Raw genomic sequence first — 125,884 nt, 5'->3', positions numbered from 1 at the left:
TTTATTACTTGAAATGAGGTGCAAAGCAATGATTCTGAGTGCAAGGAGAGTCAAAAGCACCACTTTTAAGGATACTGGTTTACTTGGGCCAGTGTGTCAATATTTTGTGTGTGTGTGTGTATATATTGTTTTTCTGTTTGTTTTTTTCCGTTTGCTTAATTAGTGATTTCCTTTTAATTGTGGTCTAGCCGTGGCTCCTTATGCACATTAATGCAGTGATATTTAAAATATTACTGCTCTATAGAATTTTGCTAGAATTTTTTATTTTTTTTTGGTTACATTGTGCTTGCTCACTACAGTATTACACATTTTCTCCCTGATTATATTTTTGAGAAAGCACTAAAGAGATGTGCATTCAGAGTGCAATTGTTTTGCCGTTGGTGCATTAAGAATAGCTGATCTCAACATGCTCGGGCAGAGTGTGTGTCCAGTCACTTTATGGAGTGTATCACAGAAAATTCTAAACAGGGTGACTCAAAATATAGATTTCCAGGTATTGCAGGACTACGTTTAAATCACTTTTATTTCAGTTTATGCAGTACTGGCCACACCTCCCCTGGCTGTGACTCACACAGCCTGCATGAAAAAATGCTTTCCTTTTCAATAAGATGTAACTTACTTTAGAACGTTTTATCTCCTGCTCTTCTAAATTGAACTTTAATCACATACAGGAGGCTCCTGCAGGGTCTAGCAAGCTATTAACAAAGCAAAAGAAAATAAATTCTAAATTAAACACTGTGCAATAAAGGAAGTGTAAACTTTAGATTACGTTTTACAGGAAGTGTTTAGGAAGGCTGTGCAAGTCACATGCAGGGAGGTGTGACAAGGGTTCATAAACAAAGGGATTTAACTCCTAAATGGCAGAGGATTGAGCAATGAGACTGCAAGAGCATGTTCTACACCAAAACTGCTTTGTCAAGCTAAAGTTGTTTTGGTGACAGTCTATTGCCTAATGGATGTTGTAGTTCTGCAGAACCTGGAGATCTGTGTTTTATTCTCCCCTACTGTAGTAGACTTCTAGAAACTAATTTGGATGTTTTATTTCTCCCCACCCCCAAGACTTCTTGTGATTATTGGGAATATTTTCTAGAATTAAATATTTTTCAAAAATAATGATGAAGGGTATTGCTTTCAGGATCTTAATAGTCAATGTAAAAAAAGAGGGTTTTCTTTGGTTTACTTTGATTCTACAGTTAGAATTTGACAAGTTTAATCTTCCTAATAGGTGCCAAAATTCAGTAAGTGTGTTTATTTTGATCATGTACATTGTAACGTTTGATCCTTTTGATATATTGTTAATAAAAAAACTCCTAAATTATTCTTGCAATAAAGAACTCCTTAAAATACTTATGGTCATTTGTATGTTAGATGAAAAAAATGTCTCTGGTATGTTACATGCAGTTAGTATATTTCTACTAGGAATATACAAAATGTGTTTGTCCACCCACTGTAAAGCGCTGCGGAATTTGTTGGCGCTAGATAAATAATATAATAATAATAATTGTGCTGTTAAGAGACAGCAGTGCAATTTGTTGGATGGTAACACCGGGATACGGGCAGCGGGTCATATGAATTCGTATTGATGATCAGCAAGTTATATGAAATGCTTGCCGCATTATGTATAGGTCACTTGCTCCCACAGCAATGCACCCCTCTCCCTCTCTGAGAAACGGCAAAGCAGGGAGGGAGAAACACAATTCTAATGAGTGAGTGCGTCAAAGTATGTTTTTCTGCTTGTGTGTATTTCCAATTATGTGTCTGTCCTGTTTATGAATGTCTTCATGGGTTCTAAGCTGTCTGTTATTGCTGCTGGTGTGCCCAGCAGGAGTCAATTTTCACACAACCTACATCTTCATTTAAAAAAAAAAAAAACCTGTTTCGTGGGTTGGTGTATTGTCTTTTCAACAACGCTACTGCATGAATTGCTTTTATGAGTCTATGTGGCTTCGCTGTCATTTGGGAAGATTCACATCATTCTCTTCTGGCCCCTCTCAGGGTGTTTGTGGTGCCCACAGAGTTTGCCACAGTGTGTTTCAGCTCCTTATTGACTGTAAAATCTAGCGAATGAATGAAATGACAAAGTTTTGTTGTTTTTTTTTTTTTTTTTTTTCTGCAACGCTTAAAACACTCTGTCTGGCAATCAAACCACATGGTATGTCCTGTCTAACGCCTGTTCTAACAGCTTCTCCAACATGTGCATATTTGTATATGGATTTGAAACCACAAGAATCGCTGTTGGGTTACTTGCATGGACAAGCACCTCTGGCATTTTAGGAGTTTTCTTTGTTTTTATTAAAATTTTTGGTTTTTTTTTTTCTTTTCAATACTTCACTGGGTTAATTTGTTTCCATTTTGCCCTGATATTTTCTGTAAATATAGACTGTTATGCCCTCATTTAACCATGTAAGAAAAATTTAAATTATGCAACTATAACTTAAAACTGCTTTTTCCCTTTCTCAGTATTTACTCAAGATTTAATTCCATAGAACTTAAAAGCTAGAAGACACAGAATGGTAGATATTTATTTTTTTTATTGTGGAGGAAAATAAAATTAATATATTTATTGTGGAGGAAGTCTACCTAAAAATAGTTTTTAAGATACATTATATTACAGTCCAAAGCATGAAATGGGGATTAGTTATGTAGCATTAGACATTAACGTTTTTGGTAAATAAATCTAATTACTCCTTGTTAATTGCATTTGTTCTGCAGAGATATAATTTTTCACAGCAAAAATGTTTTAATCACTTAAGGACAGAGGCAATCTAGAATTTGGCAGTGTCTGTTCAACCATAATTTACCACCTTTCATAATAAATGCACACTTATTATATATCATTTTGTTGAAAATAAATTATGCCAATCAACTGTTTATATATGAAACTATTTAATATGCAAAAATCTAAAAAAAAAAAGTTTGATAAATTAAGAAGTTTTGTTAGTTCTCAAACTCTGCAAGGCACTTTAACTGTGTTGTAATACTGTTAGCTTTTACTGCAATAAAACTTACATTTTGTTTTCAGCGATGTTGAGTACAACAGTACCCAGTGGACAGGTTTTATTAGGTTTTGGAAAGTTACAGGGTCAAATATAGCACGTCCCCTTTTTATACACCTAGGTTGATTATGTTGCCTTTGAGAGCAGTGTAAGTGTGTTTGAATGTAAGCATGCTTTTTGTATGGAGTATGTGAATATTTGTGTGTAGTGTATACACTGCCACATACACGTGCCGCACACACAAACACAAACTGACATGCAAGCAAATACACACACACACACACACACACACAAACTGACATGCAAGCAAATACACACACACACACACACACACAAACTGACATGCAAGCAAATACACACACACACACACACACACAAACTGACATGCAAGCAAATACACACACACACACACACACACAAACTGACATGCAAGCAAATACACACACACACACACACACACACAAACTGACATGCAAGCAAATACACACACACACACACACACACACACACACACAAACTGACATGCAAGCAAATACACACACACACACACAAACTGACATGCAAGCAAATACACACACACACACACACAAACTGACATGCAAGCAAGTTCACACACACAAACTGACATGCAAGCAAATACACACACACAAACTGACATGCAAGCAAATACACACACACACACACTGACATGCAAGCAAATACACACACACACACACTGACATGCAAGCAAATACACACACACACACACACTGACATGCAAGCAAATACACACACACACACACAAACTGACATGCAAGCAAATACACACGCTAACAATACTTGTTGTCGGGAGATGCTATGGCTTTGTAGGCAGCATAACTGTGCAAGGTGGGGAGATTGCTGCTACATAGACGTCTGTGCCAGGTATCTGTATTATCCACTGTCTTCTCATTATGCGAACTACGAATCTTGCAAATATGCGTTCAAGCTCTAACAGGGCTGCTGGAACAAGGGTCGCTGACGAATCACCTGTCTCGGACTCCACCATTTTGTGAGCTTTGTGGTTTTGCAATGATTGGGAGCTGCGGTGAGTAGTGTGAGGTGGTGTCCCGGGACTGAGAAAATCCCCACCGGTCCAAAGAGGTCGGGGGGGGCTGAATAGTCAGAATAAATCAGCCTGGTCTAGCGTCTGGAGAGCGTTGGCTCTCCCACGACTTCCGTTCTCGCGAAAGTACCCAAGTTAATGATTTGGGTGAGGACGCTTACAAGACTCCTGTTGTTGGGTGCACCAAGGTGTCCCTTCTTAAATTAGACTGTTTTTGTGCTTAAAGTGTCACTCTGTTGGAAATTAGTGATTTATTGTGTTGAATGCAGGAACTTGCTCAACATGGCAGTAAGGCTCCGTCCCCCATTCTTTATGTGTTTCTAACGCAAAACGTTGTGACATGAATGTTAAACTAATTTAAAAAAAAAAAGGATTTAATTCTAAATATGAAATTTTTATTTGCCGCAAATATAAATTCAAAATGCAGATCCAGAAGGGAAACGGAGCTCTGACTCAACAGCGTATTCAGCTTTTTCTGGGAGAAGCTGGAGGCTCTCATGAGGCCTCCGGTACCAGAGATACTGCCTGACCCCCCCAGACTCTACTCCCAAGATAGACAGGCTGGCCCGAAAGCAGAGGCATGGAGCCCCACTAAGAGCAGACGCTGTGCCTGAAAAAGTGTCATGGGAACATCTGCGAGGAAGCGCCAAACACCACCTCGCCCACATGCAATGACCCAGCACAGGCCCCGGAGTGGCACAGCCGAGAAGATGGCGGAGCATGAGGCCTAAAATGGTGGCAGCAGCCCGCGCCACACCAAACAGAGGGAGTCATAACCAGGACTGTACCCTATCTATCAAGCGAGCCAGAGTTCCACACTGTGACTATTCTCCCCTGCAATCCCGGGCAACCGAAAGAGAGGCACAGACCACCACACCAGGAAAACATCGGGACCCCCCAGGGCATCGCATGACTGCCATAACACATGGGCAGCTGCACGTACGTTGGAATAGCTGCTTCTCACACGAGCGCTTACTATTCACAGTCTTAGGGGACCACCACACACATCTGCGGCTCTCTGGCTGTGTCCAAGTCCGCTCCATGCACCTGCACCCACTAGGTCTCATACACTAGAAAACTACACTTACCAGCCAGGGGGGCACCACCACTACTACTACTTTTCCTATGACAATCAACTTCACTCTAACGCAAGACACCACATACCCATAAACTTAATGCCACCATCAGATCGCATAACCTATACACACACACACACACTAAGATATCGAACCGCTGACACCCAAACATATGATTGTATGATTGTGTATCTTATAATATTTTTATCAAAATCTGATGTTCTGGCCTGTAACGTTTAGTCTATTAGTATCAGCTACTGTTATTCTTCTCTTTTACTTAAAAATGTGCCTGTTATCGTTGCGTTTTAAAAATAATGATTTAAATTAAATCGAGTCTTACTGATAAGTGATTTAAATAGTGCTTTTGATCCAATCCACCATGAGATAATGTACAGTCTTATGGGAAACCCTCTCTAGCAAAAAAAAAAAAAAAGTACAGAGAATTAGAGCAAGCACCACTGGAACAGGTGGTGTGAGTCCCTTAGGATCAAATGTTCCCCATCACCTGGCCTTGCAAGCTGCCTTTCTTTTAAAAACGAAGGGGAAGGAGCAGAAAGAAACACGTTCGGTATATCGGTAGGGTTTCACACCAGAAGTGGGTGTTCGTTAAATGAGCTCTTTGCACAAAAACAAAAGCACAAAAAAAAAAAACGAAAAAGTCAACATAAAATTCCAGTTTATGACTATACAGATGACTATAGGTATATAGATCTATATCTTAACAGGTAGATCATCAAATCCAGTACTGCAGGTGTCACTGACCCTGTTTAGGTTCTGTCTGACTCTGTAACTCCCACTAATCTTAGGCAGCAGTAGGACATGTATGTCTTCATGCTGCCATGACAGTGAAGACAATATTTTAGGGGAAAATAATACAAAATCTCATATTTATGTAAACAGTCATAAACCTCTCAACCTTTTGGTCTCCTGGTTTAATATGATGTCTGAAGACCACCGCAGTAACATTTTCCTAAAATGCTCTGGCTGTGACGTTGCTGAGCATCTCACAATTGGTTATCTAATCATCATTAGCGAATGTGATGCACAATAATGTACCTCGATGAATCCCTCATCAAACAACAATGAGATGTATGAGAGCTCTGTGTATCAGTTCTAAAGCACAGCTCAGTATGGCTGGGTTCATCCCACTAGATACCAGGGTTGTGGCCCCTAAGTTCTGCTCAACCCATGTAACTCTAATGCAGATTCGCTTTTAAATAAAACATGGAATGTGGAAGTTAAACTGAGAAGAACTGAGACTTTATTTACGAAAGTGAGAATTGTGGAGAAGCCAAAGTGAATTTAAACATGTGTCGTACTTTAGTAAATAACCCTGATAGTGTTTATCAAAGAGGTTTGTTTTTGTTAAAGAATTTTAAACATGACATACATACAGGAAATTCAGAAAAAGTGAAGCTAGAATAGCAGGTAAGTCGTTGTCGTCCCACCAGCCCAGAGCGTCTTCTCGTAATAAAGCACCAAAAGTATCATTAGGGTTCCATTGTACCCACAAAAGGCTGGCCAGCACCAAAAGTATCATTAGGGTTCCATTGTACCCACAAAAGGCTGGCCAGCACCAAAAGTATCATTAGGGTTCCATTGTACCCACAAAGGGCTGGCCAGTGGCCACTGCACACCCTGGACAGGACAACCACTGCAAGAAAAAGAAAAAAAAAAAAAAAAGATGGTAGATGAAAAGGAGAACATAATACACAATAAGAATGAAAGATGACCGGAAAAAAAAAAAGGGGGGTAGTGGGGGGGTAAGTAGAGGGAAATAATTGCTTGGAGGACTTGACAAAGAAAAGGTCTCCCGAGACCCAAAATGAGGCTCAATCCTGGGGAGAATGTGTGGAAATATATGGAATCCAAGTGGCCAGATATTTATCTGTTCTCAAGTTAAAGAAAGGTATCATAACTTCCATAGTGTTATTTTATTCAATCCTCTTGTGCCACCCTTTTGTCCCCAGAAGAGCAGGATCAGACCCCTCTCTGGTGTCAGAAGATATTTCATAAAATATTTCTTATATACACCAGGGAAGGTAATGTTTTGCAAGAGCACCATCTCAAGAGTAAATTACACCTTTTGACCGATTATGGTCTCAACATGCGAGCAGACAATGTTCCAGAATAGAGGGATTATGGAGCAGGAGCACCAAATGTGAAGCATTGAGTCAGGGGCGGAGAAACATCTCCAACAACAATCAACGTGGTCTGGGACATTGTTGTGCAATTTAGCAGACGTTCTGTGCCAGCAACTTTTATAATGTATGTCTTGTCATTGTGAACAGATGGTGCTCTGATGTGTCCGTATCATGATTTTATGTAACTGCTGCTCTGAAAGCGAGGTAACCAGCAGTCTCTCCAACTCTACCCAAAAGCCACAGTGGAGATAGCTTCTCATACAGCTGATTCATTCCATGTACTAAGCAGTCTAAACTCTTGCAAAATGACTCATAGGACGTAGAATCTGTACTTAACAAATGGGGGATGTTTGTTGGAGTAGACAAAATTAGATATCTGTTGATAGCCAAACAGGTCCACTGGGATCAAGACCTCCAATGGTTTAATCTTTCCCCTAGTGACCAAACGCATCATGTGAACAGTCTAATTTCTACCGTCTTATCTTAATGTAAGACCTTTACATTCAAATGTAACTGTACGTACATCATTCTGATTACTTCTGAATACCCGCATTACATATTGGTTGAATGATGTTTGTATGTATTTAAGACTGCTGAGTTTTATGTATCATCATATCTGCAATTAAAGAGATACTATAGTCACCAAAACAACAACAGTTTAATGAAGCAGCCTTCCTGCAGTCTCACTGCTCACTTCCTGTAAAGTACTATCTAATGTTTACACTTCCTTTATTGTACAGTCTGTTAAATGTAGAATGCCTTATCTCCTGCTATGTTTATAGCCTTCTAGACCTTGTAGGAGTTCCCTGTGTGTGTGATTAAAGTTCAATTCACAAAGCAGGAGATAAAAACTTCTAAAGAAAGTTAATATCTGGCTGAAAATGAAGCATTTTTTCTGCAGGCTGTGTCAGTCACAACCAGGGGATGTGTGGCTAGGGCTGCATAAACACTAACAAAAGTGATTTAACTTCTAACAGGCAAAAAGTTGAGCAGTGAAACTTCAGAGGCATGATCTATACACTAAAACTGTTTTATTAAGCTAAAGCTGTTTAGGTGACTAGAGTGTCTCTTTAAATGGATTTGCTCATAATGATAGGACATGTCCAGGAGGAAATGAATTGTAATAAGATGGTGGTAACTTCCTTTGTCACACATACTATTTTGGACTGTGTCTCCTATGATGCTCATACGCAGTCAAACGACTTATGCCAAACGCAAGTGACAAATAGTAAAGCAAAAAATTATTAAAGGGATTCTATAGTGCCAGGAAAACAAAGCTGTTCCTGGCACTATAGAATCCTACAGTGCCCCCTGCCTCGTGCCCCTCCCTCCCACGGCGCTGAAGAGGTTACAACCCCATTCAGTGACTTACCTGAATCCAGCGCAGATATCTGTTCGGCGCTGTGTCAGGCTCCGGCCATGCTTCTCCCACTCAGCTGGCGGGGGAGATCTAATACCGATGCGCGGCAATGGGCAATGGTCGCGCTCGCATTAGGATTTCCCCATAAGAAAGCGTTATTCAATGCTTTCCTATGGGGAAAAATCGGATGCTGGAAGTCCTCATGCACAGTGTCAGATACTGGACCAAAGGTCTGTTTAAATTCAGGAAGTCCCTCTAGTGGCTGTCTAGTAGACAGCTACTAGAGGTGGAGTTAACTCTCGGAGTTTATTATTGCAGTTTCTGAGAAACTGCAATAATTACCACTGTAGGGTTAAAGGATCACTATAATGTCAGGAAAACAATGCGGCTTTCCTGACACTATAGTGCCCTGAGGGCCCTCACCCTCAGGGTCCCCCTCCCGTGGCGCTGAAGGGGTTAAAACCCCTTCAGTTACTTACCTTTACCCAGTGCTGGGCTCCCTAGGCACTGGTGACCTCTCCTCCCAGTCCGCCGTCACTGGAGCCAAATGCGCACGCGCGGCAGGTGCCACGAGCGCATTCAAAGTGTCCATAGGAAAGCATTTCTATGGACCTGGCACCCAGACCACTTCAATGAGCTGAAATGGTCTGGGTGCCTAGAGTGTCCCTTTAATTCCAACTTGTAAGAGACTGAAAAATATCTAAATCTTTTGTCAAGAAACTCATCCAGTTTGATGCATCTAACCAAAGTGCACATCTGTGTAGCTTTTTTTGAATGCATGTCACACACACTAAAAACCTCATCTCCGGGGACTGCAACTGTTTCCTGTAACCACTGAGCAAAACACACACTTTGCTACACAATGACAGGAAGTGGATTGGATACTTGCAGAGAAATTAAAAAAATAAAAAGATTCTATTTACATGCAGAAGGATGAATCATCAAACCCATTTACTGCTTTAAATTGTTTTTGACCTCATGTCACCTAATAATTTGACATTAATTAAAACCATAAGCTATAGTTTGGCACATCAAGAATGCAATTAAAATTATTTATTATTGATTAAATTTCTAAAGTATACAACAACGCTTCCATGTAACAACAATAAATAATAGTAATACTAATAATAATAATAATAATAATGTTATAATAAATTAGACACTCTAAGCACTCTAACGATTTAGGCATGTTGCATACGTTATGGTATAAGGAGGCCCCCTATCCTCGTCTCTATGCACAATTCTTTATTCAGTGCAGTAACTTATAGACCGCATTGCAGATGTTAGTCTGTGTTTTGTTTGTTTTTCCTTGAGTACATGAGTGCACAGCTATACTTATTTAAAAGAAGAAAAACTACCACAAAATGAGGACATAGTCTTAAATGAGAGGGGCAAAGGTTCAAAAATAATATCAGGAAGTATTAATTTACTGAGAGGGTAGTGGATGCATGGAATAGCCTTCCATCTGAAGTGGTAGAGGTTAACACAGTAAAGGAGTTTAAGCATGCGTGGGATAGGCATAAGGCTATCCTAACTATAAGATAAGGCCAGGGACTAATAAAAGTATTTAGAAAATTGGGCAGACTAGATGGGCCGAATGGTTCTTATCTGCCGTCACATTCTATGTTTCTATGTTACTTCCTGCTCTGACCATACAACTATATGTACTGTTTGTGCCATTCAAGTATGCACACCCACTAAACTCCTTGAGACAGACCTATATACCAAGCCACTCCTGTGCACCCATGCTCAGTCAGTGGAGCTCCAAAGTGCTGTGCGCAGGCTCACACCCTAGCTCGGTCATATGACTGAACAGGATTGTCAAAGTACTGATAGTTGTACAGCTGTTCTACTCCTTTTAGATAACTGAAACTACTGCTGGAACTGAACTAAATATCTATAACCCCCTTACTTGGGAGATCAAACCCCATAAGGCAAAATACGATGATTTTGATTGGCAGAGCTTCTTCCTGATATGGACTGGCTGTTTGCTGTACTTTGTCTGTGTATCTGAAGCCAACTGTCCTTTTTTATTTATTTATGTGTATTCTATTGTTAATTTATTTTATTTTATTTTTGCATTTTATTGTATTATACAATGTATTAAAGGAACACTATAGGGTTAGGAACGCAAACATGTATTAAAAATACCATCTAGCCCACGTAAAATCTTACTTTTCCTAAAGTCTTCTGCTGCTGCTGGCTCTGCCCCTGATTTGCCTGCTTGGCTGACATCATCAGAAGTTTTGATCTGAGCCAGTCACAATGCTTTCACATAGAAAAGCATTGGATGGCTGAGACTGTCAAGGAGGCAGATCAGGGGCAGAGCCAGCACAAACCAAGCGCAGTCCTGGCCAATCAGCACATCCTTATAGAGGTACATTGAATTAATGCATCTCTATGAGGAAAAGTTCAGTGTCTGCATGCAGAGACTGCAGACACTGAATGTCAGTCACACTGTGCAGCACTGCCCCAGGAAGCACCTCTAGCAGCCATCTGAGGAGTGACCAGTGGAGGTATCCCTAGGCTGTAATGTAAACACTGCATTTTCAAAAAACAGCGTTTACTGCAAAAAGCCTGAAGGGAATGATTATACACAAGAACACATACAATAAGCTGTAGTTCTCGTGACTATAGTGTCCCTTTAAGGATATATGGAGGTCACTTTAATAACATACAGCAGTCCTATATAACACAAACACAGAACAATACAATAACTGAGAGCAGGGATGTGTGGTTTTTTTTTTTTTTTACAAGAATTATGTTAATTTAACATTTTTCTTTTTTCCTGTTGTATTTTATTATATACATTTACAATGTGTAATATGCAAAATCCAAGGGACACCACAACAAGGAGTTTTACCAAAACAACTTATTGCAGATTCAGTTCTATCAAAATTTCTGGTTATTAATGTCGTCAGACTAGCACACAGAATCATTTGTAGAGCTGACATGCCAGTAACTCATTTGTAAAATCCCTTAGATGCTGTTCCTTAGATTCTTTGTACATTGTGCTGAAGAAAGTATCAGACATTTTGCTATCGTCACATTGTGGTCACTGTGAATCTTATGCCAGCGAGGAAAGTCTGTTTATTGAGCATTGGCAGTTGTATGCAGCCCTGTGGTCGCTACGGTCAAACGTCCCAATTTGAAACAGGTTATTTAAGGTTCAATTTATTGGGCTCACTTAGACAGATACCGGTCCATAAGCAGTTAATGCTGTTAGTTCTCAATATCTTAATTATTATACAACCCCCCTTCCCCCCCCCCCCCCCCCTCCGCCTTCCACAGCCAGTTGCTTTTATTTATATTTTGCCCTGATCTCGTTATCAAGATGCAGCCATTTTGTTCTCCTGCATCGATAATGTCTGCCGTTTGCCCTACTGTGGAAATGCTTTTTACGGATGGATCAACTGATGGGTAAATCTGATTGGCTACTGAAACATAACCTAGTATTAGCTCTGCCTTTTGTCAAGTTTTGTCAACTCATTTGGCTGCTGTACATAAGGAAAAGTAGCCCCTACTTTTCCTGATATAGTTTATGAACACTAGATCGCTCAGGAAAAAGAAAAGAGATTCAGACACGGGGTGGTATAAAGAAGCAGATTAGGCAAAGTTTTACGTATTCTCTTTGTGCATCTTTATACTTAAAAGCATGCAGACATGGTCAAGCAGCTCTGGTTTTGTAAAAAGCAAACAGAATGGGGAGGAAATATGTTTTAAATGACTCTGCAGAATGATGTTTGTTGTTAGATGTGGTGGTTTGAAAATCTCAGAATCTGCTTCTCTAGGACCTCTAGTATTTACAGACAATAGTGCAAAAAACAAAACAAATCTCGTGAGCGATAGTTCTGTGGGCAAGGAAACCTTGTAAATCCATTCACTGTAAGAAGAATGACCGGACAGATCGAAGCTGACAGGAAGGAGACCGTAAACTTAAATAAACCACGTTGTGTCTAACATTAAAGTCTGGTCTGGAAACGTGTTCCCCTCCTGGCAGCTAAGAACCGTAAACTGCGGCTACCGTGAATTCAGGTGCACCACACCTGGACGGGAGAATATTGGAAAAATGTCACCTGGTCTAAGAAATGTCTATTTCTGCTGCAAATTGCAAACACAGCAGTGGAACTACCACTAGTATGGCCACACCGCGGCCCCTAAGTTGAGGGGGCGCATTGGGTGGTCCATGCACTTAGGGCTACCCGATGGACATTGCTGAACAAGGGGACTGGTCGGGCGAGGAAGCCCTTTAACAGCACCATCTGACCCCTATATTATGGACAACTCTGGGAGGAAGCTCTGTGTTTGGCAATGTGTATGTGTGTCAGTGTGTGTATCTGTGTATGTGTGTCAATGTGTATGTGTATCTGTGTAAATATGTGACAGTGTATGTGTATAAGTGCATACATACCAGAAACCAAGAACCAACACAAAATGCAAACACATCCATGCATTCAAACACCAACATTATACACAAACATAACCCTTCATTCAAACACCAATACTACACAAATATGTACACTCAGCCAACACTACATACAAACACAACCCTGCCATCAAGCACAAACCTTAAATAAAAAATATGCCAAAAGTGCCACAATTATATGTAAACACCCATTCATTAAAACATCAACACTAAACACAAAAGTACACCTGCATTTAAAAGATAACACTATGTACAAGCACACCCATGCAATTAAAAAACAAACATTACATAAAAGTACACTACTACATTCCAATGATAACAGTATGTACAAATGCACCCCTACATACACATACACACACACACACACACACATACTCCATAAAAAACATACATACAGTCAAACGCACAAACACTACTCACAAATACAACATTGCAAGGATGAGCAAATGCTACATCCCCAGCTTGCAAAGTATTGTGGGAGATTGACCTTTTGGCAAGAGGAAAAAAAATGTTTGCACCATGACCGTCACTTCATTAGTTCTGCCACTGTGAATATGGTAGTGTCGGAAATTGTCATAGATAATACAAATCTTTGGATCCATTCTGCTATGATTGTAGCCCATGGAACAGCGCAGTCAGGGGAGTGGGCCTTGACAGAGCCAGGAGTAGGCAGGGGAGTAACCAGTTAAAGGGGTGTGGTTATTGGTAAATGGGGGTTGGACTATAGGAGTATATTAAGCGGCCATTTTATGACCAAGGGACATTTTAACTAAACTGACACTTACCTGGTAATTGTTTTTGGCAGGTCTGTGTTGGTTTTTTCTTTTGTCTTGCAGATCATGGCATCAATGGAAGAAATCCTGGAGGGAGTGAGAGCTGCTGTGCGGGATAGAGGACTGGCCTGGCTTCACGAGCAACTGGGGGCTCAGGGTCCCCCCCCTACAACCCCTGCGGCGGCTGCACGGCGTTCCATGAGGAGGGCGAGACCGCCCCAGCGGCTGAGCCCGGGCATGGAGCCTGAAGCCGGCAGACGGAGGAGCCCGTCAGCGGAGTCTGTTGGGGCCCTGGATGAGGTAGCGGGCCCCAGCGGAGTGGATGTACCGCGGCCGGCACCGTCGGTCCGACGCGGTGCTGGCCGGGCGCGGGCAGCAGCTAGGCCGAGGCCTACCACGCGGTGTGCGCCCCGCCGGGAGGCGGCAGGCGGGACGGTTGCGGCTGGAGCCAGGACCCAGAGCAGATCGGATGGTGGAAGCAGTGAGCGGTTGCGGCCCGGTGAGTCAGGGAATGGCGCTGGGGCTGGGCAGCGGGCGGGGGGCAGAGCGGAGGCCTCTAGTGATCAGGCGGTCCCCCTGATGGCAGGGGGAGCCCCTGGGCAAGGGGACACATCGGGGGCGGCCTCTAGTGGGGCCAGGTTCAGCACAAGGGACGCAGACGGCGGGTCCGCTCAGCCAGGTACATTGGGGCCGGCAGGGCCCGCGGCTTTAGCAGACAGAAAACGCCAGGATAGACAGGCGGAATCCCCAGTTCGCAAGGCGGCCCAAAAGGGGCCAGGTTCAGCAGGTCGGGATAGCTCCCAGGACTCAGCTCAGGGCATGGAGACAGGACGGGCTGGGAGAGAGCGGGAGGGCCGCAGGGGCGGCTCCCGGGGACCGAGGGGTCTCTCGCGGAGCCCTAGGCCGCATCGCAGCAGGGAGCAGCACGGCGTCAGTGCCAGGCATGACAGGAGGCAGGCTGACGGGTGGAGGGGTAGAGAGAGGAGCAGGTCTGCAAGCAGGTTTAGCAGAAGGAGATCGGCCTCAAGGGACCGGAGGTGGAGGCAGCGGCGCAGTGCGTCTGGGTCCTCAGGCAGGAGCTCGCCAGGTCAGCGGCGCAGTGCTTACGGCCGGGAGGGCCAGGCAGGGAGTCGGGATATGGTGCGGAACTACAGGCATGAACATAAGGAGGTTGGGCGGGTATGTGATCATGTGGACACACTACCCAGGTGTCGTTCTCCTTGCAGGTCTCGCAGCACTACACCCGCGGTCCTGAGGCAGGGCCAGGCTGACGGGAGTCGGCGCCAATTGGATGCTCCGGAGCCAAGCATGGCGGACGGACGGGAAACGAACCCACAGCCTTCTGCGGCTTCGGGCTCAGGCGGTGAGTCAACTGTTACACCACACGCAGGAACACTATTGAATTGCTTAAAATCTTTCTTAGATTCATGGGCGGGTGGGGAAATGGCTTCACCTCAGTTTGGGAGAGTGTGGACGTGTGAGAAAGGCCAGGGGTTACAAGGTAGGGCCGTGGGCCCAACGCTGGATAGCGAAGTGGGGTTATCTGTGTCTGAAACTAGTAAGGAGTCGGGGGACAAGGTAGGTATTGGGGGCGAAATTACCGACGCTGCGCGGCAAAACGTGCACGTGTCTTTTTCGGGCCCATTAGGTTGTCATCTGAAAATGGACATCAAGGAGAAAATTTGGAAGGGTGAGTTTGTGGAGGTTTTTTCCTTGCTCCCGCTGGAGGAGTTCTTAGACATGAAGGAGGAGGACAAGAAGGACGCAAAGAAGGAGGAGGAGGAGAAAAAGCGTAGGTATCGGAAGATTCCTAAAACGTTTGGGAACTGGCTGCGGGCCTTCTGTATCCTGGCCAGCGTGATAGGGGAAAAGTCGCCGGATAAATGCTCCCAATTGTTTTGCTACCTAGATGGGATTGGGGAAGCGTACCGGACCTATGGCGGGGTCGCCTGGTGGCGGTACGACGAGCAGTTTCGCCAGAGGTTGGCGGCGAATCCCAGCATGCGGTGGGATCAAATGGACCTTCCCCTCTGGATGCGGCTCATGATGGCGCAAAAGGCTGCGCCCTTTCAAGGGACGGCCGGTGCGGCCCCTGGGGGACCTGCATCGGCCGGGCAAAAGAAAGGCTTCTGTTGGCTCTTTAACGAGGGCCAATGTAAGTGGGGTGCGTCGTGCCGGTTTAAGCACGAGTGCTCAGGTTGTGGGGGTGCACACGGAGCCAGCCGGTGTTTTAAGCGAGGTAAGTCTGCACCAGGAGCGGGAGCCGTTGGAGCGGCGGCCCCCTCCGCTGCCGCGGGGGGCAACCCCGGTGAAAGTAGGCGAGATGCTGCCGTGGCTAAAACAGTACGGTAACCGTCAGGACGCTGAATTCTTATGGCACGGCTTTACGGAGGGTTTTTCAATACCGTTTCAGAGTAGGGAGGTGGGGAGGTTATGCAGTAATCTCAAGTCGGTGGGTGAACACCCGGGAGTTGTGAGGGACAAGTTGCTGAAGGAGGTGCAACTGGGTAGGATGGCTGGGCCGTTCGAGGCTCCGCCGCTGCCTGACTTGAGGGTATCCCCGCTGGGGGTAGTCCCCAAGAAGGAGGCGGGTAAGTTTAGGTTGATTCATCATTTATCATTCCCGAAAGGGGCGTCAGTAAATGATGATATCGATGAGGCCCTGTGCTCCGTATCGTATGCATCATTCGACCATGCTGTCGAGTTGGTTCGGAGAGCAGGGCGTGGGGCCTTGATGGCGAAGGTGGATGTGGAGGCAGCATTTCGGCTCCTTCCTATCCACCCAGACTGTCACCATTTGTTAGGGTGCCTTTTTGAGGGTAAGTTTTTCGTGGACCTGTGCCTACCCATGGGTTGCTCCATTTCATGTGCGTATTTTGAAAAGTTTAGCACGTTCCTGGAGTGGGTAGTGCGCAGGGAATCGGGCGGGGGTACGGTGGTCCATTACTTGGACGACTTTCTGTGTGTGGGCCCGGCTGGGTCCGACAGATGTGCCCAAATACTGCGGGTGTTCCAGAGGTTAGCCCAACAGTTTGGGATTCCTCTGGCCGAGGACAAGACAGTGGGCCCGACCGAGTGTCTGAGTTTTTTAGGGCTGGAAATCGACTCGGTCGTGGGGGAATGTAGGCTGCCGGAGGAGAAGTTGAGGGTGCTCCGCCAGCAGGTGCACGCGATAAAGGGCGCTAGGAAAGTTACGCTGCGGGGACTGCAGTCCTTGCTCGGCAGCCTTAATTTCGCTTGTAAGGTGATCCCTATGGGAAGAGTTTTTTGTAGATTGCTGGCTAGGGCTACCTGCGGGGTCCGTCTGCCGAGTCATTACATCAGGGTGTCGGTTGGTATGAGAGAGGACTTGGACATATGGGACCGCTTCCTCACTGAGTTTAACGGACGGGTGTTTTTCAGGGATGTGATGAAGGCATCTGGCGAAGCCGGGCTGTTTACGGACGCCTCGGGGAGCGTTGGCTTTGGGGCTTACCTTGGGGGCAAGTGGTGTGCCGAGGTTTGGCCTGAGGCTTGGTCCGAGAGCCCCTTGATTCGGAACCTCGCCTTTTTGGAGCTTTTTCCAGTTGTGGTAGCGGTGTCACTATGGGGCAAGGAGCTCAGGGACAAGAAAGTTATCTTCCACTCTGATAATATGGCAGTGGTACAGGTAATTAACAGTCTATCGGCTTCGTCCCTGCCAGTGGTTAGGTTGTTGCGGCAGCTAGTGCTCTTGTGTATGTCTTGGAACATTGTCTTCCGGGCACGGCACGTGCCGGGCCTGCTGAATGTGGTCGCTGACGCTCTGTCTCGTTCACAGTGGGTGCGGTTCCGGGAAGCAGCGCCGGACGCACAAGCGACAGGGCAAGCATGCCCGGAGGAGATGTGGCGGCTCGGGACGTTGTGCTTGGGCGATACATAAGGAGCTCACTGGCGCCGGGGACTTGGACCGCTTATACTAAGGTTTGGTGTGAATGGGAGGAAATGTTGTCCCAGGCGGGAGCAGGCGATTCTGCAGCTGGTAGGTTGGACACGCTGTTGTGGCTTCTTTGCAGGTTGGTGGCAGGTGGGTCATCCCCTTCTAGGGTGGAACGCTACATGTCTGCGTTAGCCTTCCTGTTCAAGTTTAACGGGTGGGAAGACCTGACCAAACATTTCTTGGTAAAGCAAACTTTGAAGGGTTTCAAGAAGGGCAGGAGGTCTGTGGATACGAGGAGGCCTGTGTCCTTTGCCACCCTTCAAGGGTTGGTGGGGTTGTTGAACGAAGTGTGTAGTTCGGCATTTGAAGTAACTTTGTTCTCTTTGGCTTTCGTGTGGGCTTTCTTTGGGGCTTTTCGTATTGGCGAATTGGTGAGCGCCAATAGGTCGGGGGCATCGGGCCTCCGGTATGAGGATGTGGCTATAGAACAGGACAAGGTCGTGATTTGGCTCCGGCGCTCGAAGACGGACGTCTTCGGAAAAGGTAAGAATGTTGTCCTGTCCTCTCTACCAGGGTCCCCGGTGTGCCCGGTTGCGTGTGGGGACGTGTTTTTACGGGTTCGCCCGCAGGTTGGTGGTTGCTTCCTGATTCATGAGGATGGGAAGGCGCTGTCGCGCTTTCAGTTCTTGCGAGTCTTCCGCATGGGGTTGACGAGATTGGGCTTGCAGCCCGGACAATTTGGTACGCACTCCTTCCGTATCGGGGCTGCGACTGAGGCGGCGCGGCTCGGGCTGGGGGAGGAGCGGATAAAGCAGATTGGGAGATGGGAATCCATCAGGTTCCGTGCATATGTAAGGCCGGAAAGGTTGGTGTGAATGGAATGTTGTGGATGTGGGAAAAGGGTGCTCTGCCGGTTAACTGAATTTGTTTCCTTTCAGGCTTGGTCGCTTGGCTGGTGGGTCACTCGTTTGTCTACTGGGCGGAGAAGAGGGCCGCAGTTCGGAGACAAGGCACACAACTGGGTTTTCTTCTGGACACAGTGGACCTTCGGTGGTTTGGTTTTAGGGGTTTCAGCTGGCAGAGTATAAGTGGTGAAATTTTTGGGATGTTGTCCAAGGGGTTTGCCCCGGATATACTGTTGATTCACGGTGGGGGCAATGACTTAGGTTTGGTCCCCCAGAAGGTGTTGGTCAGGAGAATGAAGAGGGACCTGGACAGGGTGAGGGCTCTGGTCCCAGGAGTTACAATAGTTTGGTCTGAAATGGTGCCGCGGTTGAACTGGAGGCATGCCAGGGACCCGGCGGCTGTGGCACGTTGCCGTGGTAAAGTAAATAAGGCCATGTCTGTCTTTATTAGGAGACTAGGGGGGGTCCCAGTGAGGCACTTTGAATTGGAGGGCGGGTTGCCCGGTTATTTTAGGCGGGATGGTGTGCACCTGTCTGATGTGGGGTGTGATCTGCTAAACTTAGGATTCCAGGAGGGTATTTCCAAAGCCCTATTTATGTGTGGTGGGGGTCGCTCGAGACATTAAGGGGTCAAGTCTCTTGCTATGGCGGGATAGGGCTTGGGTAATTGGAAGGTAGGAGGAGCATAAATTGGTTAGGCTGGATTAAACTGGAGTGTGAAATGGTTTGTGGGTTCGAGCTCATCGGTGGCTCCGAACCAGGTGGTGTAGGGGGGTCTCGGTACACCCCTACAGTTTAAAAAGTTATGGATATGGGGCCTCTTTGGTAGGCCATATGTTATGTGTTAATTGGTTATTTATAATGTTATTTATTGTTATTGGCGGGGTCATTGCCGGGGGTAATTTATGTACGGTGGGGGGTGGAGGTATATTTACTTTTGTGGCAATGACCCCAATTTGTTACCTTGTTTATAATAATAAATAAAGCTGTGGACTTTTTTATTCCAACAGAAATACGGTGTCTGTAAGTTATTGGGGGGTTTGGGGTAAACAGCGCACCTGCCGAATAATCGACTGTGCGCATGTCATGTAGCCCATGGAACAGCGCAGTCAGGGGAGTGGGCCTTGACAGAGCCAGGAGTAGGCAGGGGAGTAACCAGTTAAAGGGGTGTGGTTATTGGTAAATGGGGGTTGGACTATAGGAGTATATTAAGCGGCCATTTTATGACCAAGGGACATTTTAACTAAACTGACACTTACCTGGTAATTGTCCCTCCCACCCTCCCTATTGTTTTGGAGTTCCCGTTTGGTCACAGCGGCGGGATAGGGCTTGGGTAATTGGAAGGTAGGAGGAGCATAAATTGGTTAGGCTGGATTAAACTGGAGTGTGAAATGGTTTGTGGGTTCGAGCTCATCGGTGGCTCCGAACCAGGTGGTGTAGGGGGGTCTCGGTACACCCCTACAGTTTAAAAAGTTATGGATATGGGGCCTCTTTGGTAGGCCATATGTTATGTGTTAATTGGTTATTTATAATGTTATTTATTGTTATTGGCGGGGTCATTGCCGGGGGTAATTTATGTACGGTGGGGGGTGGAGGTATATTTACTTTTGTGGCAATGACCCCAATTTGTTACCTTGTTTATAATAATAAATAAAGCTGTGGACTTTTTTATTCCAACAGAAATACGGTGTCTGTAAGTTATTGGGGGGTTTGGGGTAAACAGCGCACCTGCCGAATAATCGACTGTGCGCATGTCATGAATTTGTAATAACACAGATCTGTTTTTACATCAAACCATATCAAACCATTTAGAATAAACACAAATCCTTTGATCCAGCCTTCATAATTTTTTAAAATTATTTTATTATTTATATAGTGCCATCAGATTCCGTAGCACTGTACAAAGTGAGTTTGCCTGAAATGTCGTCAACACTTCAGCACTTGAGTCAAAAACTGTTTAAAGGGACACTCCAGTGCCAGCAAAACAATCCGTTTTCCTGGCACTGCAGGTCCCTTCTCCCTCCCACCCCCCATCCCATGTTGGTGAACCTGAGACCGCCGCCAATGTCCCTCGGCGGTGGTTTCGGGTCCGCCCACGCTCCTCCCCCGCCGATGTCATCCGGCGTGGGAGACCGATCGCACATGCACAGCCGCCGGCGGGGGAGACCTAATGCGCATGCGTGGCAATGCCGCGCGTGCGCGCATTAGACCTCTCCATAGGAAAGCATTGAAAATGCTTTCCTATGGGGAATTGAGCGATGCTGGAGGTCCTCACATAGCGTGAGGACGTCCAGCGACGCTCTAGCACAGAAAACCTGTGCCAGAAACCAGGAAGGGCCCTCTAGTGGCTGTATAGTAGACAGACACTAAACGAGGAGCTAACCCTGCAATGTAATTATTGCAGTTTATAAAAACTGCAATAATTACACCTGCTGGGTTAAGGGTAGTGGGAGTTGGCACCCAGACCACTCCAATGGGCAGAAGTGGTCTGGGTGCCAGGAGTGTCCCTTTAAATATGGGAAGGGTCAATAATCCCCCTTTCACACATAGGATACAAGTCCCTGTCACTTATCTTCAGATAACGTTTTTTTCTACTAATAAATTAGAATATTTATTTATAACCTCATTTTACCTCCCTTTTTTCTGTTATGCCCATTTTTCTTTTGAATTGTTTGTTAAAATTAATATTTTGAAAAACATTTAAAAAACAACATTTGACTACAGTATTTATTTATTAAATTAACATTCCAAGCACCATAACCACTACAGCACATATAAAAAAAACAACTATATCACCAGCTCCTTGCCTCCACTGTGCCCATGGATAGGTGGAAGCTCCTAAGCAGGAGCTTCTGTTAAGCCCTATAATACATTGCTAGCTCATTGACTGAATGCACTACTGGCACCATAACCACTACAGTCAGCTGTAGTGGGTATGGTACTTGGAATCTTTCTTTACCTTGAATTGTGGTGAATTGTCAGGGAACAGGTGCATCTAGCTGGGTCTGAAATATTTTTCTTTTCTATTTTCTACAATTCCTCGTTTAGTAAATAACAATAACTATAAAACGCCCTGTTGCTTTTTAAATTACAAATACATTTTATATTTCTATATAATTCCATAGCTTGAGAAAATATGATACATTTCCCAGGAGGTAAGTGGTCATCACGAACAACTCACTGAACAAACCGAGCTGCAATTCAATTGTTCTCTAAAAAGTAACGGGTCACCTGACATTGGAAAGAGTTCAGTGGTAACAAACCCTGTCTGAACAATGTACTCATTCATTCAAGGTGATCACACGAATGTTTCATGAATCTGGCGCAGACAGTAATGTATGATGCATTGTTTCCAGAAAAGGCTAAAGGCACTTAATAATGTAAACTATAAAACCAAGAGATTTGGCCTTGCAGGTCTTAAAGGGGCATTCACACCCAAGTTATTAAATAACTAGAACAGACATCCTGGGATTTCAGATGGCTAAAAGGGAGACATGGTTATATTATATATTTTTTATTTTTTGTGTGTGTGCGCATTTGGGTCAAACGTCAGAGACTGGCTGACAATTTATTAGTGATACTAACCATATCCAGTACTTGGCAGCGGCAGCAGGGAAAGGGATAGGGGGACCTTAAAAGTACCCTCCAGGCAAACACATTCGACCAATTCCGCTACCTACAAATCCGTAGCTTTCTGGAGACACCGATAAACAAAAAAGCAAGCACCACACATCTGACTGCACTTGAGAAAACCTGCATGTCAAACCCAATCCATAAAAGCCAAATTTCTACCCTTTACACGACCATAATTACAAACCAAAATGAACACTCTCTAACATATGTGTCGTCTTGGGAGAGGGACCTCGGGCCCCCGGTCACCCTCCGACTGGGGGGCAATATGGGAGGCCACTGCTACGGTATCCATCTGTGTAAACCATATAGAACAGGCATATAAGACCCTCATGAGATGGTACCTCACCCCCCTCAGACTCAAACAAATGGGGATTATAAACTCGGACCACTGCTGGAAACAGTGTGAAGTCAAAGGCACGTACCTCCACGTTTGGTGGGAGTGCCCCAAAATTACACCACTGTGGGACCATATGGCCCAAATCACCTCCCGAGTCCTACACACCACAATCCCGCTAGACCCATGGACCTGGCTGCTATCCAGGCCACTACAGCACACCCCTCGATGCCAGAACAAGCTGATCGCCCGCATCGCTCTGGCGACGAGAAGGGCGATTGCGGAAGTATGGAGCAAACCCGAGGTACCAACACCGCAAATGGTCCTACGCAAAATCGAAGAAGCCAGACACATGGACAAACTATCCGCCATAGTACACGACACCATCACGAATTTCAACAAAATATGGGACCCTTGGCTATACGAATTCCCCACACCAAGATAAGACACTCCAGCACCACAAGTAGGCCGTAGAGAGCCCACCCCTCACCTACTACGGGGCAACGACCCCCAAGAAAACCCCCCTCCTTCCCCCCCCCCCCTTTTTTTTTTTCCTTGTCACTCAGCCCATCCACTCTTCCCTCCTCCACCAAGCCTAAGCCCCCTAGAACCAATCCTAAAGAAAGAATACAACCAAAGATACAAACCCCCACACCCCAGGCGACCGACCACGATCACTAGCACTCAAACACCTTATCTCCAACACCAAACCACAAACCCCTGACGAAGACCACCAAGCGCTACAGTTCCTTCACCACCGACCCCTGAAAGGGGGAAAGGAACCTCCACCCTACACCCCCACACTCCTCTACCCTACACCAACAGCGCTACAAAGACTCACCAGAACATCACAAGGTAACAGACGCAGAAACTAGGTCAAATAAGACACAAGATAGAGGACTAGCACACTAGCCTCCTGTACCCCATCCCTTTGAGTTCTGTACCCTTCCCCCCCCCCCCCCCCCTAGTCCTGGAGCAGCAAAAAAGTATAATACAAGACGATAAAAGAGGCGAGACTGCCAGCTCCCACACCCACCCAATCCAGACTTACAAAGAAGCCTACCATGAGCACATCACTACTTGTTTGCACATGTTATATGCACTATGTAACAGGAATGTTAACCCCCTGTTTTTTCTTCTGTACCCTTCTGTAACGGATCACCTGGGTACCTCAGTTGAAAGATGCTCCTAGCGCTTCCAGAGGACTCCAAGCACTCCACCAGACACCATAAGCACCGCAGGCTGCAGCTATCTCCCTTCAGAACGAAGCAGGAACAAGCTCTTACAAGAGCTCAGTGATTATAGCAAGGGAATATGCCTAGCATAGCAATCCCTTGTAGCAGATTCCCCCAATAAGAGACAGGACTCAAGTTGAGGGTAAAAATAGAACTCTCTGGCTGCTAGCTTGCAGCCCTTTTTATTAGGTGCTCCCATGAAGAGGAGGGACACACACAGTAACGTACATTTTTTTTTTTTTTTTGTAGTGCATAAGCATAACACAGGCAGGCTAGAGGTACCCCAACGGCATTCCTCCAACTTTTCCCACGCGAAACATGCGGGGTATATTAGTAACATGCACAATTTTATATTTTTAAACAGGTTTAAGCATACTTAAGATTACGGTCTAACAGTACATGTAGTTGTAGCAGTGTATTTACGGTCGTATACTTATACTATAGACATGTTCGGTCAGAGCTTTAGTTAGGTTAGTTTCTCACTAAATTGAATGACAGTATTTTCAAATGATGCGTATATCCGAACAACGCTTATAAACTGACAGGTATCTGATTATGCATGAATGTGATATACTTTTGTTGCTAGTCGATATATGTTTGGTCATGTACATGTAGATATCTGGCTCTATGACCATAGTAGATAGATTCAGACACGCTAAGCTATACAAGCCTAAGAATGGTCTAAGAGTGGTCTAGCGTAGTTGCGTTCAGAAAATACAGATTGGTCAAATGCATATATCAAAAGCTTTGTACAAATCAAAATAAAATAAAACAGACTTTAACTTTCTACGATGTAGCATATTAACTGTACGTTGCATTGAGGGCCAAATTAGACCAGTATATCGAGTTATTTATAAAAGGTTGGGTGTTGCACTGGGGATTTTGTCCTGCATTGCACGGCTAGCGGCCGTAGCGGTGGGCCTGCATACCGTCATCCGATGCCACTGTTGTGTTTCAGTAGGTAGTCCTTAGTGTTTGCTAACCCAGTGTCTCCTCTCTCCCTGGTGCTGGTCCAATAAAAGCGTTGGTTCTTAATCTGGGCCAGGGCTGTCAGGTACAGTGTGGGAAGGTCCTGATACCCCTGCTGGTGAAGACCTTGCTGACCGTTGACTGTATTGGCTTGATATGCTAAGGATCTCTCTTCCGTAGCGTGTGCCGGGATTCGGACTCTGTTGCTGCGGGCCTTGTGAGTGCCGGTCGTTCGTTGTCTCCCTGGTGTGGATCGTACGTCTGGGTGCTGTCTCGGCTGTGTGATGCCGCGATACATCGGGGGCGGGGGTCCCCTTCTGCCCCGGGGTTGCATGAGGGCTGGTGCATATAGGCCACGAGCCTGGAGACCGTTGTGGTCCAGGTTCGACCCTTTCGGGGTAGTGCCGGGAATCTTGGCTGGTCGCTTGGGTCTCCGCTTTGTTTTTCCCGGCTTGTGTGGCCGGCACCTCTGGGGCTTGCCCCTTGTAGCTCTCAGCCCGGGAGGGCTTGTAACGTGAGTGTCGGGAGCTTGGTTGTTTGCGCTGCCCTGAAGTGGACCCTCACTCACCCTTCCGCCATCAGCTCTGGTCGCAGTATGGGAGATTCGGTGTGGCTTTCCCGCCCGCAGGCGCTCTTCCAGCATGACCCAGAAGCGATCAAATATAATAGTGATGGGGTCTTTTGCCTGTTCACCGGTGTGTGAGGTGCCAGGTCGTTTTCGGTGCTTGTCATGTGGCGTTGGCTGATAGTGCTCCACCATCTTGGGTGTTCCCGGCCCCGCGTGTCTTCGAGATGTCTTGGTGTCTGTCGCTTGGTGCTGGGTTCGGGACACTCCCCTTGGCGGGGACCGGGATATCCCCCGCCGGTCCAAAGGGGGGGGGTGCATGTTTTATGCTCTTGTGTTGCTTTCAGCAGCTGGCGGGAAGGCGGCCGTCCTTCTCCCGTGCTTTCGCTCGGCCTCATACCATTGCTGCGGTTCCCGGACGAGGCTGGTGTCGAATTTGGCAGATTCCCCCAATAAGAGACAGGACTCAAGTTGAGGGTAAAAATAGAACTCTCTGGCTGCTAGCTTGCAGCCCCTTTTATTAGGTGCTCCCATGAAGGGGGGGGACACACACAGTAACGTACATTAACCAATCACACAATAGTTACATCCCACACATAGCCCTCCCCTCTACCTGTAAACTAATTATCTGTACACACAGGAAAATACAATTATCATAGGTAGGGAAAATACAGTTTTTACACAACATTCATAACTCCCAAAATATACATCACATTCGCATAAAAATACATATTCACAATCAATCCATTCAGGGGAACAACATACTCAAAAATCATACGAATTGGACCAGGGGTTCAAAAGTTAGTACAAATGTGCATTTAATCTTCTGGAAGCATGGTTTTTCCAGCTCAAACTAGTTCCACAGAATCCTCTATCCTGGAGACAATGGAGAAGCTGATTTAATTATATCCAGGGACAAACTCAGCCTCCATTAAGCACATGTTACCAGCAACCACCAAAAGACATAAAAATACATAACTCCTGTTATACTAAACAGAACCCCCACTTGGATCTGAGCGCTCAACATATCCAAACAGCGCTCAGATGCCACAAACACAGTTCAAACGCCATGGGGTTTAAGTTTCGTATGGGCTGATGAGAGGGCCCATAATCCTGGGGCAGCCCAATAACACACAGTATGCCCAAATACCGGGCATAAAGGGCCAAATCGCCCAGGGACCGTAGTCACAGGGTAAGAGGCGGGCAAGCAGCCCCCTCCAAAACACAGTGGCGAAGTGGCTTTCGCTACACCTTCCCCCTTTAAAAACAAAAATATTTCAAAAATAAAGAATTAAAAAAAAAAAAAAAATGTACCCTCCAGGCACCAACACAACTTAAGTTTCTGTACTTTCAAATCTCATATTTTTGCTAAAAAAGATTTTATAAAAACTCCAACCATATCCTTGGTGGGGATTATACCACCTATGCGATTGGGATTGAGAAAAAAAAGCTTTTAATGCTCCCCTTTTGTGAGTACCTCTTATTTTATTTATTTTTAAGTTTGATTTTATACCAGTGAGCACTATTTGCGGTTTTATTTTTTGCATACAAATCTACAACAGTGACTCACGACCTTCAAGTTTGGAGATACACACTATTTCTACTGTGATCAGATCGGGATACAACACCTGCCAAAACCCTACAGGACCTCAACATCAGTAGGCGAGGATTGTACTACCCAGGTGCTACCACCTGGAGGTAATCTACAGCTCCTGAAAACTGGAAGTGTGTTTTTATACTACTTTCACCAACTTTCTGAAGATACTACACTATATTGTTTTCTCTTTGTTCTTTTGTCTCCCCATATCCACTGACCATCTCCTGGTTTCGAGACTATCTACAAGGCCCTGCTCCCTCTTTTCCATACCGAACTGTACTTTGTACCAGAATGAAGAGACTCTGGTCTGGATTGTTTTATCTGCCTACTAATGCTCTCATTAGCGCAGGAAATCTTTTATTTGTTTTAATATGAGGATTGCGATTGGTTATGATGAGAGGCCAAGTCAGCAGCTCAGATCACACTGATCTCTCATTGGCTGAGCTACACTGTTCACCTTGCAATCAGGAAGGTGTATTGTGAAAAGGGGAGGCGTGCATAAGAGCACAGGGTTATGCTGCAAAAAGAAGCAATTTTTGTTTTCTTTTTCTAAACTTAAACTATAGAGATTTGAACAGAAAAAAAAAAACAGAACATGGGTTTGATGCCAAAACCTATCCAATGCCTTTAATTGAAACGGAATTCGATTGCTTCTTCATTTCACTTTTGTTTTTTGTAATAGTAATTAGCATAGTGTATAAATAAACTCCCCACATAAAGATCAAGTGGGAGATGTTCATTTTATATTTAAGCTTGCTTCCTCACAGATGCAGAAGTGTCCTTGCAACCCTTGCATCTGAACCAGAACTGACATTTTCATATTTAAATAGTTGCACGACAAAAGTCTCAATTCCCATAATCTTACGCTAAAATCTGGATTTTATATTATTTATTTTATTTATTCATTTATTTCTACCAGACACGACATTGTAAAACGTCAGGGTTATTCACCAAGGTCGAAATTGATGTAGTTTCAGATCTTAGGCCAAAAAAAGCTAAACTGAAAATTTAGTTGAGAATTTTTCCACTGTAGCTATTTTACCCCCCAAAAAAGAAATTGACTTTGAATTCCCAACAATTAACAATTCAATGAATAGCTCCGCATGATGCATATTTGAAGCTTGCTCGACAACTGCTTCAAATAGGATGAATCCAATGCACATTTACATTTCTGCATTGTTATCTAAAGCCCATTGCTACATTCTTCTATCGGAAGTGCTGTATTGGTGTTACTTTCTGTCAGTTAAAACCGCATTGTTCTCCACGCTGGAATAAACATTTTCTCCCATCACCAAGTTGTACACTTGAGCTTTTTGTCGTTTTTGTTTTTCTCAAATCCTCTCACTGAGGAAGTGAGTGAATCTCAGCTCAGAGAATTTGTGCTTGAAATTGTTGAACAGGAAACGTAAGCGAGGCTGAAAGGCAAGTTGAGACCAGCTGCAGCTCTACCTCCGATCAGACCTGCCTCTGCCACTGCCTCGCACTTTGGGCCAGTGTCAGACGTAACACTTTGCAACCTTGAACTCCTGCTCTCAATCAAACCAATCTGGTCTACAAATTCAGGACTGGCATTGCCCCCCCCCCACCTTCGGAGCTTTTGTCTTTTCTTCTGCATTATACCATGTTACCCACCCTGGCTGGCACTATCCCAGATTATTTCTCACTCAACTAAATGATCTCTCCAGCGTGCATTAGAGTGCCCCGGATATCACTGTTTGATTTTGTATTATGCCCTCAAAAAAATATGATTTTTTTTCAAATTTAATTTTTGTAAAAGACATAAAGAAAGAATACGGAGTTTACATGAATTTAAAATAATGCGGTGAAGATAAAGCAGGTGAGGAAATATTTTAATATTTTTTTTATAATTTTTTTTGTATTTTTGTATTTTATGTTTATGCTGTTTCACTTTGCTGGTGTATTCATATTTAAATATATATGGAAAGGCAATGCAATATCCTGTGCTTACATGGGATGTGAAGAATTCAGAAATAGTAAATTAATAAGAGGATGGTATGGTTTTAATATTATGAGTATCAGGAAGGCCCTGGTAAGCACATAGTTTAAAAAAAAAAATACACTGTACTGTGTTCAGTGGTGGGAGAGAGAATCTTAAGACACATTGGAATTCTAAACATTTTATTGCTTGTCGTCTTATACGTTTGTGATCTTTTTATACATCAGCAATGTTTTCCTTATAAATGCAAACATTATACAGGTTTATTCTCTATGCTATGAATAATCATAAAGTGAACATGGAACTTAGTCTTTTTTTTAGGTAAAAATCTCCAAAAGATGGAGACATTGTCGAGTTGCATAATATTTCCATTTAATCTACTTTTGCATAAATTTAAACCTCCCTGTTCAGTTTTCCACAATTCACAGTTTAGTTAATAATCCTGATTAGATAATTGACTCCTTTCTCCTTTAAGCTGAATTTCAAATGTAAATTGAAAGTCATTTCAAATTTTATTCTGAAAAAAGTAAAATTGGAAAAAAATGACCCAACGCATCTATGTTTTCACTTTAACTATGAAGCACACATTGAATTTACTTTGCACTCACAACAATTCACACTTACAGAGTCATTCACTAAGTATTAGTTGGAAGAGTTTTGTTTGGAATTCTAAGTGAATCATTTTCCCAATTTGCTTAGTTTGGTCTTACATTCGAAATTCAATTTGAGTTCACTTTAGATCCCTGACAATTCTCACTTTAGTTAAACCGTGTTTGAGTAAATATATAACCCATTTTGTGTAACCTTATAGCATTAAAGGGAACATTTACACAAAAAAACAAACAAACAAAAAACATGGTCTATCACTTTAACAGTGATAAACAATACCAACAGCTGGGAGGTCCTTCATTGTAAGGTGACAAATTGGTAGAGAATGGTGGGCTCTAAAAACACAACAGATGACAGCCTGGTGGCATAATGTTGTTTGAACTTACTATGGTGAAAAAACAAAATCTCAGTTGCTTCAATTTTGTTTTTGCAACTCAGCAGTTATGGCCTGAATGTTGCAATCCAGTTGTCATCTCTCCACAACTTACTGTTTTTCGAATAAAATCAACTGTAAACAAAGAATTAAAGCAAAATTAATTCCAGAGGTGAAGACGGACATAAAGTGTCAGTCTACCAGAAAGTTAGTGGTGGGTGAGGGTGGGGACGAAGAATATTTATTAAAATCTTTTTTGAAGACTTGAAATTCGAGGGAGTGCTTGAAAAATCTAAATAGAGGAAGTGAGTGATCTGGCATTTGTACTGAATTGAGTTCCAGAGGTATATAGTTATATGATAAATACAGTTATTAAGATTCTTTCAAATGCCTTAGTTGATCGGATACTTTGTATTGCGAATAATAATTAAAACAAAAGCGTTAACACTTTAACACGTTTGAGGAGTGTGTTTTCCATGATGCTAAGGCCGTCTTGGGATGGTGAGTTAAGATTGTTTTTAGGCCAAAGTCCACACATCTAATATCTTAGAGTGTGTAAGGATATGTCATTACATGTTTGTGTATTGGAGCAATTTTTTTATTTATTATTTACCATTGGTTCCCAGACAAGCAGGATAGCAGAGGGATACCTATGGACATTTAGATTCAGGTCCAAAAATCAAGACATTCTTATCAGATTTGTGATAATTATTTGGCATCCAAATGAATAGCTTTACAGGACAAATAGAGAGGTACCCAAGAGGATTGGTGGGCAACTTCTCAAGTTGAATGGTCAAGTTCTCAAGGTCAACATGCAGATTCCCAAGGACAATAGGCATATTCTGAGATTATTCCTTATATTCTACATTTGTTTGAGGATATCTAGACCATAACAAATATTGTGTACTAGAACATCATAGCTAAAATATCTGCTTTAATTTTAGTGACTAATTCAATTGCAAAAAAACAAAAAAAAAAAAATATATATATATATATTGGCGCTTTGGTTTGGAACTTTCTTCAGTCGTCAAACAGATGAAACGCTATTATTTCAACCCACCAATAAGTCATTATAGAGTTGAATTCATTTATTTTCTCTTTAATGGAATCCTCGGGATGAGGTGTGTTTGTTGTTATAGATTTGTATGAAAAAAATGATGTCCTGGCAACTTAGGTTTTCTAGGATGGTCTACATTTTCAACCATTTGGTTTAGTTACCACAATTGAGAGGCTGTTTCAAATCTTTTTGATTGAAAGTCAAAGGGGTAATATTTTAAAGCGTCTCAGGACTTCAGTCCTGTAATTTCTATGACAACTCGGACATACCGGTATATGTTGAATTGTTGTAAGTTCGGTGACTCTCGAATGATACTACATGCAAATGAAGAATTCAGCATGGCCTACCTCTGATATCAGATAAAAGCCTCACCCCCTGCTTCTTTACAGTCAATTTATATTGGCAGAGAATTTCTAAGGAGATTGTCAAGTTTCTTGTCCTGGCTGTCAGCATTTCAAACTTACTACCATGTTTATTAACTACAGTGTTAGTTATTGTGAATTCCAAGTGAATTTCAAAATGAAAGGGACGCTATAGGCACCCAGACCACTTCACCTCGATGAAGTAGTCTGGGTGCGATTTACCTCCCCACCCTTTTCAAGTAAACACATTGCCATTCACTCTGCTATTTCAATCACATGGTAGCATAGAGACCATCTGATTGGAGCAGCACAGCGTTTTGCGATGCAAGCGCATTAGCCTCCCGCTGCTTTTACGATGGGATTGGCTGAATTTATCAAACACAGAGACTTGCACTGCGAGGGAGAAAAGGTAAGTACCGTAAGTAAACTACTTTTTAAAATCCCTGTGGGTGGGGGCAAGGAACCTAAATGGCTATCTACAGCGTTAGGAATACACATTTGTATTCCTAATGCTCTGGCGTTCCTTTAAGGCAAAAATAACCGTATCAGAAAACATTTCAAAGCCGGCTAAGTTTTTAGTTTTCATATTTCGCCTCAAACTTAAAATTCCTATCGAAAATTCACAATATGGTAAATAACCCTATCAGCCTAATAAAAAGGGCCGCAGGTAAAATGACCACGTAGTTCTGGCTGGAATTCAGTTCTCGACATCCACTGAAAGGCTATTGTTACCAAGTAGCACTAGCATCCCATTATTAATAGCATGGAATTTATTTGACCAATCTCCACGGAGGACTAGTAACACTGGAAGTCTAGTGTCAGGAGCAGGAGATTGTGCCAGCAGTGATACAGGTCTTTCTATCCTGCTCTCCTTTGGCATATAATATTCCAGGAGTATCAGATTGAATTGGTCAGGTAAAACTGAAAAGTTAATGGCCAGTTAAAAGCTCCTGCGCGTTTTACTGCCAAGAATTGAATGTCCCCTTGGAAGTTCAACCAATGTGCGTCAACCTGTGCAATTGACATACAATCGCTGAGAAAGGTCATATTTCCTAGTGACAAGTGACAATTCCCGAGGAATACCACTTTTTTTTTAGTGCGTCAGCATTCTAGGAGGTGAAAAGGTCAGTTTTTGTGTTTTTTTTATATAGTTATGTTTTTTACAGCCTTTTAACCCCTTAAGGACCAAACTTCTGGAATAAAAGGGAATCATGACATGTCACACATGTCATGTGTCCTTAAGGGGTTAAAGAAACAATAGTATAGCACTGTGACTTTGTAACAAACTATTTAAATAACAGGGAGAAATGTAGACTTGCATTACATAACGCAACACAGTTTAAACGGTATGTATGTGATGCAGAGTGATGTAAAATATATCATATAAAAATATATAAATATATAATATAAAAAAATATAAATATACATATAAAATAAATAAATAAATAACAGGGGAATTCTACAATTTATCCAAATTAGCTGAATCAAAGAATTTTTATCTAGTTTGGCGAATTTTGTTCAAACTCCTTGTCAATTCTCTGCAGTTGTTTAATATCTTCATTTATTATTATTTTCTTTTTTTTAATATGATTTTCCCATCATGTAGGGCATTCTGTTTAACCCCTTAAGGACACATGACATGTGCGACATGTCATGATTCCCTTTTATTCCAGAAGTTTGGTCTTTAAGGGGTTAAACAGCGTTGAATTAAATGACGGTGATAAAAAAAAATCACAGTTATCAGCGACTGACGAGACTGAGATGCGCGCTTTCAGACTTGTCGATGTGTCCTTAAATGCAGTCTCCTTTGATAAATGGAATAAAAGACAAGGGATTGCTGGCAAAAAAATGGTTATCTTAATTATGCAGCCTCCGACACAATTGTTATCTGCTGTTCGGCAGAACCTTGCACTCACAATACTCTGCAGCTCTGCTAATGACATGCAGGAACTGTGCTTTTCCTGTGCTTGATATCACTTCACAGACTTGTTTTGACTTTTTCAAAAATTGCTGGAAAACAGGAAAAAGAGGAACCGGACAGCATGTGCTGTAAGCAGAATAGCAGTCTGAGGTTTGATTGTGTATGACAAAAAAAAAAATCAAATGGGAAGTCCCATCATTGATTTCCAAAGTATCATAATTTTTTGTTATATATTCATATTTCAAAATTATAATTTTACATATTTCGTTATGATTAAAAAGTCTTTTTTTAATGGTATACTGTTAACTTAGGTTTAGAAATGTCCTACTTTTGTATCCTAATTTGTACAAAACATACCAATCTTGTTTCTTGGGTCTCGAAACCACAGGTGTGATAGTTAAAAATATAAATGTCTACAGAGGATGTGACTATAAAATCAGGGTGATGCAAGTACATTGGGGGTATGAGTAAAAATCAGTCCAATGCGCACACTTTTAATGTGCTTGTGAAAAATCAGGGAGATGCGCGCACGTTGAGAGTGCCTGTGAACACAATTATAATTATTTATATAGCGCCAACATATTCCGTAGCACTGTACAAATGGTAAATAAGACACATCATGTAATTCTAATAAAGCATTTTTTAGATATGGGGACAGTAAGCAAAGAGGGCCCTGCCCAAAAGAGCTTACAATCTAAACTCACTTCTATTACAAACCCTTTAATAGTTTGGATCAGGACTGATCTCATGTAGATTTATCCATGCTGAAGGAAACAAGGGCATGTTAGACAAAAATAAATACTCAGATCACGGACACGAGAAGAACCCACATTATATTTATCATGGTGCCCAAATTACTGATCACCAAAGTCCATAATAAATGCTAGTCCCTGGCATCCTTACTTACCAAGTTACTAGCCCTTTGTCAGTCCTTGCACTCTCATGGCCCTTTGTCAGCCATTGCACTCTCATGGCCCTTTGTCAGCCATTGCACTCTTGTGGCCCTTTGTCAGTCCTTGCACTCTCATGGCCCTTTGTCAGTCCTTGCACTCTCATGGCCCTTTGTCAGTCCTTGCACTCTCACGGCCCTTTGTCAGTCCTTGCTCTCTCGTGGCCCTTTGTCAGTCCTTGCACTCTCATGGCCCTTTGTCAGTCCTTGCACTCTCGCGGCCCTTTGTCAGTCCTGGCACTCTCGCGGCCCTTTGTCAGTCCTGGCACTCTCGTGTCCCTTTGTCAGTCCTGGCACTCTCAGGGCCCTTTGTCAGTCCTGGCACTCTCGCGGCCCTTTGTCAGTCCTGGCACTCTCGCGGCCCTTTGTCAGTCCTGGCACTCTCAGGGCCCTTTGTCAGTCCTTGCACTCTCCGAGACCTTTGTCAATCCTGGCACTCTCATGGCCCTTTGTCAGTCCTGGCACTCTCGTGGCCGTTTGTCAGTCCTTGCACTCTCGTGGCCCTTTGTCAGTCTTAGCACTCTTGTGGCCCTTTGTCAGTCCTGGAACTCTCATGGCCCTTTGTCAGTCCTTGCACTCTCGTGGCCCTTTGTCAGTCCTTGCACTCTCGTGGCCCTTTGTCAGTCCTTGCACTCTCGTGGCCCTTTGTCAGTCTAAGCACTCTCCTAGCTCTTTGTCAGTCCTCCTTACACTGGGTCCATATGTAAAAATTTATTCAATTTCCAGTCCTGTTTCCTCCCAATCATCTCTAATTAGTCGTTACAATCTAAACCCTCTGCTCCATCAATGATCTTCTATTCATACTCCCAGCTTCGTCACTTCCTTACAGGACGTCCCTAATATTCCCCCATTCATACAGAATGCCTTTCCTCATCTCACCATGCTTCCTCTCATAGGTAATCCTATGTAATCCCTATAAATCACAACTCTTAGCAAACAATGAGTAACTTATATCTGTACAGCAATCTCATCATTCCCCACCTCTCAGATCTTGCCCTCCCACTGTCAATTGTCACCTTCATAGTCTCCAGCTGATGTATGTCATAGAACTTACATAAGTATTGTAAAATGTTGGTAATGGATTGCAAACCTGGAAGTCCATAATTAGTTGTGGATACTGCGCCATATTACCGGTAACTATATCTGAAAAGACTATTAGCATGTCTGAGTTTGGCTCTCATTTACATGTGTTTGTTTTTTGCCTGGTGTACAATGCTGTGGAATATGTTGGCACTTTGTAATTAAAAATAATCATAACAACAGACTGGAGGGTGTTTTTTTTTTTTTTTAGATACACCATTGCGAAATCTAAAAATTATGGACTGGAATCCAAATAGCATTTTAAGCTAAACTTTATTTAATTTCATTTTTTTCTTCTTTTTTTTTTTTGAAACTGACTATTCCTTTAACACTCACACAAATGCTTGTTCCTAACGTGACGCAACGCCCCCCATTAACCTTTTTTCAATTTCTGAAGTTGTCAGTTTTGAATAATTTATTACCATACTCTGTGTGCCTCACATCTAGAATTCTGTATATCGGTGCTGGAGTTTCCCTGAAACTGTTTATGGACCTTTTCTCTAAATTACGGTGATTAAGAAACAGGATTTAAATATGTTAATTGAGAAGGTGTGAAAGCTATTTATAGTATGTATGTGTTGCAACCAGTGATGTGTCGGTCATTTAGTTTATTGAGAGTCTTTTGCAAAATAAGGCAATTGTAACTGGCCTTTTATTTACAAGTTCAGATTTTTTTTTTGCTAATGTAGCATTCTTAAAAGTAAAGGTACAAAAAAAATTAGCTTAATATCATATATTGAAGGGTAAGAAAAAAAAAAAGATAATTGAATAAAATGTTAAAAATCTATCTTTTTTTCATGTGATGCGCCATTTTCTTTTAAATGTGTATTAAGGATTTAAAAATGACATCACAATCCAGTTCAGTCCAGGCACAGCCTGGCATACATTGCTTTGGAGGAGGAGCAAGAGATACATTGTTTGTGTTTCTCCACCTCGACATACAGTTTTATCCAATGACAGAAAAGGGCAGGGCTTATAATACTGTATGATGAGTGACAAGTCCAAGATGGAGGCACTTGGTTTCATGATAGAGCAGCAGAGGGGATTTCTGTATTTTTAATGTTAATGTTTTCTCGAACCTCCTAAACATATATTTTTTAAAGATAAGGTATAAGTGAGGTAAAAGTAAACATTATATTTTGAACCCTGAGAAGTGACAATCCCCCTTTAAAAGCCAAACATTCCGCATCCCAGGTGAAATGTATGGAAAATGTCCTATTCTGTTTGAAAAGTGAAGCTTTATTAAAATAACACTAAACTTTATAAATAGAAGAAAGAGCAACATGCAACACGTATACATAACATTTGAGCAAACTTTATTTATATCTTGCAGCACAAATACACTGATCAGTAGTGATGTCCCGAACTGTTCACCAGGAACCGTTCGCCGGCGAACATAGCTTGTTCGTGGCGAACGCGGCGGGCGAACATATGCGATGGTCGGTCCGCCCCCTATTCGTCATGGAGGTGGGAGGGTCTGGGAGGGAGGGTCTGCTGCTGATTGGCTGGAATGTGTCTGCTGAGTGTGAGGTACAGGGTCAAAGTTTACTCAATGATGACGAATAGGGGGTGGACCGACCATCGCATATGTTCGCCCGCCGCGTTGGCCACGAACAAGCTATGTTTGCCAGCGAACGGTTCCTGGCGAACAGTTCGGGACATCACTACTGATCAGTCACAACATTAAAACCAGCTGCCTAAAATCGTGTATGTTCCCTCATTCTGCAAAAACAACTCTGATGCTTCAATGTATGGACTCCATAAGACCTCTGAACATGTCCTGTGGCACTAAGACATTAGCAGTAGATCTTTTAAAGGGACTCTCCAGTGCCAGGAAAACAAACCCGTTTTACTGGCACTGTAGGATCCTGCAGTGCCCCTCTCCCTCCCAGCCCCCATCCTATGTTGCTGAAGGGGTTAAAACCCCTTCAGTGACTTACCTGAATCCAGTCCCTCGGCGCTGGGTCAGGTTCCGCCCACGCGCGCATTAGACCCATCCATAGGAATGCATTCATTGCTTTCCTATGGGGATTCCGTCGACGATGGAGGTCCTCATCCATAGCGTGAGGACGTCCAGCATTGTTTAAACCCTTAAGGACCAAACTTCTGGAATAAAAGGGAATCATGACATGTCACACATGTCATGTGTCCTTAAGGGGTTAAAACACTTTTCGTGTTCTAAGAAGCCGGAAGTCCCTCTAGTGGCTGTCTGGCAGACAGCCACTAGAGGAGGACTTAACCCTGCAAGGTAAGTATTACAGTTTATAAAAACTGCAATAATTACACTTGCAGAGTTAAGGGTGATGGGAGTTGGCACCCAGACCAGGGGTCAAGTCCTGGGTAAAAAAGTGCAGGAACTCACCCAAGATCCACTCCCCGCCCCCCCCCCCCCTCACCCCCAAAAAAATGATACGCTTGTATGCAGGGGCTGAGTAAGGGCACGGGGCTGAAGAGGGGGACAGGAGCTGAGGAAGAGGGACAGGAGCTTAGAAGGGGGGAGGGGGGGCATGGGCTGAGGAAGGGGGACAGGGGCTGAGGAAGGGGGACAGGGGCTGAGGAAGGGGGACAGGGGCTGAGGAAGAGGGACAGGGGCTGAGGAAGAGGGACAGGGGCTGAGGAAGAGGGACAGGGGCTGAGGAAGAGGGACAGGGGCTGAGGAAGAGGGGCAGGGGCTGAGGAAGATGGGCAGGGGCTGAGGAAGAGGGGCAGGGGCTGAGGAAGAGGGACAGGGGCTGAGGAAGAGGGGCAGGGGCTGAGGAAGAGGGGCAGGGGCTGAGGAAGAGGGGCAGGGGCTGAGGAAGAGGGTCAGGGGCTGAGGAAGGGGACAGGGACTGAGGAGGGTGGCAGGGGCTGATGCTCGTATGCAGGGACTGAGTAAGAGCACAGGGCTGAGTAAGGTGGACAGGGGCTGAGTAAGGTGGACAGGGGCTGAGTAAGGTGGATAGGGGCTGAGGAGGGGGACAGGGGCTGAGGAGGGGTACAGGGGCTGAGGAGGGGGACAGGGGCTGAGGAGGGGGACAGGGGCTAAGTAAGGTGACAGTGCTGTGGAAAAAGGGACAGGAGCTTAGGAGGAGGGGGGGGGTGACATGGGTTGAGGAAGGGGCCATGGGCTGAGTAAGGTGGCAGGGCTGAGGAACAGGGACAGGAGCTTAGGAGGAGGGGGGAGCATGGGCTGAGGAGGGGGGAGCATGGGCTGAGGAAGGGGCCATGGGCTGAGGAAGGGGCCATGGGCTGAGGAAGGGGCCATGGGCTGAGGAAGGGGCCATGGGCTGAGGAAAGGGACAGGGGCTGAGGAGGGGGACAGAGGCTGAGGAGGGGGACAGAGGCTGAGGAGGGGGACAGAGGCTGAGGAGGGGGGCAGGGGCTGATGAAGGGAGCAGGGGCTGGAGGAGGGGGACAGGGACTGAGGAGGGGGGGCAGGGCCTTAAATAGGGGGACAGGGACTGAGGAGGGAGACAGGGACTGAGGAGGGGGGACAGGACCTTAAATAGGGGGACAGGGACTGAGGAGGGGGACAGGGACTGAGTAAGGGGATAGGGCTTGAGGAGGGGGACAGGGACTGGGGAAAGGGACTAAGGAGGGAGACAGGGACTGGGGAGGGGGGACAGGGCCTTAAATAGGGGGACAGGGACTGAGGTGGGAGACAGGGACTGAGGAGGGAGGACAGGGACTGAGGAGGGGGGACAGGGACTGAGGAGGGGGGACAGGGACTGATGAGGGGGGACAGGGCCTTAAATAGGGGGACAGGGACTGAGTAAGGGGATAGGGCTTGAGGAGGGGGACAGGGGCTGGGGAAAGGGACTAAGGAGGGAGACAGGGACTGAGGAGGGGGGACAGGGCCTTAAATAGGGGGACAGGGACTGAGGTGGGAGACAGGGACTGAGGAGGGGGGACAGGGACTGAGGAGGGGGGGCAGGGACTGAGGAGGGAGGACATGGACTGAGGAGGGGGGGCAGGGACTGAGGAGGGGGGACAGGGCCTGAGGAGGGAGACAGGGCCTGAGGAGGGAGACAGGGCCTGAGGAGGGAGACAGGGCCTGAGGAGGGAGACAGGGCCTTAAATAGGGGGACAGGGACTGAGGAGGGGGGACAGGGCCTGAGGAGGGAGACAGGGCCTGAGGAGGGAGACAGGGCCTGAGGAGGGAGACAGGGCCTGAGGAGGGGGACAGGGACTGAGGAGGGGGACAGGGACTGGGGAAAGGGACAAAAAAAAAACAACTAAAGTGCCTTCCCCCCTCCCTGAGGCTTACCTTGGGCCAGGAGGGGTGGGACAGGATCTGGAACTTGCAGCCTGCAGTCAGTGGAGTAAGCCGGCCTCTCCTGATGATGTCAGGATGAGGGGGCGTGGCTTCCTCTGCTCCCCAGCGGTCCTGTGAGAAGAGCAGAGAAAGTCACGCCCCCTCCTACTGACATCATCAGGAGAGGCTGGACGATTCCACTGACTGCAGGGGGAGAGGTGAGTTAAAAATCCGAGTCCCCAGTCATAGGCAGGGGATTCGGATTTGTGCTCCCCCTGCTCTGGCAGCCGCTTGTGCCAGCCCTGGGTCCTGCAGGACTAGTAATGGGAACGGCGTTCCTGCTGTGGGAAAAGTGCAGGAACGCCGTTCCCACGCGTTCCTGCAGGACTCGAGCCCTGACCCAGACCACTCCAATGGGCAGAAATGGTCTGGGTGCCTGAAGTGTCCCTTTAAGTCCTGCAATTTCCAAGGTGGGGCCTCCATTGATCAGATTTTTTGTAACAAGACATCTCACAGATACTTAATCAGATTGAGATCTGGGGAATTAGGAGGCCAAGTCAACACCTTGAACTCTTTCTCATGTTCCTCAACCCATTCCTGAACAATTTTTGCAGTGTGGCAGGGTGCCTTATCTTGCTGAAAGTGGCCGTGGAGATCAGGGAACACCATTGTCAAAAAGGGGTGTGCGTAGTCTGCAACAATCTCTAAGTAGGCGGTATGAGTCAAAGTAACATCTACATGAATGCCAGGACTCAAGTTTTCCCAGCAGCAGGGCCGGATTAAGAGCCCAGTGGGCCTGGTGCTGATAATTATGATGGGCCTAATTACAAAATCTGATTGACCAAAAACACTAAAACAGTCCTACCTCCTAAGCGTCATGTATCTGATGGAGAAGATGCTGTAGGGAAACTCATAGGATGCAACTATGAGAAAACACATACCCTTTGCTAATCTCATGCTTTCATCTTTCAAGTAAACCCATACCCCCAAACAGCAGTGTCCAGTAAAGCAGGAAGTCTATGGATGCGGTAAAATGGTGGGCTACTGACACAAATCACCTAACCAGAACGGCTGAAAGGGCGAACATACACAAAAAGGGGGAATGTCTGTGTCCCTATGTCTCCCAGTCCCTTAGTGTTTGTGTCCTCATGTCTCCCAGTGTCCCTATGTCACTAGGGGACATTGAGAGACATTGGGACACTGGGAGACATGGGGACACAGATACTAGGGAACACTGGGAGACCTGGGAAATCTGAGACTCTTGGGGACACTGGGTGACAGACACGAGGGGACACGGGGAGACATGGGGCACTGAGCCACTGTGATATATAGGGGACACTGGAGACTTGATAAAAACCTGGGTACAGGTCAAAATGTTGCGGTGTCCAATAAACCTGCTTAAAGCTATCACAGTGAGTGCCTGAGATTTTTTTCTTTTATACTAGGGGACACAGACACTACGGGCACAGAGACACTATGGGCACAGAGACACTATGGGCACAGAGACACTACGGGCACAGAGACACTACGGGCACATAGAGACATGGGGCACTGAGACACTGACATAGGGGACACTGATACATAGGGGACATTGGAGACTTGATAAAGACCTGGGTACAGGTCGAAACGTTGCGGTGTCCAATAAACCTGCCTAAATCTATCACAGTGAGTGCCTGAGATTTTTTCTTTTATACTAGGGGACACTGAGACACTAGGAGACATGGGGACACAGAGACATTGGGAGACTAGGGGACTTTGGGAGTCTAGGGAACACTGAGACACTAGGGACACTGGCACACTACAGACACTGAGAGACACCAGGGACACATGGGGATACTGAGATACTAGGGACACTGGCTGGGAGACATGGGGACACTGCCATGTCTCCTATGTCTCAAAGTCGCCCAGTGTCCCCATGTCTCCCTGTGTCTCCATGCCTTTCAGTGTCCCCATGTCGCCCAGTGTCCCCTAGTGTTTGTATCCCCATGTCTCCCAGTGTCCCTTAGAGTCTGTGTCCTCATGTCTCCCAGTGTCCTGATGTCACTAGGACACTAGGGGACACTTAGAGACATGGGGACACTGGGAGACATGGGGCCACTGAGCCACTAGGGACAGTGGCTGGGAGACATGGGGACACAGACTAGGGGCCACTGGGAGACATGGGGCCACTGTGTCCCTAGTGTCTCAGGGTCATGGGCGTCCGAATGGGGGGGGGTAAAGGGGGGTACTTGCCCCCCCCCCCCCCCGGATTTTTCAGCTTGTGCTGCTATTTTTCATTTTAGTGTGAGAATACAGTGCAATACCAGCGCTGGCCAGTAGGTGGCGCTGTGAATTGAGAAAGGCAGAAAGCTACAGCTAATCCCTGCCTCTCTCTCATGACTGAAACCGCAGGGGAGCAGCACAAAGGCAGCCTACAGAGCAGGTAAGTGAGGGATGGGGGGGTGGGGGAGACCGCATAGAGGAAGGTAAAGTAGAAGGAGCAGAAAGGTTCTGCAAGGGGCAGGAGGGGTCAGCAAGGAATAGAAAGGGGCAGCAAGAAGCAATAAGGGGTCGAAAGGTTTTCATGGAGCAGGAGGGTAAAGTAGAAGGAGCAGCAAGGAGCAGGAGGGGTCAGCAAGGAGCAGGAGGGGTCAGCAAGGAGTAGAAAGGGTCTGCAAGAGGCAGGAGGGGTCAGCAAGGAATAGGAAGGGGATGCAGGAAGGGGTAGGGCCAGTCTGCAAGGAGCAGGAGGGGTCACCAAGGAGTAGGAAGAGGCAGCAAGGAGTAGGAAGAGGCAGCAAGGAGTAGGAAGAGGCAGCATGGAGCAGGAAGGGGCAGCAAGGAGTAGGAAGGGGCAGCAAGGAGTAGGAAGAGGCAGCAAGGAGTAGGAAGAGGGAACAGGAAACAATATCAGTGTTAATGTGTTCACTTTTATTTACTGAGTGTCAGGAAACACAGAGGGCCGCTGGGCAGGGGTGCCGCTGATTGGCTAAAACATTGTTGGCTAAAACATTTTTATGAATCGCGAACTAGCGATTGGCTTAGAGTGTCAGCTGACCACTCTAGCCAATCAGCGGCACCCATGCCCAACGTCAATCTGCACTTCCTGACACTCTGTTTCAGAAGTCGAATACCACTGAGCGACCTGGAGATCTGGAGCTGAAGGAAGCCTTTGGGGGTAAACCATTTGAGAGCAGTTTCACCCCTTCAAAGAAAGAGCACGCAGGGGCCTCTTTGCATCACAGCATTTTCATTTAGATAAAGTTGTTATGGTGACCAGAATGTTCCTGTAATTTGATGAAAGGAACACTATAGTGTCAGGAATACAAACATATATTCCTGACACCATAGTTGTGAAAACGCTATTCATCCTTGCTTTATGTGAAAATGACTATGCTCCTTCCCTTTCATGACACTGTCAAAAAGGGGCCAAGCATGGATGTCATTACAATTATGCCCCCCCCCCCCCCACGGAAAAATTCCTGCGGACGTCCATGCTCAGGGTCCCCATGTTCCCCAGTGTCCCAATGTATCAGCGTCCCCATGTCTCGGAGCTGCTGTCTGGACACTCTGTGCAGAGCTGCTCCCCCGCGGATCAGTGAGTAGAGAGAGGCAGGGAGGGAGATGCCGTAACTTCTTATCACTGCCTCTCTCCACACAAACAGCGACCCCTACTGGCCGGCGCTGGTATTGCAGAATAATCTATGTTTATACTGAGACAGACATTTGTGTTGCCGGTATTACTGCAATACCGGCACCAGCTAGGCAGCCTCAAATACCTGAGAAATACTTCTGAGAAATACCTGGAAACCCTAAGAAATACATGAGAAATATCTGGCAACCCTAAGAGTAGTGTGTAAAAAAAAAAAAAAAAAATGTAAAAAAAAATTTTTTTTTTTTTTTTTTTTTTAAACCAATGGGCCTATTCCATGGGCCTGGGCCTGGAGCTGCAGCTCCATCAGCCCCTATGTTAATCCGGCCCTGCCCAGCAGAACATTGCCCAGAGCATTACACTGCCTCTGCTGGCCTGACGTCTTCACATAGTGCATCATGCTGCCATCTTATCCCCACATAAACGACGCACACGCACCCAGTCATCCATCTAATCTAAAAGAAAACCTGATACATCAGACCAGGCAATCTTGTTCTTTTGCTCCATGGTCCACTTCTGAAACCCACATCTCCATTCGATAGTGGACAGGGGTCATCATGGCCACTCTGTTCATTATGCGGCTATGCAGCCCTGTACGCAACAAACTGTGATGCACTGAGTGTCCTGACACCTTTCTATCATGACCAGCATTAAGTTTTTCAGCAATTTTAGCTAGTGTACCTCTTCTGTGTGATTGGACCAGACCTGCTAGCCTTTGCTCCCCAGATGCATAAATGAGCCTCGGATGTCCATCACCTTGATGCAGGTTCACTGGTTGTCCTTCCTTGCATCACTTTTAGGTAGGTGCTAACTATTGCATATCTGGAAAACCCTACAAGGCTTGCTGTTTTGGAGACGCTCTGACCCAGCCCTCGTAAAAGTCACTCAGATCTGTTCGCTTGCCCATTTTTCCTGCTTCCAATACATAAATATTGCAGAACTGACTGTTCACTTGCTGCTTGATATATCCTACTCCTTTGCAGGTGTCATTGTAATTATATAATCAATTGTATTCACTTTGCCTGTCAGTGGTTTTAGTGTTATGGCTGATCAGTGTAAGCATACATCATAAGTTAGGAAACTTCCAGATACATCTAACACACACATTGCTAACCATTAAAAAAACACTAAATACAATTAAAACCTGTATCGTGCAAGTGACAGGGCTGCCTTGGTGAGGAGGAAACAGAACTGGCAGACCTCAGCAGGTCCATCAGGGACTCAGAGCCCTGCTAGACTAGCAGGCAGAGTTAACCCTTACTATACATCAAGGTAGTATAGCCCCCCATGCCTTGAAGAAAGCCAAGCAGGAGGGGGCTACACAGAGCATGACCACACACATTATATACAGTCACACACATCACATACGTTACATACAGCCAGCACACACCAAACACACATCACATACATTACATTCAGCCAGCTCACTCCACACACACACATTACACACAGCTTGTATTTTTACATGATTTTATAGTAAATTTATCTAAAACATGGTTGCCAGTTGTTTGGGCGCAATTTCGGTGTGATATACCTCTAGATATACCTCTGGTATGTTATCATTAAGTGACATCCCCATCAACAGGAGAGGCTGTTGGAGGTCACTGTCTCTCGTGACTACCCAGAGAGGGGTCCAGGTGTAACTGAAAAAGTCAAGTTAGACTGATTTTACTAAAAAAGTTTATTTATAGAGCTAAACTGGAGCTGTTCAATGGGAAGTTGTTTACGTATGCGCAGGGGCGGGCTGGGCCGGGGGGCAGGGAGGCAATTGCCCCCCAGGCCGCCCGAAATTCTTTTAGGACCGGCCGCGGCGGGCCGGCCCTTTAAATGCTGCAGCCGCCGAGCGCTCTGTAAAGAGCACTCAGACGGCTGAAGCTGCTTTTCCCTCCCTCCCCTCCCCTGTAGGTGGCCGAGCTGCACTCCGGTCCGCGGTCCCGTGGGTGAGTAAAAAGAGGGGAGGGGGGGAGAGTAAGAAGAGGGGAGGGGGGGAGAGTAAAAAGAGGGGAGGGGGGGAGAGTAAGAAGAGGGGAGGGGGGAGAGTAAGAAGAGGGGAGGGGGAGGAGAGTAAGAAGAGGGGAGGGGGAGGAGAGTAAGAAGAGGGGAGGGGGAGGAGAGTAAGAAGAGGGGAGGGGGGAGAGTAAGAAGAGGGGAGGGGGAGGAGAGTAAGAAGAGGGGAGGGGGGAGAGTAAGAAGAGGGGAGGGGGGGAGAGTAAAAAGAGGGGAGGGGGGGAGAGTAAGAAGAGGGGAGGGGGGGAGAGTAAGAAGAGGGGAGGGGGAGGAGAGTAAGAAGAGGGGAGGGGGAGGAGAGTAAGAAGAGGGGAGGGGGAGGAGAGTAAGAAGAGGGGAGGGGGGAGAGTAAGAAGAGGGGAGGGGGGAGAGTAAGAAGAGGGGAGGGGGGGAGAGTAAGGGGAGGGGGAGGAGAGTAAGAAGAGGGGAGGGGGGAGAGTAAGAAGAAGGGAGGGGGGAGAGTAAGAAGAGGGGAGGGGGAGAGTAAGAAGAGGGGAGGGGGAGAGTAAGAAGAGGGGAGGGGGGAGAGTAAGAAGAGGGGAGGGGGGAGAGTAAGAAGAGGGGAGGGGGGAGAGTAAGAAGAGGGGAGGGGGAGAGAGTAAGAAGAGGGGAGGGGGAGAGAGTAAGAAGAAGGGGGGAGTAAGAAGAGGGGAGGGGGGAGTAAGAAGAGGGGGGAGTAAGAGGGGAGGGGGGAGTAAGAAGATGGATGAGAGGGAGTAAGAAGAGGGGAGGGGGGAATAATAAGAGGGGGGGAGTAAGAAGAAGGGGGAAGTAAGAAGGAGGGGAGATAAGAAAAAAAGGGGGGAGTAAGAACAAGAGTGGGGAGTAATTAGAAGAAGGGGGTAAGAAGAAGAGGGGGGTAAGAAGAAGAAGGGGGAGTAAGAATTAGAAGGGGGGTAAGAAGAAGAAGGGGGGTAAGAAGAAGAAGGAAGGGGTAAGAAGAAGAAGGAGGGGGTAAGAAGAAGAAGAGGGGGTAAGAAGAAGAAGAGGGGGTAAGAAGAAGAAGGGGGTAAGAAGAAGGGGGGAGTAATAAGAAGAAGGGGGTAAGAAGAACAAGGGGGGAGTAAGAAGAACACAGGGAGGAGGGGGGTAAGAAGAACACAGGGGGGGGTGAGAACACACAGAGGGAGGAGTGAGAAGAACACAGGGAGGGTGGAGGGGGGATGAGAAGAGCACAGGGAGGGTGGGTGAGTGTGAGAAGAGACCGCTAGGGGAGGGTGGGGGAGAGGAGAGACCACTAAGGGGCAGGGGAGAGCTCTAAGGGACAGAAGGGACAGCTCTATAGGACAGGGGGCAAGACAGGGAGCTCTTTAACACTACGCACGCACACACACACACACAATGCATCCCTATACATACACAGAAACACACAATGCACCCCTATACATACACAGAAACACACAATGCATCCCTATACATACACAGAAACACACAATGCACCCCTATACATACACAGAAACACACAATGCACCCCTATACATACACAGAAACACACAATGCACCCCTATACATACACAGAAACACACAATGCATCCCTATACATACACAGAAACAGAACATGCTTCCCTTACACACAGAGAAACACACAATGCATCCATTACACACACACACACAATGCAACCCTTACACACAAAGACAATGCATCATTTGCACACATACACAGAAACATACAATGCAAACCCTTACACACACATGCAAACACACACTGTTTTTCTTACATACACACAGAAACACAATGCATCTCTTACACTCAATGCACACACATACAGACACACACCTTGCATCCCTTATGCATACAAACACAGATTCACACAATGCATCCCTTACACACAACCAGAAACACATAATACATCCCTTATACACAAATACACACTGCTTCCACTACACACAAACACACTGCATCACCTGCACAAACTGGTATCCCTATACACTACATACCATAAGCACACATATTAGATAACACATAACACATCCCCTACACACTCCACTCCCTGTGAGCGAACTCATGGGTGGGTGGAACATATAAGTGGACTTATGAGTGGGCCTTATGGGCATACTCACCGTCAGGCACTGGGGCCCAGACCTTGAGCTGTGTAAGGGGCCCCCAAAAAATGGAGCTTCTTCCAATTCTCCCAGAACGTTGAATTTTGTGACCGCAGTTGCAAACAGCCTCCAGAGGTCCTGTTCTACACCAGACCAGTGGAGCCAAACTGCAGCCCATCATCATCCTCATCTAATTGTAAGTAGGCAATCTAGTATATTATTAGTGACACTAATCTATAATTTACCTCACATTAAAGGGACACTATAGCTTAATGAAGTGGTTCTGGTGTCTATAGCTGGTCCCTGCAGGCTTTTTAATGTAAACACACACTGTGTGCAGCACTGGCGTTAGTTCATATGGCAGATCATATGGGTGGGGCATTGTGATGTCACATGGGCGGGGGGCGGCGAATTTAAATTTTGTCTAGGGCGGCAAAAATCCTTGCACCGGCTCTGATCCTGGGCAGGGGCACCAGTCTACTGGTGACCCACAGGAGGGGAGTGCACTGATTGCACTGCACTCTCCTCCTGCCCAGACCCGTCTTGACCGCAGTGCAAGTGCCCTCTGCCCCTAATTTACAGTGGCTCACACTCACCAGTGCCTGGAGCCCTTTGCAGAGATGGAAACAAAGAGGTTCTGCGGCAGCTGGCCATCCTGCAAGCATTACATTAAACAGCTGTTCCCCATGCAGCCACAGGTGGCGTTGTGCTGGGAGACTGTGATTACTCTTCACTTCCTCCCAGCCTACAGAGCAGCGCATGGGGGAGAGAGGAGGAGGCATGATTTAATCTTGAATAAATCCTCTAAGCAAACCTTTATAAATTTGGGGGGATCAGCGCTGTTTCCACAGTTTATTGGTGTTTACTCTCATCTCTGTATTAATATTGAGGGATGTCTAAGTAGTAACATCAGTGTGTGTCAGCAGGGCCAGCCGTTGGGGTGGGCAAGCTGTGCGGTCACGCAGGGTGCCATGACAACAGAGGCGCCCGGCTGCCAACACAGCTCACAAGTTGGGTACACCAGCATATTTAATTTAAACGATTCGCTGGTGGTCCACTGGTGTGCACCAGCAGTAGGTGCAGTCAGATCATATCCTCTCCCTCGTGTTTCCGGCGCTCAGTTAGTGAGTCAGAGCACAGGCTCAGAGATTCTCAGCCTGTGCTCTGACAACATTGAAAGTTGATTAGCATAACATCAATATCCGTTATAAAACCAGGAAAAGGTGGGCATGGATGGTGAACTGATTTGGTGGCGCAATGGGCCACTTGACTGGTTTTGCCCCCCAGGCCTAAGGCTGCCAGCCCTCCCCTGCGTATGCGTTTTATATTTCGTGCTGCAAATTTAGGGTGTTTGTATGAGTTTTTTTATTTTTTTAATTTTTTTTTATTCTTTATTTATGTTGTGCATAGGTTAAGAAGCCTATTTGGCAAAACAACTGGTACAATAGACAGAGTGATACATTAGTGTGGCTGTAGGATAATTTTTGTTGTACATACTTTTTTTATTTAAAGTATGCGAGGGAATTAAAAAAAATAAACAACTAATTAGCAATCAGAGATAAACTCTCACTTCCTCACCCACGCTTTCTGATGGTGTTATTGCTTTTCACACATAATTTATGAGTAGATAAGAGCTCAGTTTCTCTATCAATCACGCCTGGAGATCTCCTACATTGAATGGCGAGTAGGATGGGATGACATTCGAGTAGCACCTCTTTCTTTATTCCAATAACTAAAAAATTACCGTTACACATTCACACAGGGAAACATGCCCTCTTCTCTAATCTGAAATATTGTCAGGGGGTTATATGACTGACGTAGCCGACCTTTTGCATAAGTCCCCCCGAGAACCATATACCTCTTGTTTCGCCACACCAGTACGAAAAACCACCTATGGCACGAAAAAAAAAGATGATTGATTGATGGTTAGGGGTGAACCATAAATGTTGTTTTATTGACAGATCAAGTGAGAAGTAACCAATGGTGTGAAATATATATATATATAAATATGGATTTATTTATTTATTTTACTGTTTTTTAATTTGTGAACCAAATTGTAAGAAAATTCTCCAATCGGTGTACTGCGAAATACATATATAATATCATTAATATAATACTTGAAAACCAGAGAAAACTAGAGAAATTTCAATGTATCCATCCTGGTAAAATATTTTATAAATAAATAAATAAATACAAACACAGTGATTGGCCCATTTTTGTGCTTTTTTGTTTTTTTTTATTACCCCTGATTTTACTGTCGGTTTATATGACAATCTACACATTTGCTAGAGATTTTGCTAACACAATGTATAGATGAAAATTACTGAGGGATTTATGAGTTGTGAAGTAGGGCATGACAACTCCCCTATAAATTAGATTTTCCTGCTTACTCCAATGTGAGGCAGGTGTCTTTTTTTTCTAACATTTGCTTATCATTTAGCAACTAACATTATCGTAGGCATAAAACCTTCAGTAGCTGCTAATTAGTCCCAAAGGCTTACATTTGTAGCATAGAAGAACTGGTAATAGAGAAATGATAGGATAGTTTTTAGCAAACAACAATGTATTGCTTACCGATTGGGTAAAGCGTAAACCCCCACTACTCCCCAATCTGTATAATTGTCAAAACTGTAAATTTGCTCACGATCTGGTAAAGCATGTAGCATACATTAATGCCCCTATATTATATAATTATTGCTTTTCTTGGATTATGTGGACTACAATTCCCATGATTCAGTAGGAATTAAAGGCCACCACAGCTTTCTATTTGCTGTATATAATCATTGTCTGCAGGAGACAGTTGATTAATTCTAGAATTACTACAATGTTCACCTGTCCACCTTGTGTAAAAAAAATACACGCAGGATTTTCTACTAAAATAAGAATTGTCTTGAATCCAATGAATTTCCAATTTGAGGGTTTATTCACTAAACACTGAATTGCAGTGCTTTTGAAATGTTGCCAAAAATAGCTTTTTTGGGAAAAATGTTCCGCTTGGAGAATTTAGCCTAAATTTTGCAATTCGTTTTTTCACATAACTAGGTTTTCATCCTTTGCTCTCTCTTATTTTAACGTAAGTTCCCTCCTCGTTCCTGTTCAGTTTTGGGTGTCACCTTCGTTTTCAAAATCTGACTCATCCTCCGTCAGGTCCTCATGATTACAAAATTCTATTCCATATCCAGTGTGCCCTGTTCTCCGAGATCCAGATCTGGCTAATTGCAGTTTGTCTGGAAAGGTTTGTTTTCATAACATCGAGATTCATAGTTTCACATTATGAGAAAGGGAACAGACGTTGATTGATACGGGCCTCACGGAGTGGGTCATTTTGGCATTTGTGCCAGGTTCAGCCGACCCTGGGTAAGTCTCTTGCTATTTGGAACATTAACTGTGGGCATTGTCTTCAGTTCTGTGAGTATTACCGGCACTAGAACCTTTTAAATAGAAGAGGTACCTGTTAGGGGAGAACGTGAGATGGTTTTTGTCAGCTGAATGGGTGAATAAATAGCTATGAAAAAATGTTATAATAGAGAACAGCAAGCAATAAATGAAGTGATATATTATCCATTTCAGTGGGATCTGTCCCATCGAATAACCTAGTCTTTTCCAGAATCCAGCACGCAGTCTTATTTATATAAAAGGTACAGCCACCCCCCTTCCTCCTAAATGTAAACTATGTCAAATATGTTTACAGGTCCCTTCATGCCAGGAGAGGCTGAGGAGGTTTTAGGGATATTAGATATGTATGTTGACAGAGTTAAAAGGATATTTTTGTTATGTTTCTATTTTTATATATTGCGTATGGCAAAGTAACCAACTATTCCTGACTCCATATTAATCACGTGTTGGTCTTCTGTTGTTGTCCTGCTACAGGCTAAATTCAGATTGATAGGATGCAGTCTACCAGAATTCTGGAGAGGGAGTTTGTCCTTGTGGAACATGAGTTCGAGTACACCGCTAAAGACGGACGTGTCATCACTATAAAACCTAACGAGAGGTACATACTCCTGAAAAAGACTAATGAGCATTGGTGGCACGTCTGCCACGATAACAAGTCAAAACCATTCTATATTCCAGCGAAATATGTCAAAGTCTTATCCTCTCAGTCATTGAGTGCCAATGGGTGCCAGCCATACAACGTTCAGTGCGAGGAAGTGACGGGGAATGTACCAAGGATACAGTATAGCTACGCATACCTGCCTTCTGATCAGCAGATCAACTCCGATGGCCTATCATCATTAGATAGGCAAGAGATCGAAAGCAATAACAACCCAGCAATAGTTACTGCAAACAGAACCGGTGTCAGTAACAGCCAGAATGTAGCTGGTGAACAGAAGATTGGCACAAGTCATACACTTCCACAAGCCGGCATGCAAAAGACCAGCCCTAAAAATAATTTGCCAACATCTGGCTTGCGGACTATAAGCCCCCACAACATATCTTCCACCTCCGGCATGCAAAGGATGATTGAAAACAACATTCAACCAGCATCTAATGTACAAAGGATCAATCCAGTGATTACTTTGCCAGCAACTACTACTGAAAGAATGGCTCCGGTTACCAAAATGCCACCAGTTAGTGATCCATGGAACAATCCTTATAACACCCTACCAGTAACTAGTGCTCAGAGGACCAGTCCTGTTAACACCCTACCAGTAACTAGTTCTCAGAGGAGCAGTCCTGGTATCACCCTACCAGCAACTAATGCTCAGAGGACTAGTCCTGTTAACATCCTACCAGTAACTAGCGCTCCGAGGAGCAGTCCTGTTAACACTCAACCTACATCTAGCATGCAGAGGAGTACTCTTAGTAATAGCTTGTCTGCTGCTAGTCTACCAGGAATTAGTATTAGCAGCCCCTTTTTATCAGCCATAGGCCAGACGACCATTAAAAGTAACCGCTTGCCCGGATCAAATGGGCAGCAGCGGACCACAGTATTATCAGGCTCATCACGCTCTCTTACAGAAAGTTCTGTGTTATGTGAATACCCAACTGCGGATACCATGCAAATATTTGTCGAGGAGCAGACTACCTGCCGAACTCACACTCCGATGAGAACATTTCATAATTCCAAGAAGATTCTGGATTCTAAAAAACGCATCAGCTTTGCATTGCCCCCAGATCTACAGCCAACCATCAGGCCCACACAATCCCTAAATGATCTACAAACCATCATTTACGAACTCCCTGCCAGCCAATCTCCAGCCTCAGAGCCCTCCAAAAAACCTGAATCATCTCAAACTCGACAGGTGGACCCCAAGCAGACCAACCTAGGAGGACGTGTGCCAGCCTCATCTCCAGACCAGGTATTGTTCGTTTCTGGGAATATCCTCACACACTGCGTTATTTACTTAATATTTCTTATGTAGTCATTTATTATTTTTACACATGTCATATGTCAAATTAGACATTCCAATGTCTTTTACCGTTTCCTTTGATCTGTGGCTAAGTTTTAAAAAGAGTTCTGCAACAAAAGAGCCAATTTTATTTATTTATTTTTTTTTTAAAAGAAGAAAGGGGAATAAGTTTGTGTAAAACACAAGTTTGAGATACAACCTTAAAATCACAAAGAACCAAATGCATACCAGCATGTTCTCGTTTTCTAAATAGGATAAATGACTAAATGTCAAATGACTGTTGATAATCTCATATTTCGGCCTTTAATCAAACTTAAAATATATGATTGTAAATCTACTCTGGTTGATTGTCCAATGAGGTCACTTTTGTTTGTTTTAACCTTTTTGTATGTTTTCTTTATATATATCATTAATCAAGTGCTGGTGTTAAATTGGCAGAGCAATCAATGCTAACATAAGGTCTGACTTCCTAAAGGACAACGAGCATGTTTGGGTTCCATTCTTTTATAAGAGGTCAAATAACACTGCTATCTTCCATCAAAGAGGAAGCATTTCCTCTTGAATCTTGATTTCCTACCTGTATCACCTGACTTCCTGTTCAGCAAGTGGTCTTAAAGGAACAATTACCATTAGAGGATAAAACACTTTCTTTAAATTTGGTTATTTACTAAAATGTAATAGTCAGGAATTTAAAGTAAATTCAGAATTTCAGGTTCCATCGAACCTTCCATAACTATTTCTCATGATCCCAATTTAATCTTTCGAAGATGAGTTTGTTGTGACACATTCTATCATATCCATCTTCTCCCCTATCCTGTAGGATGTAAGTTGATAAGTCATGCTTGTTATTCAGGAATTTTAATAACATTTATTATACAAACAATTGATTAGCCCCAATTTACGAGATATTGCAAGTTGACTAGTTGTGTAATGACCAGTTCACTGAACTTTTAATTGCTAGGAATTGAATGACATCATGAAGTCTGGCTTCCACGTGTCTGATTTGTAACCATGAGAGATTTCTTTGGACCTTCTCAGCAGACATGTGGATTGCAGTCACAATCTATAAACCATCTTAACATTATCACACATTTATATTTTAATGGGCCAGTATAATTGACAGTAAAGGTACGGCTTTGGCAAGAATACTTGGTAGAAAGAAATTGGGTTGCATAAATGTTGGTCTAATAACTGGCCACCATGCCACCATGATGAGTGTGAGTCTGATTGAGTATGCCTGATACTACTAAACAGAATTCTGATTTGAGAAAAACATTTTTGCGAGTGGATTTCTACTGTTGTAAACCACTGGAGTTCTTGGTAGATCTTTCAAAAACAAAAACATTGTGTAGATAGAAATGCAGATTGTTGTGTTTAATCATAACCAGATTACAGATAATCTGCCTGCTATCCATTGCATTAGGTATCTTTTATTCTACATGGTATTTTCAGGCTCAGGTTAGTGTGTTAGGATTGACGCTAGGGTTAGTCTTAAATTTAAGGTTAGTGGTTGGATTAGGGATATCTAGGGGTTAAAGGTTAGGAGCGGTGTTAGTGTAGTGTAGCGAAGGGGTTAAGGGATAATGTAAGTGTTAGGGTAGCCTAGTAGCCAAGGGTCAGTTTTATTTTACCTGTTACGGTATTGAAAGGGTTAAGGGTTATTGTTAGGGCAGTGTAGGGGACTGGCACTGTCTTACAGTAAAAAGTCAAGATGATTTGAATGATTTGTCTCTTACCTCTCCCCCATACCAATGATGTCGCTATAGTAGTTGACGTTAATAGTGGTAATTATCAGTGTACTGAATAGTATAGTATAGCCACAGGCTATATTTGTCCCTATGCATTGCCTGTGATTAGTGGGAGCTACAAGTCCAAGTCATTATTTCAACTCGGGAATGAGTCGTAAAACGGTGCTGGTTGCGCTCACAAATCCCTAATCAGCTGGTTTATTCTAACTAATCATTGACACCATTCATGTACTACGGTAACCCTAAAACATAGTCTGCATCTGAAATGATTTTTTTTTCTTTTAATTAATAATGTGTATATGCAGTTATATATTGTTGAGAGCGCAGTATACTATACCAGTGTTTAATTTTTGTAATGTAAATTTACGATTGGTGCCTTATGTTATTTTTTTGAAGCCCACGACTGTGAATTTTATTGTATACGTATCTTTTTTGGACCAGGGCCAGCTGAATTTTTTTTTTATTTTTTTTTTTTAAAGAAAATGATTTATATATTTGCATATATAGTGGGTAACCTCAGGATTTAGAGTCCAAATACATGATCTTGGAAACAGAAATATGTGTTTCCTTCCTTTTCCAGACTCATTGTCCTGTTACTAGCAGCTGTCAGTGTATGTCATTTTCCTGTTTAAAAAAAAAATAAAAAAATAAACAGTGACGTGGAGACTGTGCCGGAAAGTCTCAGACAAACACAGGAAGCTGTGCAAATAGATCTGTCTCATTGAATATGACCATAACCACCGATTGTAGTCGGGGACAGGAGTCCATGCCTTGTGGTGGACGTCAGAAGGGCCCCTCGTGAACTGAGGAGACCTGAGATGTGTTTAATTTTAAAAATAAAATAGAGTTAACTCATGTAATACAAGAAACCGAGAAGAATTGACAAGAGAATTGTGATAGTGCATAGTTGCCAACTGTCCCATTTTTTTCCATGATAGTCCCACATATTGGACAAATAAGACCAACATAAGGAAAAATGAGAAAAATGAGTACCGAGACGTGTCCCGCTGTCTGTACCTGGTGCCTTACCAGATTGTGGTTCCCCCACCCAGCCTCTGTGGGAGGAAGAGATTAAACTTAATTTTCTCCTGGCACACAGAGAGCCATGCAAGGGATAGAGAAAATGAGAGGAAGAGGGGAGAGAGAAAGGGGAGACCAGTGGCAATCCACTCCCATCAGCCACAGCCAACCTTCTGTCAGATACTGCAGCCACTCCCACTGGACTGCAGGGAAGCCATCCTTCTCCACCCAAAAGATATGGTAACAGGGGGTGGCTAAAACATGCATTTTCTCTATTTCTATGTGTGTATCTGTGTGTGTGTGTGTGTGTGTGTGTGTGTGTCTATATGTGTCATCTGTGTGTTTAAGGTGTCTGTGTATGTATGTATCTGTGTATATGTGCGTATGTTATCTTTGTATATGTATGTGTATTTGTTCATGTATGTATGTGTTATTTGTGTTTACATATGTGTGTATATATGTTATCTGTGTGTGCAGTGTGATCTAAGTGTGTATCTGTATGTATATGTGTTATCTCTTTGTATATGTGTGTGTGATGTATGTATGTGTGCATTTGTGTATGTATCTGTGTGTATATCTGTCAGTGTGTATCTGTCAATCAAATGTATCAATCAAAGGCTAACTCTACATAAAAAATGTAAACACTAAACACAGGTAAACCACTGCTTTCAAATAGCAACAATACAAAGAAACATATGACTGCATTCAAATGCCAATACTACACACAAACAGATACATACACTTAAACACACAAAACATGCTTACACTCAAACACAAACACTGCTCACTAATACAGCTCTCCAAGGATGGGCACATGGTAGATCCCCAGCTGGAAAAACATTGTAGGAGTTGTGCGACAGATGGGGATTTACCTTTTGACCATGCTTACGCTAGAGAGGGACTAATTTATTTATTATTTTGCACCATGTCCCTCTCTACATAAGTTCTGCCACAGTATAAAAATGTAGATAGGCAGTCATATTGAAAATATAACCCAACTCACCTTTAAGGGTTAAACCCCCTTACCCTCTCAGCCTCTTGGGCACCATCTACACGACCCTTTACCGTTCCCTTAAATAATTCAGACAGACACAAGGTTTGGAATGGTAAATTCACACTTTTTTTTTTACTTTATTTAGAATATTAAACCACCACAGCAACTATTATGGTCGGCAAGAATCCCAACTCCCAAAACCCCCAAAAAGGTGGCAACGGGGGAATGGCCTGGCAGCTTACCCGTTTTCCTTCGCGGCAAAAACATCCTACACCTTTCCTATTCTTACCTTTGCTCCCCCTGCTTGCTTTCTGCCTATAACCAATCCTGCCCTGGCATCCAGCACAGCAGGAGGGCAAACTACTGCTGCGATAAGGGAGGAGGGGAGTTAACCCTTAATGTGCTCCATCCCTATGGGTCCTACACTTTTCCTTAGGTACTCAGTAGAGCAGAAACATCGATTTGTTATGTCTTAATATAGCTGCCCAATAATGATAATACGTTATCACTGCAGCTGAACTCTACCTTGACTCTTCCTCTCCCTCCTGAAGCTTGTGGAGAGCCAGCTGTGCAGTTCCCAGCCTCCCAGCATGCACTACAATAACCTCAAATAGTTTTGCAGTGTCAGAACTGTGTGTGTGCCACTCAAGTGAATAGCTGCCTGTGAGTGTTAGTGATAACTGTGAGTGAGAGTGTGTCCGTTCCTCAAATAGATACTTTCTTACATTTTATTTTATTTTTTCAAAAAAAAATTTAAAGCAATAAAATTCAATTAAGTTGCTTTAAATTATATTTGGACTTTGTGCGATAACAATGTATGTGTGTGACTGTGTATAAATTATATGCATAATGCTAAAATGCAAATTCATGTTTTTACACGTGTGTGCGTGTCTTTTAGAAAGTTTATTCAGCGGGTGGATATTTATGTATGATATATCTCTGAATGTATGTGCATGTGAACATATGTGTGTGTTATGTGTTTTAATACACGGTGGGTAATGATTACTGCATGAAAATTGTTTTAAAACCAGAAATACTCCTATAAAGTCCTTGCACTACTCCAATAGTCTATAGTGGTTATGGTGCTTGGAGAGTCAAATAAAGGAAAATCATCGTAATACTCAATTGCCTGTAATTTAGCCTTGTAGTGTATTATTTTTGTAGGCTATATAAGTTAATATATATTTTTAGTGCATCTACCTGTGACCTTTGGTGTTTTTAAATATTTTTTGAAATATTGATACATTGTTCAGATATGATATTTTAATATTTTGAAAAAAAAATATTTTTTATTGTTATATTAAATACTGTATTACATATTTGCGCCATAACTCAGCATTATTTGCAGTTAGCAAAACTTCCAGGAGAGGGAGCTCTTTTGCAATCTTTCATTTGCAGTTCGCTATTGCTGCTAAGCAGTAACTAAAATATACAGTATTTAGACTGTACAAATATCCTTTTGTAGATAAATATATAAAAAAAAAGTTGTGGATCATAATTCTCTGCAAATATCTTGTTACTCATTAAATTGTGAATTACTGTGAACTCAAAGTGCATTTCAAATTCTAGGCCAAACTAGCCAAAATGAAACCATAGCACTGGCTTGAAGATTACATCTAAAATTTACCATAGGAATAATAGGCATATCTTTCACCCAAATGGCATCTTGCAGTTGATGTATGTATACATTGGCATGTAATTTTTTCAGGCCTTTTTTCAGATTTTATTGCGCTTTTACACAAGCTCGTGCTGTAAACGGGCACTAAGACCATGCAGAGAGCACGTCAGCGGTGGTCTTCACATAGTCCAGTAGTCTCCCAGTGTGGCTTGCTCGATGCCAGACTTGAATGCCTCTTCAGTGGGCAGGGCCACCCCTTTTCCAGGTGGACCTGCCTTCATGAGCATCAATAGTCATGCCAAGTTGTGTCATTGGCTACGCTCTCCTCAGAGCCTACCCATTCCGATCTCATGTTGGGAGGTATGCATTCTTATTGGTTGATCAGTTGAGACGTGCTGGAAATCTACGTTCCTATTGGTTAGCTGGTGGGCGGGAAGCATGCTAGCATCTTGCATTCCTAAACATAACACGCTAACCTGTCTCCAAAATTATTAATTGTCTGGCTGGTAATCGCTTCCTAAACTGAAGATATTGTCTGTCTGAGAACCAGTTCCTAAACTAAGGATAAAGAATTGTGTGTGGGGGGGGGGGCAATTAAAAGGACAACTGTCATCAAATTTTCACTTCACGTTTTTTTAAAAGTTCATTATTGTAACGAAAATATACCCCAACACGCAGGATAAAACTCAACAAAAGACAACACAGAGGGGAGATACGTCTACCGGACCTTAGAATGGCCGGACTCAACGTATATGAGAGGAGTACAGAGTCAGGAGCGATCCGAGGTCAAGGGCACAAAGAGACAGCGTAAACTAAGACTAGCCGGGGTCTGGTACACAGTAAACAGCAAGCCGGCAAACAGAACAGATAAGGATAAAGAGATAACCTAGTCAGAAACAAAGCCAAGGTCAAATACGAAGGAACACAACTGAACACAACAAGCGCTAAAGGGAACTGAAACAGAAACCACGATAGGGCAAGGAACTAAGGGAAAAAGGTGAGTATATATACCTAAACATCTGTTTTGATTGGTCCCTGTCATATCCACGCCCCCAAAAGGTAAGTGTATGGGGAGTGTGGCATGACAGGGACCAATGGGAGGCCTTTGCCAATTTAGGCTCCCACTGTCCCTTTAAGAGCGCGTCCGATACCCGCGGCGCGCTCTTAGAGTCAGGTGGGACACGTGACCGCTTCTCGCGGTCACTGCCCGCCTTCCTGTCACAGACGGCGGATGAGCCGCGCGCGGTTTGTGCAGCAGCAGGACCGCGCGCGGCTTGAACAGAGGACCCCGGCCGGCCCCTGGAAAGGGTAAGTACCGCTACAATTATGTTTAATGAGACTTAATTATGTATTTTTTTTTAAATATATCTATAGATTTTTTGAGAAAATTTTACTTTTTTTTTTGATCTGGCTGAGCAGCCATATTGGGTTAGTCTTTGCTGTTATCTGTCCAACTGCTGTTCAACCTAACTTGCGGTTTCACACTGAGCAATCACAGCAGCAAGAAAGTTAGGTAGATCTGCCGTTGGTCAGATAGCAGTAGAATCTGACCCAACATGGCCGCTCAGCAAGATAAGAAAGTGAATTTTTCTCGAAAAAAATCTCTATACACCATTGAAAAAAATATCATTAGGTCTTATTAAATGTAATAAAAAAGCTTACATCTCCTGGTACGTTTTTGTATAGTGCTTTGTGGACCATAATGAAGGATGTGTGGTGTTGTTGGGAACGGTTTTAATTTCTTGAGTTGGGGTAAAATTGTGGTTGCATTTACGTTTCCTGTAATGAAGCATGTTGTTGTATTTTTATATGTCTTGGAGGTGTGAGACTAGAATGTCTAACATACATGGAAATTCCTGTTTGGATCTAGATATAACAATACCAGTAATGTTATGATAGCTGTGAGATGCCTATAGACAGGCCAAGACGGTATTTACTGTATTATTTAAAAAGTTTGGGTACAAGTTTAGTTCTTGCATTTATGGGTATTTTATGGAAGAACTTGCTGTTGAGTATCCCTCCTGGACTTCTCCCTGTTGGGGAGAAGATACGTGAATGACGAAGCATGGAAGGTTTACCCAATCCCGGCCTTAGTTCTTCCATTTTTTACTTTAACAACGTTGCTTTGAGTAACATGTTAACATGCTTCACTGATTATTTTCAAGATCGGTTTTATGAATTTTTAAGTTTCATGAGGTTTGTTGTCATTCTTTTGTGGTTGTCCTCGAGCATTGGTATGAAAGTAGCTGGATGTCACCTGTGGTCTTCTCATGCTTTCATACAGATTTCTGCTTAATCAGCTTATAAATTGAAACCTACACCTCTGTCTCTCGAGAGGTCTAAATGAGGCTTTATAAAGCTGATAAATAGCACAGGTAAAAGTCACGAACCTTGACGGACTCCATCTGTTAATAATTGATTTGGCAACTTTGGGGTGGTCTACGATACTGCTCCTTTTAAGAAAACAACCACTTCTCTTCTATCTCTGTCACTACTTTTAGAGAGTAGGAGCTGTGTACTGACTGCAAAAATTCATATAGACAGGGAATGGCTGGCTGCCACTACTCAATACTAAGTAGCGGCTTTTACTGGTAAATAATTTTGGGTCCTCTTACAATGGTCTTCTGTTGGTTTGAGGGATTTTTGAGTGCAGATAGTGATAGCAAGTTCTTTATTGCTAATCCCTTACCATCAGGGCCGGCGCAACCTGTTAGGCGGACTAGTAGAGAGCCTCAGGCGGCTGCAGCCTTGCCCGGGCTGGTGCGTCCATGAGGGCGCACTGCCCGGGCGCAGCATGAGGAGAGGGGCTGACAGGAGGGAAGCGCTCAGCGCTCCCTCCTGTCACTCCCTCACTGTAGCGTGGCCGAGCGCTGTATGGTCCGCGGGTACAGGGAGCATCTGTCTCCTGTACCCGGCCGGACTAACAGGAAGTGAACACTGAGTACCCTGAGCTCCCTGTACCCGCGGATCATACAGCGCTCGGCCACGCTACAATAGAGGTGGGGGGAGAAATTGTAAGGGGGGGGGGAGGGATTAATTGACTGGGAGTGGGGAATTGAAAGGGGGGGAAATAAAGTGGCAGGGAGGAGGGGGGTAAATTGTAAGGGAGGGGGTATTGAAAGGGGGGGGGGAAATAAAGTGACAGGGAGGAGGGGGGGATAAATTGTAAGGGAGGGTGGGGGATTAATTGACAGGGAGGGGGAATTGAAAGGGGGGAAATAAAGTGACAGGGAGGAGGGGGGGATAAATTGTAAGGGGGGATTAATTGACAGGGAGGGGGAATTGAAAGGGGGGAAATAAAGTGACAGGGAGGAGGGGGGGATAAATTGTAAGGGAGGGGGGATTAATTGACAGGGATGGTGGAATTGAAAGGGGGGGAATAAAGTGACAGGGAGGAGGGGGGGATAAATTGTAAGGGAGGGGGGATTAAGTGTGAAGGAGGGGGGGTTAATTGACAGGGAGTGGGGGAATTGAAAGTGGGGGGAAATAAAGTGACAGGGAGGGTGGGGGGATAAATTGAAAGGGAGGAGGGGATAAATTGAAAGGGGGGGATAAATTGACAGGGAGGGGAATTGATGGGGGAGGAAGGGAGAATAAGAGTGGGGAGGGGAGAAGAGAGTGACAACGGGGGAGAAGAGAGTGACAAGGGAGGGGGGAGAAGAGAGTGACAAAGGAGGGGGGAGAAGAGAGTGACAAGGGAGGGGGGAGAGATTGACACCCATCACACACACACACAATGCACCCCTTACACACAGAAAAACACACAATGCATTACACACACAGACACACACACACACAAGCAATGCATCCCTTACACACACAGAAACACACAATGCATTCCTTACACACACTCAATGCACCCTTTACACAGACTCAATGCACCCCTTACAGACGCACACACTGCATCCCATACATACACAGAAACACACCTTGCAGCCCTTACACATACAAACACAGATTCACACAAGGCATTCCTTACACATATCAGGACATCCCCTATACACTCCACCCCCTGTGAACAAACTCATTGGTGGAACATGAAGGTGGACCCTGGGACCCAGACCTTGAGCTGTGTAAAGGGCCCCCCAAAAATGGAGCTGCTTCCCGTTTTCCCAGAACATTGATTTTTGTGACCACAGTTACAAACAGCCTCCAGAGAGCCTGTTCTACACCAGACCAGTGGAGCCAGACTGCAGCTAGAGCCCATCATCATCCTCATCTGGTTGTAAGTAGGAAATCTAGCATATTATTCATGGCACTTATCTCTAATTTACCTCACATTAAAGGGACACTATAGTCCCCAGAACCACTGCAGCTTGATGTATTGGTTCTGGTGTCTATAGCCTGTCCCTGCAGGCCTTTTAATGTAAACACGGCGGCACTGCAGCACTGGCGTTAGTTAACATGGCAGGTCATATGGGTGGGGCATTGTGATGTCATATGGGGGGGGGGGGCGGCAAACTTTACTTTCGCCTAGGGCGGCAAAAATCCTTGCACCGGCCCTGCTTACCATTACCTGTTCCTAATACCAAGTTATTATCAGGGTGGGAATCACTATGTGCGCTTGGGTGTCTATTATCATCGTTTAATGTGTATTCATTCATATTCCTGCATTTTTCTGTATATACTCTAAATCCAGATTACAAACTAGCTGAAGTTTTTCAAAAACCCGTTTTTTACCAGCAGAATTCCTTGTGTACATGCTTTCGTTTACATATTTTGTTTGTCTCTATTAGAAGATGCGTTGCATAATTGCTCCTATATTTAACCTTTTGGAACAATGCATATTTCCTAGCCATATTTTATTGATCGCGCAGGTCACAGCTGCAAACTGTATTTGTAGCGCTGGTTACAGAAGCCAACATACCTTTCTGCGTTGTGCAAAGTGATTCACACCCTAGCCATGTCAAGGTGTGGTTCTGTTTGCTATGGTAGAATCTGCTGAACTTTAAATTTAAAAGCAAATGTGTTGTGCGCCCCAGCCCAAAGCCAGCATGTGTGGAATGTTTCGACAAAATGTCTTGTAAAGGGTCGCATGAGCCACAACTGTGTGAACGTTCGTGCAAATTCTAATTTTGCGGGGTTGTTATAATAAAATTATATAGTATCATAATAAGATCCAGGGTTTAATTTCTGTTTGCTTTGAATAGTCTGAGTTTAGGTCAGGTGCGGCCCACCTAGTGGGGGTTCTCTAGTCCTGACATGGGGGTCTCCTACTCTAATGTGGCAGTCTCCCTAACTCTGGCATGTCAGTTTCTGTAGTTCTCTCATGGCAGTTTATTTAGCTTTGGCATGGCAATCTCTCTAGTTGTCTCATGGTGGTCTCTAGTCCTGACCTAGCAGTCTCTCTAGCTGTCTCATGGCAGTCTCCCTAGTTCTGACCTAGTCTCTCTAGTTGTCTCATGGACGTCTTGCTAGTTTTGGCCTAGGAATCGTTCTAGTTGTCTCCCAAGCTCTATGCATGGAATATTTATTATAATTTTTTTGTCTTCTGTTCTGTGTGACCCAGCTCCAACATATTTTGCAGCGCTGTAACATTGGGATGGGGGAAGGGGGGGATGTACAATATACACAGACCAATTATAGTTGTTTATTTAATTGGAATTTAATTTGTTGCACAAGTAGTTAGTAATGATGCAAAATCGTACATTTTTGTTCCAGACTACCTGCAGCCAATCATCAAACAGGATACAGTGTCAATACACTGTGGCAATCCACCTGCTATCTACCCCATTGGAAAAATGTTAGATGGTGTATTGTCCATTGGCATTCAATCATGTCTTGTCTTATTGAGCTGCATTGGGAAATCTGTGATAGGACAGTCACAGAAAGTCTGGGCGGGGGTAGAAGGGGAGGGATTACAAAGGCGGCAGACACGATATTATATATAACCTAATAATCAAAATGCATAATTAAATGCATGTATCGTTTCATTTGGGGTATATCTACTTAGTAGTGATGTATATTCTTTATGTATTTGGGCAGTAGAGTGTCTCTTTTTTTACAAGGTAAAGAACTAACTAAATGATGACATAAAGGACCTAGGATTTCATTCGATAAATTGGTATATTTGAAGAATTGCAAATATTAGGCCCGCAAAGATCTGGGCCCGTTAAATAGCTAGGAATTTAATTTTAATTTGGCTACTTTGTTTTAATTTGCTTTAATTCCCTTGCCAAACCAACTTATTGCTAAAAAAAAAAAAAAAAAAAAAAGGGCATTCGGTATTTTTATTTCTGTCATTTATTGATTTGTTTTCTATTGATTTGTAGTTATCAGCCTTTCCCAGGGACAAGTAAAATGCACCTTCTGAGCAAAGCACTGCCCAAGGAGAATCTTCATAGAAACGAAAGTGTTAAAGGCAAACAATGTGTCCTAACCACTCCTTATGCAAATACGCTGTACTGTCACCTGATACAGTATATGTGTGTTAAGCAGGGAGGCCAGGCTATTAGCCCAGGAGAGACTGAACACCTTCACCTTACAGGCTCCCTATCATTTTTCCCCTTTTCCAAGAAAGAGACAGGCCGCCTGGTTGGGAACTCTCAGTGACTGAAATAGGGGCACTGTTCGGCAGGTTCGGTGAGTCTAGCTCGTAGCGCAGTGGTTTTGGACAGGGTCCAGTCCCCTCCACCTTCAGCCTGTGTGTTGGTTGCTGAGAGAGACCTATAAAGTGGTGGTGCAGGTTTAGCCAGTGTTGTTCTATGCGCTGTCTCCTACTTAACCCAGCATTTAAGAAATGACGTTATCTGGGGAATGACCTGTACTAATTATGTTTGAATTTATATATATATATATATTTGCTGTGTGTCATACCTGGAACATTTCTTTAGAAGGTAAGCATTAGATCCTTCAAAGTCTTAACCCTTCGATACCCAACACAGAGGTTACTTATAGGGAGGGATATCTTAATTGCGTTAGCGTAATTATTGAATAATCAGCAAGACATTGGCAGGTTATACATGTTATCAATTACATTTACAAAACCGTCCCACATTTTTCTTTTCCAAAGCGACAACTGAGAGGTGTTTCAGAATCTGTATTTTATTATATTCTGTGAATTTATGTATACATAGATATATTTATTACTTGTGACTTTATGTTGATCTACATGCAGCGATGGATATATACCTTTTTATCATTTTAATTTTATTTAGTTCGTGTCTCTGCCCTGCTCCTAGTATTGACGATTAATATTATTAATATTATTATTGAACAGCCAAACAAACCATTTGCTAGATAACGTATTGTTTTTGTTAGAATGTTGTTTAGTGTTTTTTATACATTTTTTTTTTCTGCTATTTTTTTTTTAAATGTCTTACAGCTGAATGACTTGATAAAGCTTGTGCATTAAGGGCTGGTAATAGATAAAGATCATCACCTCGGCTGCTTCAAACTGGTTTAAAGTGTGCTTATCATTGCATGTTTTAGGGAATAACACTTCATATATACGTTGTGCGGGAAAAATAGCTTGAACATTCTCATTTTGTTCCTATGTATATATATGTATTTATTTTTTCGAATTCCTTGGTATTACCTAGTCTCTATCAGGTAATAAATACTACAAACAAGGAATTCCCAGGTGATGCAGTGGCCCTTGCTCTGTACGTCATTCATTCAATGAAGCATTATTTAATGTGGATGAAGCAAACACCAGGATAGTCTAAAAGACATAAGCACTACAGCACCCCTGTTGTGGTTATGGTACCAGGACACCCCTGTTACTGTCGCATAGTAAGAAGTCAAGCTGTTTTTCAAAGGATTGAGACTTACCTGCGTCCACTATGTCCTCCGATCTGATCTCCACTTCTGATATCACTACCCAGGTCAGTGTCAAAGATAGTTTGACAACTCACTGTGGTAAAACGCTAGGGGAATTCATAGCACCATAACTACTACAGCGAATGTAGTGGTTATGGTGTGCAAACAATTTCACTAGCCTAATTGAAAGCTTTCTATCATACCTACCCAGATTAAAAATAGCAATTCACATCTTTTGTGGTTTATAGTGTCATGACGTGTTTACATTAAGTTGGGAATACCTCTTGTCTATAAACTGTGATGGCAAAATGGCTGACAAATGTATAGATCATTATTATTATTATTATTATTATTATTGCCATTTATATAGCGCCAACAGATTCCGTAGCGCTTTACAATATTAGGAGAGGGTGGGATTTAACTATAAATAGGACAATTACAAGAAAACTTACAGGAACGATAGGTTGAAGAGGACCCTGCTCAAACCAGCTTACAGTCTATAGATTAAAATATATACTTATCTCGTGGTTACCTCCTCCTCAACTAACAGCGTCACTGGTGGGAAAAGGCGGCTGGATGTGTAGTAGCCCTGTCCATCCCCCACATAACTACAATACATTTCTAAAATCTCTACAAAAAAAAAAAGGATTTACTCCTCACTTTCATATTTTTTGATAAGCTTTTGAAATTATTTTATATTTTTGGATAAACATTTTTTAACCCCTTAAGGATCAAACTTCTGGAATAAAAGGGAATCATGACATGTCTCACATGTCATGTGTCCTTAAGGGGTTAAAGGGACTGAATATTCTGAAAAATATTTTACTTTTTGTAATATTTTGATATTTGTATATCCATTATATTTTTGATATTTTAATATTAAAAAAAATATATATATATATATATTTAAAATGTTTATCCAAAAATATTAAATTGAGGCCTTTGTCAGTAAAGTTTTTAAATTTGGGGTTTTCTAATAGAAAAGTGCATGAGCCCAGGCATAGGATTAGTTTGAACAGCAAGGTCTCTGATTTATTTTGCCTGTTCCACTGAAACACAGGTTCTTGTTGCAATTTGCAGAAGTATAGTACGATGTGATTCCTGCAGCTTTGCATATTAACAATAAATCCGTCTCTAGACAATCAATAGTCCAAACCTATGACTAAGCCTTCTATGCAAAAGGCGTAATGCTATTTTCTTTGCAATTTGTGTTCACCTCTTCCCTCCGTGTTTTTTTTTTTATTTTATTTTTTATTTATAACTCTTTTTGTTAAAATTAAATGAGATCAGGTGGATTTAGTTAATTAGTATCCCGTTTACAATGTAGCTATCATTATCTCTAGACAATATATTAAATGATATTCTGAATGTCCAAGCATCATGGAAAATGTACTGTTAAAGCCGGACATCGCTAATCGAGATTACATAGATAAATGCGTCTTCTTTGAGAACTAATTAGGGAAAGACTGGTCCGCTAGATGGACCAGACAAACAGGATTCTGGGATGGGTATAACTGTTGTAATGAGTTATAGAAATGGAACATGTAAGGGACACTCTAAGTACCATAACCACTACCAGTGACAGAACTAATATAGAGAGGGCCCTGGTGCAGGAATTTTTTTGGGCCTCCCTATTGCAAGTATGGCCAAAAGGCAGATCCTTTGGTTCACCTCGCACAATGCTTTGCCAGTTGGAGATCTACCATGTGCCTATCCTTGCAGGGTTATGTTTAGCATTGAACAGTGTTTGTGTTTGAATGTAAGCACGTTTTGTGTGTGTGAATGTAAGGGTGTATTTGTGTGTGGTGTGTTTTTATGCACGGTTGCCATTTGAAAGCAGCGGTTTACTTGTGTGTAGTGTTTGCCTTTAAATGCAGGGGTGTGTCTGTATGTGGTGTTGATATTTAAATGCAGGGGTGTATTTGTGTGTAGTGTTGGTGTTTGAATGCTGAGATGTATGCACAGATACAGACACTGATACCCATGCAAAAACACTGACACACAGATACAGAGATACACACTTTGACATACATGTGGAGACACAGACACAAAGAATGACACACTTTCAGAAACACAGAATGACACTTATACAGCTACAAATATTGACACACAGATACACAGGGGCATACACTGACACACATGCAGATACGCAGACACATATGCAGATACACATACAGACACAGAGATACACATAGACACACAGATACACAGGGGCACACACTGACACACATGCAGATACACAGACACATATGCAGATACACATACAGATTCAGAGATACACATAGACACCCACATAGATACACAGACACACATACAGACACATGCAGATACACAGACACAAAGATGCACACACAAATGCACAGATACACATACCGACAAACAGATGCACAGACATACATACAAACACACATACAGACACTGATGCAGATACACAGACACACAGATAGTACACATTCACATACACATACAAACAAATACACTTACAGACACAGATAGATGCACATGCAAACAAAAACAGGTAGATGTACAGATACATACACAGACACACACAGAGATACATATGCAATATGTTACGTTTTAGTCACCCTCCTGTTTCCTACCTTTTGGGTGCAGGAGGGTGGCCTCCCTGAGATCCAGTCAGCTGATGCTATTGGAAGTCAGAGACTCTCTCATTCTGCGCTCCCCCTTTTCTGCCTTCCTCCTGCACAGCTTGATCTTTGAGCTTCGAGGAAGTGGTCGGCTGTCACTACCATCCAGAGCTGCCATAATTAAAGTCATTACCATCGAGTGGCCCTATGTGCACTGGACATCTCAGTGTGTGGGCCCTGGTGCAGCCCCACCGGTGATTGTTCTGCTGCTGACCACAACAGTGTATTGTATAGTTTATGGTGAAAGGAATCTGTGCGCCCCCCGTCCCCCTTTTCATCCCACTGTGGCAAAAACAGGGGCCCTACCACACCTTAAAACTCAGTCCCTCTACTGCTGCTTAGATAATGGATATATTTCATTACCAATTTATCCATATAAACGTGTAAAGCCTTGGAGGACAATGCTAGGGTATTCGTAGGCTGTGAGCACTGGGGATGGGTTGGTCCAGCTCTTGATTTGGATGGATATTGTGGAAGAGGGTCTCCAGAGGGACTGGACATGGGTTTTATGCGAGCCCTATCATTGTCAAACTGCTTAAAAAGTGGGACCAATGGGACCACACCCCAAGACAATAAACAGCTTTGGTTATGGAGCTTAAATTAGCTTTCCACATTGCAAGCACATTTAGTAACGTGTTGGTGATATTTACTGAATTTCCCAAAAGTATGACATATCAAAAGCTCTTGAGAAATGACAAAAAAGGATGTATGTAACATACATTTTCAAGAAAAAAATTCACTTATAAAAAAAATAGTAATAATACCCTGCTTCAGTAAGAGATTTTGTAATGCCGTCTTGTTACGTAAATTTTAATCGCTTTGATACCATGTGCATCCGATCTATTCTGATCCCTTAATAACAGATTCTGCTTCTTGGCACAACACAACGGGTAATGCAAACGCTGCATGTAACAACTAACAATACTCTCTCTTACTGCTGGACCTGTTGAAATCATGTGTGTAACCTTTCACGGCTCAACTATAAACTAATTAAAATTGCTGATGGGTAAAAGCTGCCCCCACTCCTTGGAAATGGCTTTAAGCTAAGCTATTGTATAACTAGAAAAATGCAGGTTACCAGCTGCAGATCAGCGGCTTGTGGGTGTGTTTCACGGTTGTTTTAATGTTGTCAGCCTGACAACAAGTAAATTACAGAACTTTTAAGCACGAGTAATTAAAGGTTTAGCTACTAAAGGCTTTTCGTGTTGCTTGGATCCAGGGAATCTGAAAGTACCCAACATTCTATGACGTTACGGTGAAACATTACTTTGAAAGACGTCTGTGTGCAGGAAGTCCACCTATCTTTCTTCGTCCTATCTTCCAGAATCTAGAGGAAGCTGCTGTATTGCTGTCCTTGACTACTTAGATACCTAAAAATAACTGTGTTACCTTCATGGTTAATGGAAAAAAACGTCAAATAAATATGTGCCAAGGTGTATGTTTGTGTAGGAAACATGTATTCCTTTGAAGAACCTGTAGGAGAAGGTGTCTGCGTGGCAGTTATTGCTGGCGTTTATTTACAGGTACGTGCAGAGACAACCTATTGGCAATAATCTTGTTTAGTGTTCACTTGTTGATTAGATTTGTCTGTGTGTCCGTGGTTCCGTTGTGTTCCGTTTGTTCATGTCGGTCTCCACGCAATGAGCTAAAATGGTAAAATCGGCTCTGCTGAGTCCTGCCTTATAAACTCTGCACATTTTTTGTATTGTTGCAAAAATATATGTGGTGACATTTCGTTCAATGTAGATGAATTTTGGTGAGAGCCATGCATTTCATCAGCCTCTGTATTTAAGGCTGAGGTAGTGTGGCCAGACCACTCGAACCTTTATTGGACGTGTAGTGGCGGTAAGGCTGGGTTTGAAAGTACGGGCCAAAAGCATGAAGAATTATTTTGTTCTTGGTGTGAAATCAATTAATCGATCGTGGTCGAATCCACCATAACTACCTAACTGATATTACTGTGGGAACCAGGGCCGGACTGACCACTCGGAGCACTAGACGTATGCAAAATGTTTGAGGGTTCTTTATTGATGTAAGAATCCGAAGTAAATTCAAGATCAAAATAACTTAACTGCAAAAATGATCCAAGTCAGCTACGTTTCCGGTTCGCCTACTGTGACCTTAAATTCTAAATTCACTTTGTATTTTTGTGTGTATACATTTCTGACAGTATGCGTGCATGGCTGGGCTGGGAATAAACAGCAGCCCTGGAAAATTTCTTTATATTAGCCCCATAATGCATTGCGTCAGTATTGTGTGGGATATATAGGTGGAAAGATAAAATGTATTTCTCCAATATTAAGGACTGCCCCATTACCTTGATATCTTGTGAAAACACTGGTAATGGGACTGAAATGCTGACTGTAGGTTGTTGCACTTCTGCTTAAAATGTGTATTTTGTTTATTCTGAGAGGGACATTCCAGACTCCTAAAGCACTGGAGCTCGCTGGAGTGCTCTAGGGGTTACCTGCATGTCCCTCTTGTTACATACTCATAAGCAACTCACATTAGTGACCCCAACAGTGTCACCTCTCCCCTTCAGCTCCCTCTCTCACGCCTAGCTTCCTGTCCCTCTTCAGCTCCACCCCTTCTCCCCTCTAACTTTCTCTCTCCCATCCAGCTCCACCCCATCTAACTTCCCCTCTCCCATCCAGCTCCACCCCCTCTCTCCCCTCTATCTTCCTCTCTCCCATCCAGCTCCACCCCCTCTCTCCCCTCTAACTTCCTCTCTCCCATCCAGCTCCACACCCTCTCTCCCCTCTAACTTCCTCTCTCCCATCCAGATCCACCCCCTCTCTCCCCTCTAACTTCCTCTCTCCCATCCAGCTCCACCCCCTCTCTCCCCTCTAACTTCCTCTCTCCCATCCAGATCCACCCCCTCTCTCCCCTCTAACTTCCTCTCTCCCATCCAGATCCACCCCCTCTCTCCCCTCTAACTTCCTCTCTCCCATCCAGATCCACCCCCTCTCTCCCCTCTAACTTCCTCTCTCCCATCCAGTTTCACCCCCTCTCTCCCCTCTAACTTCCTCTCTCCCATCCAGTTTCACCCCCTCTCTCCCCTCTAACTTCCTCTCTCCCCTCCAGCTCCACTCCTCTCTCCCCTCTAACTTCCTCTCTCCCCTCCAGCTCCACTCCTCTCTCCCCTCTAACTTCCCCTTTCCCCTCCAGCTCCACCCCCTCTCTCCCCTCTAACTTCCTCTCTCCCATCCAGCTCCACCCCTTCTCTCCCTTCTAGCTTCCTCTCTCCCATCCAGCTCCACCCCATCTTTTCCTTGTAGCTTCATCTTTCCCATCCAGCTCCACCCCTATAACTTCCTTTCTCCCATCCAGCTCCACCTCCTGTAGCTTCCTCTCTCCCCTCTAGTTACACCCCTTGCCCTTCCATCTCCCTCTCTCCACTCCAGCTACATCCCCATCTCCAGCTCCCTCCTTCTCTCCCCTCCAGCTCCTTCCCTTTCCTCATCTTCATCTACCCCAGTTCCATCTACCTCTGCCCCTTCCAGCTCCCTCGCTTTCTCCCTATCCTTCAGCTAGATCTTCCTCCCTCTCTCCCCTCCAGCTCCATCTCCCAAACTCTAGCTCCCTCCCTACCAGCCACATCTCCCTCTCTCCTCTCCAGCTCGCTCCAGTCCCATCTCACTCTATTCTTCAGCTAGATCTTCCTCCCTCTCTCCTCTCCAGCTCTCTCCAGCCTATCTCCCTCTATCCTTCAGCTAGATCTTTCTCTCTCCTCTCCAGCTCTCTCCAGCCCATCTCCCTCTATCCTTCAGCTAGATCTTCCTCCCTCTCTCCCCTCCAGCTCCATCTTTTAATTATTTGGCTTTGTACTTGGTGGTCCAATGCCATCTGGGAGCTGTTCTTCAACCTCCTGTTTAAGCAGCTCCCATATGGTGTGATGCTGGAGGAAGTCTTACTGAGAGAGAGGAGGGGCTTTAAAGGTAATTTCCTGCTTCCTCCCTCAGTAAGACTTTGCAAAGACCCCAGACGGTGACATCCCCCCTGATGGTCCAGCGATACCCAAACGTGTCCCTTGTGGGCTCTGCCAAATTTATTGCACTGTTGATCTTCAACTTTGGGCGAGATCCTCGATAGACACAGCCAATTCCTTGCAGCCAGCATTGAAGACGGCATTTGGGATTCTAAGCAAGTAGGGGTGGTGGGATGACAGTGCCGCTTTAAAAGTTAGGTATGGACCAGCTCCTTAACGGATACACACCCCGCACTCAGTATGTATATCTGTGCCGTGGCTGTGAGGACCAGCCCAGACTATAGCAGCCCACCTGGAAATGTCCTAGTATCCCTGCCCTGTGTCTGTGCATCATTTGTCAGTAATGTATATGTGCATGTGAGAAATTGAATGTCTGCATGTATGAGTGTGTGACTGAATTAACGTGTGCATGCATGTCACTGTATCGGAGTTGTGTCAGCATGTATCACTGTGTGTTTTTCCATAAGTGTGTAGATGTATATGTGTAGCTGTGAGCACGTGCCTCTGACGTCTATGTATGTGTATCTGATGACAAAATGGATAATTTATGAGTGTCTTGAAAAGCACTAGCTTGCAAACCCGACTTGCGTTCTCTGTGCTTGTAAGGATGGTTAAGTGTGAAAAACTTCCAGAAAGCCATGGCAAATGTGACAGGCTGCTGTACCCACAAATTGCCAGCGTTTCAATTAACGTTTTCAGTGAATTTCAATCTTAAAGACCACTATAGGCACCCAGACCACTTCAGCTCAATGAAGTGGTCTGGGTGCCAGGTCCCTCTAGTTTTAACCCTGCTATGTTTCACTGAGGGTTAATCCAGGCGCTTCTGTGACACTGAACGTCCATAGGAAAGCATTGAGTAATGCTTTCCTACGGGCAGTTTGAATGCGCTCATGGCTCTTGCCACTCATGCGCATTCGGAGCTGATGTCTAGAGGGGGTGGAGAGCTCCCCAGCACATAGGTTGCCCGGCACTGGAGAAAGGTAAGTGACTGAAGGGGTTTTAACCCCTTTAGTACAGCGGGAGGAGGGTCCTGAGGGTGGGGGGACCTAATGACCCTATAGTGCCAGGAAAATGAGTTTGTTTTCCTGGCACTATAGTGGTCCTTTAAAGGGATTCTCCAGTGCCAGGAAAACGTATTAGTTTTCCTGGCCCTGCAGGACCCTGTAGTGCCCCTCTTCCTCTGACCCCCCCATCCCAAGTTGCTGAAGGGGTTAAGACCCCTTCAGTGACTTACCAGAGTCCAGAGCCGATGTCCCTCGGCGCTGGGTCAGGCACCGCCTACTCTCCTCCCCCGCCGACGTCAGCAGGCAGGGGGAGACCTAATGCACATGAGCGGCAATGGCCGCGCACACGCATTAGACCTCCCCATAGGAAAGCTATTTTGGCCTGAATTTAGAAATTTACTTAGAATTCCTGACAATTGCTTTAGTGAATAATCTTGTAAATTTGTGAGTTGTGTTGAATTTAGGGCGAATTTCAAAATGTAGGCTAAAACTAGTCAAAATTGCTAATTTGATCTAAAATTTTAATTCCAGTCCACACTTTCGTTAAGTAACTCTGATGAAATAAGACATACAGTCAGTGTTTGACAGTTAGAGATTTAGTTCCCTATACAACTAACACAGCTAGATTGCTACACAGACTGCATGGAATATTTCTGAATAAAATTTGTGTCCGTGATACATTTTTAACCCAGATTAACAAATTCAAGCATCTGTTAGTAGAAAAGGAACAAGCGAATAGCTATTTTTACAAAAGCATCTGATAGCAGAAAGGAACAAGCGTCTAGCTATTCTACGAAATATAATGTAGCACTTCTATTGACAGCAACATTCGAGAAATTCTTTAGAACTCACAAAGGGAGCAACTCCCAAACGCCTATTATAATAGAAAGAATCTATTATTACAGCAATGCCTTTAAGGTCATACCAATGTCGTGTAATGTAGGGCTTATATGTGACAAGGCTACACTGTACCTTTAACAGCCGCGTTTGGTCCTAGTAATTATTCTGACAATTTGTAACTTGTGAGAACATGCTATTGTGTCACGAGACCCCCTGATAAGGCCGTTCAAGCGGATAACTTGTCAATGCAGGTATTTAACTTCATGTGGGGCTAAGGTTCCCATGATGCTTTGCCAGTGTTTCAGAAATGCATTATGGGAAGTGTAGTGCACTGAAAATGGAATGCCAGAGGTTGCTTATCCCTGCGCCCAAGAAGTGATATCTTAACGTCAGTGGGAGCTGTAATGACATGTGTTTTGTTGTTGTGAAAAGATTAGTTCCAGGCCACAATAGCCGAATTAGAAGCTCGGTCTTCCTTTTGACTCTTTTGGTCTAAAATTCTAAATTCCCTCTGACTTCTTTTGAATTCACAGTTTAGTGAATAACCCTGTATTTTTGTGTGTGTGATATAGTTACTGCGAGAAATCGGAACCGTGTGAATGTGAATGGACCCCTGGGGGCCAGACTTGTACAATGATATGTGAGAGGTGACATTGTGTATACACACAAAAGCAGATATATGTATCATTCAGAACTAGCAAACAAACCACATTGTAGCTACGGGGGATCCCTGGGAAACATCATGAATAACAGTATTTACTTAATATCTTCTCTTAGGCTATTTACTCACCCCTCTCCATCCTTTAACGCAGTCTCTCCTCACAGCTTATTTCCTTCCCCACTCCACCCTTTTACCCTCACTCATCTCATAGTTCATTCCCTTCCCCCTCTCGGCCCATTTAACCCTCACTCCCTATCCCCACTCCATCCATCTTTCACTCACTCATCTGACCGTCCATTCACTTTTTCTCTCCACGCATTTTACCCTTACTCACTTCGAAGTCCGTAGGTATTGCTGGGGAGGGGGCTTTGGGGTGGTGAAACCCCAGATGTGGAGATCTTTAGCCCCAGGTCTCCGGCAGCTGCTTGTCAAAGCAGCCATCTATTATAAAAAGAGACATTAGTACTATAGCACTTCACCAGGCTGCATGGTGGGTAGTGGTGGTACCCCGTAAGTGATTTCTAAGAGGAGGTTCTCCCCCCCATTAGTTAGGGGTCAGGATTACATTGAATATCTGTGCTTGTTTCCAGTTATGCTTTCAATGGGATCCGAGAGAATATTACCAGAACAAAGTGCATGGATGGAGAGGACGGGGCATATCTCCACCTCTCTGTCAGTGTAAAGGTCATCACGTTCTCATTAAGGCTCAAGCCACAGATGTCTCTAGAACCCAGTGACACTCCTGGCAACGTCCATTCCCACACTCACACTCTGTTCCCTTTCCCTACTCCACTCTTTGTACCCACACTCACACTCTGTTCCCTTTCCCTACTCCACTCTTTGTACCCACACTCACACTATGTTCCCTTTCCCCACTCCACCAGTTTTACCCAACTTGTAGTTAGCTATTTGTTTGTACAAAAATCTCACTTGTAACATTTCGGCTCTGACACCTTGCCCACTAACACAGCCAGCTGAAGGTTGTTTTCATTTCATAACATTTCATAAACTAAATAAGAAAACATAAAGTCGCCCCTAACGGCGGTCCTGCCGTTTCCTAATCCCTGAGCCAAATAAGATGCCCTGGCCTCATCCAGTCACCTTGACAGTCAATGTCTCGTTCCTGCAATGTAACAGGATAGCTGGGCAGTGAAGGGGTTAACGCAGTGTGATGCAGTTAATTTCAGTTCCCATATATAACTGTTATATAATATACCGCAGCTCCTTTCAGTTCCTTTAAATCCTGACTGCTATGAATAGCATATTACAGCGGACACCATGGGACACCGCAACCCGGCCGCTTTATGTCATTGTAAGAAAACAAGAGCTGCAAGTGACACGACTGCTGTTCACTTACTCAATCTATGGAGCTCACGGAGAGAGAAATGAAGGTCAGGTTTGGCCAATGACCCAACACTTAGTGATTGTGATACTTCCCCTAAATCTAACAGTCCTCCACAGCAATACAACTCACTGTGAGTGTATCACAGAGCTCCACAGCAATACAACTCACTGTGAGTGTATCACAGAGCTCCACAGCAATACAACTCACTGTAGCAAGCAGTGTGTGAGTGTATCACAGAGCTCCACAGCAATACAACTCACTGTGAGTGTATCACAGAGCTCCGCAGCAGTACAACTCACTGTAACAAGCAGTGTGTGAGTGTATCACGGAGCTTCACAGCAATACAACTCGCTGTAACAAGCACTGTGTGAGTGTATCGGAGCTCCACAGCAATACAACTCGCTGTAACAAGCAGTGTGTGAATGTATCACGGAGTTCCACATCAATACAACTCACTGTAACAAGCAGGGTGTGTATGACAGAGCTCCACAGCAATACAACTCACTGTAACACGCACTGTGTTAGTGTATCACAGAGCTCCGCAGCAGTACAACTCGCTGTAACAAGCAGTGTGTGAGTGTATCACGGAGTTCCACAGCAATACAACTCACTGTAACAAGCAGTGTGTGAATGTATCACGGAGTTCCACATCAATACAACTCACTGTAACAAGCAGGGTGTGTATGACAGAGCTCCACAGCAATACAACTCACTGTAACACACACTGTGTTAGTGTATCACAGAGCTCCACTGCAATACAACTCACTGTAACAAGCAGTGTGTGTGTATCACAGCGCTCCACAGCAATACAACTCACTGTTATAAGTAGTGTGTAAGTGTATCACGGAGCTCCACAGCTATGCAACTCACTGTAACAAGCACAGCGTGAGTGTATAACGGAACTCCACAGCAATACAACTCACTGTAACAAGCAGTGTGTGAATGCATCACGGAGTTCCACAGCAATACAACTCACTGTAACAAGCAGTGTGTGTGTATCACAGAGCTCCACAGCAATACAACTCACTGCTACAAATAGTGTGTAAGTGTATCACGGAGCTCCACAGCAATACAACTCACTGTAACAAGCAGTGTGTGTGTATCACAGCGCTCCACAGCAATACAACTCATTGTAACAAGCAGTGTATATGAGTTAATCACAGAGCTCCCCTGCAATACAACTTTTAGTAATATGCTGTGTATATGAGTGTACACCCTCCACAGCAATACAATTCACTTAACATGCAGTATGTATGAATGTATCACAGAGCTCCACAGCAATGCAACTCTCGGTAATGTAGAGTGTGTGAGTGTATCACGGAGCTCCACAGCAATAAAACTCTCAGTAATGTGCAGTGTAAAGGAATGCATTAAAGAGGCCCACACCATTAAAACTTGCAACACTTATATCCCTGAGGAAGTCGGTTATCAACGAAACGCGTTGGATTAAGTACCTGGATGGACTTTTATCTTCATTTTATTTTATAATTGTATTATATTGTTATTATTATTATTTTTTACTTTTAGTTGTTATCAGCCATTACTTCCATCTACAGCATAGACGCAATTACCATCTTGTTCCACTTGGTAGTGGAGATATGCCTGCTGATTGTGACTTGAATGTAAGTGCAATCTGTGCAATACATTTGTATACTTTTTAACAATTCTACTCTATGTATATTCTTTCTATCCTTTTGAGGATTCCAATCTGAGGAGGATTTCCCTTCTACATACAGATACCCCATAAGAGGTGATATACGCAGATCATCAATACCTCTTGTAAGTTCTCTACCTCCTGGATGTAGTTTTTTACTTGCTATTCGTACTTCACTATATATTTTTACTGTCATTTAGCTCTGCCTGAGATTACGTTCCAGCAAACAGGTTGTATCTCAGGGCTCGAGTCCTGCAGGAACGCATGGGAACGGCGTTCCTGCACTTTTTCCAAAGCAGGAACGCCGTTCCCGTTCCCAGTCCTGCAGGACCGGCCCTGCTACCTGCACACAGGGCCCATCACACGCTGTGTTTCCTCTCCAGCTCTAACTCTCGCGAGACCCGCGGCTGTCAGAGCGTTACCATGGCAACGCTCCGCACAGGCGAGTCTCGCGAGAGTTAGAGCTGGAGAGGAAACACAGCGTGTGATGGGACCTGTGTGCAGCGGCTGGCTCCCCCACCGGACCACCAGGCGATCTCCCCCCTCCCTGACAAGGTAAGAAGCAGGGAGGGGGGAATAAACTAAAAAAATACACACATAAAGTTTAAAAAAAAAAAAATGCTCCCCTCCCTATCATCCTGCACACACACACACACACACATCATCCAACACACACACACACACACACACACATCATCCAGCACACACACACACATCATCCAGCACACACACACACATCATCCAGCACACACACACACACACATCATCCAGCACACACACACACACACACATCATCCAGCACACACACACACACATCATCCAGCACACACACACACACCATCCAGCACACACACACACACATCATCCAGCACACACGCACACACACACACACATCATCCAGCACACACACACACACATCATCCAGCACACACACACACACACATCATCCAGCGCACACACATCATCCAGCGCACACACGCACACACACACACACACATCATCCAGCACACACACACACACACCATCCAACACACACACACACACACACACACATAATCCAGCACACACACACACACACACACACATCATCCAGAGCGCACACACACACACACACACATCATCCAGCACACACACACACATCATCCAGCACACACACACACACACACAACATCCAACACACACACACACACACACATCATCCAGCACACACACACACACACACACATCATCCAGAGCACACACACACACACACACACACACATCATCCAGCACACACACACACATCATCCAGCACACACACACACATCATCCAGAGCACACACACACACATCATCCAGCACACACACACACACACATCATCCAGCACACACACACACACACATCATCCAGCACACACACACACACATCATCCAGCACACACACACACACATCATCCAGCACACACACACACACATCATCCAGCGCACACACATCATCCAGCGCACACACATCATCCAGCGCACACACACACACACACACACACACATCATCCAGCACACACACACACACACACATCATCCAGCACACACACACACACACACACCATCCAACACACACACACACACACACACACACATCATCCAGCACACACACACACACACACACACATCATCCAGAGCGCACACACACACACACACATCATCCAGCACACACACACACATCATCCAGCACACACACACACACACACACACACAACATCCAACACACACACACACACATCATCCAGCACACACACACACACACACACATCATCCAGCGCACACACACACACACACAATCCAACACACACACACACCATCCAGCACACACACACACATCATCCAACACACTCACACACATCATCCAACACACTCACACATAATCCAACACACACACACACAAATAATCCAACACACACACATCATCCAACACACACACACACCATCCAGCGCGCGCACACACACGCACACACCATCCAGCACACACACACACATCATCCAGCACACACATCATCCAGCACACACACACTGCATTCATTATACACAATCTGCACTAATTACAAACACACTACATTCATTATACACACTCTGCACTCATTACAAACACACTAGATTCACTATACACACTCTGCATTCCTTATACACACTCTGCACTCACTACAAACACACTACATTCACTATACACACTGCACTCACTACACACACACACACACACTACATTCACTATACACACTTTGCACTCACTGCAAACACACTACATTCATTATACACACTGCACTTACTACACACACTACATTCATTATACACATTATTCATTCACTACAAACACACTACATTAATTATACACACTATGCACTCACTACAAACACACTACATTAATTATACACACTATGCACTCACTACAAACACACTGCATTCATTATACACACTGCACTTACTACACACACTACATTCATTATACACATTATGCACTCACTACAAACACACTACATTAATTATACACACTATGCACTCACTACAAACACACTGCATTCACTATACACACTTTGCACTCACTGCAAACACACTACATTCATTATACACACTGCACTTACTACACACACAACATTCATTATACACATTATGCACTCACTACAAACACACTACATTAATTATACACACTATGCACTCACTACAAACACACTGCATTCATTATACACACTCTGCACTCACTACAAACACACTACATTCACTATACACACTTTGCACTCACTGCAAACACACTACATTCATTATACACACTGCACTTACTACACACACTACATTCATTATACACATTATGCACTCACTACAAACACACTGCACTCACTACAAATACACTACATTCATTATACACAATCTGCACTCACTACAAACACACTGCATTCATTATACACACACTGCACTCACAACACAAACACTACATTCATTATACACACTCTGCACTCACTACAAACACTACATTCATTATACACACTCTGCACTCACTACAAACACACTACATTTATTACACACATCACTCACTACAAACACACTGCATTTATTATTCATACTCTGCATTCACTACAAACACACTACATTAATTATACACACACTGCACTATATGCATAGGAGAGTAAAAAAGGGGGGAGGGGCGGGAATCTTGGGTGAGTTCCCACACTTTTTTCCCCAGGACTTGACCCCTGTTGTATCTTATGACTTTGTATCCTCTAAATTGTGTGCTATCCCATTTTTAGCTCTTGTTTCTTTGTATAAGTTTCATTAGTTAATTTGTTTTTCATTGATAAATTATTTTGCATACAAATAAAACATATTGGTTTTGATAATATTCATTTGTATAGTTACATTCAATAACCATCAGAAGTAATGTACAAATAACCATAATTCCCTCTAACCACCCCATTAACCCCATAATTTAACCCAAGTGTCAGACGTTGGCCGTGTTCCACGCTGAGGGCTGTTAGGGGGTGAGAGGAGGGCCGGGTGGGTAGGGAGAAAGTAAGTTTCCCTGATCGCAGTATATTTGCAGGATACACATGAACTGTTTCTCCTGCAAAATGATTCCTATTCTGAAACGATGTTTATTAGTTTTATTGAAAAAAATTATAATAAAATCAGACGATATCTCAATCTGGTAGCAGGAGAGTTAATATATATACATAAAACACATAATGTAAACCAGACTAAGTATTTTTATGATGAATTGCTGATTGTTTTATCTCTCTCCTTATCTAAGCTATTTATATAGGTGCAGTGTCCTTAGGTTACCTTAATACTATGTCTAGTTGTATATTAGTTAGAATTTGCATGATGCGCTACTACCACTACGTCCAATCCACTCCTGTTTTTATTGTCATTTCTATTTGTTTAATACAAACAGATTGTACAAATAGATCATCTAACAGCTTTGACCGTCCATCATTGCTCATTTACCCACCTCCTATTATAACGATAATCCGGTACAATGTAAACATGTTTGTTTCTTTATAAAGGGGCTAATGTCCCATTTACTCTGCTCACTCCTGAACAACATAAAGTATTTATAGATATTGAATTTCAGGTTATCTACCTGTCTTACCCGATCATCTATCAGGTGAATGCAGCCCTTGGGACAGGGCAGTCATGCCTGTTTACTTATGTTCATTATCTCGAAAACTAGAGATGGTTGCTGATAAGAGTGCAAACAGAAGATATTTAACCCCTTAAGGACCAAACTTCTGGAATAAAAGGGAATCATGACATGTCACACATGTCATGTGTCCTTAAGGGGTTAAAGAGACAGTATAGGCAACCAGACCACTTCAGCTCATTGAAGTGGTCTGGGTGCAGTGCCCCTTTCAGTTTAACTCTGCAATGGTAATTATTGCAGTTTTTGAGAAATTGCAATAATTACCTGCCAGGGTTAACTCCTCCTCTAGTGGCTGTCTAATGGTTTGGCGACATTCACATCACCCAAAACCCCATAGGGACTCCAAGTCCCAATGCGAGCTCTGCCATCGCCGGACATGTGCATTAGGTCCCCCCGCCATCTGACGTTGGAGGGAGAGGAGCGGAGGTGAAGGTGGACATCAGGAGGGGGGGGGGGGGCGGGGGCACTATAGGGAGCTGTAGCGCCAGGAAAACAACTTTGTTTTCGTGGGACTATAGTTTCCCTATAAACTAGGTAAAAGAGAATGTACTGATGAGATTTAAAGAATGCTGTTTCTTCACTAATCGTCTGATTAGTGCAATGAATTGTCCTTTGTTTAAATGGCTAAGATCCAATCCTACCTCTGTACACACCCAATACATCATACATGTCAAAATATTTATGTCACATTATTGCAAATAAATCCGCAATACGAGGTAACCTTCTGTAGAAAGTGTTCTGTAGTTAAGAGTATGCACGCATTGCGCATACTGTTAACCACAACTAAACAAATTCAATTGGTAAGTGGCTGCAATTCACATAACATGTATGGGTGCTATCTTAAAGAGACATCCCTTAATCCCAAACAACATATTACTATATATAAAAAGATGCACACCTTAGTTAATAATTCACATATCTTTATTATACAAACAAAGTAAATCAGCAAAAATGCTAGATAAACACTGTTACAAGACTATACCAACCAGTGACAGAGGATATAAAATATGCTCTACATCAAACCGGCAGAAAAGCTCACTTGCATATTACCTCAAAGGGCTGGACAGGTGTACAAAACAAAACCCCAAGTTTGATTTACTTTGTTTGTATAATAAAGAGATTTGAATTATTAACCAAGGTGTGCATCTTTTTTGTATATAGTAATATGTTGTTTGGCCTTAAGGGATGCCTCTTTAAGATAGCACCCATACATGTTATGTGGATTGCAGCCACTTTAAAATTGAATTAATTTAGTTAAGGTTAACAGTATGCGCAATATGCGAAATTAGTCAGTGTACGTAAAGACAGCTTCATCGAAACTCAGGTCAAATAAACAGTTTTTTATTTGTTAGTTATTACAAGGAGAAACGTATATAAGGTATAAGGTAACAGGAGAACAGAGGGGAAGAAGTAGAATGAGGAGGGGTACCTGAGCAGCGGAACATATGCTAACAAAATCTATAGCAGATTAACCCCTTAAGGACCAAACTTCTGGAATAAAAGGGAATCATGACACACATGTCATGTGTCCTTAAGGGGTTAAAGGGACACAAAAACAAGGCATATTTGGCATAGTGTGGAAGGTAGTATAGAAAAACGGTATTGAGATAATATGATGGTTGAACAGGGAGAAAGGTATGATGAGAGAGAGAGACGCAGATGGCTTTATCTGCTTCTCTCTCTTGCTATTTAGTTGTAGTAGGAATATAAACGTTCCATTATTGTTTTTCAGCTTGTTAGAATCTGTATCCCAAGACGCCAGTCTTCCTTAGGGATCAGAGATCTGTGCACTTTCGTACCTGGATAGAATATGTTAAACTCCCAAGAGGATCCGTATCCAACCTCTCTATGAAATCCTCACTGAATTCTGTTTAATATTATGCACACGCCCTGGAACATCTGGAAAAAATAATTTCTGTGGACATAATGAGCTTAACTTGAAATATTCCTTGGCATTTTCTGTTTCAAGGTGTTCTACCCTCACCTGTTGTATAAAGAACTGATTGTAGATTCTATCATTGAACGCCTGTCACTTGAAAACAAGGAAGGATTTTAGATCAGGGATTGCAGATTGAAATCTGATGGTATCTTGTATAGAGGTTTTTCTGCGGTGCGTCCCAAATAACATACAGTCATGCATACTGTGTATTATTACGGGATTTATGGCTATCGAGCTCTTCGAGACAGTTATACACTGCTCCGTAATTTTTATGTTACGAGACTCTCCTAATTAAGCAGGAAAGACTGATAATAACCTTGCTGTGATTCTTGCCTTCCCTTAGCAGACACTACCATGCCAAGCTCCCTGAAAACCGAGCCGTCTATATCCTATCTGTGCAGGCAAGGTGTCCTCCGGAGCTACCCACCAACTCAGGAATATGTCATTGGCTCGGAAGTGGGGACTTGCTGGTGATTAAATGATGTGCACACATTGCATCACAGGATTGTCATAAAGGTGTTTGTCGGTCTGGCGCGCATGTCCCTGGTTGGTTGTCCATGTGCAGTGTGCGGTTGAAGAGTTTTAGGGTGGGCAAAGTGCCCTGGGTTAGCTTAGTATAACAGTATAGTATGTATCATGACACTGGCATAATAGACTTTAAGGGATACCAGAGAACAACAGGGTAGGGAAAGGGCACAAAATTGGTTCAGTCCCATCAGATTCAGAACAATTAGGAAGTATCAGCTTAGCTGCATTGCCACTTTAAGTTCTGTCTGTTTTAGCATGGATGCGGCCATCTTGTAACAATGTGACAATTTTTTTTAACCCTCAGTGATGTTTACTGTGCTGTCGGGAGAATGTGATTTATGTAGCCAATCAGAATCTGTGATTTTTTTTTTTGAATAGCTCATAGTTGCCAAATGTGCTGCAGGAAACAGCACACATATCTTTGAACTCTATGGTGATGATTTACAAGCTATATAATCATCTATTCACTAATTAATGATGAAGCCACTTTTAATAAGAACTCTTGCAACCGGGTTACAATATTTAGCACAAAGAGACAAGTGGAAAAATAAACTCTGTTTCTTCACGTTGTGTATTTATGGTTCCAGGAAGTCTTTATTTAACAGCAGAGTGGGGGGTGCCATCTACATATCTTCCTAGTTGAGTTTTGTGGTCACTGACTATGGTTTGGCTTCTCCTGACTTGGCTTGAAACTCGAAATTTGCAAAACCAAGAACCAGTTTTGATAACATTTGGATATGTGCGTTGTTTGATTTATTATTCTACCCAACACTGTTATCTTCGTTTAAAATGCATATCATGAGTCCAGAATTCTGTGGGACAGTACTCAATTCTCATGTCCGGCTATGCCTGGTTTGTCATCTGACGTTCCATACTTGGTCGATTCCTTTTTAAGGCAGATTCACTTTTTTTTATGTATCAAAGCATGTTAACCCCCTTGTCCTGAGCTTATACATTATTTAATTTTTTGATTTTTTTTTTACTTTTGTTTTTCACTCTGTTATTAAATTCTGGCATACCATCAGCATAACAATTAAAGATCACACCCATGGAGGTACTGCGCAAACAGCCACGCGGTCCATCCCAGTACACCGTGCTGGATACGGAGGAAGCAAACTAAGTATTTCTTAATCCATTCATTTGCTGGTGATTTTGCCTTACAATAGATAGATTAAATCTAAACCTTCCTGAATGTGAACTTGTCAGTCATATAATTTAAACAACAAATAAACCCACATAAAATTTACACATATTTTTGAAATGGTTTCGCAAGCCATTTGTATTAATATGTAACTGGCTGTTTACATCACTGAAATCATAAGTCTATTTACACAAAGTTTTGGCCATTGGCTTATTAGAAAATTAAAGGGCTACTAAAGACACCCAGACAACTTAATCTTAGTGAAGTCTGGAATAGATACAGTGGTCCTATTACTTTAACTCTTCAATGTAAAACATTGCCATTTTGAAGAAACAGCAATGTTTACATAGCAGGGTTAAACCAACCCACCTTTAGTTTTTGTCTTCCTAAAACCACCAGAGGCACTTCCACCTCCGGTCAGACTCGGCTCGTCAATCAAACACTGCCTGTAGATTGGAGGAGCGTGGCATTATGCCACCCATGCATGTCTTGTTCCCAATGCTTCTCAGATAGGATGAGGTCGTGGAAGAGTCAGCATACTTGCTGACGAAGACACTGGTAGAAACTAGGTAAGTAATCTTCATTAATCTTAACTTTTTAAACACCGGATATATGTCATACCATATATCCGGTCTACCTTATGATTTTTGCACCCTTCTGGATACAAATTAGCCTTTTTTTTACATTTATTCATACTTTTTCTACTTAGAGAAATAAATATATACATTTTTGATACATGCTTATACTTTTTGTCTTTATTAGACATAGCTAATATGTCCGACGGCGGTATTATACTTTTGATATTGAGTATATATTTCTTGAGGTTTACTTGGGAGTAACCTCTCAATACCTGCGCCACACTGGAGTAGGGTGCTAACACATTTGAATAGAAGAGAACTTATAGGCCAAAAAAAAATGATTGTTATATTGGTGCTTAAAGTATCCCTTTAAAGGGGCACTCTTAGTAACATTGGTCACAGAGAAGTGTCTACAGATGCTGTCCCCCGTTGGCTGCCTTTATGATAATTATTAGTATCAATCCAATTAAGCCTGGAAGGTAGTGATAGGCTGTGATTGTTCTGGATTGAATCAATATTGATATTTTAAAATTGTTAATTCCTCACTAATAAGTTGGTTGGAAAGTGAGTAGTTTTTGGTTGCCGAAAAGATACAGGTTTTTGCCAAAAGACGATTGGCAGCATAACCACTACACTGAGCTAAAGTGGTTATGTTGCCTAAACTGTTCTTTTTACAGCCCAATACATGACAGAGGCTAAATGATTTGCCTTGTTTCATACCCCAATGTAACCAATGTATGCTAAAGCCTCATTAAAAAATTACAAGTTATTGAAAAGCTACAGAAGGAATACGACTCTTTAAAACTCTTTTCTTTTGAAACGTTTTTTTTTTTTTAAATAAATGCTATTAATGTGCTTCAATACTATTGATGAAAACAAAAAAAAGCACAAAAATAATTATAACTAATTCTCTAGTACCATTTCCTTTATCCAGCCCTCAACAGGAAATGTATGAAATACTCTGAAACGTCCTGTTTTGAGTTTTCGTTTCTTTCTTTGGCTCGGCGTCTGATTGCTTTTTTTTTTTTGTATAACTGCTGTGAAAACTTCAAGTTTGTGGTAGTACGCTGAAGTTCGTTTTCATCGCATATGGTCTCCCAAGTGCACCTTCCCTGTGGAAACACCCTACAAAACATTCAAAATGGTGGATTTCTTGGCTAAGAGGGCTAGCCGGTTTAGAAAAAAAGGAACTCGTTTACCCACCCAAGCAGAGGTAGGGGCTTTTCATTAGTAATCTGTTTGTGGTTTTCATTTATTATCTAAGAAGAATGGGTATGTGTCATTGTTACAATTCTAACAGGTAACACCAGTTACATTCCATTGCACGTTGCTTTTTTATAATTCTATCTCTACCATTGATTGGGTCAAATCAACTAGGATGGACTTCCATTATTTCCTGTGTCTTGATAGGGATGAGAAATATATAGTCTAAAAAAAGAGGATTGGGCAAAAGGTAGCTCCCCAGATGTTGTAGAACTACAGCTGCCGCGATGTTTCGAGGGTGGGCAGAGAAGGTAGTTGCACCCATGTGCTGGTCAGATAGAGCGCCACAGGGCCGGTTGGGCCCGCTGCTTTGGCACCTTGCCAATATCACAGAGAAACCCAACACCATTTCACATGCAAGACCAGAAGTAGAGGGATGGCTGAGAAGATCAGCTATATCTCCCAAATGTGCTGAAATTAATTCATGTTGTTTCTAGTGCTGACCAAGTGTAATTTAAATAAATAGGATTTGATAGTGTAGATGGATCTGTCTAATTCATGTATTAAATAATTTGGGACGTGGTGAAGTGTTTGCATTCCATATCTCATCGATTCACTTCTATACTAGTGTTTTTATTATGGTATAATTTATTCTAAACAATAAATATAATTTATTCTATCCAATAAAATAAGTCATCCAGCTTCCTTTGCCATTTAATATTTTATAGACAGACTGGGCATTATGAGAAATCTAGTTGGCTAACAATTCCAAAGGGAGCGGTTGTGTGAGATTTCGTTTCCCTTGGGTAACATCAAATCTGAGAGTATTGATCACTCTACCCACCGCACCAATCCTTGTAAATGTATCACCTAGTTATTGAGGATTCCTTAAATTTGTACATTTACGAAGAAATAGAGAAATTGCATTCAAAACAGAGATGTGATATAATACTGACCTGACCATCAGTTCCTCTTCTGTAATATTCAATTGTATCAATTAATCAGTCAGTGAGTTGCAGCGACTTTTATATTAGAATTGGAAATTGGTGGGTGCGGAGCCTGGACTGCAAACAGGCAAGACGCACATCACACGAGCTCACGCTGGCAATGCCACATACCCGGTGATATCCTGGGCTGGCAACCGGGTGACCTCGACTTAAGGCGCGTCCCAAGCTGGGGGTAACTAACCCTACCGGTGGATACCTGAATCGAAACCCTGAGGCCCCGGGAGCCGCAACGGCAGGTTGAGGCCTACTGTACTCAGACCGGGGGAGAGATGGCCACTCTCCTCTGGCTGAATAAAGCTAAGTTAAGCATGACTCCCCCCCCCCCCCCCCTCTGGACCGGTGGGGGATATCCCGGTCCCCTCCCTGGAGAGCAGTTACCTGACTAGCTCACCCTGTGACACGCTGAGCAGAGCGCATGGACATCCACATCCCCACAATGGCGGACGCAGCATGCACGATGACATGTGGCACAGCTGCAACTGGAAGGACACTCAGCGACGCCTATACATACTCAGTGAGGCGGCTAGATCGAATCTTCCAGGCCTTTTGGCTTAAGCTACAAGTCCGTCTGCAAGCCAACGCCACTCACAGCAAAGCGCCACGGAAAGGAAACAGGAGAAGGCGGCCCTCTAGCAAGGCAAAGCTTCCTCAGAGCACCAAAGATAAAATAACGCTCCCAAGAACCCACAACCGCTCGCCCAGGTGGAGAGTTACACGAGGGAAGCCCCCCAAGCATTATTCACGCGGGCGGAGAGCTGCTCACCGGCGGCAACGAACCCTTACCACTCCCGCCACCTCTGAGATCGGGAAAGACTGGAACCCTCGACGACTCCAAGTCTGTGGTACACAGAGGCCGGCCTCCCTGCGAACCAGTGGCAGAGGAGACAACACACCTCACAATGCCACCAACTCCAGGGACCCAACTAACCTGCCACAGACAGAATCGGCTAGGCTAGCTTGTGGGACTGATACCAGACTGAACTCTCTCCTAAACGACCTGGTTAGCTAATTTAGCCTCTAAATGTCATACACCGAAGCTTGAGTATTATGATCTTGAGTATTATGTTCTTTTATACTTCGCTTTTTAGTTCTGATGTCTCTCCTTTCTGATGTCTCTCCTTTTATTTCTGATGTCTCTACTGTCACTGCAGTGGGACTTACTACTCATACTGTGCCCAGGGGGGCATTAATTAGATAGCACGTTTATTTACAGATACACTTGTATATACTAACATGCTTAGTTGGCTGTCTTGTTCATCAACAATTAACGAGCATAACAAGCTTGATGTACGGAACTAGACCCTCCTTGTCTTAATCTCGGAGCCAGACATGGCCATCTTATCTTTATCATATTATAAAATGGCAGCCATACTTAGCGGAAGACTACTGAGCTCAACCATGGCTCAGTGGATGATCCGCTTAGAAGCCTCTCATGTTCAAAGCTAACGCCCCTCGCATAGCAAATAATAGTTGTAAGACTTAAGCTTGTTTTACTTTAGTTTCAAAATCGTTCATTTTTATTATTTCTCAACATATAACACGCATAGAGAGGCAACTCAGGCTACCTAGCCTATCACTTCGGTAGCAAACAATCATTTAGACTGCAATCTTCTATAATGTTGTAATATTGCCATAAGTATACTCAGTCATCTCCCCTCTTGAAAATGTATCATACCAGATGCTTAAACGTATTTAACGTTATCATATGAATCTTTAACTTAGCACGTATACTACAAACTACGGATGCCTCATAACTTGTTATTTTCATGTTAACAAAAAACATATTTGCTGTTTTAAATTGCCACACTTTGCAATGAGAAGACAATGCTTGCACCTGCTGTCGTGGCTCTGCACGCTTGTTGTTCCTTTACGCACCAATAAAATAAAGAATTGAAAAAAAAAAAAAAGAATTGGAAATTGGATGGAAACATGTTGCTAACAAAACTGGTTAACTGGTTAACATGCCAATTGGCTAATTTATGCAAGTATTTATCTAGGCAGTAGCTTAGTGGTTAATCCACTAGTTATTATTTGATCTTAAAGAAGCAGGGTTACAGAAATGTTATATTTGGCCATGTAACAAGAAAGGTATCTCTGGGCCCCTGTTACAGAAAGCCACTAACTGTCCCAGAGAGGGGACACAGGCCCATGGCCCTCCTACAACCCCATTAGATCGACGGAGATCACAGGCCACTCACATTTATTTATTTATTTATTATTGCCATTTATATAGCGCCAACAGATTCCGTAGCGCTTTACAATATTATGAGAGGGGGATTTAACTATAAATAGGACAATTACAAATAAACTTACAGGAACAATAGGTTGAAGAGGACCCTGCTCAAACAAGCTTACATTCTATAGGAGGTGGGGTGTAAAACACATTAGGACAGGAATTTACAATCAAATAAGGTGGGCTGCCCTTTAGGAGAGGGCAAGAGACAGGTATGTGAGGTAAGGGTTAGTCTTGGAGGCCATAAGCTTTCCTAAAGAGATGGGTTTTAAGGCACTTCTTAAAAGATGCAAGACTAGGGGAGAGTCTGATGGCGGTAGGCAGGCTATTCCATAGGAAGGGAGCCGCCCGCGAGAAGTCCTGCAAGCGCGAGTTGGCCGTATGAGTGCGGACAACGGACAGGAGGTGGTCACGGGCAGAACGGAGAGACCGAGAAGGGACATACCTATGGATCTGTGAGGAGATATAAGAGGGGCTAGAGTTGTTCAGTGCTTTATAGGTGTGAGTTAGTACCTTGAATTGACTCCTATAGCATACAGGAAGCCAATGTAAGGACTGGCAGAGGGGTGAGGTGTGAGAGAAACGACTAGAGAGGAAAATCAATCTAGCAGCAGCATTCATTACGGACTGTAAGGGTGCAGTACAGCTATTGGGGAGACCAATCAGGAGAGGGTTACAATAATCCATGCGGGAAATTACTAGAGCATGGACAAGCTCCTTGGTAGTATCTGGTGCAAGAAAGGGGCGGATGCGGGCTATGTTTTTAAGATGGAATCTACAGGATTTGGCAACATGCTGGATGTGAGGCTCAAAGGTGAGACCAGAGTCAAGTATGACGCCAAGACAGCGCGCTTGCAAGGATGGACTGATGTTGGTACCACAAACTTGGAGGGAGAGCGAGAGAGGAGGATCAGTATTAGGAGGAGGAAAGACAAGGAGCTCAGTTTTTGAAAGATTGAGTTTCAGAAAGCGGGAGGACATCCAGTCAGAGATGGAAGAAAGGCAAGCAGTGACACGTTGCAGGACGGCAGGGGAGAGGTCCGGGGAGGAGAGATATAGCTGGGTGTCATCAGCGTACAGGTGGTAGTGAAATCCAAAAGAGGTAATAAGTTTGCCAAGAGAGGCAGTATAAAGAGAAAATAGAAGGGGACCAAGGACGGAGCCTTGGGGAACTCCAACCGAGACAGGGCAAGGGGAGGAGGTATCATTAGAAAAGGAGACACTGAATGAGCGTTGGGAGAGATAAGAGGAAAACCATGAGAGGACAGAGTCACAGAGACCAAGCGATTGAAGAGTTTGAAGAAGGAGAGCATGATCAACGGTGTCAAAGGCCGCTAAGAGGTCAAGAAGAATTAGTATGGAGTAGTGGCCTTTGGATTTAGCTGCGATTAGGTCGTTAGTAACTTTGATAAGGGCAGTCTCTGTAGAGTGGAGAGGGCGGAAGCCAGATTGAAGAGGGTCAAGGAGAGAGTTGGAATTGAGGAAATGAGACACACGGGTAAAGACAAGTCTTTCCAGAAGCTTTGAGGAAAAAGGGAGCAGGGATATGGGACGGTAGTTAGAGGGGGTGGATGGGTCGAGGGATGGTTTTTTTAGTATAGGTACTACAGTGGCATGTTTAAGGTCAGCAGGGACGATGCCAGAGGAGAGCGAGCAGTTGAAGATGTGTGTTAGAGAAGGCACGAGACAAGTGGAGAGAGATCTAATAAGGTGAGATGGGACAGGATCGAGCGGGCAAGTGGTGGGGCGAGAGGAGCAAAGAAGAGCAGCCACCTCTTGGTCAGTAGCTGGGGAGAATGTCTGAAGGGTAGGAAAGGCATGATCTATGTGTGATTGAGAAACAGAAAGGCAAGGAGGGGAGAATTCTTTCCTTAGCTGTTCAATCTTGTCAGTGAAGTAACATGCGAAGTTATCAGCAGTAAGGTTAGTTTTGGGGGTGGCCACAGCAGGGCGAAGAAGAGAATTAAAGGTGTGAAAGAGACGCCTGGGGTTGCGGGAACATGAACTAATGAGAGTGGAAAAATAGGACTGTTTGGCAAGGGCAAGGGCTGCACTGTATGAACACAATATGAATCTATAATGGAGAAAGTCTGATTGTGTACGAGACTTCCTCCAGGAGCGTTCAGCACAACGGGAGCATCTTTGCAGGTAGCGCGTTGATTTAGTATGCCATGGTTGGGGGCGGGTCCTCCTCGAGGTGCTTGTTTGGAGTGGCGCTGCAGTGTTCAAGGCATGTATGAGTGTTTGAGGTTTGGGAGGCATCAGAGACAATGAGGACCCAAAACATATTTTTATTACTAGATCTAACCTGTTCATTGAAGTTGTGTACATTTGTGTTATCACCTTATCGATCAGACACATTGCACAAGTTGGCGTGGGATGATCACAGTCATTCTAAAGCTCTTTTAAAGGGACACTGTATGCACTATACTTGGTTTGGTTATAGTGCATTGGAGTGCCCTGGCTTACTACATTGAGTAACAAACCATTTTTGTGCAGTTTAACACTGAATGAGCCCCCTGGCTACCCACAGACCAGCCCCCACTGGAGGCACGGCTAAAGCAGAGATTACACTCGTCCTGCTAGCCATATCAATTAATACCAGCAATAGCTGACAGTGATAGACCAACAATCATCCCTCCCAAGTGTCCCAATTTAGGTGGGCCAGTCCCTATTTTAGGACCAAATAGTTCTGTCCTTATTTTTTCTGTCCTAATGTCCCTCTTTTCCAGGTCAATGGTTTTCTTCATATTTCTGGGGTGCTGAAACTGAGGTAGTTTTACAATAGGTCAGATGAAATATTTCTGAGGCATTTTGCAAGCATCCTGTAATTTAGTTATTTCCCAACATCTTTGTGTAAAAGCCTTTACTGAAATAGAAGCTGCCGAGATGTCACCATGCCAAGTGCTCCGGTCTCCAGAATGACGGAGGCAGATGACTTTCAGTGGTTATAGTGATTTTTCCATAGGTGCTGTGCCGCGCTGCACTTCTTTCACTAACGTGTGAACTGCCAGGAATGAAAATCGAATTTCAAATTCTACTCCACAATATCCAACCACAAAAACAAAGCTAACGTGGAGAATTTCTCGAAATTGGCTGTTTCACCCCCAAAAAATAGTAATCTCACAAACATTTGAAATTCCCTTTGAATTCCTGACATTTCACACTTTTGTGAAGTGGTAAAAATAGCATGCAGTCTGGATTCCACGGAATATCCTGCAGCACAGGCCCAGAGCTATAACTTGGTAAGATAAACAAAACATAATAAATGTCACAAAATGGTATAGTCCCAAAGCATGGCGCGATGGCGCGTCAGCCGAAGGTCAGCTACTGCAGAGGGGAATCTCTGCGTTACCTGTCCAACTTTCGACAACAGAGATAGCTGAGAGAACTTGGTGTGGCATAGCCTATAAATCTCAGCTTATCGTTGCCACGCGGAATTACACAGCTACTGTGGGAGCTCAGTTCCGCAATTGCTGATTGGCCGCAGCAGAGGCAGCCTTTATGTGCCAAGTGAGCTCAAAATGCAGTTTAACGATCACAAGGTCAATGAATTCCAAAGAATTCCTCTTTGCACCTAACCACTAGAAGGAACTGTAGTGGTTATGGTGCTTACAAGTAGGGTTATTAGTGCATCTAAAGTACAGGACATACTTAGAAAGCGGTGAAAGCTAAATATAGCCTTCATAGTTCAATACTTTGATATATTTTTTTTTTATAATTCCACTGTGGGGTCTACAACATCTAAAGAAGTAGCAGGAGAGTGCAACACGATCTTCATGTCCTGCTTCCTCAGGTGGCTACTTATTAACGACAGCAGAGGACGAGGCGATATGATGTCATTGCTATGCGCCCTCAGCAGAAGAGCTGTGAGAGTAGGGTGCAAGTCATAAAATCCATATTCCTCCCATCAAACAGGGCTGCAGGCCTGTCTGTTCAGCCATGATACCCATAACCTTTACTATCAAGTAGAAACACCCTTCTAAGCAATGAATAGACAGAAAACTCCAGTGTCTTGTTTCTAGGAAAACATTTTTGTTTGATTTACACGCTATGCCACATTTGCAGCGTTCCGTGCCCAGTTTCTTCTTTTACCTTCATACTGAAGCCGTGTATCGGACGTTAGATATTCTGCACATACAGCTCAGCGGTGGTTAATGTTACAGTTCCGTGAAGAGACATCCTGTTTTTATTGTGACAGGAAGGTGGCACGTGGCCTCTGCATGTTTCGGCTTTGCTTTCAAAAAAAATGTTAACTGTAATTTGAAGTGAATTGAGCACAGGCTGGCTCTATAAAGCCGACGAGCCAGGCAAATGCCACAGTGATATGGCTTTCAACTAAACAGACATCTAGCCTAATCCAAAAACAAAATGTTTTTTGAACTTGCTGCTTGTCAATTGTTTTTTTTTATTTGCATATCTTCAATCAAGTCCTCTGTTGAAATGGGCAAATTATCAGAACAGTAAAATGTTTCTTTATAAAAAAAAAAATAAAAAAAAAAATACTGCATTAATAATTCCAATGTATTAGATGTCTGACATACCTGCCAACCAGAAGTCCCAAAACCAGGCCTTATGGGAACAAGGCCAAGGCAGCAACCATGCTAGTCCAGTGTACATGGGGGGGAGTGGGAAAGTGGTCCTGCAGTTTGATCATTCATGAGGTGGTCAATCTAATGAGAATGGGAAGTTTTTATAATAATGCTTGTCAAAAACAATTATTATCGTTACCCTCCATAACGTTAGATTCTTTTTTATTTTTTGTGTTTCTTTCTATGTTTTAATTAATATTCTAATTATATAATTTGCTAATTTGGTTCCCTTGCCTCAATGTTTTATTTGAAGAGCTGGTATTGGGCATTTAGAATTTGTAAGAATGCAAAGTTATCCAGGGTGCCCGTTCACTCACCATCTCGATCCCCTGGGCAGTGGGTTGGGAGGAGCAGTGTTTAATATTGGAGCAGGGGGTAAGTCATGCTGCCTGTCCGCTACCTACCTGCACTCTCTGTTGAAAAATATCCACTCTGATATGTAACTCATCACTCAGTGGGAATTTCATAAATTAAACAAATCTCTAAAAGCAAAAGTCAGACAAACGACTCGGGGCTGCTGACGAATTTTGGAGATATCCAGAAGGAAAGAATAATTGTAAACTGACAGGTATAATAATTCCATGTCATGGGTTCACTCTAAAATCTGTGTTCCACTATAGAAAACCGTATAGGCCTCTCTATACTCTCTTCTGTGGGTGCTACAGGAAACCTTTTATATAAATAGATATTTTGCTCATACTGTAAGTTCTCAGTGGGTGTAATAAATAAAATAAATAACAAGCTGTCATTCAAAAGACAATATGTCCTAAAGCAATTTGAAGAATGTATGCCGTTAGACTATATTGTTGCCTTTACGTTCAGGCCTGCGGACGTTGTGCCAGAATAGCTTGGAGCCAGGCATTACATTTTTATTTTAGGACTTTATAGACGGACACATTCTGTATTGGTGAATCACAATTGTGCACATGAAATGCAATCAGAGCAGCAGTAACCATACAGTGTTTCTAGGCAGCTGCCTAGGGCCCAGGAGTTAGACAGGGGCCCCAGCGTGCAATGGGTAGGTTAAGTTACAGTTAGTTATGTTTTCTCAACTCCCAGAAGCCCTTTCTGTGCCCATAAAGCTCTGCTTATGAGATATAATTCAATTTTGGAATGTGTAAAGAATATGCAGGTGTTTATATTCCAATCTTTAGTTTCTATACATGAGACATGAACACTACACTATCCCAAGACATATCAGAGGCAGAGTCGCCCTTACATAAATCTCTGTTGATCTTCAGATGAAGGTGGCATGAGTGGTGACACAACAACCCCTTCTTTTTTTTAGAAAGTCTGAGACATTTATCAGTAGAATGAAATTGAACGTTGAAATGGTTAACATTAAAATACACCACCCATGTGCATCTTTTTAAATGGGACAGTCCGTGTTTTACACAAATCCTCTGTCCCTTTAATCTAGGAACGCTGTAGGTGTCCGAGGGTATCTTAGGGCTGCACAGTTATAATAATAATTACATTGATATGCCTTTAAATTTAAAATAAAATAGTTTGGTCTTGTTCTGAATTACATTTTATCCTGACCTCGTGGCTACATCTCTACTCAAATTCTTTGAAATAGAAGTGTTCATTTAAAATGTTTGCGGCTAAGACAAAGAACTAAGGTTTCTGACTAATGTTGAGATGTCTGACCGTTTCAGAGTTTTGGGGTAAAAAATCATTTTATTTTGTCAAATCATCTAGCAACCTCTACTTTTACTTTCTCTAAAACAAGAGTCATCTGACGACCTTACAGTAAGCCTCTGTCATTACAAAAACAAGGTGGAATGTGTTCTGCACGAAGTCTTTGATCAAGCACCTTTGTGTGACGTGTGTTCAAGCATAAAACTGCTTGTTTTTGTAATCTCCCTTCTGGTTTTAATTATACCAATAAAATCAGCATTTAAAATATCACTAAAGAGGATTTGGAGAAGAACATGATATTGGAAATGATTCCCCAAGGACCTTTCTTTTTTTTTAATAATACATTTTATTATTTTATTAAATATTTTTTGACTTAGTGCATCAAACAAACGCACATCATTGTAATTCAAAAACTAAGTATTATATTGAATATAAATAAAGAAGCGCACGCTGATTTTTAATAATGAAGCCCATGATTAAATATTTGAATTCATTTGATGAAGGAAATGGAATGGAAGCAGACAGAGACTTTCGCTATCTTGTTCGAGTAGGTATTTTTGCCTCTCTAGAAAGTCCACCTCGGGAAACTGATGTATGTCCTTGTGTCCACTAATCGCCTGCATGGGGGACTATATAATTATATGTCGCCCTCTAGATGTCTGATCACTTCATTATGGAACTGGGAAGCAAAGTTTGGCATCTTGCAAAGATATCAGGATAATTTCATATTGTGCCCCACCACCAGATACATTTGTGCACTTTAAGATTTTGTAGTGTTCCATTTATGGTTGGGCCATGCTCAAAAAAGAGCATTCTGGACATTGGTAACCACACCAACTTCCTGGCTTACCCCAGTTGGGGTATAACACTTATGAACTGGTGAAACATTAATGAGTGTCCCCAGTGAGGTGGTTAGTGGCATTTTTTTATCTTTAGAAAATGTGAACTTTTTTTTTCCATGTCAATGCATGAACAGAAGAATTTTCAATGGTTTAATTTTCTTAATTTTGTTGTAGGCTGTGAATGAGGAGGAAGAGCCAGCCAATGTCTATGCTAACCTAGAGCAATTCCGAAAAGATAATGTACGGGACAGGTTGCCCTCTCAACAGCACAGTTCAACCAGCACATTAGATGACTGGGAGACCCACACTGACCAAGACAGTGGCAACATCTTCTATTATAACAGTTCTACTGGGGAAACAACCTGGGACTCTCCTTTCGACCAACCAGAAGACCAAATCAACTCGCCTGTTTCTCCAGTATCCCTGAGTCCACAGCCTGAGGACAGTGATTGGGAGAAGCATTTTGATGAAGCCAACCAAAAATTTTACTTCTATAATTCAGTGACAGGAGTAACCTCCTGGGACCCTCCTATGGAAGAGTTACATTTACAAAGCGGACAGTCAGTATTCGGATACGGATCAATGGACAGGAGGGTGAGTGTATCTTGTTAAACATTTATATTGTATATATATATATTTTTTATTGTTTACCAGTGTGTGTTCATAGAAGAAGAATCATATAAATGTGGCTTTACGTTTGGTAAATATTCACTAGCTACAATACTTCCTCCTTTGTGTGATAATGGCATCGATGTGTTTCTTGAAACGTTTGGCTTTGCAGACAGTGTTTAACGCTTGGATCAGAGTGGAGTTCCATTGATGCCCTTAAAAGGTCACTTCAAGAATTCTCTAGGAATTTTCAATTAAACTGAGCATTACGGAGAAACTGACCAGGGAACTGCAAATTATCTTATCCTGATGATATTTATGAGGATAAACTTTAATGTCTCAGTGTCTTTCGAAAATGTTCACCTCTTGTCAGTCTTTCTTGATATGCAACAGTACTGTTTGTCTCAGCTTTATTGGATCCTTACTCTTTATATCGTTACATGTGTTTAAAAAAGCTGTTACTTATTGATTAATGTTTTCATTAGCTTTTTTTAAGCATTTGGCTTGCATTGCCCTAGGTCCCTGGAGCCAGTGGTATATTCTGGTTTTGTGCTGCCCTAGGCATGACAAAACCCAGGCTTTCAAATTTCTCTTCCTGACAGACACACGTCCTTTCTGATGCATGCACTGACATACACAGATACACAGTCATTGTCACACGCACTGTTTAATCAACACACAGTTTCACTGAAACATACACATTCACAGATATACACACTCACTCAGTTACACACACACACACACACATTCACCGACAGACACACATATACACTAACTGACAGACACATACACACTCACTGACAAGACACGCATGCATACTCACTGACAGACATACACTCACTCAGTGTCACACACACTGGGACACACATATACTCACTGACAGACACATTCACTGACCGACACACACTCTCAGTGACAGACACGCATACACACACTGACAGACACGGATACACACACTGACACACGCATACACACACTGACAGACACACATACATAAACACTCAACACACACTAACAAACACATATACACTCTCAATGACAAACACACATACACACTCACTGACAAACTTATGTACACTCTCAGTGACAGACACACACACTCTTTGACAGAAACACACACACACTCACTAACAGACACACACACACACACTCTAACAGGCACGCACACTCTCACAGACAGACACGCACGAACACTCAAAAACAGACAAACACACTCTCACTAACAGACAAACTAACACACTCACAATTTTTTAATTTACTTTTTGCTTACATTTTGGTGGATTTTTTCCCTGTTGTCCAGTGGGGCTGGCTGCAGCTCAGCGTGCGGTCACACAGTGAGCAGTGAAGGTGGGCAGCGAGGGAGCTCTGATCCCCCTACTCAGCTCCCTCACACGCCTCTCAGTGATGCCGGAGTGATGTAATATTCCGGCTTCAGCATCACTGAGGTGCGATCGAGGGAGCTGAGCAGAAAGAGCTGAGGAGAGAGCGCTCCCTCGCCGCCCGCCTCCTACATGAGTACATGCCTGTCTTGGGGGAGCCCTGAGGTGGCCTGTTGGCCAGCTCTATGGTCCCGATGGGCGGGAGGCTGGCAAGACATTTGCCAAGGCATTTGGGGGGCAGCTTTTTTGCTGCCCCCTGAAAGTGCCGCCCAAGGCAAATGCCTTGTCAGCCTCGCACTAAATACAGCGCTGCCTGGAGCAATTTTCACAATGTTAACTGGTTGTTTAAAGGTGCATGTTGGACACCACCCAAAAAATTATTTATTTTTGGGTGCTAAAATTATTATAAATTCTATTTTTGATGAGTTTGTGAATTCACATGGAGTAATGCTAAACCTCACACCTTTGTCAGAGGAAATGGTTGTTTCCAGTTTAACAATTTTTATTTTTTTAAACTATAGAACACTGCTTGCAAAATGTATTTCACAACTCCAACCCATCCTTCCTGAGATGTGCTCCGTCCGTGCATGTGTGATTATTTGACAGCATTCATCAAAGACTGTTTTAACAAAATAACTGGTGTTGATTTGATCTAATTTGCAGTGACTGTTAGGTCACGGGGTTCCATCTATTATCAAGAATGGGGGAATGATATTTAACAATGACTTTGGTGTTCTATCGATATTGAGTGTTTTCACCACAATTCAACTGTCTCAACTTTTCTGCCTATAACAGCACTGAAGTTAGAAAAAGTTATTGACGTAAAACCAGGCTTATGTTTGACACTGTTAAAGGAACACTACAGGCACCATGACAACTTCATCTCAACAAAGTTGTTATGGTGCCAGGAAGTCTTGTCGAATATAAACATTATGTTCTTGTATTTTGCAGTATGAAATATAATCCATAACGCCTTACTCACCCTCATTTATACTCTAGTTATGATCACCAGCCTGTAGAGGAAAGAGCTTCTCTGCCAGATGCCTATAGTCACTGATATAATGCATGTACATTTACTGTAAATATCAGCTCACCCCCTGCTTTCAAACAGTACAGGAACTTTTAATGGGTCATATTATTGACACAATTGGTAAAGATCTGCTGTTGCCGTTTTAAATATCTTGGTTGTTATTCAAAACCATGATTTCTACACCAAACCTGCTTCACTTAGCTAAAGTTGTTTTGGTGACTATAGTGTCCCTTTAACCTTTTAAGGTCAGACAATGCCCAGGACCTTCTGGCAACAAAACAACTTCATTGAGGTGAAGTTCTTATGGTGCCCAGAGGTTTTCTTTACACGATATTTAGATCAAATCTCCAACATCAGACAAAATAGATGATCTGACCCACCCATTTGACCTCTTCTATAGTACAGGAGAAGTGAGAGTAACGTGTTTGCAATTTCCTCATTATATTCCAAATCAACACTGATATATATGCATGTACCTTTTATGTGTGTTAAAATTGTTCATTTTGCTATTTGTACTTAATGTGCTTTAATTTATTAACCAATAATTGTTAGTATAATTTTTGTGATCTTACTTCCACACATTAACAATAGAGCAGATGTGTTCTACTACTGCACCAACCCTTTGACATATTTCTAGGTATCAGTTGATTGGCTGAACACTGATTTCTATGAGCTATCAAGTTCTTTGCGGTGTTGAATTTGATAAAAGTCTGATGTGTCTGTTAATGTGTCGTTAAATCTTATGCAGAGTTTTTGTGATTGCTTAAGCCACTGCCAAAATCCCGCACAAATTAAAAATCAATAGCCTTTATAAGACCACCCATTCTAACCCGGCCCAGACTTTCTGTGGCTGTCCAATCACAGACTTCATAATGCAGCTCAATGAGAAGCAAGACAGGTGTTCCTGGCAATTTCTGCCTCTTGAGTTTAGCTCCACTGAACTAACCAAACCAGGAAGTAATAGGACCGGTTATCTGATTGACAGCCAGGGGGGTGTAACTAGGTTAATTTATAAAAGTGTCAGAGGACACTCTCCCCACATATAGCACCACAACAAGCTAAAGTGCATTGGGGTCTGGAGTGTCCCTTCAAGCATGACTATATAACTTAAAGTATAGAGTCTATTTTACTGAACAGTTAATGGTAAAGTTTCTGTTGAAAAGTATTGGATCGGTTTGATTGTTATAACATCAAAATTGTAAATTGTTAACAATTTCAATGCACCCTTTTTTAGGTATTTTTATGTTCATCTTCTGCTTTTTACGAGCCTAAAAGGAATCTGGATATAACAGAAAACCATTTTGAGCTGTAGGGATGGTTGGGACTCATGCTTTCTCAAAATAAACATTCTTAGACCTTTATGGTAAACGCCTTATGAGACTTCAGTGAGCAAGCTTCCACATTACTGGCTTTATGCTGCAAGGAACATGAACATACTGCACTTCGTGTGTTTGTCCACAGGAGACAAGAAGATCTTATTAAAAAAAAACTAATGCATGTTTTTTTCCTACAATAGGTAAAATGTGCTAATTAAAGAAAATGTGTTTCCATTTTAGCCACCAACTCCAGAAACGGACTACCCCGACTTTCCAGAAGCAGACTACGATGATGATTACCCACCACTGTACAATGCTATTCCACCACCACCAAACAAAAATTCTTCTGAAGATCAACTCAAAGGCTGGTCCTTCCAGATCAACAAGGAAGGAAAAAAGATCTACAAAAATAACTTCAATAACGAGACTGTGAGTAAATGCAGCTGCCGCAATAACGAGCTGGAAATTTACAAATTATGGAACATTTGAAATTTATGCATAGATTTAAGAGGCAACAAAATCTGGGTAGATAGTGAAGGTCATGGTGGCGAAGGCAAAAATGTTCATTTTGTAAACAATAGGTAACCTTACACTCACGTTTAATTGAGCAAATACATGGTAGTAGTTTAACTTCCACAAGTTCTTTCCTTACGTTTATAGATTTCAGCCATAAACACGTTTTTGCAAGATTCTGTTTTCATATATCAACACAATAATTAACGTGATATACGTGGCTTATGTGTGCCCTATGTCTCTGTCATTGTAGTGGCTGCAGTCACAAGATATGAATGGGAAAACCTATTTTTATACTCCAGATGGATCAAGTTCACAGTGGCATTTACCGGAGGTAAAATTATTCTTCATCTTCATCTGCCCGCCCTGTATGGTATCTGCCTCAATAATAACGTTGAAATCAATTAAAAATCTCAAATATCCTTATAGTCGAGGTAGTCAAGGATCTTCGCTAACACAGGAGCAACTAACAAAATTAGCTAGAATTAATTATTTGACCCAAAATCTAGAGGGACACTCTAGTCTAGACATTGTTATGCTTGTAAAATTGGCAAGAAGTGTCAGGTTCATTTCGTGATATTTTTTTTGAAAGTCCGAGTTGTCCAGAAATTCAGTAAATAATCTTTTACAATAATTTCCCCTATTTTAAACGCTGTTGTGTGTTAAATAAAATGTCTCTTCTTCGTGTCGATTTCAGTTAATCCCGCCGGATTATGGCAGAAGTTACAGTGAGTCCGACCAGGACAACAATATTTTCTTGAGTCTGCCTCCAACTCTTTCCGCATATTCTTACCAAAAAGATACAGATGTAAGTCTGTGATGAAAAAAGAATATTGTGTAAAAAAAAAAAAACACACACTAAACCACATTATTTACCATATTTTTATTTAAGTATATGGCATGGTTAATGAAACTTGCACTTCCATAATTTGTTTCTGTTTTTAAACAGGTAGTGTTTATTTTTACTAATAAATGTGTCATTGTTTTCTTTTGAAAGGTTTTCATGCCGGGACATAAGAGAAGTGACTCTGATAATAACGTTTTGACGCCTGGAAGCCAGCAGGTTGGTATTTTATTGATTGATAGTCTAACCTTTAGTTAAACGTAATGAAACATGTTCTAAGGATCTACATGTCTACTGGAAAAGAGCACTTTTGAATATGAATCCACTGTGTGGCCCATTTAGCCTAGATGTAACGGAATTGATGTAATTTTAGGGTGTCCCTCACATTGTTAATACATTTCCTCCTATGCTTTAAGGGACACTATAGTCACCAAAACAACTTTAGCTTAATGAAGCAGTTTTGGTGTATAGATCATGTCCCTGCAGTCTTAATGCTCAATTCTCTGCCATTTAGGAGTTAAATCACTTTGTTTATGCAGCCGTAGCCACACCTCCCTGCATGTGACTCAAACAGACTTCCAAAACACTTCCTGTAAACAGAGATCTAATTTTAAATTCCTTAAATTCCATTCTACTTAATTTAGAATTCCTTATATTCCATTCTACTTAATTTAGAATTCCTTATATTCCATTCTACTTAATTTAGAATTCCTTATCTCCTGCTCTGTTAATAGCTTGATAGACTCTGCAGGAGGCTCCTATATGTGATTAAAGTTAAATTTACAGAGCAGGAGATAAAAATAAAGTTAAGATTAAGTTAAGATCTGATTGAAAATAAAACCGTATTTTTCATGCAGGCTGTGTGAGTCACAGTCAGGGTAGGTAAGGCTTCTACAAGGCAGAGAATTGAGCAGTGAGATTGCAGAGGCATGAGCTATATACTTTGCTCGGTGGTTCGACAGGGCAAAAGAGTGCACAGACAGTGTATCCAAGCTTCACGCTGTTACTTCACTCTGACAGCTTAAAGGTGGTCAGTAGCGACAGTCTCCTTTGCTCTCCGGTTTAAACTGGCACATGTCAGTCAAATGCTGTGATCGAAGTAACCACCCAATAGAATGTTCTCATAGGGAATGTAACACTAACTGATCGTTTAAGTGGATTGAATCAGGAAGCCCTTCTGGCTGTAAGCTTGACAGCTGGGGGGGACAAGGGGAGGGGGGGAGGTGTATTCCTAAATGTATTCGTAAAAGCGAACTTTTTTCTTAAATTTGGTACTTTTATGAATAGGGACAAAGGGTGCCAACTGTTAACAAGTTGAAATATTTAGGTGTCTGGGGTGTCCCTTTAAATCTCCCTGTGTTGGTTTATTTTAGCTTTTTGTGTTTTTAAAGCAAAAAACAAGAACAAAAATCACCCAGCTCTAGGATGTTATTTATAAAACATTTAGAATCTTCGCATCGAGTACTATCGCTGTTTTTCTTAGTATTGTTACATAGTTCCGAGGTTGAAGTGGTTTTCCACTTGTGTGTGTCTCTTCTCTCATCAGATGTCTTGATATCATAGCCTTCCCCTTGCTTTTTCCACAACTGTCCCTAGAACAGTAAATCCTGACATCTATGAGTAAGGCCACTTTCATGATATCTGGATCACTACATGAGACCACACTTAAAGGGATCTCTGTTTTTTTTTTTTTTTGTTCCAGACCAAAAGCCTAATTAAAGCCGGAGTGCTCCAAAAAGCAAAAGTATTAGAGAATGGAAAAAGGGTCCGGTATGTATGGAATATTTTTTAATTACCTATAATAACATTAATAAAGTATAATTTGACCCCTCTCCTAGTGTAGGCACCATACCTTCCTTCCATAGTGTCGGAGAGCAGCGGAAACATTTTAATCCCAATATAAATACTTTATAAAGACCATCTGAACTATGTTTGCATTAGCATAGCTGTTAATGTTACATTTCTGTCCTTTACTTTGAAAAATATTCTTTTAATGCTCTATCTCACAATGTTTATTTAATTCTTCTATTCAGTCTCCTATTGGTTCTTCAATTATCTAATTCAGTCTCTTATTGGCTCTTCTGTTATCTTTTTCAGTTTCCTAGTGGTTCTTTTAAACCCCTGTTCAGTCTCTGATTGGTTCCTTTATTCTCTCTTTGTGTTCTTTAAAGTGATTCTAGAATATGAAAAAAAAAATGTTTAATATACAAATAGTGATGACTTTTTATGTAGTGTAGGAAAAGGTTAGGCAATATTTATTGTCAGTATGAAGAGATAACAGATAGCAGTACAATAGTTTTTGGCCATTTAATATGGAAAATTAGATTTCCGGTTTGGTCTGTCTCAACCACTCGGGTTCTTTTGACATTGGTAGAACAAAATGCGAAATAATGCTTCATGCGCAACATGACAAATTCTTGGCTTGGGGACAATTCCACCTTAATAGCCTCAGTAGGACTGTGGCAACACAAATACATTTTTGAGATACGCAAGGTACCCCAATATTTTATGGCTAGCTTAGTGCAAGATTGTCAGAAGCACTTATTGAATGGATACCATACTGAGTTCACAGAAAAGATAAAAGTTCCAAAATAATTAAATTACATACTGATGCCTCTCGTTTAGCATCCCTGCTTGTTGCTCACAATTTATTAACATTAGAGTGGCCCTGCTCGCCCCCATGTCAGCCTGCCGTTATAGGCAGTATGACAAATTCAACCACCCTTCCTATTTCCATCAACAGTGGGCGTTAATGGCACTACGTGCGAGTGAACTCATGCCCGTATTCATTTGGGAAACCAAAAGGCATTTGTTGTAATGTTATAAATTCTGTGCCAATGTCATTTAATTTCTAAATTCGTCACGCTGCTTGCCTATAGTAATTTCATTCCCGTTTTTTCACCAGGAAAAACTGGAGTTCATCATGGACTGTTCTGGAAGGAGGAGTCTTGACGTTTTTCAAGGATGGTAAAAATTCATCATCCAATAGTCTGGTAAGACGCTGTCTACATGCGAGTGGCTGTTTTTATTATTACATTTTTTTTTAAATGCCCGTGACCTTAAAGAATGTTAAAGGGACACTCCAGGCTGGAGTTTTCAATGAGAAAATGTATGATTGATATTAGAGAGAGAACGAAAATGATGTAACAATAATAGGGTTCTAAAAGCCAAGTGTGGGTTGATTTGTTCATGGATTTATGAATGAGGCCCATTCCAAATTCCATGTCACCTAACATTTGTGAACACCTGTAATGTCCCTTTAATAGGGGTAGACAACCTCAGGCACTCCAGAAGATGTGGACTACATCTCCCCTGATGGTTTGCCAGCATTATGGCTGCAAGAGCATTATGGGAGATGTAGTCCACAGCAGCTAAAGTTCCGAAGGTTGCCTACCCATGCGAGAAGTGGAATACATGTCATTTGTCATGTTTTACTAGATGGCTGCCATCTAGTGGTTCTTGGTATACTGACACTAGCTGCAGATCTTATCTGCTGAATTGCCTTATTAAACTTTTATTTCTTAGTCATAATGTGACCATTGTGTAATCATAGTGTCGATACCAGGAAAAGTAAAACGATCCTGTGCAATGCCAAATAAGTGAAGGTTCTCACAAGTCCCAAGTACACGGTATATGTAAGGTGTAGCCAATGTTCTTTCTGGTGATGATTCTCATCAACCCAGGACATGGCTATTCTTCGTTTTAAAAGTTTCACTTTTCAGGGTGGACGGGACAGAATCTCAGGATTTCATAATTAATTTCTCAGTTTAGTTTCTTAGTGTCTCTGGGTTAGAAGATGAGTTTCAGGATTCAAAAAGTGTCTTAGGCTGAGCGAGGAAATTCTCATGATTTCCAAGTGCAAGCATAGATTCAATAGAGTTTGAGGGTAAATTGTCAGATTGGATTTTCAAGCTGTTGGTGTGAATAAGCAGATATGTCCAAAGTCTTATGACGTACAGGGTCATGGAGTAAGATTCTAAGGGTCTCTGACTCTATAATAGTTATTTTCATATACTGCACATTTAATGACCTTTGAGTCTCTCGCAGGCTACATTTATTCCTAATATATCAGCCCCAACCTTACGTAAATACATAAAGCATTATGCCACAAAGAAAATAGTACTCAAAGTTTCAAATATTGTACTTTGGACTGTGACTGCAAGGCACCATCATCACTGGATTCAAAAATACTTACTACTTTAACTAAGCACAAATAACATCTAAGGATTGTTGACATTCCAGTTTAACCAGTTTGAATAAATCAAGTCTATGAATCTGCTCATGACGTAGGTTTCAAAAGTGTAAGGTTCACTTGCCATAGAGGTAATTTAAAACCTTTGCTATGACTTTTAGCGTATTCACCATTATTTATATAAAATTGGGTTTGACGTGTTCACTTTAGATTGGTATTGTGGTGCCATCTAGTGGCTACTTTGATAACCGCAGCGAAACACGTATAGGTGATAATACAAAAAAATTACCTAATAGTTTGCTCTGAATTTATATGGATTAAATCCTAATGACAAAAACTGTTCGTACATTGAAAAATAAATATAAGACAATTACGAAATTCCCACAGAAAAACAAAAACTAGCTAAAATGTTTTAAATATTTTTAAATATTTAAAACATTTAAAAATATTTACTTAAAAACATTTTACACCCATGTGATTTCCTGTTCCTTTTAATGGTAAAATCCCAAGTTGCCCACCATAGTTGGACTGGCCTGTTGCACACATTTAATCAATAAATCATATCATACCATCCCTACACCCAAGCCCAGACTACAGTATTCTCTTAGATTGTGGAGGGACCACAGGATAGGAAACACATTTACTGCAGTGAAGATTCCCCTCACTAATTTACAACCCTTTGTGCCATAACTCAATTAGTTGTGTGGTTCTTAAAAGAGTTACACCAATCATCTTAACCACTGCAGCCTGCTGTAGTGGTCATGATGCTAGCAGTACACTGGCTTGGTTCTCAGGTAACAGGCCCAACCATTTAACAATAGTTTGCTCAGTTCCCTGGACCTCACCAGGCTCCGAGACTCCCTGGTGGTCTTTGGCAGAGAGTGTCAGCTAACCATTCTCAGTCAATGACTGATATTCTGTGCAATGGAATTTTAATTTACTTGTAAGTGGTCATTATATCTCCTATGACAATACTCTTCTTAAAATATCCTTAGTTTTGAAAACGTCTACACAATTAAGGTGAGAGTTTTTTTTTTTTTTTTACCCATGATGTTATGGGATCTTCTTGACATGGCTCTACATGGTTTGGTTTTTTTTATGCTTCATTATTCGTGAGTAAAGAGTAGACTTGTGTATTTGGTTTCAACCACATCCCAATTCATGTGAATTTGGGTCGATGGACAATTCGTACCAATTCCCTAAATCCAAAACGCCATATGGCTGAATAGCGAAACAAACTAAATGGGCAATGGACGAGACGTTTCATTACTTAATTTCTTTTGTGATTTAGAGTTCAGTCCGTGTTGCCAGAAAAAGGAGGGGGGAATGGAGAATCTGATATATTTTTTTATGTGTTATAGACTAATAGGCATATTTTTATGCCATTTCGATTCATGCATATTATTTTTCCTGAAATAATTGCATGGGAAATGTGTCCGAACCTAAATGACTTACGGACAAAATTCAACCCCACCGAATGAATTTTTTTTTTTCCAGACGAAAAACTTTTTCTGCAATGCCCAAGTCTAATCAAGAGTTTGCCAAAAAATTAACCAATCATTGTCTTGTTTGCAGAAACAATCTTCATTAACTGTCCCGGAATATACCGTCAACTTGCAAGGAGCATCCATTATTTGGGCCACAAAGGAAAAGTCCAGCAAGAAAAATGTATTAGAAGTAAGTATTTTAAAAATGACTTTAAAAAAAGGTGCATGTGCTCAATGCAGTCCATGCAGAAGATGTCGGCATGTTTTGTTATATGCTATTAAACAGTGTGCAAGTTGTTTTATAATCAAGATAAAAGCTGTGCGCAGATTGTGTTATATGATATTGTTATTATTATTTTTGACATTTATATAGCACCAACAAATTCCGCAGCGCTTTACAACATTGTGAAAGGGGGAGATTTAACAATAAATTAGACAAATATAAAATGCTACCGGAACGATAGGTTGAAGTGGACCCTGCTCTAATGAGCTAACAGTCTATAGCAGGTAGGTTATAAAACACAACAGGACAGGAGGTAGCAATCAAATAAGGTGGGAGTGAAGCAGAGCTGGAGGAGAGAGTAGAGTGCTGCCCTTTAGGAGAGAGCAAGAGACAGGTATGTGAGATAGGGGTTACTCAGGGAGGCCATAAGCTTTCCTAAAGAGATGGGTTTTGAGGGACTTATTAAACAATTAAAGACTAGGGGAGAGTAATTAATTTTAGTTAAATTTATTTTGTTTCTTTCTTTGTTTTTATATTGCACAGTAGGGGGGGACTAATTGATAAGGGTCATCAAGGTTTTAGCACCAGGAATACAGATGTATTTTAAATGATACAGTGTTCATTTGTTCACGCGCCAGTGACGCTGCCGCAGGTGGAGTTAGAACTCAGGCAGCATAGGGGTTAATCTCTGTATGTACAGCGTTTTATAGCGAAAACACTGCGCATACAAATTCCAAGCACCATCACCACTTCAAATCACTGAAGTGGTCGTGGTGTTTGAAGTGACCTTTTAATCAGATTGATCTTGGCACGTTGAATGTCATTGCCAATGGGGAGCAATGATAATAGTACAGTTTCTATAGAAATTGTACAAGTTAAAGAAAACTTAACATAGTGATACATTAAAAGGGTCTAAACTCACAGTATAGCATGCGTTATGATAGCTTGTATATTTCATACGATGTATCACTGCCTGCGTCGCATATAATGATATCTAGTAATGACCAATTTGCTATTCGATCTTGTGTCGTTTCCCTTTGGATTTTAATAACTGTATTGGTTTTCACAATATTTTAGCTGAAAACTCTGGATGGCAGTCAGTATCTGATACACCATGATTCGGAGTCTATAACAAAGGATTGGTACATATCAATAAGTAACAGCATTGGGAAAAGTGTGCACATGGTAAGCTCCCTGTCTAACGATATATGACTTATAATATTTATCTTTTCTTTTACTTCTTCATACTTATATGTTAATGTCATACTCCCCACCCACCCCCCAAAAAACAGCCCCTAGCCCCCACTGTAGCCCATAACTCCCCATTTACAGCCTGTAACTCCCCAATTTCAACTTCTTGCTCACCACTACAGACTATATCCCAAAAATAGCCCAATTGGAAAAATATTTAATGGCAATAGTGTTTTTGGTACAGCTTATTTTGACCCAAAATGTATAATTAAAGGGACACTCCAAACCGTCGAAGCACTTTCGCTTACTGAAAACCTTTAGGTTTGAAGAGTGTGTCCTCTTTTTTCATTTTGCAAATAGAAATTGGCACATTTATAAATTAACCTGGTAACACCCCCCTGGCTTTCAATCAGCCACCTGGTCCTGTTACTTCCTGGTTTGGTTATGTCAGTGGAAATACACTCAAGAGAAGCAATTGCCCAGAGACCCTGCCTTGTTATTAAGCTGCATTGGGAAGTCTGTGATTGGACAGCCATAGAAAGTCTGGGCGGGGTTAGAAGGGGAGGGCTTGCAAAGGCTTCAGACAAGAAAAATTCAATTTTTGCAAGAGGCTGTTAGATAAAAACAATGGGAACTTGCATAATCTAATACATACATGCTGTCATTTTAGTTATATCTACTAAACAGGGATTTTAAATTATTTTGTATTTTTGCACAGTGGAGTGTCATTTTATCGTTGAAATACTGGATATTCACACTTTATTAAATAACCCCTTTAAACACACAGAAATAATACATTCTTATAATTATATAAATTATAAAGCCATTAGAAAAGAGGGAAATACCCAGCAGCGGGATAGGCTGAACTACCCCGCTAACAGACTGTCTCACTACCACCACCCCTGGTTAGGGACTGTTGGGACATAGCCTGTTCGGCTACACGATCTCCCTTTGCTGGACTTCCGTTTGTAACCTCACTCCTAAGCTACCTGTTGGTTCTGTAATTAGCTATAGCATGCACACATATAAAACGACTAGACGAAGCGTAATGATGATTCCTTATGGCACAAACGGTAGATGAATGGTCAAGCTCTTTATTTTATTATCATTTACTATCTTTTAACGTATAGCAGACTTTCAAATTGTTCGCATTAACCGCTCTGCCACCTGCTTAACTTGCTTTAATTGTTGAGTGTGTTTAGTCAGTCATGTAGGCCTCATTGTTTCTCCTAATTTGCTCCCCTTAGGTAACATACGTGTACCGCTATTTAACTAGTCAACCAGTTTTTGTGAATCTCGCATGCAGTGATATATATGTTTAGATCAATGTATATTGCCTGCCTTACTCACGTATGACTCATAACACTTGACTTGTATTTTGCTTTTCACTGCATGCTGAGTTCGCAAACTTAACATATCCGCTGTTGTCACACTTGCCTAGACTACGTATTAATGCTTAGCCGAGATTATTATCACTGTCTGGGATAATGTACCTGAGTTTGTGGAGCTTACCAACCTTGTTATTGATTTAGTTTTACTGTTTACTAACCCGGATCCTACGATCCTTAGCTTGTATTTGCAAATTGGAGCTTAACTACGTTACATAAAAAAAAAAAATTAGGCATTGAAAATCTGGAAATGTACTTTAACTTTGTGTATTGTTGTACCAACCCTATAATGTAACTCGCTTAAACGTTTCCTCCGTCTTCTCTTCTGTTCCCCATACTATATGCCTTAATAAAAATCAGATTGACAAAAAAAAAAAAAAAAAAAAAGAAAAGAGGGAAATTAGTACTGAAAAAGAGGGACATAGGGACTTGGGATAGACATAGGCGCTGTCCCTTCTAAATAGGGACACTCAGGAGGTACTGAATTAAAAAAAGTGAATTCCACATTTGTTCTGTCTTGATGTCTGAATTATTGTTGCTTTGTTACTCAAAAACTCATTGTTTAGTGAATAATCCATTTAATATTTTAATCCATCCCCTTCCCCACTTCCAGTCTACAGAAAAAGCCACAGACAGTGATGCTGAATCTCCGCGATTGTTTGGCTCTAGTGAAAGACTGGGATTTAAAGAAGAGAAAGACAAGAAAACTCTAGGTATGGAGATAGCTGTAATGCAACTATTAATATCAAGCCAAATCCTGGTTACATCCAGTCTGTGTTGGATTTCTTCCCTTAGTGTAGTTTTAATAAGAATGCTATAGACTAGACTAGGGCAACCCAACAAAATACAAACTGGAATAATATTCTGTAGTTAGTTGAAGGGATCACTCTAGAGTTTAATTGGCTTCTTTTATTGGTCATTAGGTCCCCCTCCCGCTGGGCTGAAGGGGTTAAAACCCCTTCAGCCACTTACCTTTCTCCAGTGCCAGGCTCGCTCGGCGCTGGTGACGTCTCCTACCCCTGCCGACGTCAGATCCGAATGCGCATGCGCGGCAAGAGCCGCGCACGCATTCAAACCGCCCATAGGAAAGCATTACTCAATGCTTTCCTATGGACATCAGCGTCTTCTCACTGTGATTTTCACAGTGAGAATCGCGGAAGCGCCTCTAGCGGCTGTCAGTGAGACGGCCATTAGAGACTGGATTAACCCTCAGTGAAACATAGAAGTTTCTCTGAAACTGCTAGGTTTTCAGCTACAGGGTTAAAACTAGAGGGACCTGGCACCCAGACCACTTCATTGAGCTGAAGTGGTCTGGGTGCCTATAGTGGTCCTTTAAAGTGTAAATATTCTATATTAGAATATACTAGATACATTTATTTCTTACATAGAAACATAGAATGTGACGGCAGATAAGAACCATTCTGCCCAATTTTCTAAATATTTGTATTAGTCCCTGGCCTTATCTTATATCTAGAATAGCCTAATGCCTATCCCACGCATGCTTAAACTCCCTCACTGTGTTCACAATCTCAATGAAGAAGACAAACCTTTTTAGAACGGCGCAGCTTCTTACCTGTGGTCCACAAAATGCCACTCCACACCTCCACTACTTCGGCCAGAGAGTGAGAAGCTCTCTGTCTGAGCTAAGTCCTTCACTGCAGACTGTTCTCAAACACTTTGACTATTTACACTGAGGGGTTGCCCGAACACTCCTGGCACCATAACTACTACTGTGCACTACAGAGGTTATGGTGCTTTGAGTGTTCCACTCCTGGCACCATAACCACTACTGCGCACTACAGAGGTTATGGTGCTTTGAGTGTTCCTTTAATATCTAAATATAATGGCTGTGAATTCATTGAAATATCTGGTGTCATAGAAATGTTGGAGGTTAGGGTCTGGCACCGTGTCGAGTAAAGGGCAGGGTTTGGAGGAGCCGTAGAATGAAAATGCTATCTCTGCACCTTTTACATACTGGACGCAGAGTGTATCTGCTTGGTGGAAGTTATATTGCTTCTATTAGTGGTGTTATCTCTTATTTTGTTTTGTTGCAATATATGGTGTTTTGTTATTTTTTTTTCTCTCCTTTTTTTTTTTTTTTTGTCCATTAAATAACAATATCCCCACTGCCAACAGGGCAGTATAACACCACCAGCAGCTCAGACAGTGATCGGAACGTACGCAATAAACTGAAAAAGTTACTGCAAAGGCGGCCAACGCTACAGTCACTGCGAGACAAAGGTTACATTAAAGGTAAACGACCCGTGCTCTGAAATTAGGATGTTTTTGGTGCAACATTTTCTTTTAAATAAAAGTGAGATTATTTATTTTTTTTGTGTTTTTTTTTTTTTTTTAAATTCTGCAGATCAAGTATTCGGATGTCCTTTACGTCATCTTTGTGAGAGAGAAAGGACAGACGTCCCACTGTTTGTTACCAAGTGCATTCAAGCAGTGGAAAAAAGAGGTAGTTTTTGAAATCATCTTCCTTTTTTATCCTCTTTATACTGACTCAGCTTTCAGGAATTCTATAATGCATGCGCCATCTGCTTTAGTCACCATGGCTGTACCTGCCAAATTGTTTACCTGGGTTAGGCAACCTTCAGCACTCCAGATGTCGTTGACTACATCTCCCATAATGCTCCGATAGCAGTAATGCTGGCAAAGCATCAGGGGAGATGTAGTCCACAGCATCTGCAGTGTCAAAAGTGTCTAACGCTACACATCGCTGACAACTACAGTTTGCTCCAAGTACTGTAGAACTTTACTTGTTCATTCATTCCATTAAATGAGGGACTCTCTCAGTTAATCAGTGGGTCTGGTCATGAGGGAAGGGATACATCATTCAGTGGACAACTACATGGACAACAGGGTTTTATTTGCTCAATAACATATGTCCTATATAAACGTTACCACTTCTCCAATCAGTTAAGGAAACATTCTTTTTAATATAGATTGTATTTTTTGTCCTTTCCTTCATTAACATTATTTTGTTGTGGTTTTTTTTTTTTTGCTAATGCTTCTTCATCATGAAATTCTTCACTATTTATTTTTACCTGTTTCCTATTATCTTTGATTAGGTCTTGATATCGATGGTCTATATAGGGTTAGTGGAAATCTTGCCATCATTCAAAAACTGCGATACAAAGTTGACCACGGTTAGTAAAACAGTCTTTAAACTCTTCATATGCGTTTACATTTTCATTATCCAGGATGTCATCAGGGTCTTCAGAGGTGAATGTGTGGCTCTCAAATTGGGCTATTTTATTGTGGCTTTACACGTTGGTCCCTTCTTCTTCCATATTTAAATGTAACACTGGTTTGATGTTGGCTTTGCCACTCATGTGGTTAGTGAATCATTTTTCACTTTGCTAGTTTAGAAAGTGGGGATCATATTTACAATAATTTTCTAAAAAGTGCATCTGTTCCCCAGTGTCCTCACAGCATTGTCCCACATTTTCTACTTTTTCTTTTTCTAACCCCTTTAAGGCCATTGATGGTTTTATAGCCACATACCGATCTGGTCTTTGAAGACCCTATTGAGTCATACAATGTTCTACATATTTAGCATCCTTTAGGGCCCTTGCGGATGGCAAATAAAAGGACTATTTCTTGTTGTTGTAGTGGTAATTGTGATGACTATACGGAACAATTGACTCTTACAAGTGGTTGTTGTTCATCTTGCTTATCTCCATGCATAATCTAACTTTTCTCTGATTCTTGTTTAGATGAAAACTTCAATTTGGATGATGGTCGATGGGAAGATGTCCATGTCATCACCGGGGCTTTAAAATTGTTTTTCCGAGAGCTGCCAGAACCTCTTTTCCCATTCACTCACTTCGACTCATTCGTTGAAGCAATAAGTATGAAAACATTGTATCTAATAATGACAATGAGACTGTGCGTTAATGAGAACATTTACATCTGTTTATTGAATCGACAAGATTGAATTATTGTGTCTCAGTGAATATTAAAATAATTTGAGTTTCTAGCTATACCTCTGATGTTACGTGTAGAGAAGAAGGAATATTCATTGTTCAACCACCACGTGTTTTTACAAATGTTAGTGTTTGCCTGGATAATTTTTGTCCCTCTAAGGTGGTGATTGGGCTCACACAGCACGCCATTTTTGTATGTCCATGATTTGAACTGAATTTCACATTTAGGTAAAAAAAATAGCCAAAATGAAAACATAACTGACTTGTAACAGTTTGGCTATTTTTGGCTGAAGTGCGAATATGAGACATTTTGTTGTTAGAATAATTATCACGATTCTTTCCATTAGTGAGTGACATTCAATCTGTGATTAGTTTTCAGCCACAATTTGCAGCCAGGGGAGCGATGGCAGGGGGGGTACCCCACGGGCCACTAGCATAGAGATGATTGTGGGTTGCTGCTTCACAGCACAGTGCTAAACTATATCATGCAATTGTATGTTTTCATTATTATTGCAGTCGAGTTCATACATTATTAGTATAAAATGTTTAACAAGACAATATTAACAAAGGGAAAGACGTTTCCTGGTTTGGTCTCAAACTGGGCTACTTGTTTTCAGTTGCCCTCCAGAGTACATATAGCCAGCCCACCCCTGCAGAATAATTTCTTGTTTTGTCCCTGACATTTACTAAAGATTTTTTTGTGTCTAATTTTGCATTTTGTTCTGTTTTATAAAAGAAATGAGTGACCAAATTCAGAAGATCCGAAGGATGAAAGAACTGGTGCAAAGTTTACCTCCCCCAAACTTAGAGACCATGCGAGTGCTGTTCAAACACCTGTGCAGGTAATTGGAAGATTCAAGCAGAGTGTCCCCAAACCCTATATAATGTATAATTCTAAGGCAGTCAATCTTATCGATGGCATGTCATGGAAATCCCCAGGGAGGAGAAAAAAGAATAGTGCGTGAATCGGGCTCAAACTATTGGTATATGTGTTTACTAGCAACAAATACTCAAGATATTCGATTCTAATTAACTTGAATATAGCATAGAGACAAAATAAAAAAAAATGTGTTCTCCAAATTTGTGAAATCTGAATGGTAAAACTGGCCGATATTTATAAAAACTCAAAAAAGCCTGGCAAGCCTTTTAGCCAAAAAGCTTGCCACTTGGATTTCAGTTTGTGACAATTTGGAACTTACTTGATCAACTCCTGTAATCTTCAAATGGCGAGCACAAATACATACAACATAATTCACTAAAATGAGAATTGTCTGGAATTAAAATATATATATATAGTGTTCTTCAAGTACGGTAAGTAGGAATTCAAGGTGAATCCAAAGGGGAATAGGTGAAGTTTTACAAAGAGCCACTAGAGGGAGTAAAGATATTTATTTATCAAATATGTTACCAGGAAAGATACGTTGAGATTTCTCTCGTTTTCAAGTATGTCCTGGGTCCACAAAACATTGTATTGATACATTATGGTACAATAAAATACAAAACAATATTAATACACAATATATAAAATGTTTTACATAGAACAGGTAGGAAATATATAATCAACCATGACAGGTGCATTATGTTTTGAGGTATGTAGCGAGGGATCTCTTAAAGGACTTTAGGCTTGGGGAAGATTTTAATTTGTGCGGAAGGTTGTTCCACAATTGCGGCGCTCTGTAGGAGAAGGAGGATCGGGCTGCTTTCTTTTTGTATTGAGGTGGACTAAATAAAGTGCTGGTACTGGATCGGAGGTTATAGGAGGTGGGAACAGCCGGGGAGAGCATTCTGCTCAGGTAGGGTGTGAGCTTCCCAGAAAAGCTCTTAAACACAAGGCTGGAAAGATGAAGGGTGCGTCTGGATTCCAGCGACAGCCAGTTTAGTTATTTTAGCATGTCACAATGGTGGGTCCTGTAATTACATTGAAGCACAAATCGGCAGAACGAGTTATACAATGCATTGAGTTTATTAATGTGGGATTGCGGTGCAGGTGCATATACTACATCCCCATAATCAATGATTGGCATCAGCATTTGCTGTACAATCTTTTCCTTTACTGTAGGGCTTAGGCAGGATTTGTTTCTGTACAGGGCACCTAGTTTTGGATAAAGTTTAGATGCAAGCTTTTCTATGTGCAGGCCAAAAGATAGATTGGGGTCTAACATCGTACCCAAGTATTTGAAAGAGTGGATTCCGGTCAGTGTGCCATTTGAATTTGTTTTGATGGACAGGTGGGAATTGTGTAATTTAGGTTATGTTCCAAAGATCACAGTTTTGTCAGTGTTTAACCCCTTAACCAAACTTCTGGAAGAAAAGGGAATCATGACATGTCACACATGTCATGTGTCCTTATTAAGAAGAGTTTGTTTTTTGCGATCCACTTTTCTACCTCCGTAAACTGGTCTTGGAGCACAGCCTCAAACTGCGGTAGATCAGGTTTGCTCGCATTACTGTGTCGTCTGCGTACATGTGTACATTTGAGGATTTGCACACATTAGGCAGACCATTTATAAATAATGTAAATAGTAGGGGGCCGAGAATGGAACCTTGGGGAACACCACACATGACTGGGAGAGGGAGGGAGTCGCTGTCGGAAATGGATACATATTGAGAGCAATCCGATATGTATGATCGAAACCAGTTTACCGGACAATCACCAATACCTGGGTTTTTGAGTTTGTGCTAGGCAAAACATAATGTAAAAAAAAAAAAAAAAAGCATGATAAGGCATTAAATAATAAACAGGTCAAATAATACAAAATAATTTTCTATTGTAGTAGTAGAGGCAGCAGAAATTGAAAAATATTTGTAGAAATTAGATCAGATATTTTTCAGTTTTTCTATATGAATTTAATTAGCGAAAATTAATTTGACATTTATAGACAAAATAGACAAAATGTGAGCATATTTGATTTCTTCCAGTTCAGCTATAGGAGCTTTAAATTTGAATATCACCTTGAATTCCTAACAGTTCTCACTGTAGTGAATAACCCTATTTGGACAATACAAATTTAGGAAATAAATGGAGTAACGGTAAACTAAACTAAAATGTAATTTAGAACAAGAACAATGTATCTTTATTTACACAGACTGATTTCTAAACACATTTATTGTAGTTTAAAGACACATTACTGGGAGTCAGTGGTGTATCCTGGTTTTGTGCTGCCCTAGGCATACACACACAGACACACACAGACATACACACACACTAACAGACACACACACACACTAACAGACACACACACACACACACTAACAGACACACACACACTAACAGACATACACACACACACTAACAGACACACACACACACTAACAGACATACACACACTAACAGACACACACACACTAACAGACATACACACACACTAACAGACACACACACACACTAACAGACATACACACACACTAACAGACATACACACACACTAACAGACATACACACACACTAACAGACACACACACTAACAGACACACACACTAACAGACATACACACACACTAACAGACACACGCACTAACAGACATACACACACACTAACAGACACACACACACTAACAGACACACACACACTAACAGACATACACACACACTAACAGACACACACACACACTAACAGACATACACACACACACTAACAGACACACACACACACACTAACAGACACACACACACACACACACACACACACTAACAGACATACACACACTAACAGACACACACACACTAACAGACATACACACACCCTAACAGACACACACACACACACTAACAGACACACACACACACTAACAGACATACACACACACTAACAGACACACATACTAACAGACACACATACTAACAGACACACACACTAACAGACACACACACTAACAGACATACACACACACACACTAACAGACACACGCACTAACAGACATACACACACACTAACAGACACACACACACTAACAGACATACACACACACTAACAGACACACACACACACTAACAGACACACACACACACTAACAGACATACACACACACTCACATATTTAACACATTTGTTTTTTAAATGTACCCCCCCCCCCCAGCCTCCTTACCTTTGGAAATGCTGGGGGGGGGGGGTGGTTCTCTTCCTCCCTGGTGGTCCACTGGCTGCTGGGCGGGCGGCATTGGCGGGCGGGCGGGCGGCTGGCGAGGGAGCACTTCCCCTGAGGCTGAGCTGTCTGCTCAGCTCCCTCGCGCGTCGCAGAGTGAGGCTGGGAGCCGGAATATGTCATATTCCGGCTCCCAGCCTCACTCTGCGGCGCACAAGGGAGCTGAGCAGACAGCTCAGAGGAAGTGCTCCCTCGCCAGCCGCCCACCAGCGCCGCCCGCCCAGCCCAGCAGCCCGCCGGCATGTCTGTTAGCCCCAAGGCTAACAAGACATTTGCCTTGGGCATTTGGGGGCGGCTTTTTTTGCCGCCCCCTGGAAAATGCCGCCCAAGGCAAACGCCTTGTTTGCCTCACGGCTAATACGACCAAGGCTAATTACTGGGAGAATTATTGCTGTGGAGCTCTGTTATACACTCAGATACATTACTAGGAGTATTATTGCTGTGGAGCTCTGTTACACACTCAGACACATTACTGGGAGTATTATTGCTGTGGAGCTCTGTTACACACTCAGACACATTACTGGGAGTATTATTTTGGAGCTCTGTCATACACTCAGACACATTACTGAGAGTATTATTGCTGTGGAGCTCTGTTATACATTCAGACACATTACTGGGAGTATTATTGCTGTGGAGCTCTGTTATACACTCAGACACATTACTGGGAGTATTATTACTGTGGAGCTCTGTGATACACTCAGACACATTACTGAGAGTATTATTGCTGTGGAGCTCTGTTATACATTCAGACACATTACTGGGAGTATTATTGCTGTGGCGCTCTGTTATACACTCAGACACATTACTGGGAGTATTATTACTGTGAAGCTCTGTTATACATTCAGACACATTACTGGGAGTATTATTGCTGTGGAGCTCTGTTATACACTCAGACACATTACTGGGAGTATTATTGCTGTGGAACTCTGTTATACACTCAGACACATTACTGGGAGTATTATTGCTGTGGAGCTCTGTTATACACTCAGACACATTACTGGGAGTATTATTGCTGTGGAGCTCTGTTGTACATTCAGACACATTACTGGGAGTATTATTGCTGTGGAGCTCTGTTACACACTCAGACACATTACTGGGAGTATTATTGATCGGGAGCTCTGTTATACACTCAGACACATTACTGGGAGTATTATTGCTGTGGAGCTCTGTTGTACATTCATACACATTACTGGGAGTATTATTGCTGTGGAGCTCTGTTACACACTCAGACACATTACTGGGAGTATTATTGCTGTGGAGCTCTGTTGTACATTCAGACACATTACTGGGAGTATTATTGCTGTGGAGCTCTGTTACACACTCAGACACATTACTGGGAGTATTATTGCTGTGGAGCTCTGTTACACACTCAGACACATTACTGGGATTATTATTGCTGTGGAGCTCTGTTATACATTCAGACACATTACTGGGAGTATTATTGCTGTGGAGCTCTGTTATACACTCAGACACATTACTGGGATTATTATTGCTGTGGAGCTCTGTTATACACTCACACACATTACTGGGAGTATTATTGCTGTGGAGCTCTGTTATACACTCAGACACATTACTGGGAGTATTATTACTGTGGAGCTCTGTTATACACTCAGACACATTACTGGGAGTATTATTGCTGTGGAACTCTGTTATACACTCAGACACATTACTGGGAGTATTATTGCTGTGGAGCTCTGTTATACACTCAGACACATTACTGGGAGTATTATTGCTGTGGAGCTCTGTTGTACATTCAGACACATTACTGGGAGTATTATTGCTGTGGAGCTCTGTTACACACTCAGACACATTACTGGGAGTATTATTGCTGTGGAGCTCTGTTACACACTCAGACACATTACTGGGATTATTATTGCTGTGGAGCTCTGTTATACATTCAGACACATTACTGGGAGTATTATTGCTGTGGAGCTCTGTTATACATTCAGACACATTACTGGGAGTATTATTGCTGTGGAGCTCTGTTATACACTCACACACATTACTGGGAGTATTATTGCTGTGGAGCTCTGTTATACACTCAGACACATTACTGGGAGTATTATTACTGTGGAGCTCTGTTATACACTCAGACACATTACTGGGAGTATTATTGCTGTGGAGCTCTGTTATACACTCAGAAACATTACTGGGAGTATTATTGCTGTGGAACTCTGTTATACACTCAGACACACTACTGGGAGTATTATTGCTGTGGAGCTCTGTTATACACTCAGACACATTACTGGGAGTATTATTGCTGTGGAGCTCTGTTATACATTCAGACACATTACTGGGAGTATTATTGCTGTGCAGGTCTGTTATGCATTCAGACACATTACTGGGACTATTATTGCTGTGGAGCTCTGTTATACACTCACACACATTACTGGGAGTATTATTGCTGTGGAGCTCTGTTATACACTCAGACACATTACTGGGAGTATTATTACTGTGGAGCTCTGTTATACACTCAGACACATTACTGGGAGTATTATTGCTGTGGAGCTCTGTTATACATTCAGACACATTACTGGGAGTATTATTGCTGTGGAGCTCTGTTATACATTCAGACACATTACTGGGAGTATTATTGCTGTGGAGCTCTGTTATACATTCAGACACGTTACTGGGGCTATTATTGCTGTGGAGTTCTGTTATACACCCAGACACGTTACTTGGAGTATTATTGCTGTGGAGCTCTGTTATACATTCAGAAACGTTACTGGGACTATTATTGCTGTGGAGCTCTGTTATACACCCAGACACGGTACTTGGAGTATTATTGCTGTGGAGCTCTGTTATACACTCAGACACATTACTGGGAGTGTTATTGCGGTTTTGCTCTGTTATACACTCAGACACATTACTGGGAGTATTATTGCTGTGGAGCTCTGTTATACACTCAGACACATTACTGGGAGTATTATTGCTGTGGAGCTCTGTTATACACTCAGACACATTACTGGGAGTATTATTACTGTGGAGCTCTGTGATACACTCAGACACATTACTGAGAGTATTATTGCTGTGGAGCTCTGTTATACATTCAGACACATTACTGGGAGTATTATTGCTGTGGCGCTCTGTTGTACACTCAGACACATTACTGGGAGTAGTATTACTGTGAAGCTCTGTTATACATTCAGACACATTACTGGGAGTATTATTGCTGTGGAGCTCTGTTATACACTCAGACACATTACTGGGAGTATTATTGCTGTGGAACTCTGTTATACACTCAGACACATTACTGGGAGTATTATTGCTGTGGAGCTCTGTTATACACTCAGACACATTACTGGGAGTATTATTGCTGTGGAGCTCTGTTACACACTCAGACACATTACTGGGAGTATTATTTTGGAGCTCTGTCATACACTCAGACACATTACTGGGAATATTATTGCTGTGGAGCTCTGTTATACACTCAGACACATTACTGGGAGTGTTATTGCTGTGGAGCTCTGTTATACACTCAGACACATTACTGGGAGTATTATTGCTGTGGAGCTCTGTTATACACTCAGACACATTACTGGGAGTATTATTGGTGTGGAGCTCTGTTATACACTCAGACACATTACTGGGAGTGTTATTGCTGTGGAGCTCTGTTATACACTCAGACACACCAACAATATGGAGCTCCTAGAAAAGAGTGGCATTAGGATAGAAAAGAGGGACAGAGGGATTTAGGCTCAAAATAGGGACTGTCCCTTCTAAATAGGGACATTTGGGAGCAATGCAGCATGCCACAAGCCACCACAATGTGTGCCACAAACACATTGACTTCAAATCTCAATTTTTTTTTAAATTTAGTTATTAAGAGTAAATATGTAACTCTTTAACTATGTAACTATGTATTGTTTTAATGTCTTGGCAATTGTGTCGTGATTCCTATCTGGGAAGTAAGTTTAGCTGGAAGTATGAACTATAACAGGGTTACTCAGTAAATTCAGAAATTGACGGGAATTCAAAGTGAATTTCTAAATTAAGCCCAACATAGCTGAATTAGAAAAGTCTGTTCTGTTTCCATTTTGACTATATTTAATTTTAATAGAATTTTAGATTATTCCCACTTATTGAATAACCCTGAAAATGTTCTATACCCCTAAATGTTCTACAGCAAGTTGGCCTTGATCACCCAAAAATCTGTTGTAGAGTAACAATGATCATGTATTGTCTGCCAATCTTTATACGTTCCCTTGATATAAGCTCCAAATAATATGTCTGTTCCTTTTGTAGTGTTATCGAATATCGAGAATCTAATCGTATGTCGGTGCAAAGTATCTCAATTGTATTCGGTCCAACTCTACTTCGCCCCGAGACAGAAAACGGATATATTGCGATGTATATGGTGTTTCAGAACCAAATTGTGGAGCACATTCTAAACCAGTACAAAAACATATTTAATATTAGCTGATACAATTTCCATCGTAAGCTCGACGGCTGGGACATGAAGGTGCTGGATCACCCGACAAAAGTCGATTTTCTTGATGTTGTTTGTCTTTATAATGTAAATGTTTCTCTGTACATACTGCTGTTTGGTATATATATATGTGTGTATATGTATATGTAAAATATAGTGTTTTGTTTACTAAGGACCTTAGTATGGAAGTTCATTGTAAATGTATATAAATAGAATATAATTGTATATTCACATTAAAATACTTTGACAGATTCTACTATAACGTTTTTATCATACTTAATAATATATGTATTATTGTAAAACAGATTTTAAAAAAGTTGCCATGTAGAACTGGAGATAACCTGGAATTTGAAATGTTAACGCATATAATTACAGCTTGTTTGTTTTTTTTTTCCCTGGTGCAACTATTGAGAAAAAGAAAAATAAATGTTCTGATTTGTGAATATTTTGCCACTATTATATTTATTTCATTTTATATTGAAGGGTCACTCTGACCAACAAGATCATTTCAGCTTAATGATGGGATTTTTGGGCATAGATGCTAAAAAGACAATCAGGGTTGTTTAGAAAAGTGAGGATACAACGTGAATAAATTCATTTCAAATTTCTAGGAACACTATAGGGTCAGGAACACAAACACGTATTCCACCATCTAGCCCCCATGATACCTCTAAATATATGTATCATATAGAAATAAATATCGATATATCAAAATATCAAACTTTTAACACATTTTGCAAAATATTAATTTCTTTGAAAAGTTTATCCAAAAGTAATAAATTGAGGCTCAAGTGCTAAGTAGGACTAACATTTTGTTTTAGAGAATGTTCAATTGTCCAGTTTCTCTGGGTCACCTAAAGATGGTTAAAAAAAAAAAAAAAACTCCAATTAAAGCAGTCTGATATCTTTCATTATTTCATTTTAAATCCAATGTGCCGGAGTACAGAGCCAAAAAATAAAACGTACGGGCGGCACTTTATATATGTGTTCTCATATATACATTGTGATTCAATTATTTGCACCTTGCGCTCACAGTCACCTTCCAAGCTTCTCACATATAAAATAACAGATGCAAACATCTGTCAGTATAAGTATTAGGATATAAAAGGTAAGCCGTCACTTTCCTGGAAACTACACTATTGATAATAAATGTTTATGTTTTAAATATATATTAAATACTCAACTAATCCCATCACAATCCAGTTCAGTCCTGGCACAACTAAGGCACACATTGCATTCAGGGCCGGTGCAACGATTTCTGCCGCTCTAGGCAAAAAATAATTTGCACGACCCCCCTCCATGTAGTGAAATCACAATGTCCTACCCATAGGATCTGCCCATGTCATGGCATCACATATGCCCCATCCGTGAGGGACTGCTTCTACAGCAGTCTGGCCGACTGGCCAGTATTAACACTCTTTGCTGGGTCTGCCTGGGCAGCTAATTTGCCCAGACTCCACTAAAGCCACCACATGTATTGCAT

General features: G+C 42.5%; 1 protein-coding gene across 2 annotated transcripts; it reads left to right on the top strand.

Moving 5' to 3' along the window:
* The first annotated feature begins 28,738 nt into the window (after positions 1 to 28,738).
* ARHGAP27 (Rho GTPase activating protein 27) lies at positions 28,739 to 124,546 on the top strand. Of its 2 annotated transcripts, XM_063459427.1 has the most exons (18): positions 28,739 to 28,832; positions 51,092 to 52,524; positions 97,899 to 98,318; positions 102,299 to 102,487; positions 102,825 to 102,905; positions 103,269 to 103,379; positions 103,569 to 103,634; positions 105,118 to 105,185; positions 106,321 to 106,408; positions 109,183 to 109,284; positions 110,395 to 110,502; positions 112,510 to 112,609; positions 114,033 to 114,149; positions 114,262 to 114,360; positions 114,974 to 115,051; positions 115,622 to 115,756; positions 116,568 to 116,673; positions 124,218 to 124,546. In XM_063459427.1, the coding sequence occupies exons 2-18, from the start codon at positions 51,112 to 51,114 to the stop codon at positions 124,393 to 124,395; spliced, it is 3,459 nt and encodes a 1,152-aa protein (XP_063315497.1). In that variant the 5' UTR covers positions 28,739 to 28,832; positions 51,092 to 51,111; the 3' UTR covers positions 124,396 to 124,546. The 2 variants fall into 2 exon arrangements, with proteins under 2 accessions (XP_063315497.1, XP_063315498.1); XM_063459428.1 differs by lacking the exons at positions 28,739 to 28,832; positions 51,092 to 52,524 and adding an exon at positions 87,265 to 87,419.
* Positions 124,547 to 125,884: the final 1,338 nt, after the last annotated feature.

The sequence above is a fragment of the Pelobates fuscus genome, chromosome 6, assembly GCF_036172605.1.
Source record: "Pelobates fuscus isolate aPelFus1 chromosome 6, aPelFus1.pri, whole genome shotgun sequence".
In the NCBI taxonomy this organism is placed as follows: domain Eukaryota; kingdom Metazoa; phylum Chordata; class Amphibia; order Anura; family Pelobatidae; genus Pelobates; species Pelobates fuscus.
Note: the sequence above shows the minus strand (reverse complement) of the source record. Positions and strands in the feature narration are given on the sequence as shown.

Excerpts from the sequence above, each read along its gene's own strand:
- ARHGAP27 (XM_063459427.1), top strand. The coding sequence starts at position 51,112 with ATGCAGTCTACCAGAATTCTGGAGAGGGAGTTTGTCCTTGTGGAACAT. Across the intron at positions 102,906-103,268 it reads CACAGTGGCATTTACCGGAG|TTAATCCCGCCGGATTATGG; the intron begins GTAAAATTATTC and ends TGTCGATTTCAG. Across the intron at positions 109,285-110,394 it reads GCAAGAAAAATGTATTAGAA|CTGAAAACTCTGGATGGCAG; the intron begins GTAAGTATTTTA and ends ACAATATTTTAG.